This window comes from Plecotus auritus, assembly GCF_963455305.1.
Source record: "Plecotus auritus genome assembly, chromosome: 1".
Classification (NCBI taxonomy): Eukaryota; Metazoa; Chordata; class Mammalia; order Chiroptera; family Vespertilionidae; genus Plecotus; species Plecotus auritus.
In genome coordinates this window covers 27,500,781-27,644,959 of record NC_137770.1, presented here as the reverse complement: position 1 = coordinate 27,644,959, position 144,179 = coordinate 27,500,781, and the positions used below count along the sequence as shown (strand labels likewise).

General features: G+C 42.7%; 3 protein-coding genes across 6 annotated transcripts in view; 2 read left to right on the top strand and 1 right to left on the bottom strand.

The window, feature by feature from the left end:
• Positions 1-27,193: 27,193 nt before the first annotated feature.
• DCAF4 (DDB1 and CUL4 associated factor 4) lies at positions 27,194-52,978 on the top strand. 2 transcript variants are annotated; one of them, XM_080643792.1, is made up of 14 exons: positions 27,194-27,303; positions 33,844-33,940; positions 37,856-37,956; positions 38,374-38,531; positions 39,288-39,370; positions 40,618-40,720; positions 42,153-42,296; positions 43,174-43,223; positions 46,823-46,902; positions 48,548-48,643; positions 48,772-48,869; positions 49,952-50,125; positions 50,350-50,464; positions 51,940-52,978. In XM_080643792.1, the coding sequence occupies exons 2-14, from the start codon at positions 33,852-33,854 to the stop codon at positions 52,131-52,133; spliced, it is 1,485 nt and encodes a 494-aa protein (XP_080499918.1). In that variant the 5' UTR covers positions 27,194-27,303; positions 33,844-33,851; the 3' UTR covers positions 52,134-52,978. The 2 variants fall into 2 exon arrangements, with proteins under 2 accessions (XP_080499918.1, XP_080499917.1); XM_080643791.1 differs by having other exon boundaries at positions 48,545-48,643.
• A 4,846-nt stretch (positions 52,979-57,824) lies between these two features.
• Positions 57,825-107,937, bottom strand: ZFYVE1 (zinc finger FYVE-type containing 1). Of its 2 annotated transcripts, none has more exons than XM_080643772.1 (12): positions 107,704-107,931; positions 104,501-105,435; positions 86,032-86,536; positions 82,539-82,753; positions 67,918-68,024; positions 65,600-65,708; positions 64,969-65,066; positions 64,759-64,876; positions 62,490-62,660; positions 61,603-61,783; positions 61,006-61,119; positions 57,825-59,476 (listed from the first exon to the last, which is right to left on the bottom strand). In XM_080643772.1, exons 2-12 carry the CDS (start codon positions 105,011-105,013, stop codon positions 59,244-59,246), a joined length of 2,364 nt encoding a protein of 787 aa, XP_080499898.1. In that variant the 5' UTR covers positions 105,014-105,435; positions 107,704-107,931; the 3' UTR covers positions 57,825-59,243. The 2 variants fall into 2 exon arrangements, with proteins under 2 accessions (XP_080499898.1, XP_080499899.1); XM_080643773.1 differs by having other exon boundaries at positions 57,826-59,476; positions 107,822-107,937.
• Positions 107,938-120,155: 12,218 nt separating this feature from the next.
• The window catches only part of RBM25 (RNA binding motif protein 25), a 47,430-nt gene continuing 23,406 nt past the window's right edge, over positions 120,156-144,179 (top strand). Inside the window, exons 1-9 of one of the 2 annotated variants that reach the window (XM_080650279.1) lie at positions 120,222-120,433; positions 125,869-125,933; positions 126,840-126,956; positions 127,068-127,188; positions 130,256-130,305; positions 132,172-132,339; positions 138,066-138,123; positions 138,864-139,024; positions 143,498-143,683. In XM_080650279.1, the coding sequence (XP_080506405.1) occupies positions 126,915-126,956; positions 127,068-127,188; positions 130,256-130,305; positions 132,172-132,339; positions 138,066-138,123; positions 138,864-139,024; positions 143,498-143,683 (786 nt within the window). In that variant the 5' untranslated portion in view covers positions 120,222-120,433; positions 125,869-125,933; positions 126,840-126,914. Of the gene's footprint in view, positions 120,434-125,868; positions 125,934-126,839; positions 126,957-127,067; positions 127,189-130,255; positions 130,306-132,171; positions 132,340-138,065; positions 138,124-138,863; positions 139,025-143,497; positions 143,684-144,179 lie in introns of both variants that reach the window. The other variant, XM_080650280.1, reaches the window with a different exon arrangement.

Below are 144,179 nucleotides of genomic sequence, written 5' to 3'. Positions count from 1 at the left end.
CTCCCTCACCTATTGCTGGTGGGACTGTAAAATGGTTCAGCTGCTGTGGGAAAGAGTTTGGCAGTTCCACAAATGATTACACACAGGTTACCATGTGACCTAGCAAATCCACTCTTAGGCATATATCTAAGAGACGTGAAAACATATGCCCACACAGAAACATGTACATGAATGTTTATAGCAGCATTATTCATACAAGCCAAAAGGTTAAAACACTCAAATGTGCATCACATAGATGAATGGATAAATGAAAGGTGGTATATCCATACAATAGGATATTACTCAGCCATCCTATCCTATATAATAAAGAGGTAATATGCAAATTGACCCTCACGCCCTCTCACAAGATGGCTGCCCCCATGTGGTCAAAGATGGCCACCACAAGATGGCCGGCAGGAGAGGGCAGTTGTGGGCAACCAGGCCAGCAGGGGAGGGCAGTTGGGAGCCACCAGGCCTGCCAGGGATGAAGGGCAGTTGAGGGGGACCAGGCCAGCAGGGAGGGCCGTTGGGGGCGACCGACTGCCGGTTTAGGCCCAATCCCTAAACTGGCAGTCGAGCATCCCCTGAGGGGTCCCAGATTGGAGAGAGTGCAGGCTGGTCTGAGGGACACCTCTCCCCACACCCGCCCCAGTGCACAAATTTCATGCACCAGGCCTCTAGTAAAAAAATAATAAAGTACTGATACATGCCACACATGAATGGATCTTGAAAACATTATACCCAATGAAAGAAGTCAGTCACCAAAGACCACATGCTATATGATTCTATTTGGAGTAAAGTCCAGAGTAGGGGAATCCATACAAACAGAAAGGTTAGTGGTTACTTAGGACTGGAGGGGCAGGTATAGGGGAATAAATAGGAGGGTGATAGCTAAAGGATATGGGATTCTTCTAGAGGTGATGAGAATATTCTAAAATTGACTGTGGTGATGGTTGCACATGTCTGTGAATACACTAAAATCCATTCAGTCATACACTTAAATGGGTGGATTGTATGGTATGTGAATCATATCTCAATAAAACTTTTTTTTTAAAAATACTCATAATAAATGCCAGAAGCCCACTAATCCAAAAACTTCTATGGCCATTTTCTCCTTTAGAACTCCATTAGACATCTAGGAAATGTAGACTATTGGAGGGAATTCAATTTTCAACTTGGTGATTCTACATTCATGTTAGCTTCTTGCTTCAAACCAAGTAATCCAGAGAAAAATTCCTTACCCTGAGAAGCTTGAAATAATAAAACTTAACTCTGACCAAACAAATGAGCTCATTAACAGAGATTCTGAAGGCCTTTAGTGTTTCGAGGAAGTCTTTCAATAAAGTCAAAAATAAGTGTCTTAATCTTGCATATTAGCTACTCTGGGGTGGCATCTCATAAAACAAGGGCTGAACCAAGTACCTCTTCTACTTAATGACCAAAGCTACTCCTATGTCAAGTTTGGTTTTCTTTTTAATTCTGAGATATAATGGGGGTTGCAGGGAAGATTTCATCAGAATTGAGGTCCATTTTCATTTTTATAATGTCCTTAGCTAGCTATCATAAATTGTGAATCATGGTTAAACTTTCATAAGGTAAAACTAAGAACAATGACAAGGAATAATACAATAATACTAAAGAATCTGAAAGTCTCAGTTAAGGAGGGCAGTTCAGAAGAGAGCAAAATCAGAAAACCTTAGAAGTAAATCCTGGCTCATCTATTTATAAAGGTACACTACCTCCGGCAGGTGACTTAATCCTGAACCTCAGTTTATTCGTCTGTAAACTGGGGATACTGACAACCTCCTAAGGGTTGCAATGAGGAATACATGTGATAATGTGACGTAAACAGAAAAGCAGCTGATTCATAGTAAGCACTTGAGAAATACTTCCCCTGTCTCCTTAGATAGAGGATGAAAAATTGAATACTGGTTGGTGCTTAAGAGGTACAAAGAAGGCAAAGAACAGATGATAAGGAATGGCGAATAGTCTTGGGCCAAAATGGGAGGCCTTTCCTGTGTTCGAGGGAAAGGGGCATTAGACGAAACAGCAAAACAGGAGCCCAATTGGCTTGTTGATAAATGCTTTGAGTTTATAAAGCAGTCAGTCTTTTCAAAATCTCCTTTCGGGGCATCATGGAATTATATGTGGATATGTTGGATGACTATAGGATGCAATTAAATGTTATTTCCAGGATGCACAGTTACTAGCAAGTTGCTATTACTCACTGTTAACATGGATATTTCAAAAGCGTGGGTTTTAGGGGAGAAAGCCTTCATGGAAACCAACATTACTCCAGTCCATGCTAGAGTGTCTCCTCCTTTGGTACCTCACTAGGAGGAGGATGGAGGGGTGCAACTGCATTTTTACTGAAAAGAGTAAAACCAGTCTTGAAATAGTGCACGATGTCCAATTGCCCAAATCTGTTACTGGCAATTGAGCGCCCTCTAGTGTCAATTAGTGAGGAAAACATGCTTTCAAAGATGCAAAGTTGCCGGACTTTTGCAAGGTTCCAGTCCTGGAAGAAACTGCCCAACACAGCAATTTTTTCTGCTCAAAAACAGGAAAAAGTTGAAGAAGCACCAATATGATATAAATGAGTCCTTTTGTTATGAAGTTCTAGAACGTAATAGATATTCACAGGATGTACGTTGAATGAGTGAATAGCATTAGGTCCATGGCAAACAATCCTGAATTCATGCCGCATCAAGGCATTGACTTGTCATGAATATCACACCTGTCAAACCAATGAAGCAATAGAAAACTTGGTTGTTCAGACTTTAGGATACTTTCCAAATGATACAAGCGGTAAGAACCATGGCTGGGGTAATGTGGTCGAAATTAAAGAATACTCCTCTGGGTGAACCAAAATGTACATGTCACAAAAGCAAGTCATCTTTTCCTCTCTGAGCTTTGGCAAAATCCATCTGCAAAGCTGGAGGGAGTGGAGAACATGGCCTGCCTCTGAGAAAAGATTACCTACGATTCCACATACTGTTAAAGCAGTAAAACTTACTTGATTGATTTATCACCCACACTGACTCAGGTCACGGTGGGGGGCTAAGAGGGACGCCCATTTCCATAGTCAAAGCAGTTTGGGCATCAGATCTGTTATTCATTGAGAGGGGGAGAAAAAATTAACCTCACAGACCTACCTCAAATTGCTTGCCAGTCCAGTTTCTTTGGTTGCCAGAAACATATTCAGTGGATTCAACGATATATGGAGTAGGTATTCCTTGGCTATTCCAGTTTTGCCCAGAAGGACTGCAAGTCTTAAGAAGATTAAAAAAAAAAAAAATGCCAACCCCGGCATGCCACGATCCACTTTGATATGAGTGCCTGGATTGCTGGGACAGCCAGCAATGTGTTAGAACTTGCATTCTTCCTGCTTTGAGAACTTGGAGAGACACACCCTAGGCCACTTCAGTGTGAATGCATGACACACACCACACTACTTCCATGGCTTGTGAAATCTGCACCTTCTGATTTTTCCTGTGTCAATGCTATGTTGTATCTACAGCCTCTATGTATGTGCCCTGCATGGTCGGTTACCTGGAATCGAACATCCAGCAGAATGACCTGAGATGCCCCACTTTTTAGAAAACCCTCAAAGATCATACCGCCTCGTGGTTGATACTTCGGATGACTGTTTATTTGGCCTAGAAATGTACTGAGAAAGGAGTACAAATCTGCCCCCCAGACAAAGCTCTTTGGGAGAGGGTACCAAAACAGGAGCTCGCTCAACACTTCCAAAAGTCAGGCAGGACAGGAAGGTTAGCACTGGGAGGAAACATTCAGGCTACCAACCGGGGGCACCATTACCTGGTTTCTATATTAAGTAAGGACCACATGACATTGGAGAAGGGCAGAGTCCTCTCCAATTTGCTCTGCCCTCACACAATTGTCCTTCCACGCACCAGGGTGCTTTTAAAATCTGGGAGCCCTGCAGGGGGTTTCTTTTTCTGACTCACAGCTAAGGCAGAGGAATGAGGCCTTCTCTTCTCCTGCCTTCTTTTCAGGGCTCCTGACTTTCTAACACCCGGAGCGCTCTCCCAGTGTGTGGGTCAAAATAGCTTATCCAGAGCTCAAGGGAGAGTGAAGGAGGTACAGAGAGTTCGTGATGGCATTCGACGACTCTGTTCTCAAACAATCGAGGTCAGATAGGCGGTGGGACATTAAAACAGGATGAAGCAAAACCCCTTATATTCATCCTCATCACTGATGTTTTTACAGGTTCTTTTTTTAATTATTAGAAAAAGACATCCTTAACAAAAAAACACTAGATATTCTGTGTTTTCCTATCCCAAACAGAGAATCAGGAACTGATTTTTGTTGATAAACACAATTATTTAAAGAAAATCAAAAGTATTCTTAATAGCCTGTTAAGTCCCTACATGTCATTATGAAGTGACTATATGTAACCATTGATTTAATTTGCCATCAAATAGAATTTAGTGCCCTCAAGTTCACGGTGTTGGGTGAAGTATCATGAGCAAAGTAATTCAGACAATATCTCAGAATCCAACTACATCAATAGTTTATAGTAGAGGCCATTTCTCCCCCAAATAAGACAACTGAGCTTAACCAATGAAAAAAGATTAATAATAGAAACACTTACATAGTGCTTCCCCAAATCAGGCACCATTCTAGAGCACTTTATCCCTATTAGTCCATTTAAACCTCTCAACAACTCCTTAAGCACACTCTCAGGACCCTCCATTTACAGGCAGGAAAGATTTCCCTTCTTTCCTCAGTTTGTAAAAGGACAACTGAGTAAAAGCAAATCCCTTCTAACTGGTAGCCTCGACTTAAAACTAGATCAACAAGTTTCCCCATCTCTAAACCCCCATCCAAATAACTCTTCTCTCAAGTCCAAAACACAAGAATAAATTTCACTCTTCAATCTAACCTTTGCAAGGCTGGATTTGTAATCTCACATAATGCTATTTTTATTAGCTGTCTGAAAAGCAGCAAGGAAACCTCTCTTTCAAATAGACAAAACCTACACCTTCAAAGCAGCAGGCAACACTCAGCCAGTGCCCCCAACGGCTGGAGAGGTCTCCCTACCTTTAACATATAATAATACCTCTCTTTCCCTCGTCTCAAGGTTCTCCCATAAAGAAAAAATAAACGCCAAAATATCAAACTTCTACTAAAAGTTTTTAAAAGTTTGCAAAAAGCAGCAAATAATTCTGCTGACACAGTGAAACCATCAAAAGGATGTGCTGTAACAAATATATGTGTGGCTTTAAACATTTTCCCCACTGCCCCATAATTTGTGATGGAGGCAATACTTCAGAGCAAAAGACATTTGCTTTGTTCATTCTTTTCCATCCCTTTTTCAAGCAGAGTCCCCTCAAGCCCACTATAAATAAGAATGTGTGTGTTACTGAGTCATATTAGTACTTTGAGTTTGGGGCATATTTGTTTTTTGTTGTTATTTTATTATCGAGATGAAGATAACTTCTTCTTGTTCCTGGATATAAAAATAACACATGTCCATTATAAAGAATTGGAGCAATATATAAAGAAATAACCATGCAAATAAAAATCCCCTGAAATCTCACCATCCTAATCAGTAACACTGAGGGGAGCTTCCTTGCATGCATTTCTTTATTATTTTTTTATTAGTTTTTATTTTTAGAGAGGAAGGGAGAGAGAGAGAAAAACATCAATGTGAGAGTGAGACATCAATCGGCTGCCTCCTGCACACCCCCTACTGGGGATGGAGCCTACAACCCAGGCATGTGCCCTCACCGGGAATCCAACCAACAACCTTTCAGTGCACAGGACAATGCCCAACCAACTGAGCTACACAGGCCAGGGCCTGTACACACATATGTATGTGCTCACACATCTATGCACAGACACCAGACATTCATACAATTTTACATAAATGGGATTGTATCATACTTACTGTTTTTATAGTGGACAACTTTCCTCTACAATTAACAACCTAGGGTGTGTCCACATACACTTTCCTTCATTATCTCACACACACCCACACACACACACACACACACACACACACACACGAAGATTTTTTTAAAAAATAATAGAATCATATTAAGCTCATTTTGCATCTTGCTTTTCTCACCGGTAACTTATGGAAATCTCTCTCAGACATCTGGTAAGGCTATAACTCATCCCATTTAATGGCCATGTAATATTCTATGGGGTAATATATTTTAATTTTTCAGCCATTCCCTGATTAATGGCCATTCACCATGTTTCCAGTTCTTGGCAGCTACAAACAGTGCTGCAATAAACGTTCTTGCACACATGTCCGTACAAATCAGCATTTTCATTTTTATGGAATAGATTCCGAGGAGCAGGATTCTGGGGTGAAGTGGAATATGTATTTTTAATTTTAATAGATATTGCCAGATTGCCTTCCTAAAAGGCTGGAACGCTTTACAACGCCAATGTATGAGAGCACACATTCCCCCACATCCCTCCTGGCAACAGGTTTATAGCTCTTTTTAAGTTTTTGCCAGTTTAATGGATGTAAAGCAATCTTTCATAATTAATTTGCATTTCTCTGAGTCTGGACCATTGCATGCATTGTGCAGTTTATGCACAGTTTGATGGGGCTGAAATGTAGCCCACAAATGGCTTGCAAAACCTAGCATCCTCACTCTGTTCAGTACAGAGAAAAGGCCCCAACTTTTTCTAGTTCATGGGGAGGACTGCCAATGGCCTTGTCCTAACCAGCAAGAAATTTGAGCATCTTTTTATATGGCAGTCGGATATTTGGGCTTGTTCTTCTGTGAATTTTCTCTTCCTTGTTGCCTATTTTTCTATTGCATTATTATCTAGTATTTTTCTTGTCAATGTATAGGTGCTGAAATTTCTAAAATTTACTTTATAGAAATTAACTCTTTGACTGCAATCTATATTACAAGTACTATCTATCATTTGCCCATGAATTTTGTTTATGGTACCATTTATCATGTAATTTTAAAATGGTTTCTAGTCAAATATGTTTACCTTTTCTTTTATAATTTTTGGGTTTCCAGTCCTGATTAAAAAGATCTCCTTGATCCTTAGAAAATGCATGTAGCCTCCTAAATTATCTTGTAAAATATTTATTCTATTTTTTACATTTATCTTTTTTTCCATCTGGAATTTGTATGTATCAAGTAAGATAGGGATTCAAACTTACTTTCATCAGGCAGGGTAACTGGTTGAACCAAAGTCATTTAAAACATAGTTCATCCTTTTTTTTTTTTTTTTTTTTCTTTTCATAGTTCATCCTTTATCTACTGAATTCAAATGTTTCCTTTATTGCTCTGGCTGGGGTGGCTCAGTTGGTTGAACATTGTCCCATGCACTGAGAAGGTTGTTAGTTCAATTTCCGGTGATGTTTCTCTCTCTTCCTCCCCCTTCCTCTCTCTAAAATTAATAATAAAAACACATTTCTCTAAAAATTTTTAAAAGGGAAGGTAATTTTTAAACGCTTCTTTTATTATATATTAACCTCTCATGTATATTAATTTTGAATTCTCTGTTCGGCTCCACTGCTCTACCTAGTGATAGATACTAATAAGTTCCGATATCTGATTGTTTTTTTCCCATAGTATCTCAGTTATCTTTTGTGTAAGGTTTAAGATTATTTTATCTAATTGAAAAAAATCCTAGGGAGGTCAATGGGAAAAAAAAAAAAAAAAGGAGACATATGTACTACTATTTGTAATACTTCAAACAATTAAAAAATAATTTTTTCCTTAAAAAAATAAATAAAAATAAAAAAGATAACTCTAACACTAATAAAAAAAAGAAAAGAAAAGAAAAAAATCCTATGAGCACTCTAAGTGGAATTGCATGAAGTGTGTGTGTGTGTGTGTGTGTGTGTGTGTGTGTGTGTGTGTGTAGTGGAGAACTGACATTTTAAAATATTGTCTCCATATCCAAGAAGATGGTATGCCTTTGCATTTATTCAGATCTTCATTTGGGGTTTTATAATAATATTTTGTAGCTTTTTTTTACATAGGTCCTGTGTCTTGTTAGATTTATATCTAAGTATTTCATTATGTTTATTGCTATTATACAGTACTTTTTCCCATTTCCACATTTAATAGAGAAAATTTCTTGATCTTTACACATTTTAAAATCCATCTTCATTACCCAATTATCTTCTTAATTCTGGTACCTTTTTTAATTTAATAGAATCTCCCAGTTTTTCTAAGTATGTAATCATATCATTGGGGAAAAAGAATAGCTTTTCTCTTGTTTTCCACTTTGCCAGTCAAATTATAATGATGATTGTAATGGAAATTGGGTTTTTTTTATCTTTATTGTTGGAAATATTACATTATGTCCTCTTTTTTCTCCCATTGACCCTCCTAGCTGGTCCCCGCCCCATGCCCTATGCCTTCACAACCCTATTGTCTGTGTCTATGGGTTATGCATATATGTATGCAAATTCTTTGTTTGTTCACTTCCCACCCACCCACTTCTCTTTGGAGAAGTGTCTGTTTAGGTCCTTTGCCCATTTTTTAATTGGATTGTTTGTCTTCCTTTTGTTAAGTTGTATGAGTTCCTTATATATTTTGGATATTAACCCTTTATCGGATGTATCATTGCAAAATACATTCTCCCATATAGTGGGCTCCCTTTTCATTTTGTTGATGGTTTCTTTTGCTCTGTAGAAGCTTTTTGTTTTGATGTAGTCCCATTTATTTTCTCCTTAGTTTCCTTTGCCCTAGGAGATGTATCCATAAATATATTGCTATGAGAAATGTCTAAGATTTTGCTGCCTGTAGTTATAGTCTCCTCACAAGTACTCAATCACTGTACTTACTTTGTGGTACCTATCTCCTCTTTGGAACAATCCTATTTAAGCACAAAGGCCAGGGATTCCACTACCTAAAATAATGTGTTATATTGCCTTAATGAATATTTGAAAAAAAATGAATAAATGTATCTGCCAAGAATAATGTTGTTGTACCAAATTTAACGTAAAAATGCCTCCATAAATATCTTACACTAAACCAAGATATTACTATGTATTTTTGAGAAAGCTATCACTATTTGACTTAGTCCTACTAATGAGCATAAAGGTTAATTTTATGCTCAACATTATAAATTAATGTTGAGCCTTTTTGCTTTTCTTCCAGGAAAGCTTTTTGTCACAAAATCTGGAAATACAAAATGATATTATAGAATTGTTAAAAATAAAAAGTATTACATTTTGCCCAGCCCACGTGGCTCAGTGGTTGAGCACTGACTTATGAACCAGGAGGTCATGGTTTGATTCCCAGTCAGGGCACATGCCCAATGTGAGGTATGCAGGAGGCAGCCAATCAATGATTCTCTCTCATCATTGATGTTTCTATCTCTCTCTCCTTCTCCTTTCCTCTCTGAAACAAATAAAAATATTTTAAGGCATTACATTTTTATTTGTGATAGAGATAAAATTATGATGTCAGTGAAATAATGCATTATAAAATACACAAATAAGATAAAAGTTTATTACTGCATCCAGCTTCTTAAACAGGATATTATTTTTAATTTTCCTAGTTTCCCTGCCTATGGTTGGATGGTATATAGACTGTTATAATGGGAATAAAGAGAAGAAAATAATTAAGAACATTTTTCAAAATTTATGAATGATCTCTCTAAGATAGAAAATATCTTGCCACTGAAATAATATGGGTAGAAACTGGGCAATTTATTTCAATGACAAAACTTTAGGTATCTCTTATCTTGTCAAACAAAGGCCTCCTTAGCCAAGAAAGAATCTTTATGAAGCAAATAATGATTAGTAGGTGCAGGATTTGAATTTACAGATAAATTTGAGTGATGTCAGGAGATATCAAATCAACAAAAGTCTGTTTCTTGAATTTAGCAGCTGAAGTGAGGTCATCCAAACTTTCAATTCCAAGTCCACACATTGCAAGAATGTCTCTAGCAGCACCAGCAAAACGACGCCATTCAATAACCACGGATTCATATTATTTTAACAATTAAAATACTGTGTTGTCTAAAAGTATAGAAATTACCTTTTGCATTAACATAGCTTCAAAAACAAATTGAGATTCTTTTTAAAAAATTTTTTTGTTTTAAATGCAAAACCACCTATAAATCAACATATCTCAAATATAATCAAACTTTATGCAGTAAGGAAGGTGAATTAAATTTTATCACAGCTTCAATCATTAAGCTCAAACTGTTTTTATTTGTCAGGATGCAATCAGTTTCTATGTGGTTTCATAATAATACTTTCTATAACTTGACAAAGCTTAAGAAATAAGTTTAAGCCCTAACCGGTTTGGCTCAGTGGATAGAGCGTCGGCCTGCGGACTGAAGGGTCCCGGGTTCGATTCCGGTCAAGGGCATGTACCTGGGTTGCGGGCACATCCCCAGTGGGAGGTGTGCAGGAGGCAGCTGATCGATATCTCTCTCTCATCGATGTTTCTAGTTTTCTGTCCCTCTCTCTTCCTCTCTGTAAAAAATCAATAAAAATATATTTTTAAAAAAAAGAAATAAGTTTAAGATTAAGAGTATTCTAAGACTGATTAATTTTGTCCATCTAACCAGGTAATATTTAAAACATCCTGGATCCTTATTCCAGGCGTGCGGATCTGTAAGAAATCAGGGTATTTTAGTACCTTGAACTTTCAGTGGCATTTGGAATATCTCTCAGAAGGAAGTGGGGTGGTGACTTTTCTATTCCAAAGGCTTTCATGACGTCATATAAGACAAATCCTTCCGGCAACTGGCTTTCCAGCAGCTTCGCTCTGTTTTGTTAACACTGAGACTTTAGTCATTAAAGACTTCTCAATATTTATCAACCAAAAGTAAAAATAAATGTATTTCTTGATTGAAGTCATAGATATCTTTTTTTTCCCCAATTAATTATTCCCTCCTAACCCGTAGTAGTATAATACATGCCATTGACTTTGGACTTGACTATGTGGCTTTCTTGGGCCAATGGACTATTGAACAGATAGATGTATGCTATATTGGTGCAGAGCTTCAGATGTGATTGTGTAGTTTGGCTAGACCTTTTACACTCGAGTGCCTTCTGCCTTGAGAATGGCATGTCCCACATAGAGGTTGTTCCCTCAGCCTGGATCGCAGAATAAAAAGACACAGAAAGCAGCCCTAAAGTTCACCTAGCTTGGAGCACAGCTGCAATAGCGACAGCATGAACGTGAATGAGAAATACTTGTGTTGCAAGTCAAGGGGAGTCTGAGATTGTTTGCATGATAACCTAACTATAGCTGGCAAATACAATGTGCATACACAAGGGGATTTACTTTCTCATTATCTCTTTGTTATTGGTTTCTGACATAATTGCATTGTGGTCATAAAACACACATTCTATTATTTCAATCATTTAAAATGTATCAAGAATTGCTTTATAGTCCAGTATATATCCAGGTTTTATAAATATTACTTGGTCGTGTGTGTGTGTGTGTGTGTGTGTGTGTGTGTGCACGCATCATTCCTAGAAGTACTGTAATACCAGGTCGATGGGTGGAATGGACAGAGCAAGCTCCTATTCCATCTCCTAATTTCAAAAATCCATTTAATATATTGTCCTCAGATACAGGACATATCAGATATTAAACTGATAAGAACAGCTACTACACTTGATCTTAGCCACAAGGCCGAGAAGTGATAATATTACTTGGTTGAAAGAATATGCATTCTACAGTTATTGGAGTGTTGCATAAACCGATATGTCCATTAAATTAAGCTTGCTCATCGTGTTGTTCAAATCTTCAATGTGCTTCCTGATCTTTGTCTGCTTGTCCTGTCAATTACTGAGAGACATGTTAAAATAGCCCATTATTATGGATTTTTCAGTTTCTCATTGTGGTCCTATCAATTTTTGTTTTATATATTTTAAGCCATAATTATTAGATGCATTCAAAGGTAGATTTATCATCATACCCTGATGAATTGAACCTGTAATCAATATGAAGTGACTATTTTATTGCTAGTTATGCTTTTTACCTTAAAATCTGTGTTGTTTAATACTAGCACAGCCACACAACTGTCTTTTCTAGTTAACATGGTGTATTTTTACTTTCCCTTAACTCTCAAACGCTTTATATCCTTACGATTTAGATGTGTCTCTTGTAAATTGAAGGGTTTGTTTTGTTTTGTTTTCTATTCAGTCCGATACTCTTTGTCTTTTAACTGAAGCACTTAGTCTACATACAGTTCATATAAATTCTGATATATTCGGATTAAAATCTATTATATTATTATGTGCTTTCTTCTTGTTCCATATGTTTTATGTTCCCTTTTCTCACCTTTTTGACTTCTTTTGGATTGACTGAGCATTTTTTATTATTTTTTACACTTTTTGCAGTTATATATTCTTTTTCTTTTTTACTTTCAGTGTGTACATCAAAAATTACAATATGCATCCTTGGTTTATCTAAATCAAATATAATCAGTGTATCTACATATTTTTTAAAAAAATTTTTATAGACTTCAGAGAGGAAGGGAGAGATAGAAACATCAATGATGAAAGAGAATCATTGATCGGCTGCCTCCCGCACGCCCCCCATTGAGGACTGAGTCTGCAACCTTGGCATGTGCTCTTGAACGGAATCAAACCCGGAACCCTTCAGTCCGCAGGCTGACGCTTTATCTACGGAGCCAACCCGGCTAGGGCAGTTTATCTAATTTTTCTTAGAAAACTCAATAAATTTTATAACATTTAATTCCACATATCCTTCTCCCAACTTATGTTATTATTGACATGTATTTTATTTTAAATCTCTACAGTCAAGGTCTTCTAGATTACCCCTGTATTTACCCCTTTCTTTGTTCTTTATTCCTTCCTTTATTTCTAACCTTCCATCTGAGATCATTGTCATTCTACCTAGAAAAAAAAATAGTGCTTTAGAATTTCCTTTAGTTAATCTGCTGATAGTAACTCTCAGTTTTTGTTTGTCCAATATAATATTTTACTTTCATTTATTTGTCTAGATAATTTTATAACAGACATAATTTTAAGCATGAAGAAATTTGCAGGACTGGAACAAAGAACCTCTTGTTTTCTGAACCATTTGGAAATAAGTGGCCAACTTGATGCCCCATCATGCTTAAACATTTATGTATATATAACCCTAAGCAACCCGTTGACCGTTTGACCAGTCGCTATGACGCACACTGACCACCAGCATGCAGATGCTCAATGCAGGAGCTGCCCCCTAGTGGTTAATGCACTCCTACAGCAGAAGCGCTGCTCAGCCAACTGACGGGCGCCAGCACAGCTGCGGTGGCATGAGCCTTTCCCAACTCCATGGCAGTGGTACCAGTGGCCGTGACTGCAGGTGCAGCGGGGCCCGGATGAGCGGGAGCAGCACAGCGCCTGGTCAGGGCTCAGGTTCCTCCCTGGCTGCCTGCCTCTTGGCACACTACTACATCCCTCAGGGGATGTCGGACTGCTGGTTTCAGCCAGCGGGGATCGGGCCGAAACTGGCAGTCCGACATCCCCCAAGAGGTCCCGGATTATGAGAGGGCGCAGGCCAGGCTGAGGGACCCACTGGCCTCTAGTTTTAACATATTATTCTTACCAACAAGGATATTCTCCTACAGAATCCAATATAAGCATCAAAATCAGGAAGCTAATGTTATACATTATCACCATCTAATCTAAAGACCACTCAAGTTTTGCCTATTGTTTCAATAATATCCTCTGGAAAATTAGAAGATCCAATTTAAATGACATGTTGCATTAAATTGTCATGTCTCTTTAGTCTTCTTGGGTCTGGAATTGCTCCTCAGACTTCCCTGTCTTTCATTGTCATGTCTCTTTAGTCTTCTTGGGTCTGGAATTGCTCCTCAGACTTCCCTGTCTTTCATGACTGTGAAACTTTTGAAGATTACAGGACAGTTATTTTGTAGAATGTCCCTCAATACCGGTTTGTCTGATGTTCCTTGGGTTAGGTTCTGGTTATGTGTTTTTCACAGGGATACTACAAAAGTGATGCTGTGTTCTTCTCATTGTATCCTATCAGATGGTACCCAATCTAGATTTGTGTCATTATTGTTGATATTAACTTCGGTCACTTGATTAAGGTAATATCTGCAAGGTTGCTCCACTATCTATAATAATAAAAACGTAATATGCTAATTAGACCCGACATCCTTCCGGACATCCCTCCTTCTGGACAAAGCCACAGCGGGCAGGGGCCGAGGCAGAGGCAGCTGCCGCGGCAGTGGGGCCAAGACCCTTTCATGAATTTCATGCATCAGGCCTCTAGTATCATTAATAAGTATTTTTAGGAGATATTGAGAAATTATGTATATATCCTTACCTCATCAAACATTTGCCCTCTAGTTTCAGCATCCACTGATGTTTCTTTGCTGAATTATTACTATACCTGCTGCCAAATAGTGATGTTCCAACTCCACCATCCCTTTTCTATTTAATCACTGACATTCTACTGTAAGAAAAACTTGTTTCTCTCTTCATTTATTTATTCACTTAGTTATATCAGTATGTAATCAATGATTTCTACACCTTGATCTTGGATGTCCAGCCTCTAGAATTGTGTGACAATAAATTTCTGTTGTTTAAAGCTACCCAGTCTGGGGTTTGTTTATTTGTTTGTTTGTTTGTTTGTTTAATATATTTTATTATTTTTTTACAGAGAGGAAGGTAGAGGGATAGAGAGTTAGAAACACTGATGAGAGAGAAACATCGACCAGATGCCTCCTGCACACTCCCCACTGGGGATGTGCCCGCAACCAAGGTACATGCCCTTGACTGGAATCGAACTTGGGACCCTTCAGTCCACAGGCCGACGCTCTATCCACTGAGCCACACCGGTTAGGGCGCTACCCAGTCTGTTGTATTTTGTTACGGCAGCCCAAGCAAACAAATACCTGTCACCCTCCCACCTTCCTACCTCTGCCCCATTATATAACCAGTCTCCTATCAGTGCCCCTCACACACTCCCCAGCCCACCCTTCAGCTGAAGAGATATCCTCCTTACCCCACTCAGCTCCAATACCCCAGTGGGCTGACCCTGCTGCTACTAGCATCACTAGCATCCCTCCCCTGTGTATAAGCCCTCCTCACCATCCTACAGCTCTGACCCCCTATACTGAACCACTGCAGCTCCCACTGCCACTCTTCTCCTGTGCTGGTGGCCTCCTTACCCCATCAGATTCTGACACCGGATGCCAGGCCCCTAATACCCCCATTACATGGATGTCTACATCGCTCAGCCTTACCTAATGACTTTTGTGTGTGTGTGTGTGTGTGTCTAAATCTCACCTTCATTCCTACAGGGTATTTTTTTAATTATTAAATTTATTATTTGCTGTTGTTAATTCTCACCCAAATATATTTTTCCATTGATTTTTAGGGAGAGAGGGAAAGACAGAGAGAAACATCGATGTGAGAGAAACACATCAATTGGTTGCCTCCTGCACGAGCCCTGACCAGGGCCCCGATCGGGGAGGAGCTGCAACCAAGGTATGTGTCCTTGACCGGAATTGAACCCGGGACCCTTTGGTCCACAAGCTGACGCTCTATCTACTGAGCCAAACCGGCCAGGGCTCTTACAGGGTATTTTTTACCTTTTCTAGGCCAGCTTTCCCTTGGTAGCACAGGTGAGGCTGCAAGGATATGTCCAATTTATCACCTATACTAGTGGCCCGGTGCACAAAATTCGTGCATGGGTGGGTGTCCCTCAGCCCGGCCTCCACCCTCTCCAATCTGGGATCCCTCTAGCAATCTGGGATCGCTGGCTCCTAACCGCTCACCTGCCTGCCTGCCTGCCTGATTGCCCCTAACCACTATGTCTGCCAGCCTACTCGCTCCCAACTGCCCCCCCGCCAGCCTGCTTTCCCCCAACTGCTCCCCCTGCCAACCTAATCGCCCCCAACTGCCCTCCCCTGCCAGCCTAATAGCCCCTAACCGCCACTGCTTCAGCCCCGCCACCATGGCTTTGTCTGGAAGGATGTCAGGAAGATCTCTCGGAAGGTCTCCTGGTCTAATTATCATATTACCCTTTTATTCGTATAGATTGCCTAGACCTGAGTCAGCAGGATGGTCCTGCAGAAATCAACAAGTTCCCAAGCACACAGGCCTGGTTTTCATATTTACACACTAAAAAAACCTCTTCTCCTTCTGCTCCACCTAGGTTCCTGCCCCGTGCCTCACTCAGGCTGGTCTGACAGTCCTGGTTCCTTCCACTCTCATATTATTATTATCAGGGGACGTGGATGTTTCTTCCCTCTCATGCCCTGGTGATACCAATTGATGCCAAGAAGATCTGAATCTTTTTTCATTTTCCTTGAACTCTTTTCTTTCGTTTGTTGTTGTTGTTGTTGTAGTTATATCTACTCATTTGTTTTTTTTTTAATATATTTTTATTGATTTCAGAGAGGAAGGGAAAGGGAGAGAGAGATAGAAATATCAATGATGAGAGAGAACCATTGATCAGTTGTCTCCTGCAAGTCCCCAACAGGGGATCAAGCCCACAACTCAGGCATGTGCCATTGACCGGAATCAAACTCTGGACCCTTCAGTCCGCAGGCCGACATTCTATCCACTGAGCCAAACCAGCTAGGGCTCTACTCATTTCTAAAACATTGTTTGACTTTTTAGATTTTATTTATTTATTTTTTTATCCCCCCCCCCCGATTTTATTTTATTTTTTAAATATATTTTTATTGATTTCAGAGAGGAAGGGAGAGGGAGAGAGAGATAAAAACATCAATGATGAGAGAGAATCATTGATTGACTGCCTCCTGCACGCCCCCCACTGGGGACTGAGCCTGCAACCTGGGCATATGCCCTGACCGGGAATTGAACCGGTGACCTCTTGGTTCCTGGGTCGACGCTCAACCGCTGAGCTACACCCGGCTGGGCTAGATTTTATTTTACTGCCCATCAGATTGGGCACAAAGCTGCAGGGATTTGTGTTAAAGGAGAACAATCAGATGTGTAGAGGGGCAGAGGTCAGAGTTCACGTAGCTCTTAAGCGGCAGAGAGAAAATCACCTGGGTTCCTGACATGCGGTTCCTAACTCCAGTGCTGCCTCCTCCTGGATACCAGGACATATCCTAAATCCTCCCACTAAATTCTACTTTGGCTAGTGCTAGCCTGACTGGATTTCTACTACTTTGCACAAAGAGGTGTGACCAGAACATTCACCTGCCTGCAAATCTCAGTCCATCTATACAAAAACATCCTCATCTAAAATCAGTACCTACAGCCCTGGCTGGTTTGGCTCAGTGGATAGAGCGTCAGCCTGCGGACTGAAGGGTCCCGGGTTCGATTCTGGTCAAGGGCACATGCCCAGGTTTGTGAGCTCAATCCCCAGTGTGGGGCGTGCGGGAGGCAGCCGATCAGTAATTCTCTCTCATCATTGATGTTTCTATCTCTCTTTCCCCCTTCCTCTCTGAAATCAGTAAAAATCTATTTTAAGAAATAATAATAAAATAAAATCAGCCCCTACAAATGCTTCGTGATGGAGGGCCAACCTGCCTCAGCGCCGATTTCTGTAGCAATCTCGTGTTCCTGTAAGTTCCGTATTCTTTGCCATCCAACTGGCCGTGCACAATCAGTGTGTTTTGCAGAGGCTGGTTTAGTGGAGGGACCGATGATTTTGTCACAACATATCTTCTGTGCCTATTGCACTGCTATGGCTCCTGTTCATTCTGAAGATCCATCCAATGGCTCTGCCAACCCACAGCATCTACAATGCATAGTCACTGAGCACCAGTGTATAGGCTTCCACCAGAGTGCAATCTCTGACAAGCGAATCAACTTGGAGTTTGTTCCTTAACTGGGCATTGCTCAATGGATATCGCTTTAAAAAGTGTGCCTTCCATTGCACTACTATATTACCTTAACTTATTCAAAATTTCAGAAACCTGAAAAAACAACTTTTTTAAAAAAAGATATTTTATTGATTTTTTACAGAGAGGAAGGAAGAGGGATAGAGAGTTAGAAACATGGATGAGAGAGAAACATCGATCAGCTGCCTCTTGCACACCTCCTACTGGGGATGTGCCCGCAACCAAGTTACGTGCCCTTGACTGGAATCGAACCTGGGACCTTTCAGTCCGCAGGCTGACGTTCTATCCACTGAGCCAAACCGGTTTTGGCTGAAAAAACAACTTTAAATCATAGACCTCAAATCCTTTATCTCACTCACTTTTATTCCTCTTGGAATTTCTGTCCTCACTCCTAATGTCTAAGAATGATTGCTCTGGCTTCCCAACTGCATGAGCTGCTGAGGCCGGAAGCGCCCGCTGTGTTGTCTCTGCCTCTGACCCCTCCCCTGGCAATAGACAGAACTCTACCAGGGCTCGCCTAACGGCTCCGGCAGCAATGGGCAATGCTGCAGCTCATGGGGCTAGTGCAGGGGTGGGCAAACTTTTTGACTCGAGGGCCACAATGGGTTCTTAAACTGGACCGGAGGGCCAGAACAAAAACATGGATGGAGTGTTTGTGTGAACTAATATAAATTCAAAGTAAAGGAGCGGAGGGGAGAGCAAGAGAACCGGATAGAACAGCCAGATCCGGCCCGCGGGCCGTAGTTTGCCCAAGGCTGGGCTAGTGGGAGCAAATGTTTATCTGGTTCCAGAAAATGAGCCAACCCCACCATTAGACACTGTCCATAGAGGTTCGCTGAGAGGAAGCCATTTATAGAAATAAGCATGTTTTGCTGAACCCTCCACTGTAAGGTAAAGTGGTTATAGCTCTTATGGTAGAAATCCACCATGGCGGACACCCTTTTTTTAAAATAGGTTTTTATTGATTTTAGAGAGAGGAGGGGGAGAGAGCGGGAGAGAGAAACATCAATCAGCTGCCTCCTACACACTCCCCACTGGGAATTGGGCCTGAAACCCCGGCATGTTCCCTGACCATGACCAGGGATGGAACTGGAATCAAACCAGTGAACTCTCAGTGTAGGAGGTGACACCCAACCCACTGAGCATCACAGTCAAGGCCACTTGCCCTTTTTTGAAGAAGCTGCCTCTTAAGAGGAGATGTAGGAGGCCTCACCCATGCCTCAGAGTGGGAAGACAGATGTCTGGAAAACCTCCCCCTGAGACTCTTCTTTCCCTTCCCTGCTCTCTCAAGAGAGTCCAGCTGAATGGCTGAATTCTTGCTCTGTGGAAGAAGGCTATAATGCAATTTTGGGTTCAGTTGCACTGAGTTATCGAGCGCTCACAATGGGTCAGGCTCTGTACTTGCATTCAACCCTCACGTTGAGGTGGATACCCTTAGTATCCTCACTTTTGGGGGAAAATGAGGCTCAGAGAGGTCAAGTAATATTTCCAAGGTCCCACAGTTAAATCGTGAAGAAGCAGGAATTTGAACACAAGCCAACTGGGTCCATAGCACACTGTCTGAACCTCTAGGCTGTATGGTTAATAATAAAAAACATAATTTACAAACTGTCTTCTTTTCGAATACATCATCTCATTTATCCACAGTGTGATAGTGTTCTAATCTGGAAAGGTGAGGTTACAGTACCTCAAATTGCCTATTTCAATGCATAGCAGAGGACTAGGTAATCAACTTTGGGATAGGACGAGAAAGAAACTAATTTTGTGTGAGTGTGGAGCTTTTAGTGCCAATTCATCTGAGAGATGATGAGGGGAGATATTTCGAAACTGAAGAGCTCTCTTACATTAGCCTTCTTGGTTTATCTGATACTCTACTTGTGTGATTCCAGAAAACATAACAGAAAAGCTGAGTCCAGTACCTTATGTCCTCTCCTGGGGTCAGGAACAACATACCCATCAGATTTTAAAAAGCCTCCTCAGGCATATGCACACACAGTTTTCTTTTTTTTAAATATATTTTTATTGATTTCAGAGAGAGGAAGGGAGAAGGAGAGAGAGATAGAAACATCAATGATGAGAGAAAATCATTGGTCAGCTGCCCCCTGTACATCCCACAATGGGAATTGAACTACCGTGACCTTCTGGTTCATAGGTCGATGCTCAACCACTGAACCACGCTGGCCGGGCCACACGCAGGTTTCTTGATGAATTCAGTTCTGCTTCAAGTCTTACTGTAGTTTCCTAAGACTAAACTGAAGCTGAAATCTTCCCCAGTCCCTTTGTTTACCTAAAAATAAAAGGCCAAAGTGAGAGATAACAAGCATTTATTTAAGATCCGAAAGAATAGCTATTCAGAAGCCCTAATTCAGACAGCAACCCAAATAGTGTTCTAATTAGGGGTGAAGGCAAGGTGGTTTTATGAGAAAGAAAAGGGAAATAATTACATGAATAGAAGGAAGAAATTTCTATTGGTGTTATGTCATAGAAGGAATTTCTATAGGTGCAAATAAGCTGTTATTTGTTAGCTATACATGGTGGTGCTAATTCTAAAGAATGTCTTTAATTTTCAGTCCAGTAGTCAGAATGTCTGCTTTCCTGTTAGCTTTGCAAACAGTTGTTTGGCATATAATGCTGCTTTAGGCCCAGTCCAAAGGTTATTTTGCCCAGTTCAAGCACTCCAAAGGTTGGAGGAGTAACACCTACAAGACAGTTCCTCTGAGATGGCAACTCCAACTCCATTTTGAAGTGGCTCCATTTTTGGTGAGGGATTACGAATTTATTCGATCATCCGCACGCCGAGTAGCTGAGCCTGGATGGCTCCAGTATCCAATAACAGGAATCAGCGGCTTTTAAAGGACTTTATTTAGGCAGGTTTTTTCTGGGTGGAGACTTCTTTATGCATATCTGGAGGGGAGAGAATGGAATGTGGTCACAGCAAGTGAAATGTGGTCTCAGCAAAAGGAATGTCCATAGTGAAATGACTTGAAAAGCCAGTTCCTGGGGCAGAAGTATTGATTCAATTCTTTGATCAGACCTAACAATTTTATTTTTATTTCTTTATTCCCCCTTTCTCAGCATTAGAATGTGTGGACGAAAAGGGGCTACATGCTAGTCTGACTAGCTCAGGGAAAGCCTGCATGGCAGCCTTGCAAACTCGGAGACCTAAAGTAACCACAAAGGATGGTCTAAAATTAAAACTTTTTAACAAAAAGCAGTTTATGGTGGGTAGTCATGTCCTAGGCTGGCATCTTCCCTGACAAAGGTCAATCTTTACCCTAACAGCCTATCTATTGTCCTTTTGCATCTGATAAGATATCTTTGGAATGTCAAAGCAATCTTCCTTTTTCTAGAAGTACAGGCACCACTCAGCAGAGACCATAAGTCCCCTCATTGTTATTGAGTTAATTGTTGACTGTTAACTCTCCTGCACCCACAAAAGAAGTATATGTCCATCATTCTACTTTTTATCCAATCCCAGAGATTTCACCACTTTGCTTTCTCCTAATCTATCACCAGTGGATTTTATGTAACCCCCTTACATCTCCTCTTTTGATTGTAATGTATAGAATAAGGTGCAAAACTGCCATTCTCTGGAGCATTTTCTCAATCCATTGAGATTTTGCTTCTCAGAAATTGTCGACAGTTTGGCTCAAATAAACTCACAAAATTCTTCACAGGTGTGACTATATCTTACATTGCCAAATGTTAAGTTCCTTGAAAGCAAGGATTTTGTTTGCCCAAAACTATATCCCACGTGGAGTGTTGCAGCCCAAGTGGAATGAGGAAGGCATCCTCTTTGGTGGGGATGGAGAGTATGGCCAGCACAGGTTCTCAAAGCCCGCTGAGGTTAGGAGGACATCTGTATTGGGGAGGGGGTGATGGCAGTAAAGATATGTACGGCTATATCCAGAGACTTAGCCGTACATAAATTCAAGATAATGGGAATTTCACTGTTAGAGAAGGGAGATACAAATATGGAAAGGGAGTAACCTTTGTAAGAAACCTGCCTCTAATGAATCGTCATAGAAAAGAAACAGGATGTGGCCAGGCCATTACTGAATTTCCCCAGACCAAACAGGATTGGGGTGGCGGGGAGGGTATGAGCTGTACACATGGCTGATAGCACATGTCCTAGGAAGATTCCCTTAGACAAAGAGAGGTAGAGGCAACTAGAAAGGGCCCCAGCCCATTTTTTAAAATGACCTAATGGGAGACAGCAAGACCTAGGCAACCTGTTAGGAAATAGGTGACCAAATAGTCCTCAGACATTGAGGAACTGGAGGAGGGTCTCAATAAATAGGGTATGTTCCCTGCCCCACATGTGTTCCTGTGGGCACCCACTCTTGAGAGTGTTATTAAAAGTCTCATTTTTGCCATACTTCTGTTTCCTAGTCCGTCATTTCAAATTTGGACAGGTGAGTTATTTCTCACAACTTCAGTGAGCCCTGGGGTGATGGATTAGAATTGGAAGTACTGATGTGAACTCACGGTTTTTAAGATATTTAGATAGATAGAGAGATACAAGATAGATAGATAGATAGATAGATAGATAGATAGATAGATAGATAGAAAGATAAATAGATATTATGTTACAGAATTTACCAGGCCACTGAAAAATACACAGGAATACTTGGAGATATAGGAAAAACCCATTGATTTTCAGATGTTTCGCATGTACTAGTACAATGACTCAGGGGAGACTGTTTCTCTCCAAATCCTGAGCAAGCCAATATGGAGGAAGCTCTCCCTTTATACCCTTTGGTTTCTTTGTCCCCCAAATATGGATGGGACTTCTGGACCTTTCGCGGGCTTTGCAATAAGGCCCGTGTGTTGGGATGGGGGCCGTGAGACCACACCTTATAAAGGCCTGGCCTGGTGCCAGCACTGATAACCCCCTCCGGGGGTTGTGTATTGTTCATGGTTTATGGCCTCTGTAAAATGTGAGTATTTAGGTAAATCGGTCTTGCAAGACCAGATTATGGAAAAAGGGGCAGTGACTTAATTATAGGCTATCGAGAATGTATTTTAGGTTACTGGTACAGATTCAGATTGCTAGCCCCCCAAAAATGTCTTATTTTTCCCATCCAATAGATAGGTAGACAGATGTGCAAGTAAATATAGTAGTAAATGTGTGCATGTGTTTGTGTGCGTGTTGTCTATGTACTAGTAAATGTGTGTGTATTCCCAACTGTAACCACTGAGCGGGCCCTGGAACAGGGACACCCTAATAGAAATGAGTACACTTAGTACCCAGATCTCAGTTTCTAAGTACCAATCTCCACTAAATGGGACTAGGACTCCTTAGAAAATTGATTCATCCCTGGGACAGGGAAAGCACAAGATGCACCTGGAACATCTTTTCCCAGAAAGCAAGGAAATGATCAAAGAATGATGAGGACATGTCAAAAGAACCCAGAAGACCATTTGAAGAGGTTCCTACTAGCCAAACTGGGACTATTGGAACATCAAAATAAATAATAAGAATGGATTTAACCCACTGAATAACATAGGAAACCATGAGTCCATAAATAAGTAAATTAATTGAATGTTTAATAAAGAATACAATATTTATATAAACTCGCAAATACTAACCAAATTACAAAAAGAATAAGAGTAATATTAAACTATGGTTACATAAGAAGGAAGATATATGAAAGCTGCAGGGACTGTTGCAGAAGACCAAAGAAAAACCAAGCAACTCCTTTAGAGAAAAGGCGTTACACTGTTTAATACGCCATCAGACTCAGTGGAATAACTTCCCAAATCTGAGTAAAGTAACATGCAGGGGGTATTTGTCCCGCAAATATGGATTATGCTTCCGGTCCTTTTCACGGCTTTGCAAGAAGGCCCCCTGGTGTTGTGGTTCTCCAGGCCTTATCTCATGGTCCGGCCTGGCGCCAGCGTTAATAACCCCCCTCTGGGGCAGTGCACTGTTCACAGTTTTATGGCCTCTGTATTTAGATAACAAGTTCTGCAAGACCAGTTTCTGGGAAAGAAGCAATGACTTAATTATAGGTTATCAAGAATGTACACTGGGCTTGCTGGCACAGATCCAGATTGCTAGCCCCCCAAATATCAAGGTTACATTGGAATTAGCCCTTTTTAGCCTTCTCGGGACCTCTCTACTATTTTTGCAACTTCCATTGAGTTTATAATTATTTCAAAATTTTAAAAGATTTTTAATAATAATTTTAAAAGAGTAACTTTGCATTGGAGAAGCCTGGCCAACATCACACTAATCAAGAAGTCAAAGGTAGCTCTGGCCAGTGTAGCTCAGTTGGTTGGAGTGTCTTCCCATATATCCAAAGGTTGTGGTTCAATTCCTGGGTACATACCTAGGTTTTGGGTTCGATCCTGGTTGGGATGCGTACAGGAGGCAACTGATAGATGTTTCTCTCTCACACCAATGTTTCTCTCTCTTTCTTTCCCCTTCCTCTCTCTCTAAAAATCAATTTAAAAACACACATACAACCAATTCATATCCTCAGGATGAGGATAAAATATAAACATACCAAACTGCCTGAGTTTGAATCCTGGCTGTGCCACGCACCAGATGTGTGAATTAACTCTCCATGACTCAATTCATCAGTGAAGTGAAGATAATAATAGTACCTACCTCACAGGGTTGTTGTAATTAACAGAATGAATAAATGAAAAGCTTAAAAAATAAGTGGCACATGACAAGGACATATTGTTGCCCTAACCGGTTTGGCTCAGTGGAAAGAGGGTCGGCCTGAGGACTGAAGGGTCCCAGGTTCGATTCCAGTCAAGGGCATGTACCTTGGTTGCGGGCACATCCCCAGTAGGGGGCGTGCAGGAGGCAGCTGATTGATGTTTCTCTCTCATGGATTTTTTTTTTTTTTTTTGGAAAATATATTTTATTGATTTTTTACAGAAAGGAAGGGAGAGGGATAGAGAGTTAGAAACATCGATGAGAGAGAATCGAACCTGGGATCATTCAGTCCGCAGGCCGACGCTCTATCCACTGAGCCAAACCGGTCAGGGCTTTTTAATATATTTTTATTGATTTCAGGGAGAAAGGGAGAGGGAGAGAGAGATGGAAACATCAGTGATGAGAATCATTGACTGGCTGCCTCCTGCATGCCCCCTACTGGGGATAGAGCCCGGAACCCAGACATGTGCCCTTGACTGGAATCGAACCCGGGAACTTTCAGTCCACAGGCCGACGCTCTATCTACTGAGCCAAACCAGCTAGGGCTCTCATCGGTGTTTCTAACTCTCTATCCCTCTCCCTTCCTCTCTGTAAAAAAAATCAATAAAATATATTTTTCTTAAAAAAGTATTGTTGATTTTTTTTATGTAGTCAAATGTAATGTTGAGTCATTTTAGATGCCATTTCAAAGAAAAACTTTTCTTTGCCTTGGCTTCCAATTCCGGAAATGAAGTTTTTAAAAAAGAATCATTTTAAGTTTGGCTGATAATATGCACCATTCAGATACCAAGCCATCCTCATAAAAGAAGGCACTGATGTTTTACTGTCATCACATTTGCTCCTCACGATAACCTTATCATTACCCTCATTTCACCTCCCAGGAAACAGGTTCAGAGATGCCAAATTATTTGCCCAAGCCGTTTCCTTTGTGCATTGATTTGCAAATGTTATCTGATGCCTACCCCACTGTTCTTTCAATGGAGCCCACTAACTGGCTGTTTGCTATTCGCTCACTCAGCAAGCCCCCAGCCAACACCTTCTGACTTCCTCCAGTGACCCCCAGCTCTTCAGTTGAGAATCCAGTTTGACTCCTCCCACAGAGTTCAAGTTTGTGTCTCCCATCCCTTCCTTCCATCCCAGCCGCCATCACTCTGCTTCTACGCTGACTACCTTTCACAGGGACTGTTGCTGCAATAAGCTCCTAGCGAAAGTGCTAGCCCCCAACTCTCAACCCCTCAGAGGCTTCCTTTGCTTGCTCCTTTCCCTGTCTGAGTTGACCCAACCCACCTTGTTGGTTTTCCTTCCAAGTCTCCCCTCTCATCCAGCCAAAAGGAAGGCCTCACTATTCCTTGAGTCAGGTTATGTGTACAGCTTAAAATTTCTCCCTGTCTTCTCTTCCAGGACGCTCAAGCTTCATGAAGCTGTCCTTTATTCTGAAAATACTCGCTTCTCTCATTCCTCTTACCACCTCTCCCTGCTCCACACCGTACATTTATCTGTAAATTCTTTTTAAAAAAATACATTTTTATTGATTTCAGAGAGGAAAGGAGATAGAAACATCAACGATGGGAGAGAATCATTGATCGGCTGCCTCCTGCACGCCCCACACTGGGGATTGAGCCTATAACCGGGGTATGTGCCCTGACTGGGAATTGAACCATGACCTCCTGGTTCGTAGGTTCAACCACTGTGTCACTGGGCTGGGCTGCCTATAAATTCTTTGAGAGCGGAAATCCTACCTTCTTTGTTGTTGATTAAAATTATTTCACACACAGGTACAGTTGATAAATCCTACAACCTAAATTCCAATGGTTTCAACCACTCACAGGGGCCTGGGTTAACATGGAAGGCACATGGAACACCAGGCCCATTTGAGTCAAAAACCAACCCTGGCCTATTTGAACCCAGCTCTCTTCACAAAACTGTCATTTCTGGTCAAGTGCCCATCACAGGCTTCCATTTTCCTTTTAGAAGATCTGATGGCTGTCAGCAGATACCCGAAACAGGCACAGCACTGAGAATATGCTGAAAATATTGGTTGTGTGAACAAACTTTGTGCTGGAAAGAACATCAGAACTTCAGGTCAACTGCCTTGTTTCAACATAAGAAATCAAGGCACAGAAAGGGAAGAGACTCGCCCTCGGTCACACAGCACGTAGGAAACAGAACTAAACCTACAAGAGAGGCCTTCTGACTGCAGTTTGGGGCAATCTCCTCTGCACCTTGGAGCTACGCGGACCTCGGATTAGCAGCCTCAGCCTCCTGCTGTCACTGCTGAAGACAACACCACCTGTTCACCCGCTCCTTTTTCCCTCCCTCATCTCAGAGCCTCTTTCGCCCTTCCCATAACACAATCCTTCCTCCTCCCCAAGTCTCAGTTCTCTCCGAGAGGCAAGAGAACTTCCACAGGCTGGATCAATGGGCTGCTAACTAACCGAGAAGGTAGTCTGTGCTATCCACCCCTCTAGAGACGGCCGCCTGCAGCTTCTGGGTTTCGAGCGCAGCCTCCAGCCCCGCCCCTGCACCGCCCCCTTCTCCGCCCACTAGCGTCATGCCCCGCCCCCAAACGCGCCGGTCCCAAACACGCCTGCGGACACGCGGCCACTTCACCAGCCTTGGGCGGAGCCGAACCCCCAGTCCCCGCCCTCTCCGTAGGATCCACCCTATTGGCGTAGACAGTCAGAAGCCTTGTCCAATGATAAGGAAGGGGCGGCCGCCATGGCCCTATCCGCTGCTAAAGCACTAAAACGGACGCCACTAACTGGTGGACGCTGAATCTCGGTCTTTCCGGGTCCTTCCACGCCTCGCCACTGCTTCTGCCGAGCTTGGGCCCGAGGGCGAGCCGGAGAGCACCGTCTAATCGAGTAAGTCTAGTTTCTAATTGAGTAAGTCTTTGCCGGCTGCGGTGACCGTTGGTGTCGGGCCAGGGACTGCTGCTGCCCCCTGGACAGAGCTCGGGATGGGACAGGGGCGTGGGGGAAGGGGAGGGGAGGAGCCGAGCACGTGGGTCGCCGGCCTGACCGTGGCGTGGGTGGGAGCTGGGCGGGCGCGCACTGGTGTGCGGGGTTCTTGGACTGGAAGAGCCCGGTTTGTCCTGTCCGGTCGGTTCCGCAGCCGCAGACACGGTGGGGGTGGACTCCGAGTGTCGCTGCTCAGGGTCGGACCTGAAGGAGCGCTCTTCTAAACCCTGATGCCGAAGGTGCCACCCAATTCCTTCCAGTGCCCGGACTGCGAGCCCTTGGCGGCGTTTTCCCTGAAAGTTCAGGTTGTGGTTGGCCGTTTCCCACAGGTCAGTGTAACAGCTATGGCAGGCTGAGCGCTCACAGACCCCCAGTGCTAGGCACTGTGCACATGCTGGACCATCATGAAGTTTTCCGCTCACCGGACCTGTGAGGTGGTAGATAGTGCCTTTGTCAGACACAGTAAGAGGCCCATTGAGAATGTCACTTACCTAAGGTAACGCACGCCTTGGACAGGAAGCAGAGGAACTTGGACAAGGTGGGTCCTGGTGGGTCCACAGCCAGGGGGCAGAGCAGGGGTACCAGCATCAGTATGAGGCCAGGAGCAAACTCCTTGGAGACAGGGAGGAGGCTGAGCCCAGGCAAGGGCCCTCCCTGGGCAGCCACTGGAGGTGGGGCAGGGGGCTGCGCTTTGAGTCTGACTCTGTCCCTGCAGATGCTGGCTGAATGGAAGCAAAAGTAGTAAGTAGTGGAGCCCAGGGTTGAACCCACACTTTGGGGGTTACATACCGAGTGTGTTAGTGGGAAAGCCACCTTTTCCACGTCAGTACTTGCGTGTCCAGAAAGCCTTATGTCTCCCCACGTTACCTAAGAAACCATGATACCCCCTTCCCCTTGATGGGTGTGGAGACATTGTCTTGTAAATCAGACAGCAAGAAGGAAAGAAAACGTGGGTGACAACTTTCTCGAGAAAACAATGGAAATTCCAAAGCCCCAGACTCTCATTTTAAATAATGGTGAAAATTGTAGTTGGACGTCCTGTGGTCACCAGCCCAGGCGCCAGACCAGCAGGGCCACAATACTTAGCCCTCTAAGCCTGTTTCCTCATTTGTGGAGTTAAAAAAATACCCACCCAGGGTGGGGACAGCAAGTTCCTTGTAGAGGTCATTTTGTATTCTCCATAAACCAATGGCATCAGCATTTCCACATTACAGTCCAGTAGTCTCTATAATCTTAATTCTCCTGTTGTTGGATATTTAGGATATTTTTTTCCTCTGAAAGTGAATTTTTATTGGGACCCTTGCCAACATAGTTCCACAAAAATTTCATCCCCCTCCAAATCATTGTTTTTAAATGGTACCATTGTTTCATTTTATTTATTTATTTTTAAAATCTTTATTGTTGAAAATATTACATATGTCCCCCTTTCCCCCTCCATTGACCTCTCCTACCCCACCCCCGCCTCCACCGCCACCCCAAGCTTTCACCTCCCTATTGTCTGTGTCCATGGGTTATGCATATAGGCATAGAGTTCATTGGTTGATCCCACCCTCCCACCCCCGCTTTCCCTCTGAGGTTTGACAGTCTGTTCAATGCTTCTATGTCTCTCGGTCTGTTTTTTTTCATTAGTTTATGTTGTTCATTAAATTATTTAGGATGTTTCTTACTTTAAATATTATAGTACTGCTGTAGTAAATCTTCGTTTTTGAGATAGAATTTACTTTTTGAAAGTGTACAATTTGTAGTATATTCGAAAGATTGTGTGACCATCACGTGATATCTCTTATTCCAGAACATTTTCATCACCCTAAAAAGAAACCATATGACCCCAAGTGGGTCCCAGGTGCCTCGGAGCATTGTTGCTGGGCTCCAGCCCCCAGCCCTGTGCTAGGCAGGGTGTTGGGGCCCTGCTGCCTGGGCTGCCCCACCTGAAGGCTTAGGTGGAGCAAGCAGAGCCTCTGGCTCCCATTGAATTTCAGCCTTCGGAGAGTTCTGGACCTACCTCTCTGGGCTAGAGTGAGGGGACCAAGGTGTGCCTGAGGTGTGCAGCCAGGAAGGAGGCTGACTGCAACCTCTTGTGGCCTAGCACGGCCCCCACCTCACAAGCCTTAAGGTTCCTGGGTCTGGGATTTTTCAGGCAAGTCCGGAATGGTGTCTTGGGGCAAAGACACCATTTATCCAGAAACCTGTGAAATGCTCAAAACAAAACACTTTGGAATGCAGAGCCAAATCTTTGCCTCTCCTGTGCGGAACACTGCCAGGCTGCGAGACAAAGCCAATCTCTGGGTGAATGAGATCCATGAATAGGCCTCTAGAGAGACCCCAAATTTGAAGCAGCTCCTGAAAAACTGCTCAGGTCTTTTCTACAAGTTAAGTTTGAAACTTCAGGATTATCGAAAAGTGGAGGTTGAAAGACTTGCAGCCAAAAGAGTTGAACTTTTGAAAGCTCATTGGAACCATTGTAAAAATGACATGGGATGATCGCAAAGCAACATTAGCAGTAAGGAATGGAGAAGCTAAGCAGACTAGTCAGCAAACGGATGGACGTGTTTCATATTACAGAGAGCTACAGTGGATGCTACCCAAACAACTCTCATCTGGAGGAAACTATTAGTAGGTTTAAAAAGCAGATAAAGGATATAAAGAATATAGTTTCAGCCAAAGCCAGTTTGGCTCAGTGGATGGAGCGTCGGCCTGCGGACTGGGGGGTCCCGGGTTCGATTCTGGTCGGGGGCATGTGCCTTGGCTGCGGGCACATCCCCGGTGGGGGGTGTGCAGGAGGCAGCTGATCGATGTTTCTGGCTCTCTCCCTTCCTCTCTGTAAAATATCAATAAAATATTAAAAAATATATATATAGTTTCAGAATTTATCACTACTGAAATGCTTTTCATAGCAAAACTTTGGAGGTATACTCTGCTGTCTACCAAAATATACAAAAGATTGATGAGGAAGCAGATTTAGAGGTTTTTCAGAAGCTCTAGGTATCTGCCAGATTATCCATCTTATTTAGATATTGTAAGAGCAAATTCAAAGTTGCCTTTCCAGAGATTGTTGTAAGCTAAGAGTGTCTCTGGAGCAGGACAGGTGTCCACCTGTCAACTAAAAAAGGATCAACAAGCAGAAGATGAAGAGTTAGATGTTAAAGAAGAAGAAGAAATTAATTTCCCTAAGTACACTTCTTTTTTCCCTTTTCATCTTAAAATAACTCAGAATCCAGGATTACTATATTTAAAACTATACTGGCTTGCTATGTTAAGCCTCAAAATGAAATGGGACTGAAAATAGAGAAAATTAAAGGAAATTTATGCTGACTGAAAATTAAGGTTTTAAATATATTACACACCTAGGCATTTCAAACTCTTACCTGGTAATATGTGATCTTTTTGTATGAGCCCTTCACCCCCTTGGATTTCAAGGTACTTCATATTAATGCACTGTACCTGGCTGGGAGTGCTATTATAAGTAGTAAGTAGGCAACAAAATCTAAAAGATCTACCAATTCCACTTAGCTTCTTTTAGGTTGACTCCAGAAAAAGATCTCATCTAGTCATTCTGTTAAATGTAAATTCTATTTCATGAAACTTTAAGTAAAAAGACGTTTTCCATTTTTAAGCTTTTACTGAAACATAAAGTATCATCATTTGATCTGTTAATTTACAGTGTGGACCAAACAGAATAAAGGAAATATGATACCAATAGATCTGTGTTTTACAAATGCATGAAGCATAAATTGTAGTTTACTAGTAAATAAAAGTCACAATAACCTGATTATGGTTTTAAAACAAAACTGCTGTCATACTAAAGTATACAGTATATGGTGCTACAGCTTTTAAATATGTATTTTTAAATTAATTTCAGAGAGGAAGGGAGAGACAGATAGAAACATCAATGATGAGAGGGAATCATTGATCGGCTGCCTTCTGCACGCCCCCCCCCCCCCCCCACTGGGGATCGTGCCCACAACCCGGGCATGTGCCCTTCATTGGAATCAAACTGGGACCCCTCAGTCCGCAGGCCAAGGCTCCATCTACTGAGCCAAACCAGCCAGGGCAGTGCTACAGCTTTTGAAAAGCTAGTAATCTGGTGGAATCTAAGAAAGCATAAGTACACATAGACTATCATAAGTCATTTAAAATTCTATAAAAATTTTATCAAGCTACCACCTAGTTAATAAGGTATAACCTTTCCCTTAGTCTCTTATTCCTGGAAGTATAAAACAATTTAATCAGCACTTATCATCTCATTTGTGATAACTGGAAAGAACAATTCTTCATAACAGAAAAATGGACTTTCAAGAAGCTTTAAAAAAAAAAAAAAAAAGACCTATGTATCAATTAGTCTCCTTATTCTCTGCCTCCTCTCCCTCCACCCCAGCCCCTATAACATAGTGTGTGTGTGTGTGTGTGTGTGTGTGTGTGTGTGTGTGTGTGTGTCTGGATTTGCCTATTCTGGAGATTTCATATACGTTGTCGAATCATTCAATTTTATGTCTGACTTCTTTCACTTAGCATATATTTTCAGGGTTCATCCTTGTTGTGTCATGTACTTGGTTCTTTTTATGGCCAAATAACATTCTGTTGTATGGAGAGGCCACATTTTTATGCATTCATCAGCTGTTGGAAATATGGGCTATTGCCACTTTTAGGCAATTATGAATAATGTCACTATGAATGTTCCTCTCAAAATTTTTGTGTGGCCATGTGTTTTCATTTCTGCTGGGTTTTGCTGGCTGATATGGTAACTCTACATTGAACCTTTTGAGGAGCTGCAAAACTTTCTGAAGTGGTGGCAGTATTTTACATTCCCACTAGCAAATCAAGAAATTTGTTAATAGAATTTGTGAAATGTTTGGTTAAGTACCATACTCATTAAATTTCTCTTTCTCTCTTTGTATCAAAATAACCCCAACTCACAATCATAGGTTGACACGGAAGTGGTTGAGTAAATGCTGAATTCTGGAATGTAGGTCCAGACTTCTGGCGCTCTGTTTGATGCTAACAGGCACTCTCAACCCAAAAATAGAAGTTGGAGCCCAGGCCCACATGGCTCAGTGGTTGAGCGTTAACCTGTGAACCCGGAGGTCACGGTTTGATTCCCAGTCAGGGCATATGCCCAGGTTGCTGACTCGATCACCAGTAAGGGGTGGGCAAGAGGCAGCTGATCAGTGATTTTCTTTCATCATTGATGTTTCTATCTCTCCCTTCTCTGAAATCGATATATATATATATATATATATATATATATATATATATATATATATATATTTTAAGTATAAGTTGGGAAATGAAGACAAGTAGACTTCTATTCTTTCGTTACATTCAACCCATTTTTCCCCAATTTTGTTATGGCATTTGAATGTGTTTTTTAAATGTATTAGGTAAGATGTCATCAGTGTCTCCAGTGAGTGGAGAGAAAAAAATCCCCAGGTGTTGAGAAAGCCTGAAACTTAACAGCAATTGGTTCTTGGACCACAATTTAGTTTTTTTATAAAAATGAATGTGATTCCCATTGCAAAAACTTGTGATATTTTGATGATTAAGTGATAGATTCAGGTTATAAAAGATAAGATTTTTAAAAGCCACTTGAAATAATTATGGCAATATCAGTGTTACTAAGAAGTGCTTTCATCTCATTCCTTATTTAAAAAAAAAAAAAAAAAGTTTGTTCACATCCTTCCTTTCAACTGCTAGTGTACGCTCGAAGCTAAAACACTCTTTAGAAAGCATTCTGAGAAGTCATACACACTAGCCCCCGACTAATTATGTTCACAATTTTCCCTGCTCATCAATACTAAACTGTTCTCTGCAAACAGGATGTATATAGATTGAAGGAAAAAGTATGTGCTCTGGCATTATCTGGTAAGAAGAAGAAAGAAGCACAACTTAAGAGAGATCTCATGTCAGGCTCAAACTATTGTCTTAAAGTAATTGTGAGAGTCTGTCAACAACTCACACAGTGACCCAGGTATCAGAGGTTAGCAGCTTGTCAGGCCAGGTGTCAACTCTGAGGTAGAACTCAGCCAGAAAAGTGGCTTCAGACACATTGGATTTTATCGGTGTCTCCACATGGAGGGCAGCCTTTTACAGATGAGGCTTGGGATGGCGGCTTTGATGACAACCAGGTTGGGCTTGGTTGTAAGTATGAAGGAACTATCAAGAAGTGAACAAAGTGGGGCTAAGAGACCAACTGAAGGACTTGTATGCATGCATATAACATAACCAATGGACACAAGACACAGGGTGGGGAGGGTGGGGGTGGGGTGACGGCATGTGCCAGGGGGTAGGGGAGGCCAGGGGAAGGTCAATGGGGGAAAAGGGGAGACATATGTACTACTATTTGTAATACTTTAAACAATAAAATAAAAATTTAAAAAATTAAAAAAAAAGTGAACAGAAAAGTGCATGCACCCACGTTTGTATGTAATTTTCCTTTTTTTCTCACAGGAGCAGAAATGCATAAAAGCAGCTGGAAAAGTAGAAGACATGGAAGAAGGAGCCAGCGGCAGAACCCTAGACTCAGACAGCACAGACCTAACGAGAGGCAAGTGCTGTTCCCCAGTGCCATTCAGTATTGTCCAGCACCCACCCGTGCACGTGGGTCACTGGGCGTCTGGTCAAAATGCAGGGTCCGAGGTGGGGCCCAGTGAGAGTCTGCACTTCTAACAAGCTCCCAGGGGATGTTGCTGCTGCAGGCCAGCCTGCCACACTTTTGAGTAGTGAGGAGATATGGCCACTCTGCTTTGTTTTCAGAGTGACCATGACTTCTGGCCAGAGCATTAGCCATGAGCTTAGAGTAAACATTATCTGATACTACTGAAGGAGAGTTGCTTCTCCATTTTATAGACTCCCTCTCTCTTTTCCTGTCTTTTTTTTCCATCCAATGAAAATAGCATTCTGGGAATGTAATTAATTCCGTAAATCCTGAGAAAGAAGCTATATATACATATATATAAAATATAGTATTTAAAAACACAAAAAGGTATAAAGAATAGTACAATGAATGTGTACCTTCCACCCAGCTTAAAAACTAAAGCCTAGTGAATACTTAGTTGAAATCCCAATATAAACATTTTCCACTCTACTTACATATATATATATATATATATATTATTGATTTTTTACAGAGAAGAAGGGAGAGGGAGAGAGAGCTAGAAACATCGATGAGAGAGAAACATCAATCAGCTGCCTCCTGCACACCCCCTACTGGGGATGTGCCCGCAATCAAGGTACATGCCCCTGACTGGAATCGAACCCAGGACCCTTCAATCCACAGACTGACACTCTATCCACCGAGCCAAACCAGTTAGGGCTATTTTTTAAAAAATATATATTTTATTGATTTCAGAGAGGAAGGGAGAGGGAGACAGAGAGAGAAACATCAATGACGAGAGAGAATCATGGATGGGCTGGCTGCCTCCTGCATGCCCCACGCCAGGGATCAAGCCCGCAACCCGGGCATGGGCCCTGACCGGGAATCGAACCCTGACCTCCTGGTTCATAGGTCGATGCTCAAGCGCTGAGCCACGCCGGCCGGGCTCCACTCTACTTATTTTACTGCATGAAGGAAATACAAGCAATCTAGTCTCAGAACAAGATTCCCCATCACCTCATGGCGGCAGAAGAGGACACCTCTTCACAGTCAGGGTTGCTGGTGTGACTTCTGGCCATAAGAAGTCTGCACAGCCCCCACCTCACCAAGGGGACCTGTCTGCCAATTTTAAAACTTCCATACTCCAGACCTCCTTTCAAAATGGACAGATTTCTAGTTATAAGGTGTCAAAGGCCATGATGCTTCTTTAGACAAGCTTAAACTAAACAATAACAAAAAGCATCAAAATGTGGAATGGCCTGGCTGGTGTGACTCAGCAATTGAGCATCAGCCTAGGAACCAAGAGGTCACCTGATCAGGGCACATGCAGGAGGCAGCCAAATCGGTTATGTTTCTCTCTCATTGATGTTTCTATCTCCCTATCCCTCTCCCTTCTCTCTATAAAAAAATCATTAAAAACATATTTTTTAAAAATGTTGTGGAAGGAACAAGGTCTTTGGAATTAAGAAGTCTGAGTTTGACACACTGCTTTTTCCTTAATCACTCTGAGTTATTCTTGTACAATACTTCACTTGTGAAGCTCACAATAATGTATATAAGGCCCCTAACAGGCTGCCTGCCTCTGGGTAGGCCCTCCGTACAGGATGGGCCTCATTAGGTGCCGAATAAAATATTACTCTAAGCCAAAGTCCCAGACTTGACCAATATTGTAGCAAGATCAGGGCGGTGCCCAGTGTTTGTATGTTTTGAAAGGAGAACCATGGATACTTTGGGTGCCCAGGCCTTCCCACAAGAGCAGTGTGTAGTACAATGTGGTCTGGGCAAGAGTCTCAGCTCAGCTTTGGCAGAGTTGTGTGGAAGCCACCTTCTGGGCTCCATGTGGAAAGAATGGAGCAGCAGTCCTTGGACTAGAAACACAGACATTTGTCATGACACTTAATCCTTCTTTCCTCCTGCTGCTGATCACAGATGAGCTTCCTGATCACAGGAAGCTCTGGGCCATAAAAAGCGAGAATAAATTTTCCCTGAAACCATGCATTGTTAGTATTTATAGACAAAAGAGAAAATTCTTTCATTCCTTCCACCTAGTTTTGCAATTTGTGCTCCTTTTGGTGTGGGGGGGGAGAGAGGAAGTTCTTGATTTTAAAGAGGGTTTTATCAGGATTCTAAAATTAGGTCTTTTGCACTATCATTATATCCTTTAGCCTATAATTGCCATGGAAGCTGCTTGTAGCTTTGCAAAATGAGTGTTTAAACCATGGCTCTGTCTCAGTATTACTGAGCAAATCACCTCTGTGACCTGAACCCCAGTTTCTCCATCTATAAGGTTGGGTTGCCAAGTACAATTTAAACTCTATATTGCTGGATCCAGTAAAGAATGAAATTCACCTGGCCTTGTAACTGCTGTTGAGCTGACAAATGAGCCCAGCTGGTAGAATTCCTTTTTGTTGATTTGTTTGTTTGTTTGTTTGTTTAAAGTATTACATATGTCTCCTTTTTCCCTGATTGATCTCCCCTTCCCCCCACCACTCCTGCCCCCAGGACACGCCCCCACCGCCCCAGTGTCTGTATCCATTGGTTATGCTAATATGCATGCATACAAGTCCTTTGGTTGATCTCTTACCCCACCCCCACCCCCACCCTCCCACCCCCGCCCCCAACTTCCCCTGCCTTCTCTCTGAGGTTGGACCATCTGTTCAGTGTTTCTTTGTCTCTGGATCTATTTTTGTTCATCAGTTTATGTTGTTCATTATATCCCACATATGAGTGAGATCATGTGATATTTATCTTTCTCCAACTGGCTTATTTCGCTTAGCACAGTGGTCGGCAAACTCATTAGTCAACAGAGTGGCAAACCGTGGCTCACAAGCCGCATGTGCCTCACGAGCCGCAGTTTGCCGACCACTGGCTTAGCATAATGCTCTCCAGGACCATCCATGCTGTTGCAAATGGTAAAAGTTTCTTCTTTTTTATAGCAGCGTAGTATTCCATTGTGTAGATGTACCACAGATTTTTTTTAAAAAATATATTTTATTGCTTTTTTACAGAGAGGAAGGGAGAGGGATAGAGAGTTAGAAACATCGATGAGAGAGAAACATCGATCAGCTGCCTCCTGCACACCTCCCACTGGGGATGTGCCCGCAACCAAGGTACATGCCCTTGACCGGAATCGAACCCGGGACCCTTCAGTCCGCAGGCCGACGCTCTATCCACTGAGCCAAACAGGTTAGGGCAATGTACCACAGATTTTTAATCCACTCATCTGCTGATGGGCACTTAGGCTGTTTCCAAATCTTAGTTATTATAAATTGTGCTTCTGTGAACATAGGGATCATGGTAGAATTCTTATTGGCAAAGATTTTTGGTCTTCTTTTCTTTTTTTAAAAAAATATATTTTATTGATTTTTTTTACAGAGAGGAAGAGAGAGGGATAGAGAGTTAGAAACATGGATGAGAGAGAAACATCGATCAGCTGCCTCCTGCACACCTCCTACTGGGGATGTGCCCGCAACCAAGGTACATGCCCTTGACCGGAATCGAACCTGGGACCCCTCAGTCCGCAGGCCGACGCTCTATCCACTGAGCCAAACCGGTCAGGGCTCTGGTCTTCTTTTCATCTGGAAAATTCCAAAAGACCTCATGAAGTGCTCAAGTGAGGAGATGAGAAAAGGAATGACATGCATCCTCTTAAGGATGAGAGACAAAACCTTGCTCTAACTGGTGTATTTGCAGTAGGTAAACTACTTTTAAGGAAAAGCGGGGTTAATGCTTCCCAAGTAATGGAAGGTGAGAGGGTCATGGGTGAAGGCTGTGGCACTGCCTGAGCTACCCCTGCCAAGACCCCACAGTCAGAGAATGACTGGGTCTCCAGCCCTTCACTGCAAGTAACCATGATTGTGTCGACAGGTGTAACACAGGGGCACAGCAAAGCCCACAGGATTCTGACCATGGCGATGAGGAGGTCCCGTCGACCTCATCCAGCACAGCTGGGAGTTCTTCTGTGCCAGGTAAGGCAGTCTGCTGGATAAGACTCCTCTGGCCCTGCCCACAGGGAAAGATGAAACCTAGTCCTGACTGGTCAACTGGTTATGTCTGTTCGGGCCGCCCTTCCTCCTGTGTGTCTGCACTTGCACGTGGGTGAACTCCATGTGTGTCACCAGCTCATTCGGGCTGAGAGGAAATTCTGGGAGCAAATCGGAACGGTAAAGGGAGGAACTGGGTACACCAAGAACTGTGATCCTGAGGCAAACAGCGCCCTCAGCCCTGAACTGGGCCCAGGATGGTGACTGACAATGCTAGCCCACCTCCCGCCCCTTAGAAAAGATAGGCAGCTGTGTGTGGGGGGGGTGGACAGGCTCCGGGCTCCTTTCTAGATGGGTCCGTTCACAGTATTTTAAGTTGGATTTTATTTCTTTTGACTAAAGATCTACCAGGGTATTACTTTGACCCCGAAAAGAATCGGTACTTCCGCTTGCTTCCTGGACACAACAACTGCAACCCTCTCACGAAGGAGAGCATCCAGCAGAAGGAAATGGAGCACAAAAGGCTGCAGCTGCTAGAGGAAGAGGACAGGCAGACCAAGGTGGGCTCCACGCTCCGGGGGCCGCCTGTCCCCTGCACTCCTGCCAGCCTGCATCCACGGCTGAAGGCAGGTGCCCATTCAGCGTCCCTGCACACTCCGCTTAGTGCACTTTAGGGAGTGTGTTGTTGACTTTTCCCTGACAGGAACCTGACGAAGAGAAGAAGAACAAGCGAGCAATCTCCTCCCACTCCACTTTCCCAATTTGCAAAGTTTCATCAGTAATTCTAACATTTGTCCTTCCCTGGGGGAATCTTGAAAGGCAGCATGATACAGTTTCAGTAACTGTATATTTTGAATAGAAAACCAGGGTACATGGTTTGGATATGAGGGTTTCTTATATCCCTTCTGGGGATTAGATGCCAGGACATTTGGATGGTTATGGGGTAACAGAATGGAAAATCTGGGCCCCCCGGGTCATCATAGGTGGAATAGAAAGCATGATGCACACCTGAGTGTCCAGGGCCGTTCCTGCACTCACTAGCTTGGTGGCTTCTCCCCAAGTATAGCTTGACTGGGGGGCTTGGACAGAGGCACTGAGCAGACCTTCCAGTCACACAGTCTTGCTTGTGATATGCTTTTTCTCTTGCCATGATTGGAGACTAGCCAAGGAGACCATCGAATTTATAGCATATAATTTCTGCCAATTTAGTACCTGTTTCTTCATTGCATCTTATGGAACTAAAAATATTCTCTGTTATTGTATAACATAAAACTTCACTGAATCTATCTTTTTGTTGTTGTTGTTTTTTAATTTAGAAAATAACCAGGATGGGATTGAATGCCACTTCCTTGTTACAAAAAAGCAAGCTGGGTTTTCTCAATGCCACCAGTTATTGCCGGTAAGTCAGTGCCTCGTTATGTTTTCTTCACAAGTATTCTTTCTCTGTTTTTTATTTCCATGGTCCAGGAATCCAGTCAGGAGACCACATAGCTGCTCTGTGAGGAGCCTTCACAATTGAGGCGCTCTAGCTCACAGCCTGCCGTCTGCTGCTGAAACCAGCCCTGAGAGAATCACTCCTAGAGCATGGGGCAGGCTTCTGCAGGAGGCCAGAGAGAGGAGAGGGGACCTAGGCAGAGAAATTGGGCAGAAATTTCTCAGGATGTTTTCTCTGTTACTTAAAAATCGTGTTTAGTTTAGTAGTAGGTCTTTAAATATTTTTTTTTTAATATATTTTATTGATTTTTTACAGAGAGGAAGGAAGAGTGATAGATAGTCAGAAACATCGATGAGAGAGAAACATGGACCAGCTGCCTCCTGCACACCTCCCACTGGGGATGTGCCCGCAACCAAGTTACATGCCCTTGACCGGAATCGAACCTGGGACCTTTCAGTCCGCAGGCTGATGCTCTATCCACTGAGCCAAACCGGTTTTGGCGAGTTTAGTAGTAGGTCTTATAACTTCATTCCTGTGAGATTTCTGCTTCCTTTTCTCTTTACCTAATAAGTTACAAAAAATGGAACATTAAATAGATGTATGTGCACCATGAGTTTGGGTGGTTTATAGGGGACACAGCTCTCATATTGGAGCAAGGTCACCTTCCGTGGAGGCCAGCCATGCAGGAGGTATGAGGCAGGGCAGGTAGGAACACGCCTCTCCTTCATTTCCCTAAAAGAGATAAATATCTAGGTAAAAAGACCTGTTCTTCGCCCTAAAACATGATTTCTCCTTCATGGAGAGGTAGCATGACGTGGAGGGAAAGGGGGCAGTAAGATGGGCAGCCGCATGCCTGGGTTCTTCCCATTTGCTGGGTGTGTGCCCTTCGGCGTGTTTCATTTCTCAGGCACCATCTCTTGGTCTCAAGAGAAAGAGTTGTACCAGATGATCCAAAAACAGATTCCTCTAGTTCTAGCTTTCTTTGACCCTGTAAATGGGCTGCTCATTCCTTTGCTTTAGTTTTTCTAAGAGTTCTAAAATTGGGTTTATTTGGGATCTTGCTCATTTCCATTGCTGAGAAATAACAGGGAGAGGGCCAACAAGGTGAGGTGGTCTTCAGGGTGTGGGGCTGGGCAGAAGCTCTGAATCTTCCTCATGGGTGTCTAGGTGTGGTGCCCATGCCCTCCCTGCCCCTCTCTTTCCCCCTGCAGTTTAGCCCATGAGCTGCGAGTGAGCTGCATGCAGAGGAAGAAGGTTCAGATTCACAGCTCCGATCCCTCCGCTTTGGCAAGCGACCGATTTAACCTCATAATGGTGAGTGGGAGGGAGCCACATGTGGATGCCGGGGGTGTTGCTGCCATGCCCAACACTTTATGCCAGGGGTGAGCAAACTTTTTGACTCGAAGGCCACAATGGGTTCTTAAACTGGACCGGAGGGCCGGAACAAAAGCATGGATGGAGTGTTTGTGTGAACTAATATAAATTCAAAGTAAAGGAGCGGAGGGGAGAGCAAGAGAACCGGATAGAACAGCCGGATCTGGCCCGCGGGCTGTAGTTTGCCCACGGCTGCTTTATGCCCTAGCATTGGCTCCCATCACGCCTGGCTGTGTAAATGCCAGTTGCATAAAAGCATGTGTCCACTAGTTTTTATAGTTTTAACAGGCACCTACTGGCTACCCATTGGCAGGTGCCCAACTGGCAAGGAAGGCCATGGTGACCATTGTCACCCCTACTACAGCTCTGTCATTTGACATGAGCATCGGGGGCCCACCTCACATTGACTGAGAACCATCAGAAGGGTACACAGTGGTTCGGGAGCTTCTAATCTTACCTATACTGGGCAGGATTTGGTGGCCAACCCTAGCACTCCAGTGTCCTCAGTAGCAACAGCAAGTTACTCCCTTGCTTGCTGTTCTGACCTGAGTAGCAGGGGCCTGTAAGCCTGTGACCCTTGCCCTGCACACCCACTATCATCATGCCATTTACAAGGAGCAAAAATCTTCTCTTGATTAGACCCGGGCTGGAAGCCAGGGTCAACTACTTGAGTCCAGGGTCCAGGGAAATGTAGGCAGAGGATCCACTGCAAACAGAAGGAGCCAAACTGCTCAGGTAGACTGGGGATTCGAGGTCACAGTAGAGCATGGCCTGCCCAGCAAGCCCTGTCTTTCCTGGAGGCCGAGGGAAGACCCAGCAAAGTGAGAGGGACACACAAAACGAAGAGTCTCGCCCAGCCATTATGGCTCAGTGGTTGAATGTCTACCTATGAACCAGGAGGTCAAGGTTCGATTCCCCATCAGGGCACATGCCTGGGTTGCAGGCTCAATCCCCTGTAAGGGGCGTGCAGGAGGCAGCCAATCAATGACTCATCATTTATGTTTCTATCCCTCCCTCTCTGAAATCAATAAAAATACATATTTTTTTAAAAAGAGCCTCAGTCTGATGATCTGCTGATAGGACTAGGGGCTGAAGCTGCAGAATTGACCCTTGACATCTTGCCCCAGAGACCTTGATAGCAGAGCCCTTCCTCATAAGGGTGTCAGGGGCCAGGACTCATTCCCCCCGTATGTGTTTGGGGAGACATTTGACCTGAATACTTTCTTGCAGTGAGTTCCCCTCAGGTCATCTCTGCACTCCCTCATGGACAGGAGCTCTCACCTGGTGAATATGCAGAGACACGGGGGCTGTGAGAGATGGGCAGATGGTGTTAGGCCTGTGAAGTCACCTACAAGCCGCTTTCCCCTTCCAGGCGGATACCAACAGTGACCGGCTCTTCACAGTGAATGATGTCAAGGTTGGAGGCTCCAAGTATGGCATCATCAGCCTGCGTGGTCTGAAGACCCCCACACTCAGGGTGCATATGCACGAAAACCTCTACTTCACCAACCGGAAGGTACTCCGCCCTCCCCTTTAGCTTTGCAGCCCACTTGCCTTTTGGTCCAGGGGCACTGCAATGGTTAGCCGAATTCAGAGGAGAGGAGAGAACTTTGGGAAGAAGCCAGCGCTCTGTTACCTCATTTCCCCAAGGGAGAAATGGACTTGTAGATCCTGAGAACCCATGGAGGAAGAAAAGGGTCCCAGGAGTTTGTCTTGAAAGAGAAAATAATTTAGATGTGGAAAGACTTGAAGTGGTGCTTCTTTAGCTGGTTGTACGGACCTTCCCTTCAAAAGGATTGAGTTGGTTGGAAGGAACCCACATAAGGGACATAGTTCCTGGGAGGTGGGCTGTAGTAGCCTGGGTGGAGGGTCCTCCCAGAGTGTCAGGACGATGTGTGAGTCATTCAGCCAGTCTATGGCTAACACTGAGGTTTACATAAATGTGGAAAGCTTGATGTCTAAGGGGCAACCTTTAAACTGCAGTGGGGTGACAACTGCATCCGTAAGAAGCTGTGACTTTCTGTTCTTTGGGATATGAGCCACAAGATAGGAAAATGGTTTCTGGGTAAAGTGAGATACAGTACGCCTTCAGAGTTAGGTTTGTTTTCTGCCATTGAAAGAAGTCATCCCTGCCCTACAGGGTTTACCAGATGTCTCACTGTGAGGCCCCATGCTGATATTGGAAGACTAAGGCCTGGGGCTACCTCCTCTCTGTTCCTCTTTAAGGCTCTATGTGCTAGGACAGGAGCTTCCCTATTCTCAGAATTGTTGTTCCAGCCCCTTTTAAAGGGGAGATCTATCCCCACAAGTTACTCCACAAGAAAGAATCTGTTTCTCTCCATGAGGTGGTGGTCAGACCAATCTTTCCGTCTTGCTATGTGCTTCCTCACCAGGTGAACTCTGTGTGCTGGGCCTCGCTGAACCACTTGGATTCTCACATTCTGTATCCTTTGCCAGATGAAGATTTGGTGGGCAGGCCACGCCCTGATGTGGACAGGCATCTATGGGGTTTGTAAAGTGGTATCTTAGAAGTCAGAAGTCTGGACCATTCTGCACATACTTCACTCTTTCAGAAAGAGCAATGCACATGGTAGAAGACAAGGATTCCCATGATGCTCAGAGAAGTAGTTGAGGTCCTGGGGTGACTTTGAGGTCACTATGAAATTTAGCAGAGGAATAAAGCAGAAAGGAGCAGTAAAATCTTGGGAAGGAACCCCCAATCCTCCTGAAGCAGAGGTAGGAGCAAGAGCTGCAGTTGTTCCAAGGTGGGGTGGGCCTCCTGGGCGGGGGGAAGGGGGCTGAGGCAGGCATCAGAGAAAGGGGGCTCCTTTGGCATGGTGCATGGGCCTGTGGGCTCTGGACCTGGGGTCCTTGTGGAAATGGCCTTCTTTGGAGCACTCTTCATTCTAGTCTCTGCCTTCCCAGAGAGCCATCAGGGCTTCTTTGCTAGGAGCACAGTAGTGCAATGTCAGGGTAGCTGGGCCCTTCATCTGGGGCCCCCAGGATTTCTCGATGCATAGGACAATTGTCCGACATGTGATTCACAGAAGAATATTGTTTGACTCCAAGCCAAAGCCACATGTTAATGAGTCTTGTCTTAAATCATTTCCATAATAAAAATAAATGAGTTATTAAAAGGACGACCACACTGGTACCCAACACATACTTCATGAGTTGCCACGTGATTAACAGTTAACATCTGTGAATGCACTTAGCACAGTGCTTGGCACATGTGGGTCCTCAACAAATGATGGCTGAATTGGAACCTGTTTAAACCTGTGGGTTTCAGCCACAGTAACTAAGAGTGCATGTGTAAGGACTTTTTCCCCATATCCTTGCCCTCCACACTTACCACCTAAGGCCAGGGTCAGCAAACTGCGGCTCGCGAGCCACATGTGGCTCTTTGGCCCCTTGAGTGTGGCTCTTCCACAAATACCATGACCTGGGCGAGTCTATTTTGAAGAAGTGGCGTTAGAAAAAGTTTAAGTTTAAAAAATTTGGCTCTCAAAAGAAATTTCAATCGTTGTACTGTTGATATTTGGCTCTGTTGACTAATGAGTTTGCCGACCACTGACCTAAGGCAACATGACACGCACGCATCAGACAGACTGCCAAAAATGTTGCCTAATTGCTTTGCAAATATTTACATTTTTTGATGAGGTGTGTGTGTGTGTTCATTCTACCAACATCTACTGAGCATATACAATACCTGTGCGAAGTGCTGGAGATGGGCAGCTCCACAGGTGATCAGTCTGTGCAGTGATGTCTGTGTTGCAGCTGGGTGTAAGAGGGATGCAGGTAATGGGATGCGTGGAAAGGGGGTCCAGTGCTCCATCAGAAGAAAGAGTCAGGAGACCATGTACATGGGTATCCATGATGTCTCTGGCTAAGGAGGGCCTTGCAAGACTGAATCCTCAGGGATGTGGGATGCCCATGGAAGACTGTGATCATGGAGTCATTTCTTATACAGGCTGACGACGGTGATACCTCAGACAGAAGGCTGCTGCAATATTAAGCAGGCAGAGGAGAGGGTGTGAGTGATGAGCAGGAGTGGAGGAGAGGCACAAGTCTCGGAGACTTGGGATCCAGGCCAGGCAGTGTTGGTGTTTGGAAGAGTCCAAAGATGGAACTCCAAGAGTGATGGTGTGGAGACCAAGGAGTGTGTAGTTAGAAATTGTGCTGCATGACCACAGGGCAGGACTGGAGGGTGTTCATCAGATTCAGAAACTAGGGCTCATTGGAGACCTTGGGGAGAACATTTACTGGAAAGGTGTCATACCTGGATTTTAGTGAGTTGAAGAGTGAAAGAAAGGCAAGGAGTGGGGATAAATGTAGGTTCTGATTCAGAGAAATTAGGCTGTGAAGGGAAAGGGAGAGGAACCAAATCAGTCAGAAGACAGTACAATAGAAAAGTAGGCAATGAATATAAAGAGACAGTTCAAAAGGGAAACCCACACGACTAATCAGATGAATCAGTACACCCAGTTGTAGTTAGGGAAATGCGAATTTAAATAATGGGAAGGCATTTTTTACCCATTCAGATAAGCACAAATTTTCAAGGTCTTATAGTGCCAAGATTTGACAGATGTGAGAATGGGGAACATTGCTGGATAAGTGCATTGATATAACCACGCTGCAGGTCATGGCCTGTCAGTGGGATATGAAAGCAACTTGTGAGTAGCATTTTTTAAGTGAAACAGACTAGAAAATATGACAGTTTCATACTTAGTAAGGGCAAATCCTGTATAATAAAACCCTAATATGCAAATTGACCAAAAAGCGGAACGGCCAGTTGCTATGATGCACACTGACCACCAGGGGGAAGACACTTAATGCAAGAACTGCCCCCTGGTAGTCAGTGCGCTCCCACATGGGGAGCGCTGCTCAGCCAGAAGCCGGGCAAACAGCTGGCAAGCGCAGTCTGGGGCAGTGCTAAGGAGCAGTGAGCTGAGCGGTAAGAAGCAGGTGGTAAGGAGTGAGGAGTCCCGGACTGTGAGCAGGATGTCCAACTGCTGGCTTAGGCCCACTCCCAGGAGCAGGCCTAAGCCAGCAGTTGGACATCCCCCGAGGGCTCTGGGACTGCAAGAGGGTGCAGGCTGGCCTGAGGGGACACCCCCCCACCACCAGTGCACAAATTTCTTACACTGGGCCTCCAGTATTTTATAAAACTTTTGTTTCAAATATTTGTGTGTATATAGCATGTAGTACTGTAAAATTAAATTCTTACTCTGGGCTGAAACCGGTTTGGCTCAGTGGATAGAGCGTCGGCCTGCGGACTGAAGGGTCCCGGGTTCGATTCCGGTCAAGGGCATGTACCTTGGTTGCGGGCACATCCCCAGTGGGGGGTGTGCAGGAGGCAGCTGATGGATGTTTCTCTCTCATCGATGTTTCTGGCTCTCTGTCCCTCTCCCTTTCTCTCTGTGAAATATCAATAAAATATATTTAAAAAAAAAAAAAATTCTTACTCTGGGATTAAGAAACACTGCCTTGGAAAAGGCTCCCACACTTGGCCCTGGGAGACCGGAAGGCGCTCATTCCAGCAGCAAAGCAAAAAGAGAAACAATAACCTAAGTGCCCAGCAGAAGATGAATAAATCAATTGTGATGCATTTATACAGAGAATGGTGTAAATGAAGGAACTGAGGCTATAAACCTCAACAGTGATAAATCTAGAAGACAATGGAGATTGATCTGTGTGATACTGTTTACATATGTTTTTAAAACAGTGACAGTTCTTTCTATTGCTCATGGACAAATATGCTGTGGCAATGTAACATGGCCTAGAACGCAGACCAATTTTAGAACAATGATTCTTTCTGGGTGAGGGAAAAGGGAGAATTGAGCTAGGGAGGGGTCAAAGAGGGCTTTTAGCTGTGTCTGTGACATTTTTTCCTTTAAAAACATCTGAAACTAAATATGGAAAATGTAAATGTGTTAAATCTGGCTTTACGGGTGTTATTTTTGTAATTTTTTGAAGGGTACTAATGCTCATTCTCCTCCCAGAGGAGAGCTTGTACTTGACTGTCCTTAACAGAGTTTCCAGGCTGTGCCTCATGGGAATCGCAGAGACTCCGGGCTGTGCCACCCTGCTCCCAGCGTCACTGTTCGTCAATAGTCATCCAGGTACCGCCCCCCCACTCTTTTTAATCAGGGGGTGCTGTGACAGAGGTCTCTGTCCTTGCCTCCCAGAGGCTACAGCCAACAACACCAGAAGCTCCTTGGCGAAGAATTGGACAAGGAGCTGTGGGAACCACAGGCTGAGTGAACCTCTCAGAGCTCGCAGGATGGGGATAGCAAGCACCTGTGGGGAGCCCGTAAACCTGACCCCTCAGGATTCATACTGGAAACATGTGCATCTTTCTTTTTTAAAAATATTTTCAGTGAGAGGGAGAGAGAAACATCAGTGATGAGAACAATCATTGATTGGCTGCCTCCTGCATGTACCCTACTGGGGGTTGAGCCAGCAACCCAGGCAAGTGCCCTGACCAGGCATTGAACTGTACGTAGGACGATGCCCAACTGAGCCACACTGACCAGGGATGCATTGGCATCTTTACATATTTCCTTCTTTTGGGTCATTTCAGGAGCCAGAACAGTTAAAAGTATGTGTAATCAATGCAAGAAATCAAAACATTTATTTGAGCTCCTGGTACAGATCATTCACAAAGGTGTGACCCGCTGGTGTTATCAGGGATATTTACATTCTCTGGCTGAAGGCAGTTCAGAATTCTGGACTTCTTCCTGGCAGCATTCTGAAAATTAAGTTTCTAGTCTTTCAGAGAATTAGGATCAATTAGACAAGGGTCAGGCCTCTTAAGAGTACAGGCTTCAGGCAGACTAGCACGAATCCCAACTTGAACAGATTACTTAACCTCTGTAGAGTGAAGATGGTACCTATCCCATCAGGTTACATGGAGTGGTACATGAAGTCACATACACGTAGCCCAGTGCCTGGCATTTCGTTGAACAGCTAGTGTATGGAGCAGGTATTATCACCAATTTACAGATGAAGAAACGGGCCAAGAAAAGTTCAGAATTTGCCTTTAAAACTAATCTGTGGCCTGATCCGTGTGGGTCAGTGGTTGAGGATCACGGTTTGAATCCTGGCCGGGGCACATGCCCACCGGGTTATGGGACCAATCCCACAAAACCTCTTCCTGGGTTTTGTGGTAGCAGAAAAAGACACCCTGGTTCTCTGGGGTCCCTAGTTAAAAAGTGGCTATTCTGAGAATGAATATATAAATCTTTCCTGATGTCCAGTAGAAGTGTTAAAAAGATTAACAGCTTTCGAGGAGGCAATGTAGTGGGCTTCGATCTCAGATCACATTATTAGAAGTGCACTCTAAAGCAAAACATTTTTTAAATAAACTCTTTTATTGATAAAACATACATAAAGGGCACAAATCTTAAGTATACAGTTTAATGAGTTGTCACAAGGTTAAATATAGCCACCACCCAGGTTAAGAAACAGAATTTCCAGTACCCTTCCAATTACCACTTCCCTAAAGGGAACCACTATCCTGACTTCTAACACCACAGTTTTTTGTTGTTGTTTTTTTAAAATATATTTTTATTGATTTCAGAGGGGGAGAGAGAAACATCAATGATGAGAGAGAATCATTGCTCGGCTGCCTCCTGCATGCACCTGAGCAGCTGTTCCTGGAGGTTTCCCAAATCGGGTGGTTACTGGCATGGCAGTGTGAAGTGAAGGGGAGGTCTCTGTCCCTCAAGGGCAGCCATGCTGTACACTCCCTGCTTCTCTCAGCAGGAGACCGGCCTGGCATGCTCTGCAGTTTCCGGATCCCTGGGGCCTGGTCCTGTGCATGGTCCTCAAACATCCAGGCAAATAACTGCTTCAGCACAGGTGAGCCATACCTGCCACCTCAGGTTCCCAGAGTAAAGGATGTTTCAGACCTTAAATCCCCATATCCCGCAATCCCTGTCCCAGATTACAAGTGACACTTGTCTCCGCCTCATCTCTGTCTCTATCAGGCTTGTCTCGGTGGGTCCTGGTGACCAACGTGGTGACGGGACACCGGCTGTCATTTGGGACCAGCAGTGATGTCTTGGCCCAGCAGTTTGCTGTCATGGTTGGTGGGACTGGGAAGGGCCTAATACAGTTTCCCAAGAGTGGAAATGTTGCTGGATTGAAATTGGATTCCCATGTGACCGTCAGTCCTCATCCCCCCTTTACAGGGGAAAACGGCATCAGAAGGATTAAGGGTTTCTTAAATGTGTCTGCACTGAGTGAAAGTTGACTGATCTAGAAAGGCCTGGCTGAACTGGCTTTAAACAACTTCCTGTTTAAATGAACTGTTAGCAATTCTTAAGTAGCACTTGGATTAGCTAATAGGACAAGCAGTTTTTTTGTTTTTAATATGTTTTTATTGATTTTTTTTTTAAGAGAGGAATAGAGATGTAAACATTGATGTGAGAGAAACATCAATAGTCTGCCTCCTGCACGCCCTCTAATGGGGATTGAGTTTGCAACCCGGGCCTGTGCCCTGACTGGGAATCGAACTGGGAACCTCTTGGTTCATGGGTCGATACTCAACCACTTAGCCACACCAGCCTGGCAAGCAGTTTTTTTAGTGTATAAATTCCCAGTTCATAGCCCTTAATAGTTTCATACACAGCTTTCAAGTTATACATTTTATACATTTAAAAATAAAAATTCTAGTCTTACTGCATTTCAAAATCTTGTTCCACAGAAAATGCTGTCTCTCTTTAGAAATGTGGAGGAGGTAGTATGCCAATCTGCTTCCAGCAGTAAGCACAGAGTTCATTAATTCCGGTTTCTTCAGCCATCCTCCCTCTCTATTTAGGACCCCATGTCTTACCTGGACCTCTGATCTCTCCCACTCCATCCTCATCACCCCAGCTTCTCACATGATCTTGGTGGAAATAGGGCGCCATCACTTGGGCTTTAGAGTGAGGCCTAATGTGCCAGTGCAGCCAGTGGGGACGACCTTGGCGGGACACATGGGGCCCAGTTCTTCTCTGCTTCCATAAGGAACCCTCCCAACTCCACTGAGGCTCAAACTCTGACCAACCACACCCACACCTCTGATGCAAGAGAGCTGTGATAGGAGAGGGGACGGAAGGCTGTGTTCTGGAGGGCGCACCCCTCCCAGCCTTAGCGGGAGGTACCAAGCAGTCCCTCTTTCCACAGACTCCTTTGCTGTTTAATGGCTGTCGCTCTGGGGAGATCTTTGCCATTGATATTCGATGTCGAAATCAAGGCAATAACTGGAAGGCCATTAGCCTGTTCCACGACACATCGGTGACATCTGTGAAAATCCTCCAGGAAGAGCAGTGCCTGATGGCATCCGACATGGCTGGAAAGGTAGGGTAGACTGCAGGCAGGTGCTTTGCTAGAGCCCAGTCTGGTCTAGACAGACGTGAAACTGGCTCTGGTGCTTTTGATGGAGTCTAGGCCTCAGGATTTTGAGGCTTAGATTTTTCTAACGGGAAGAGGTATTTGGAGAGCACCTGCCCTCCCTCATTCCTGGGGTTCACCAGTGTACCTGCTAGACCCTCCTTAATGGCCCCTTGTGCTTCTTCCCTCAGATCAAGCTGTGGGACCTGAGGACCACTAAGTGTGTAAGGCAGTACGAAGGTCACGTGAACGAGTACGCCCTCCTGCCCCTGCACGTGCATGAAGAAGAAGGAATCCTGGTGGCCGGTACTTGGGGCAGGGGCGGTCCCATTCACCAAATTCTATCCTAGGCCCCCAGCATCTGAAGCAGCTGAGGGAGACATTACTCTAAAACAGAACAGAATATAGGGATTGTGGACTGTTGGGATTGGGGAGACTAGCTGGGACAGCCCTTTGTTCCCACATCAGTGGACAAACATCATTTCAGTAACAGGCAAGCTAGGTGCAGTAACACAGCAGTTTGGGAGACTTGGATGTAGGGTTTACATCTGTTCACCAGGTCAGCATTCAGTGACCTTATCCCATTATGCAACTTCCCATCGAAAAGCTTGGGCTCCCTGTTCTTTGAACTTGTGTTGGTTTCCAGAAGAGGATGCTGAAAAAAGAAATTAAGGTCATTGCAAAGAAACTGATGCCTGGTTCCTTTAACACCATCCCTTTGGATCCATGATCTGTAGAACAGGAAGCAGAGCTGTCTAGCCACTAAGCCCCATGGAAAGCAGTTACAAGATTATACTGTTTGTGGACAACAGAATATTCTGGTAGCTGGGAGTTCGGTGGTTTGACAAATGAAATAGTAGGCTCTTGACATTAAGGAATGTATTCTCAGTCTTAGATCCTCAAGTTTGCTACTATTCCTACAGAAAGTACTTTTCCCTGAAACCTTTTTGTGGCTAAGAAGCATCACTTTATTAGAACTTTCTTACTCTTCTTTACTACTGTCACCATCACCAGCAGTTAGCTTTCTTTTAAAGTCTATTTTCCATGGGTTTTCAGCTCAGAAGAGTTCAGTGTTCTGGATAATAGAGAAGAGAGACACCTTGTTGACAGGCAGATGTGGGTAGTGGGCCAATTGCAGTGATCAGTGAACTGCGCTACCTGAATCCACCCACAGTCGCAGGAGCAACTGGCTGGCTGTCCATCCCTCGGGTGTCTGCTCTCTTCCTCTGAAGCTCTCCAGTCTGTATACCTTGTGTCTGGACCACCGGAACCAATGGTGCTAGGTGTCACATTCCTCATCACTGAGCCCTGAAGACCATGTGGTCTCAAGAACTAAGCCGTTAAGCCAGAAAGAGCTCTGGGGAGAATGGCACCTAGTTTGTCCCCAGGTGTAATGAAGTCAGTAGCTCTTCCTGGCCACTGTTTTAGAAGTAGGGAATGGGTTGCATGTCATCAAGACCAGGTGGGCTGGGCTCCCTCTTGAACAGCCATTGACACCAAGAGAAGCACAGTGCCCACCCATTAGCCGGACACCCAGTGAGCCCTCCAGGGCGTCACACAGCCAGTCGGTGCAGCTTGTCACTTTGAATACATGCAACTAGTTAAGGTTCTAGAGCACCAGGGTGACCCATCACTTTGATTTTCAAAAACTACATATTATCGGTAGAAACATACTCCCTTTGAGGGTTTGTGTTCTGGCTCCCAGGGAGTCATGAGAAGCCACGTACACGCGTTTTCTGTACTCTCGCTAACGTGCCACGTGTCTGTCTCCCCTCTCCTAGTGGGCCAGGACTGCTACACGAGAATCTGGAGCCTACGTGATACCCACCTGCTCAGAACCATACCCTCCCCACATCCCACCTCCAGGACCAACATTCCCAGTGTGGCCTTCTCTTCTCGGCTTGGGGGCGTGCGGGGAGCACCGGGGCTGCTCATGGCCGTCCAGCAGGACCTTTACTACTTCCCTTACAGCTAATTCTGCAGAGAGCAGCCTGCAGGGATGTGGATTTGACTGAATGGAACAAGAGTAGCCATACCTCTGCCATAATTGCTGTTTCCAGTGAAGGCATTTTAAATGGATGCTCTGTGCACAGATCCCATCCATCCAGCTGCTGGGGACATGAAGGTGCTATGTTTTATGTGGAGACACTTTAGTAATGTTATGTCAGTTAAGTTGTGGGCTCAAGAGAGCTTGAAAGTCCTTTTTATAAAAGGTACCTATTTCCTTTTGTTGAATTCCTTAAAATAGTCCCTTCCCCCCTTTTATAAAACAAAAATTACTTTTTCTAAGGGCTGAAGATTAGCAATACCTAAATTAAAGCTGCTTTCACCAAAAGCCCTTTCAGGAAGCCTAATGAGACTGTTAGGGTAGTCAGTGCCTGGGTCCCAAGAAGACATATGCATCTGTACTTGAGAAAGCCAGCTGGAGAGAAGAGGAAGAGGAAAGTCCTTTTTCTCGAGTTTCTAGAGAAAGATTTAAGGCTGGAGTTTGGCCCTCTCACACCCAGTATCAGGAACAAGTGTTTGGGATTCTCCTTTTCTTAATCATTCACAGGCATTGGACAGAAAGATGGATCGTTTTAGATGCTAGAGGTTTTGAGCAGGCCTTCACATGCCTTTTGTTGAGGCATCCTACAAAATGTTAGACACAGCAGCTCCTGTTTCTATCATGGTGACTTGAATGTCAGATTCAAGGGCCCCATCTCAAAGAAAATAGGCTTTGACTTTTTTACAGTCTAAGAGAAGCAGTTTGTGAGATATTTATACCAAATGTTAAAGAGCATGTCTTTCTACCAAACAATAAACCAGAAAGAACCTTGGTATGGTGTGTTGATATTAATGATTTAGAAGATCATGATGCTTGGCTACTGTAGGAACAAACCAGCTGCACAAACATCTACTTAAATCCTGGGTGAGGAAAAAGGGGTAGAGATTGGGATCAGCCCTAATGGCTTTGCTGGGGAGCTTTCGTTTGCCCACAGATCCACCTGTGTGCCCTTTTCACCTGCTCTGTGTGTTCCCCAAGCTGACCTCTTGGCTCCCTAGCCACAGTGGGTTTAGCCAAAAAGACCTATCGGTAGGAAAGCAAAGGGCAGGAGAGAGAGATGGGATTGTTGTCCCTGGCTCCACTCCTGCTCAGCTGTGGCTGTGTACAGCTCTCTGGGTTCCAGGAACTTCCCTCCATTTGTCCCTTCAGACCTTCAGCTGGTAGTTGCACCTCACTGTTGCTAGCCCAGGATGCTTCACCAATTAAACTCTCTTCATTTACCCCTGTGAGTGTTACATCTGCTTCCTGCCAGAATTCAAATTAATATAACCTAGTGTACAGAGAACCAAATCAAAACAGATGAGAATGATTGGTCATCTGCTAAATGAGCTACATGTTATAATAGTTTTAGTGCCTCATATTTTATAAAGAACTTTACCATCTTACCTGATTTGATTCTAATAACCCATAAAAGGGTAGAACAGTATTAGTAATATAAAAATTACTAGTATCATTAATCTATAATAATAAAAGCATAATATGCTAATTAGATTGGACGTCCTTTCAGATGAAGCTGGGGCTGCAAGGGAAGCCCGGGTCCCGGGTGCCTACCAGTGGCTGGAGGGAAGCCTGGGTCCTGGGTGCCAGAGGGAAGCCGGTGCTGGCAGCTGGGGGAAGGAAGGCCTACTCTTGCACAAATTTCGTGCATCAGGCCTCTAGTCTATATATATAAAAGCCTAAGCGATCATTACGACCAGTCACTATGATGCACACTGACCACCAGGGGGCAGGCACTCAACACAGGAGCTGCCCCCTAGTGGTCAGTGCACTCCCACAGCCAACCTCACGCAGTCCCTCCCCCCGGCCAACCGGCCCCAATTGAGACTGGGTGAGATGGCTCTGACTGCCGGCCAGGCCAAGGAACCCCACCCGTTCACCAATTCGTGCACCAGGCCTCTAGTAGATACAGAGAAACCCACACACAGATGTTGAGTGACTTGCCTCAGATCACAGACCTTGTTAGTGGAGAGATGGGACTTGGAACTGGAAGACCTGAGATCATGTTCTCTCTTTTTCATGCTCCCCCCATCACTGACAATATCTGCCATTATAACTGGTGGTATGGAGAAATCAGGAAGTGACTCAGTGCAAGTATAAACACGGGATGCTAACATTTCATGATACTAAATCACCAGGTAAATGAAATTTTCTGGCACCAGTGGGTAAGAAGCTTGCTAATTCTGTGTTTAATCATTTAGATTTGTCCCTGTATCGGCAACCCTGGCATACTGGCCTGTACATGGGTCCCAAGAAATACCTATATGATTGAAGGGTCCAGGTGGCCACTTACTGCAGTCTCTTGGATTAACGCTGGTGGCATGTCCCTGCCCAAGAGCACAAACAAGCATAATAAATGCTGAGCCATGACCTTAACATCCACACATACACTTGTCCTCTCAAGATCTAGGTTACCACAAGACACAAGTTCATTCATTACAGGATCTGCAATTTGGAATCACTGGTTACTGCACGTCCACTGCAGAGCTTCCCACACTACCCATGGAGTTCTGTACTATGTCAGTGGAGCCCATGGTTGGCCACTCAGTTCAACTTTGCTCTCTCCCCAGACGGTGGAGACATTCTGACTACGCAAGAGAATACCAGGTGAATTTTGACAAGCGTGGCCCTATCACCGTATAACTTAATTTCTCTTATCAACATAGCCCAAGTTCTTGTTAAGTAAACACATTTGTTGAAGAACCATTTTAGATTTTCATTAGGTTTTATTTTTTAAAAGTGGGGAGCTTTCAAAACTTCTCATTTAAATTTAGCGATTTGTTCTTTTTTTTTTTTTAATATATTTTATTGATTTTTTACAGAGAGGAAGGAAGAGTGATAGTCAGAAACATCGATGAGAGAGAAACATCGATCAGCTGCCTCTTGCACACCTCCTACTGGGGATGTGCCCGCAACCAAGTTACATGCCCTTGACCGGAATCGAACCTGGGACCTTTCAGTCCGCAGGCTGACGCTCTATCCACTGAGCCAAACCGGTTTTGGCTAGCGATTTATTCTTGATCTCTAGTTAGCAGTCACTGCTCCTAACATTTAGTCTAGGTTGTATGAAAAGCAGTTATAAAACTTAGCTGAGAAGTTGATCGAGCATTTTGATCTGTTTGCTTATTAACACAGTATCCCAAAGATTAGTATGTTGCACAGTCTCGAAGCATTTTTCACTTGCACGTCAATTAGGGCATTTTGCCCTGTTCCCCAGGTAGAGAATGATCAGGCAGCGGTGGCAGCAGCCCTGAGCTATGCTCTTTGTCAAATGGCCTGGTGTTTGCTTGCTCGTAGCCTTCTAAAAAGAAATGAGAACAATGGCACATACTGTTCAAAAATGCCCACAGATAAGCACCTGCCTCACACACCATCTTGCTGGGTAGCCACTCTAAAATTCAGCTGGCCCCACAGGCTCTGGAGGGTACTCGGAATCAGTGTCCTGGGAAGCATCCTTTAAGACCAAGTTAGTCCTCCTTACCTGTCAGCCCTACATCTGTCCTGGTCTAAATCTTTCACATAACCATCTCCAAAAACAATTGCAGGCTAAACTCAGTTTCTTCTTCCATTTCCCCATTAGTTGATGTTGTAAAAAGCATCTAGGCCCACTCCTTTAAGTCTGCCTCTCCAGGCCTCCCACTGCCTGGCTAAGACTCCTCCCTTCAATGGCTTCCTGTACCTCAGAATAAAATGTGTTTTCTTTTGAGATCTGATCACATACGCCTCATCCTGTTGCCCCATCTCCACCTCCCACCTGGTGCTCTTAGGACACAAATGTTTCAAGTTCCTCCCTCACCTGCTCTCTGCTCAAACTATCCTCCATTCCTTTTCCTCTGAAAAGTCGAACTATTAAGCTTGACCAATGTGGCTCAGTGGTTAAGCGTTAACCTATGAACCAGGAGATCACGGTTTGATCTCGGTCAGGGCACATGCCCGGGTTGCAGGCTCAATCCCCTGGGGGGTTGGGGGGGCATGCAGGAGGCAACAGATCAATGATTCTCTCTAATCATTGATGTTTCTATCACCCTCTCCCTCTCTGAAATCCATAAAAATATAAAAGAAAAAAAAACAATGAATCCATAAATAAGTGGAACAACAAATGTCTCACATCCTCTCGCTCTAAAATCAATAAGATTTTTTAAAAAAACAACTTTATGCGGAGCATTATCTCAATCCGTTGAGTTCTGCTTCCCGGCAACTGTTGATAATGTGGCTCAAACTCACAAAAAATTCTAAAAAACAAACAACTTTATGTAGCACCTCCCTAAAAGGGAGGGTGGGGTGGGGAGGAACTAATCTGTGCTTATATGTTGGGATACGGGATACTCCTGGTGTGAGGAGGGACCAGGAGTTCCTGGGGTATAGTTATGTTGTTTCTTAATCCAGGTGCTGGCTGAATATACTAGTATGTTCAGTTTCAGAAAAATAATCAAGCTGAAATGTGTATGTACAATATAACTCAATGGGGGTTTTTAAGCCTTTGTTTTCATTCTGTATTTAGCTGGCTTTCACCTGATATTTAGTTGAGGCTAGGACTGCATATGTGGAGCAAGAAAAAAGAACCTTTTGTTACTTTGACACTGGGTTCCCTTCCTTTCCTCTGTTGGTCTGACTAGTGTTAAGGAAGGAAGTTCAGAATATTGTTTTGCGTCATTCCTGTGGCTAGGCAGACTCCCATGCTTAGGGGTGCCCCCACATGGCCATAGGACAAACAGCAGGGCTAACAGGGCCACACCTTATACATCTCTCTTCCCCCCAAACCCTCCCCACCCTGCCCCGCCTACCCAAGTAGAGAGAAAAAAACAAAAGGGACCCAGAGCAGGAATAAGAAAGACGAGGGAAAAGAAGATGGGGCAAAGAAGAAGGGAAGGGACAAAGACCAAAGTGTCAATAGCCACCAGAATGAAGCAACAGTGGGGGACAGACAGGAGTTGAACAGACAAGACAGGGCAGGGGAATGACAAAAATTTCCCCCAATGTTTCCATAGGTCACTAGTAACACTCGCCTCCTCTGTGAGGGCGGATTCCCCAGGGAATGTCAGCCCACAGCCACCAGAGTGAAACCCTCAGAACACAAGTTAAGCAGCTGCTACCACGGCACCACACAGCACCCACCACGCTGCCCTGCCTGGGACCAGGCCGGCATAGCTCAGCTGGTGCTCTGAGCTCCCCACCCCGCAACACCTGGTCTCACCTCCGTGGAAAGCTCTGCCGAACAGCCCAAGCACAAGAGAATAGCATGGTCAGTGAGCAGGCGTGGAGCCCTAGAAAGAGTTCCACTAGAAATTCCCGGACCATCAGTTTGAACACACTTAAAGGAATATCCACCAAGTTCCTGGTCCAAGTTAGCCAACTGGGCTGGGGCATGCTATCTATGCAAAGCTGGGGAAAACAGCCCACTGTCACGAGATTAAAACCCACATAATGGTTTTGTGCGTTTTGACTATGCTTTTTAAGTTCTTATTAGAGTAATAACCTGAGGCATTTACCAGTAAAATACGACCACCCTAGAAACACACCTCTCGCTTGGCTTCTGCTTGGAAAGCCACCAGCTACTTTCCTATCAGCTAGAAAGAGGGAGCCAGACTTACTGATGGCGTGAAAGGAAGGAGCCGCACAGTCCACGTTCAGCAGGAAGAGTCCTTTATAACAGCGAAGTTGATACACAGTACTAGAGTAGGGCCTGTCACGGCCACGGGAGCAAGGGAGCAGGTCTGCGGACCAACACGTTCCAGGGCTCACGTCACACTGATACACCAGAGTGACTGCCAAGTACCCCCTGAAGCTCCGCCCACCCACCAGTTCAGTCAAGAACTATGTCACTTTTTATATCTTCGTTTTTGGCCATTGAAGATAAAATCCACCATGATGACAGGATTCAGCACAACAGTCTTTCCAGTCATGCCAGAGATGGATGTCCCAGCTCTTAATGAGAAACAAAAGTTCGTTTGACTTCTCTTGCAAGGACCAGAGAGAATTTGTTTCTTCATGATCTGTTGAAATATTTATATATACTCAAAAAAAAAAACAAAAACAGAAAATAACTAACAGTCCATTCTGTGCTCTGTTTCCCTGGAAGATTGCTCATAATCACCCCTCCAATAGCTAGAGGGGTCATGTGTCTGGGAATAAAGAATTAAGACACTTCAAAATAAGCAATAAAAATCCTAGTGCAACACTCAGAAGCAGATGGTGGCTTGAGAAGGTTAGAGGGGGTGGGGAGTGGGTGCTCTATTTCGGAGCAGGGTATTATATGGCCTTTGGGAAGCCGAGTGGATGCACAGACAGAAGCAGCAACAAGCAGGAAACACTGTTGGGGAGACCCACTTCCTTCCAAGCTCTCCCCAGGTACGAGGATGTCACATCACCTGCACTCTGACTTCTCAGGGCTGAGGACCCTACCCCTCACCCTCCACCCACTCCGGTGACCCGCACGCTAAGCTGAGTGGTCTCTGAAACAGGCCCAGGGATGCAGCTCTGGAGGGCCCAGGTAGACAGATCCCTTCTGGGCTATTCCAAGCAAGCACCTGGGAAGCTCACTTCCCCAGGCAACCAAGAGGCATGAAGGGAAAAAGCAAGGGAAGGAGAGGCTTCGAAGGCTTGGGAAGGAGAAACGGTGGCCAGCAACACAGTGGCTTTGTACCTGGCTCGGTTTTATGGGAAGACCTGCTGCCACTGCCACCTTATCCCTGTGCTGGGGACAGACTGTATTCAGTCTGCAACCAGCAGCCTGGAGAGACTCCATATGCCTTTCGTATGTCTATACGGGGATATATTTATTATTTTTAACTGATATAAATGCAAGGCTTCTACAAGCTGCTCGGTCCTCTGCCCTGAGGGGTTTCTGCCTTCGGGCCTGCCGCCAGGCTCACCCCAGCTTGCCATCTGCCCTACCCCACACCGTGGGAAAGCGGCCCCAGGATGAGCAGAGAGGATACACACCACAACAGGTGACCAGGAGGAGGGCCTACCTCGATGAGATTTCTGTTTCTAACCCTGAGAACCTAAGGAATTGTGAAGGATGGGGAGAGGGAGCTAGGGTTAAAGGTCACCGGGCTTTTTATTGCAGTTAAAGCAGACTCGGACAGGATGGTCCCAGCCTCGAGATGGGACAGCCCGGCGGTCATGGGAGCACTCATCACAGAAGCCCTGGCCGCAGGCCCGGCAGTGGTGCTTGGAGAGCTTGATGCTGAACTCCTTCCGGCAGCTGTGGCAGTGCAGGATCTCGTGGTCGGGCACCCAGTACGCCGGCCGGGCCGCATCCTTTACCAGACCTGCGACAAGGAAGGAACCATGTTGGGCGGGACACGCGGAACCCAACACCCCCAGTCCCACAGTGCACGAAGGCGTCCTCAGACCCTCCAGGGGCTCCCAATGCAACGGCACACAGAATCACCTAGGGACCTTTTGAACAGGCAATGCCTGGTCTTCACCCATTCCACCCCGGCCACAATCCTCAGGGCTGGGGCCCAGGAACTGGAATGTGTGTATCAATAAGCTCTCCCGGTGTTCCTAAGGTGCAGCTGCATTAAGAACCACTGGAGCAACAACACGAAGTCGGAGTCAGGACATATCTTCATTCAAATGCCAGTTCCACTGAGCACCAGTTAATTAGCAGCTGCAAGATTACAAGAGGTTACTTCTCAGGGCCTTAGCTTCCTCGTCTTTAACAGCCCACCTTCAAGAGCTGTTATGGGGATTACAAGAAATAACATGTCTCACGCACGGGCCTGGGACCCGACAGCGAGTGAGCACTTGGTGAGCACCGTTGGCAGGCTCTGTGCGCCAAGGGCAGCCTGCCTCTCCCAGTTCCCGTGACAGCAGATGCAACCTGAACTTCAAGCCTGGGCAAATCCATCTATTCCTACACCTTGGAGCCAAAGCTTACCGTCTGCTCGTTCTGTGAGCCACGGTGATTACATCTGTTACAAGCAATTTTCATTATCACCCACCCAGGAGACCTTGGACTCTCCCCTACAAAGGGCTGCAGTACCCCAGCCCAGACAACCCTGCCTAAGCCCTCCACACACGGGTGGGTTTCCCTTCCTCTCCCTCTTCCCATCTTGGTTACAATGCCTGGTCTTCACCCCATTCCACCAGGCCAGAAGGGAAGAGCTATCTTAAATCCTAAATGAGTAATAGCTTGGCTGGTGTGGCAGATTGAACACAGCCACAAATTCTCTGACACTCGTGCCCCCTCCTTGAATCTAGGCAGGCTCTGTGCCTACAGAAGACTGTACAAGTTTCCAGGCCCAGGCCTTAAAAGAGACTGGCAGCTTCTACTTGTCTCTTGGAATATTAGCTCTTAGAGCCTGAGCCACCATGTACAGAAGTCCAACTACCAATGAAGAATCCACACGGAGCGGCCTGGAGACTTTATGGAGAGGGGGAGGGTCTACTTCCAGGCATCCTGCCCAGGCTCAGCACGTGAGTTAGGCTGGCTTGGACCCTCGAGACAGTCCAGCTGCCACACTGGAATACCAGGCAATGCCACTTGAAACAGAAGAATTACCCTTCCTGAGTTAAAGTTGTGAAACATGGTAAAATGGTGGTTGTTTGAAGCCTTTACATGGTCAGGTAGTTTGTTATGCAGCAATCAGTGGTTTAAGAGAATGGCCTCCGGATAGAAACACGAAACCACTGAGGTATTCCACAGAAGTAAGCAAATGTTCATCAATTTTCAGTCAACTTCCTGCTGCCCAACTCAACCTGGGTCTGCAAGCCTTTGACAAAATGACAGCCCAGGGCCCTCAAACCTTTCATCCCACACACACTACACCCAGAGCAGCGCTGCCAGGCCCACCTAGTGGTATGTCAATGGCTGTCACCACGGCTCCCAAAGTGTTCTGCACAGCCTCGCCCACCTTCCGAGCAATTAGTGTCCCGCCTTCGTCATCCGCCTGTGCCTCAGTGACATCTGTAGACAATGATAAAGGAAAAGCCATCAGCTCTTAGTCATTTCCCAAATGGAAAACTCAGAGGGCAATAGCAGAGCGCTTCTGGGTTCTTCTCCAGGTACCACTGTGCTGCCCTGAAACGACGCCCAGGGGCTGGGCTACCGGTCAGGTCAGCCCAGACCCTGAAACTGGTGGCATCTGTTAGTCCTTTACCTCAACCCTCTAGAGCTATCTTATAACCTTTCTTTAAAGTAAAGCAGAAAGCTTCCAGGAGCATGACCTAGAACCTTCTCCAAGGAGAAGACTCAGTCTAAGCCATGTCTGGTAAACACAGGATAGGATTAACAACTCCCACCACCACCCCAGCACTCAGACTGACCAAGACCAAGGGAGCAACTGCTGTCAGTAGATGCAGTGAGGAACAGGACAGGGCAGTTCCCAACACCCAATGCCAAGGAGAGAGGTCCTTCCCTCCACCCTGCAGCTCCCAGATCCCACATTACCTAACTGGACATTCCTGGCTTCATAGCAGTTGTCACACACCCGCACGGGCACAGGGCCCCAGCCCCGCTCGGGCACCGGCCGGGTCTTGGATGAGCAGCCATCACAGAAGCCCTCCCCACAGGCCCGGCAGTGATGCTTGGTGTCGTTCTCTTTAAAGGACGTAGCACACTTGCTGCAGCTCTGTTCCAAGCCCAGAACAGACAGAGGCAGGTGTCATTCATGTCTACTCAGCTGAGAAAGCTACCGATACCAGGGGGAGGGCCACAGGACCACCGTGAAACGGCAGGACCCCGCCAGTCCTAAGGGAGGGGCCCTAAAACCTCCAGCCACTGAAGCAGCTATGATGATCATTTTCTTCCAAGAAGTGCCTGGAAAGGTTCTCAAATCATGCGGCTGAGTCACAGGGTTCTCAGAAGGCTAATTTAGCCAGAAGAGAAATGAGACTATTTTTTTAACGGCCTCTGGGAAGCTGGTGAGGAGCGAGTTCCCTGTCAAGGATTTGGGCCACAGCTGGGTGCTCCTTTGCTGTGGGTGCTGTCAAGATTTATGGATCAAGCCGAGGATGACGCTAACAGATCTCTAACGGCTCCTGGCCTTCAGATTCTGTATCTATGATCTTAGGCATCTGATCAATAATGATTGGCCCTTGCAGGTAAGGAAACTAAAATCTACCACAAAGAAAACACTTGCAGAATAACATGAAGGGAAATCCATGGGCGAAGAGGACACTGCCTGCCTTAATGTATCCCCCTTTCCAATGCTCTGGGAGCTAACCTGACGGAGAGAAATTCCACGCCTCCCCCACAGAGCAAGCTTGGGACAGGGTGGAGCGACACAAGCAAAACGGGCCATGCCAGGGCTACAGGAGCAGCATGCCGCACCATACCAGGATCTGGGAGTTGGGCCTCCAGTAGGCTGGCGCTATCTGGTCTGTCAGCCAGGATGTTACAGCCTTGGTGGGCCCAAGGCTAAGCTCAGACACCGATTGGGCCATGAAGTTCATCCCGTCCAAGAGGCGCTGGGCAGCATTGTTGTTGTCCTTCAGAAATCCATCAGTCTGAAATGAAAATGCAGGCTCCCATCATGCTCTGAGGGAAGGGACTCAAAGGAAAAGGGCGAGGGTCCTGGGTGAGCTGCACACTCATCACCTCCAACTCAGAACCACAAACTCCCTGGCAGAGAAAAACGGGGACAGACCAGGAATCCTTCTGGCTTCTAGGCAATATCACACCAACCAGTCATGAGCGAATGATTCTCTTCAAGGCGACCGGAAGACGGTGCACAGCTGCTCAGTCAGGACTTAGTCTGCCCACAAACGAGGTATACACTCCAGGAAACGCTCACATAAAGACGACACCTCCCGCAGGAACCCCCATCCCAGGCTGGGTTAGGAGCCCTTCCTCTCAGTTCCTCTAGTATCTGTACATCTCCAGGAATTCTGTTTCCACATGTAAGAATAGTATCTGTTTATGCAGTTGACTGTAAACTCTCTGAGAACAATAACCTATCTTTTTCACTTTTGTATTTTTGTAAGTATCTAGTTCAATTCTGAGCACATGGTACTCAACAACGTATGCTGAGATAACGAATGGGTGAATGAATGAACAGAAGGAGAGGAGCCTATATTCCCTAATTCCAAGGACGGTGAGGAGCGCAGCCTAAAAGTACACCACAGTGTTACTGTTTTCTTGGACTATAAACGATCTTGCCATAGAGACGATAGCTTTTGCAAGAAATAACCAAGGCAGATCAAAAACAAAAGACAGTCATAAAACACCTTGTGAGAAAATTATACTAGTGTGAGGCCATATTAAATCCTTGGACCAGAATAGCCTCGACCATCATGTCAGGGGAGACTGGAAAGAAGAGGAACAAAATAGGAAATTGTCAATTATGTGGTACCTGAAGGATCCAGGTAAGCCCAAAGGTGGATCTGCAGGTAGGCCTCGGAGGCTAACCGGTGGCTTTAGAAATCACCCAATAAGGGGAACATCACCAAGTAAGTCTCTTCATAAAAACTGCTTATTTTTTCCCACGAGGGGAAAGGTTTTGTATGTATTGTGATTTATGAGTAATTCCAAGTATGAATTGTGGCTTAATGCAGAATCAAAGCAACATATCAATGCCTCATAAACAGATTTATTTTTCTAACATCTGGAATTCAAAAGTCAAATTAAAAACAGTGAGGGTCGCCTGGCCGGCATGGCTTGGTCCCCAGTGTGGGGCGTGCAGGAGGCAGCCGATCTATGGTTCTCTCTCATCATTGATGTTTCTCTCTCTCTCTCTCTACCTCTCCTTCCCTCTCTGAAATCAATGAAATGTATTTTTTAAATTAAATAAATAAATAAATAAATAAAGGTCTATAGTAATCCCATTTCTTAGAATATACGTCAAGGAAATTTCCAAAAAAAGAAATGGCTTTCTTACAGATGGTCACTATAGCATTTTCTTTGATGATTAAAAAAAAAAACAAAACTCATAAACAGCACGCATGAAACTTTAAAAAGGGAATGGCGAATCAAACTATAACACTAGACATAATGTCACACAGTGACTGCAATGAGAATCATGAAAAATGGAAGCAATGTGGAAATGGTATTGTGGTAAAAAAAAAAAAAAAGGCAGATAAATGGCATGTAAATTATATCTATATAAACATATGCATATGGAAAATGACTGAAGAAAATATGAAAAAATGACGTTTTGCCCATCCAGTGTGCCTCAGTGATTGAGTGTCGACCCATGCACCAAGAAGTTGCAGGTTCGATTCCTAGTCAGGCATATGCCTGGGTTGCGGACCCGATCCCCAGTAGGGGGTGTGCAGGAGGCAGCAGATCAATGATTCTCATAGCTGTTTCTCTCTCTCTCCCCCTAAAAATCAATAAATAAAAATGAAGTTTTATTTGCAAAGGCAGTATAACAATAGATCAATTTTCCATTTATTTTATTTCAAGTTGTGCTTCTAGTATGTATGCAAAAAGAAATGAAAATAATTAACGATCTAGAACAAGAAAAGCTCTTTAGATCATGCCTTCCTAAACCACCAAAATACTGAAAGTCATGGTTAACCTTATTTCTAAACAAGTTCCACTTTTCCACACACATGTATAACTGAACGATACAAGAGAAAGAATAATAAATAAAACTGCTCTTACTCCAGGCCACACATGCACAATCTCTGTCCGCACCACTGTATCCACAGGATCTTGGTTCCCAAACCAGTATTGCCGGCTACGATAGACCACGCCGCAGTTAGGACATTCGATCACATACCTACAAGGAATGCAAATAGATACTATTACCCTGCCAGGTTTCTGGGGAGACAAACACACCAGACAACCCTTAGCTATGTTGTTTAAACTCACCCAGACCAGGCATATTTTGCAAGACCCATCCAGGGGGAGTCGGTGGAAGCAGATGTCTTGGGCACTACGCTGACCTCCTTGCCTCTCTCATAGCAGGCCTGAAACATGGAGCACTCTGCCAGCTTCTTCTCTGGACACCGGTCCCCGTGGCCTCTTCACATCCCTGTCCAGCACCCACTCCCCACAAACCATACCGTCTGAGGGTCTACAGACCCCGAGTTTAGCACATCAGAAGGAAGTTCATTTCTCTAAAGAAGCCAGTGCCCTGAATGGTCATGAACTGAATGTATACCCACCCCAGGCCCCAAAACTAAGATGTAAATTATACACCCGTCAGACAGAAGAAATCAAAACTCGGTTCCTGAAGAGCAAGAAGAACAAATAGCCAGTGTATGTGACCCCTGCCTACAAGCTCAAGAGACTAAGGGGAAAATAAGCTTCAAAAAGTTCCATGAGGCCCCAGCAACAAACATGTGTGAGTTATTTTGGTTCGAGCTAGGGAGAAGTTCCAGAGAGATTCCATTAGAACATGAAATACTTGGGGATGCAGTAAAGCTGCCCCAAGCCAATCTTTCCAACAGGGGAGTGACCAGCAGCCAGCTGCTGGAGCAGGGAGAAGCTCGGGACTCACCTTGCAGGTATAAACTCGGTTGTCATACTGGTGGGAGTAGCTGCAGCGGCTCTTGGCTTCATGAGGTACTCCTTCTTTCCCATGATTCATGCTGTTCTTACATCCAGCCCTGAGTGAAGCCCAAAAGCTGACAATGAGGCGGCCAATGGAACTGATGCTATTTATGCAGAAGAATCTGACCCTGAGCCAGAGATGGGGCCCAAACCAGAGCTTGGTTATTAAATAGGCCCCGGATCCTGAGCACAGAGGACAGTTTGTCTCAGGACCCACATGCCTCCCTTATCCTTGCCATCAGCATCACTACAAAGGTAGAGCAATTAGTACCTTGTATGAGGAGAAAAAGCGAAATGAGGAAACTCTTCTTAGAAACATCACCTGGCCCCTCAGGAGGAATGGAGGCGCCAGAAGATACCACCTTGACATGAGATGGATCTGGAATGGCTCTCAGGAAATTAAAAAACCCTAACAGCATGAAATAAGTTTAACCAGGACAGGCTGCCAAGACGCCAAACAAAAACCATCCCCCAACATTTGGCAACGCACTAAGAGGAGGCTTAAGCCGGTCAAGAAAACCTTCCAAATGAACAGCGAGCCCGGCCACCCTGACAACACAGCATACAGGTCAGGACTTCAGAATGTCCCTACGGAGAAGCAAAGTCCTGGAAACCCTGGGGAAGCTCAGTTAGAATGGAAAAGCAACGATCCAGCGGAGCCTAGTCCCTTGTGCTGGGCTCACGGGCAAGCAAAAAGGAAGATAAATCACAATGGCAACAAACATCCCTCTGTCCAAGATAATCCTAGTTCTCCCTACCCCAGACCGTCTAATCCAACACCCAAATCCTTTTTACAAATTCAGAGCCAAGTGGTTCAGTGCCCAGCGGTGGCCTACTGGGTTCAATGCAAAAGGGCTATTATAACAAAAAAGGCTCAGAACAGAAAGGTCTCCTCCTGTAGATGGGCAAATGTGAGCAAGGACAATATAGTGGTGAAGGGGTAGAAAGGCGGGGAGTGAGTACACGACGTGAAGACTGCAATCTGACTGTGACACACTGCATTTAAATCCCCTGGGCTTCTTCAGTCAAGTCACCAAACTGTGATTTAACAGCTCAAGTCAATCCAGTGACCCCCAAAGTGTGGTCCCCAACCAACAACATCAGCATCACCTGAACACTTACCAGAAATGCAAGTTCTTAGGCCCTACATCAGACCTATTAAATCAAACTGTGGGGCCAAGACCCACCGATCTGTTTTAACATGTCCTTCCGGAGTTTTTGATGCATGCTCAGTTGAGAATCAATGCTCTGTCCCCTGTAACAAAGTGTGGTCCACAGACCAGCATCATAGGCATCACTAGGCGCTTGTTAGAAATGCAGATTTTCACCCAGAACTGCTGTCCACACTCTGCATTTTAACAAAATCACAAACTGGTATATATAGACTGATGTTTGAGAAGCACTGCTCTAATGCAATGTCCTCAACTCAGACTACACATTAGAAAAATCTCAGGAGCCTTTTAAATATTCCACTGCCTAGCCCTAACTGGTTTGGCTCAGTGGCTAGAGCGTCGGCCTGTGGACTGAAAGGTCCCAGATTCAATTCTGGTCAAGGGCATGTACCTTGGTTGTGGGCACATCCCCAGTAGGGGGTGTGCAGGAGGCAGCTGATCGATGTTTCTAACTCTCTATCCCTCTCCCTTCCTCTCTGTAAAAAAATCAATAAAATATATTTTTAAAAATAATAATAAATAAATAAATATTCCAGTGCCTACGCCCCAGCCCAGATCCATTAAGCCAGTCTCCTTGGAGGTGGGGCCCAGGCCTAGGTAATTCTGCAAGCTCCCTGGATAATTCTAATGTGCTCTAAGCATCTGCCCTCACAGTGAAAGGAATCAACTAGGATTGATACGGACTACAGTGCTGTGCACACACTGGGATCTCTATCAAATATTAGTTGAATAAATGGAATAACATGATTGAAAGCCCTGATAGGAGAAACATGGACAACGGGCAACCTAAAGTTTTCTATAGTAAAAACTGCCCAAACCAAAAGCCAGTCAATTTCACATCTAAACCAGGCTGAAATCTTCAGGAAATTCTTCATAACCATGTGTCCTGGAATCCCCTGCAACCTCCAGGTGTGGCCCCCGACCACCAGGAGCACCTGGGAACTTGGAAATCACCATCTCAGGCCCCACCCCATCCGTCAATCAGAATGTTTCATTTAACCAGACCCCAGGTGACTTGCATGCACACTGATGTCTGAGAAGCACCATTCTGAGTCTCTTTTCCCAAGATGGGGAGACAGCTGGCCTCACTTACCCGCAGCTGAGGCACAAGGAGGAGCAGGTGAAGTACTCATCTGGGAAAAAGGAGCTGTGCGCCATCTGGTCATCGGGGATCTCACCGCTGAAGCGGTCGCTCAGTGCCTAGCGAGGAGGGAAGGTGACATGAAGGCACAGCAGAGAGCCCTGTACTTTGACTCTTCCGAGACTTACTTGCCTTTCTAAGATTCCCTCCCTACCCCAAACCCCCGCCTCAGCTTATTTCTTACAGGCTCCACAGCAGGAAGAGGGAACTTACCTTCAACCGCCCAACTTGCCTAGAAAGAACCAGCCCGTTTCCCAAGAGGTCAGACGTGAACAAAGTTACTGTTCTCTACTAATTACCTTGGAGTTTTATAAACACCTCACACACTCAGTCTTTCATTCAGAACCTCCACAGATACTGACTAACGCCCACTTCGTCCTTGTGAAGCTGGGACCAAGAAATCAAGACTTGAGAAGGTGGCTCGCTCGTCTCTAAGTCAGAGACACAGCTGAGCAGTAAGCAAGAGTTTCGTGGGCTTTTATCCAGTTCTAACCACAGGCACGCACTTAGAGTTTACTAGGCCACCGAACTATCTCAATGCAGAAAAATACATCATCAGCCAAAAAAAACAAGAATTATTGTAGTGTTTGGCAGCCTTTTATCAATTACAGTAACCCAAAAGACAGCAAAGGGCCAAAAAAAAAAAAAAAAAAATGCCAAAAGGAAAGATAAGGTATTTGCAGAGGCAAACTGAAATTTTTATATTGAGAGGCGCTTCCATTTCTAATCCTGTTTTCAGGCATTACTTTATACTGAAAGTACTCTTCAAGCTGGTTTCCCCCCCCCCACTTCCAGGCCCTCAGTCAGACTCAGTGGAAAAAGTAATGTAAATTAAATAGAAATGGGCTTTCATTAAGTGCACACTGTTCCAAGCTTCCATCTTTCAGTCTCCCATTCTGAGGCAGACAATCATTATTCACGGGAAGAGAAGGAAAGTAGCCTAAACCAGGACAAGATGTTACTTCCTGTGGTAAAAGCCAAACGAAATTTTAAGATGAGATTTGGAAAAAGGGCAGATTAAGTTCTAAACTAAGGTTCTCAAGCTCTGAAAGCAATTTCGTTTCCTGAGAACTTATTTAAGTTCCTTTTCCTTCTTTCAATGAAGCCTTACCGCAATAAACTGCAAACTCAGGTGTTTACGAAGACCAATGATCCCAATGTTGAGTCAAGTCAGGTGTAAGACAAGAGTAGAGGCAGGAATGTGTCAAATTGAGGGGGCATGATTCACCTAAGGGCATTCAAATCAGCTTCTGCAAGGATAATGCCCGGCCCATACACCATCAACTGCCAGCAATGGCCAACCAAGTGGCAATCCTTGATCTAGACCCCTCCAAAAAGACCGACAAATAATAATACATGTAAATCCTGTTGCCTTGCGGGTAATTTTGTAAAGACTAACTTAGGGAAACACTAAGATTTTGAGAGAAAAGATAAAGAAATATACAAATGAATATTAATGAGAATAAATGAGAACCAAGGTAAGAATCACTCACTAGCCCAAACTGCCCTCCTCTCTCCTAATTCCTAATGTGATCCATCCTTTGGCGATTTTTAAAAATATATATTGTTTCACTGATTTCAGAGAGGAAGGGAGAGGGAGAGACAGAAACATCAATGATGAGACAGTGTACTGATCAGCCACCTCCCGCACACCCCCAACCGAGGATTGAGACCGCAACCCGGGCATATGCCCCTACCAGGAATCAAACCTTGAACTCCTGGTTCACAGGTCAACACCCAACCACCGAGCCACCCCGGCTGGTCCTTCAGGAATTTTTTTGGTCTCACCTTTTCCATGATACCTTCTCAACCACTTCAAACACACTACACTCTGCCTTCTCCGAAGGCCTTTGGTATTCAACAACTAAATCAGTATTGAGTAATTAGGCAATGATGCAAAGCTATGGGTCTGTTGTATTTCATCTCCTAGACCCGTGGTCAGCAAACTGCGGCTCGCGAGCCACTTGCGGCTCTTGGGCCCCTTGAGTGTGGCTCTTCCACAAAATACCACGGCCTGGGCAAGTCTATTTTGAAGAAGTGGCATTGGAAGAAGTTTAAGTTTAAAAAACTTGACTCTCAAAAGAAATTTCGATCATTGTACTGTTGATATTTGGCTCTGTTGACTAATGAGTTTGCTGACCACTGTCCTAGACTAGTTCATAAACATTGTAAAAGAAGTTTCCAACCTTTACATCCTCTAACTCCTAGCGAAGGTCCTAACCAAGAGGTTATGGTTTGATTCCTCTACTAGGACCTCGAGAATAAAGTGCCCAGCACCAACCCCCCATGCACACACCAACCTCTGTTCTCCCCTCCTTACCATGGCTCTGCCTCTGTGCCAGGCTTCATCCCAGGCCCACAGGCCCTCTCTAATTTTAGATTAACTGCTCTCTGATTGGCCAAATTACTGATAACCTTGTAGGCTGTATTTCTCACAGGTGTGTGCATGACCCTCTGAAGCTAGCTGGTGGGAAATGGAGTGTTATCTTCCTAATGCATCAATTTATAAAAAGATCTGGGGATGCCCTGACTGGTTTGGCTCAGTGGATAGAGCGTTGGCCTGGGGACTGAAGGGTCCTAAGTTCGATTCCAGTCAAGGGCATGTACCTTGGTTGCAGGCACATCCCAGTTAGGAGGTGTGCGGGGGGCAGCTGATCGATGTTTCTCTCCCATCGATGTTTCTGACTATCTCTCTCCCTCCCTCTCTGTAAAAAATCAATAAAATATTAAAAAAAAAAAAAAAAGATCTGGGGAGCAAGCTATTATTACATAAAAACCAAGCATGGACATAGTATGAAACTAAATGGAAAATTTGCAGAAATTAAACATGAGACACCCTCCCCGCAAGTCACTTCAGGATGCAGTGGCAGCTTTGCACTCTCTGTGCCTATTCCTTATCTATAAAATGGGGATGCTAGAAGGACCTTCCTCAATAAGGGTGTTCATGGGTTACTCTGAGAGAATCAAATGCAGTTACCCATGCAGAGCACTTGGCACAGACCGAAAGCTCAGAAAACATTAGGTGTGCCCAGCCAGTGTGGCTTGGTGATTGAGCCTCGTCGACCTATAAACCCAAGAGGTCATGGTTTGATGCCTGGTCAGGACACATGCCCGAGTTATGGGCTCGACCCCTAGTAGGGGGCATATGGGAGGCAGCCGATCAATGATTCTCTCTCATCATTGATATTTCTATCTCCCTCTCCCTTCCTCTCTAAAATCAATAAAAATATATTTTTAAAAAAGAAAACGTTAGGTGCCATTATTATCATTTTAATTCTTTTTTTATGCTGAGAATTTTATTTCCTTCCTTAGATACCCTCACTACCTCATCCAGGTAACGCAGGAGATATAAGAACCTCTCTCCATGATAGCTCATTAGTGCTCATGGCTGCTTGCATGTGTTGGTGAACACAGTTAAGTCCTCACTTAATGTCATCATAGGTTCTGTGACTTGAAGCGAAATGACATATCATGAAACCAATTTTTACCATAGGCTAAGTGATATAAACAAGAGTTAAGTTCCTACAGCATCTCAATGCTATCACAAAACATTTAACAAAATATTTGAGGAACTGCTGTATTTAGCTGCAAAAGCTGCTTATGTATCTAATGAGGTGGTAGAAAAAGTAAAACAAAAAGAGAGAGAAAGAAACCGAAGGAATGTAGAAGCTACTGAAGAGGTATAGGGGAAAACCAGAGGGAAGCATTATTAGCCCCTGAGGTTTTTTTCTTCTAAGTAGGTAACTAAAAGGATAACCTATGTACTAGTTTGCCTTAGGAAAAATAATATATTTAGCATGAGTTCAACAACTGGGTTGAATTCGGCGAGGGGGAAAGAGGGGGAAATGCCACACTCCCCAGTCAATATAAAACTGCAGCCCAGTAACAATGACAGCACATTGTTACTCAAGGTTCTTTCTGTTCTAAAACCCAAGTTGCCTGCTTCGCAACTCTGAAATTCCTTCAGAAAAATCGGGGCATGTCTACATATCTCAAAGTTTGGCACGAGACAATCTGCAGCCTGATTCCCATGGTACATATGCCCATAGAACCTCCATCACTGCCTGCCCTCAACAAATCAACTGTTAACTTAAGTTGGCCGAGGCAACAGTAACCTCTTATGACATCAGAAAGAGAACTCCTAGTCTAACCAGCCGCAGCACTTCATATGCTGGTCACCCATCCTCTGAAATGCTGGTACACACGAAAAGCATGTTACTTCCCTCACACGTCACTGAAATAATGAGTCAGACCTTGACAAGCTTCAGGAGGACTTAACATGAGTCAAGAGTATGGGAATATTCAGTAACTGCTTTTTAAAAATCTGATGTTAGTGTGTTTTGGATACAAGGGTAAGGAGAAGCTGTTCTCCTTCCTGATAGTTACTTTCCAGTAAAGATACTACCTAATCCATATACTTTGTCTTTCAAAAATTCCAAACCTCACATCATTCCAGGGATCTTGGGCTCTCCTCCTTCTGAGGTCCCAAAGCTGTGAGAGAAAGGCAAGGAAGGAACTCTCCTGAAAAAGCTTGGGAAAGCATTTGAGGTAAGTCTGGAAAAGGTTGCCTGGAGACCAGATGATCTTGAACTTTAGTTGTCCAGGCAACAGTTTGGCTCTTTCAACTGAACCTGAAAGGTCAGCCCCAGTCATCAAGGGCTGGCAGTGAATGTTCTGATTCAAAATGGACTCTTACGCAATCAATGATGCCACCCCCAATAGAATATAATAACTTTACAAATACTTAAATGCATCCTGATGTGATAAAGGTCAGAGTTTCTACATTTAGATATCGGAGGCTAAAAGAGGTATTAAATAAAACCTATACAAATTCAACTTTAAAATGATTCAATTATTAAGAACTGTAATACAGACAACATAGTTAATTCAATATTAAATTCCCTTATTCAAAAGGGATCTGAGCATCTCTTTCCTTTAAAAAGATTTACCGGCTTACTCAGGTATGCTCTGTTGGTAGGTATCTGGCCTGTTGCTACTATGGAACCTGCGGAAAGGAGTGAGTGCTAAGGAGGTGGGAAATAACCCAGCTGGAAAAGAGGCACTGGGCCTGGACCACACTGTGGCAGGAAGAGTGGTCAGGTCAGCAATCACTAAAACAGAAAGTGACTGTCTGTCTCTCTCCAAACTCTTCAATCTTCCTTATTAAACACATTCCCTTTCGATAATGACCATGAAAAGCAGCAACTGGGCTCCCTTTGGGTCCAACAGTGCTACATCAATCAGGCGGAACCTCATAACTAAGATGCAGCTAATAACTTTTTAGAAGTATACTAAGTGGCATTAAAAAGAATGATGTATTATATACTAATATAGAAAGATAACCACGATGCATAATTATGTGGGGAAAAAAACAAGTTCTGAAATAATATGAATGTATAATCCCATTTTTGAAGGAAGAAAAATGAGTAGGTGTCTGTGTGTGTGTGTCTGTACATACACTTACATAGAATTGAAAATTTCTAGAAGAATATACAAGAAACTACTTACAATGGTTATCTGCAGAATAAGAGATTATAGGGAAGGATAAAAGAATTTAACTTCTCTATGATCCCATTTATTTAGGGAGAAAAATATATTATCCTATCTAATAAAAGAGTAATATGCAAATTGACCATCACTCCAACACACAAGATGGCTGCCCCCATGTGGACACAAGATGGCCACCACAAGATGGCCAGCAGGGGAGGGCAGTTGGGAGGGACCAGGCCTGCAAGGGAGGGCAGTTGGGGGTGACCAGGCCGGCAGAGGAGGGAAGTTGGGGGCGACTGGACCTGCAGGGAAGGGCAGTTGGGGGGGGACCCAGGCCTGCAGGGGAGAGCAGTTGGGGGGGGACCAGGCCTGCAGGGGAGGGCAGTTAGGGGTGACCAGGCCTGCAGGGGAGAGCAGTTATGGGTAAACAGGCTGGCAGGGGAGCACTTAGGCATCAGGCTGGCAGGGGAGTGGTTAGGGGTGATCAGGCTGGCAGGCAGAAGCGGTTAGGGGCAATCAGGAAGGCAGGCAGGTGAGCATTTGGGAGCCAGCAGTCCTGGATTGTGAGAGGGCTGTCCGACTGCCCGTTTAGGCCTGATCCTGGTAGGATCGGGCCTAAACAGGCAGTCAGACATCCCTCGAGGGGTCCCAGATTGGAGAGGGTGCAGGCTGGGCTGAGGGACACACACCCCCGTGCACAAATTTCGTGCACCAGGCCTCTAGTATACATATACTTATGTATGCACATGTGTGTCACTGGAAATTTCTAGAAGCATATACAAGAAAATATTAACAATGGTTATCATACAGTGAAGGGGAGAGGAGAAAAAGGGACTCAATTCATACCATACACATTTCTGTATTATTTGAATTATTTTATCATGAACACACATTGCTTTTATAATTTAAAAAATTACTTTTTTCAATGAAAACAACCAAATACACAAATACAACTTATAGGAATGTCCTTTTTAGAGGCAACTAGCAATATGTATCAGGAACCTTAAAAGATGGCCTCATGCTCTGACCTTCCTAGAAGTGGAATAACTATTGAGAAGGAATAGAGCAGAGTTAAAAGCATAGACTTGGAGCCAGACTACCTGACTCAAATTCTTCTCCACCACTTTTACCAGATAAGTCATCTCAAGCTAATTAATTCACCTCTCTGTGCCTCCATTTCTTTCTTTTTTAATCCTCACCAAGGATATTTTTTTCCATTGATTTTTAGATAGAGTGAAAGGGAGGAGAGCCGAAACCGGTTTGGCTCAGTGGATGGAGCGTCGGCCTGCGGACTGAGGGGTCCCAGGTTCGATTCCGGTCAAGGGCATGTACCTTGGTTGCAGGCACATCCCCAGTAGGGGGTGTGCAGGAGGCGGCTGATCGATGTTTCTCTCTCATCGATGTTTCTAACTCTCTATCCCTCTCCCTTCCTCTCTGTAAAAAATCAATAAAATATATTTTAAAAAAAAAAGAAAGGGAGAAGGAGAGAGAGATAGAAACATCAATGATGAGAGAGACATCGACTGGTTGCCTACCACACGCTCCCAACGAGGGCCAGGAGCCTGCAACCCGGGCATGTCCCCTTGACTGGAATCGAACCCAGGACCCTTCAGTCCAAAGGCTGATACTCTATCCACTGAGCCAAAGCAATTAGGGCATGACCCAATTCTCTTTTTTATAAAATACCACAGTTTATCCATTTTTTGGACACTTAGTTTGCATTTTGTTGCTATTACAAAGAATTCTATTAACATCCTCATATAGGTCTCCTTGTGTTCCTGTGAAAGTTTCTTTAAGGCAAATTCCTAGAAATATCGCTAGAACATATATTATGCATATTTTACCTATACTAGATATTTATAAATTACTTTTCAAAGTAGTTCTAAGAATTTTAACTCAACTGGCAGTTTATAAGTTTACTGCTTCATATTGACATTTTATTGCCAGACGTTTCAGTGTTTGCCCTTGTATTATTGTGATTTTCATTTCCTTGATTACTAGAGCAGCATTCACCAACCTTTCAGATCTCACAGACCACCAGTGATCCACAGACCACCAGTTGGCAACCGCTGTACTAGAGAGTTGAAGTTTACTGGTGCATCACAGTTTTTATTGCCTGTTATTTATTTTGTCTCTCCATTTTCCTAAAAGGTTTATATTTTTTCCTAACAATATTCCTGTATATTTTATCTAAAACTTTAAAAATCATATAGAAAAATAATCATATAAATCTATCCCTAGCCTTCTCAAAGTGTTTACTCAGTGAGTTAGGGAGGAACTAGACAAGGTAAAGAATGCCAGGGACAGAGAAACCAAGATGGCGGCATAGGTAAGCACCTAAACTGCTGCCTCGCACAACTATTTCAAAACTACAACTAAAAGACAGAACGGACACCATCCAGAACCACAGGAAAGCTGGCTGAGTGAAAATTCTACAACTAGAAGGAAAGAGAAAGCTCACAGAGAATTGGAGGTATGGCAAAGGGTCTTTGTGCGCGCAGAGGGAAGGGCGGCTGAGAGCCTGGCTGACTTTCTCTGGCGGAGGGGGAAGGAAGCCCCTGACTGCACTGAACCCCAGTTCTGACTGCACTGAACCCCAGTCCCGGGCGAAACCCCGTGGACCCAGGCTCATACAGGGGGAAGTCTGGACTGTCAGAGAGAAAGGCACCCAGAGACTCGGAGACCCAGGGGAGACCCGGGGGAGCCCCGGCAGGCAGGGTTCCGGAGGCGCGCGCGCCAGTGCGCACAAAGGCTGCGGAGGTTGCCACAGGCTTTCCCTAGCAGAAGGGAGTCCGAAGCTCCTGACTGCACTGAACCCCAATTCTGACTGCACTGAACCCCAGTTCCAGGCGAGCCCCTGGGGACCCACGTTCTTACGGGGGGGAATCTGGACTCTCGGGCAGAGACTTGGGAGCCAGGGAAGGGAGAAGTCTGCAGGCCCACACGCACGCAAGGGCAAGGCTGACTGGAAGCCAAGACTGCTCTGCCCTGAGACTCCACCCCATCCAAGCTGAGCACAGAGGCTATTGCAATTTGGCAAGTCTAATCCTATAAGGCTGTCTCCAACACCGAACTTCTCCCAGCGTAGACAAAGCTGATCCTTACAGCCAACTGGCCTGGAGGTCAATTCCTCCCAGTGATACCAACAACAATCAAGACTTAACTACAAAAATGCCGAAACCGGTTTGGCTCAGTGGATAGAGCGTCGGCCTGCGGACTGAAAGGTCCCGGGTTTGATTCCGGTCAAGGGCATGTACCTTGGTTGCGGGCACATCCCCAGTGGGAGGTGTGCAGGAGGCAGCTAATTGATGTTTCTCTCTCATCGATGTTTCTAGCTCTCTATCCCTCTCCCTTCCTCTCTGTGAAATATCAATAAAATATATTAAAAAAAAAAAAAAGACTTAACTACAACAAGACTGTACACACAGTCCACAAAGGGGTGCACCAAGAGTGTCCACCTCAGGTTAACTGGGGAGGCCGACCCACTGGGCCATATAGGAAACCTAGCACACAAATTTACCCTACCAACTCAGGGAAGCAGTGAAAATGCGGCGTCAAAGAAACAAATCACAAACGAAAGAAATGGAGGAAAACCAACGACTGGATATAGAATTCAAAACCACGGTTATAAGGCTTTTCAAGAATATCCTAGAAAAGGCCGATGAATATAATGAGACCCTCGAAGATATGAAAAAGGACCAACTAGAAATTAAACATACACTGACTGAAATAAAAAATATTATACAGAGACCCAACAACAGACTAAAGGAACACAAGAATCAAGTCAAAGAATTGAAATACAAAGAAGCAAAAAACACTCAATCGAAAAAGCAAAAAGAAAAAAAATCCAAAAAGTTGAAGATAGTGTAAGAAGACTCTGGGACAACTTCAAGCATACCAACATCAGAATTATGGGGGTGCCAGAAGAAGAGAGAGAGCAAGATACTGAAAACCTATTGGAAGAAATAATGACAGAAAACTTCCCCCACCTGGTGAAAGAAATAGACTTACAAGTCCAGGAAGCGCACAGAACCCCAAACAAAAGGAATCCAAAGAGGACCACACCAAGACACATCATCATTAAAATGCCAAGAGCAAAAGACAAAGAAAGAATCTTGAAAGCAGCAAGAGAAAAACAATTAGTTACCTACAAGGGAGCACCCATATGACTGTCAGCTGATTTCTCAACAGAAACTATGCAGGCCAGACGGGAGTGGCAAGAAATTTTCAAAGTGATGAATAGCAAGAACCTACAACCAAGATTACTCTACCCAGCAAAGCTATCATTCAGAATTGAAGGGCAGATAAAGAGCTTCACAGATAAGAAAAAGCTAAAGGAGTTCATCACCACCAAACCAGTATTATATGAAATGCTGAAAGGTATTCTTAAAGAAGAGGAAGAAGAAAAAAGTAAAGATAAAAATTATGAACAACAAATACATATCTATCAACAAGTGAACCTAAAAATCAAGTGAATTAAAAACCTGAGGAACAGAATAATCTGGTGAATATAATAGAATCAGGGGCATAGAAAGGGAGTGGACTGATAATTCTCAGGGGGAAAGGGGTATGGGGGTGTTCAGGAAGAGACTGGACAAAAATCATACACCCATGGATGAGGACAGTGGGGGGGAGGTAAGGGCAGAAGGTGGGGTGGGAACCGGGTGGAGGGGAGCTATGGGGGGAAAAAGGAAAAACAATTGTAATAATCTGAATAAAGATTTATTTAAAAAAAAAAAAAAAAGCCGAAACCGGTTTGGCTCAGTGGATAGAGCGTCGGCCTGCGGACTGAAAGGTCCCGGGTTCGATTCCGGTCAAGGGCATGTACCTTGGTTGCGGGCACATCCTCAGTGGGAGGTGTGCAGGAGGCAGCTGATCGATGTTTCTCTCTCATCGATGTTTCTAGCTCTCTATCCCTCTCCCTTCCTCTCTGTAAAATATCAATAAAATATATTAAAAAAAAAAAAAGAATGCCAGGGAGAGAGAAGGAAAAAAATGAAACAGGAAGACAGACAAGTTATTTTGGCAATGATAATTTATCTGTTTATGCCAGTGATTTTCAACCTTTTTTATCTCATGGCACATATAAACTAATTACTAAAATTCTGCAGCACACCAAAGAATATATTATATTTTCTGCCAATCTGACAAAAAAAATGGTATAATTTTGATTCATTTACACCAGATGGCTATTGCTGTGTTGGCTGTTGTCATATTTTACAATTGATGTCAGAGAGGAAGGGAGAGAGAAACATCAATGATGAGAGAGAATCATTGATTGGCTGCCTCCTACACTTGCCTTAACAGAGATTAAGCCCACAACCTGACCAGGATTTGAACTGTGACCTCCTGGTTCATAGGTCAACGCTCAATCACTGAGCCACACCAGCTGGACGTCATTTGTTTTATTTGACAATCTAAGAGAAAAGAGGTCAGTGCCCTTGACTAAATAGTTAGATATTGCATGTTTTACAAATTCTTGCAGCACACTGGTTTAAAATCACTGGTTTATGCCCATCCTCACTCTTTTGTTCCAAAAAGGACTCAAGGCTACTTGTAAAAATAAATACAATATAAAACAAAATAAAAAATAAGTGGAGAAGAACAGACAGCAATTATATTATACACTGCTATGAACTATGAAGGCTTCAGTTAAAATGTATTTTAAAAGCAATAAAACCGATAACTTCTAATATAAAGTGGATTAAAACAAAACAACCAAAAAACAAAACAAAACATTTTTTTCAAAGATCTGAGTAAATTGCAAGAACCCTACAATTGGCCCTGGCCAGGTAGGTCAGTTGGTTGGAGCATCATCCTGATACACCAAGTTTTCAGGTTCAATCACATACAAAAATCAGGACCCATACAAATCAGGACACATACAGAAATCAACCAATAAATGCATAAATAAGTGGAACAATAAATTGGTTTCTCTCTTTCTTCCTCTCTAAAATAAATAAATAAATAAATTTTTAAAGAATCCTACAATTTCCTGGGAAGAGCTCAAAACATATTCTTAAACAAAAAATGCCTTGTCATGGACAAGAGCAGTGGGTCCCACGTCTCAGTACAGCACAGCCCCTACCTCAGAGAACAGAAAACGCAGGGTAGGGTCCAGGTGAAACTCAGGTGAGGACACCACTATCAAAAATCATCAGGACTCAGCTGACGAGGCTCATTTTAATCTCAGAAAGCTTTGAGATTCATATCACCTCCTAAGGATACAGTGTAACTATTTTTCTTAAAGTGCCCAACAAATGGCCTGGAGTAGGCCACCCAAGACTCTTAAGGGTGAAATCACTAATTACTGCTTAAGCACTCGGTGTCCCTGATGGTTTTATTTAAACATTAACCCAGCTATTGGCCTTGCAGTCAAAAATCCTATCGATCAGATTTACAGCCCTTTGCATAATAAAGTATGGATTCAGCCTCTTTGGAGAATGTTTGCAATACTTGGGTGTGTTCTTCCACTTTGACTACCTTTGTGCCCTTACATGGCCACTAGCCTGTACATCTAAGTACACTTTAATCTCAAATTCTAATTAGAAGTATGTATATCACGAATTATTCAAACATAATCATTTTTCAGTTTCTTTCTTAATATTATTCACAACAGTTAATACTTATTGAACATTTACCATATACCAAGTATGTTGGTTCTTAATGCATGTCGTTCTCATTTAATCCCCACCTCAATTTAATTAGGAACATTCTATTATTACCCCAATTGTTCTGATGAGGAAAAATGTTTAAAGAAGTGCTACAAGGGCAAAGACTGTTGTCTATCTTGGGCTCCACTCTATTTCCAGCACCTCAGATGCTACCTGGCACAGAATACACTCATTTATTTGTTCAATGAATTAATGAACAAACAACTTAATTCATTTCCCAAGACCAAGCAGCTGGTAAGTAGCAGAACTGGGATTCTGACACAAGTCTGATTCCAGAGCCCAAGCTTTTAACCACTGTTAGTCCATTTGGGCTGCTATACAAAACTAGAGGCCCGATGCACGAAATTCATGCAAGAGTAGGCCTGCCTTCCCCCGGCTGCCGGCACCAGCTTTTCCTCTGGCACCCGGGACCTGGGCTTCCCTCACAGCCCCCCAGCTTTTGTCCGGAAGGTCGTCCGGAAGGACGTCCGATCTAATTAGCATATTATGCTTTTATTATTATAGATACCACAGACTTAACAGAAATTTATTTCTAACAGTTCTAGAAGCTGGAAGTCCAAGGTCTGGGCACCAGTATAGTCAGGTTCTGCTGAGAACCTGCTTTCTGGTTCATCAATGGTATCTTCTCACCGTATCCTCTCTTGCGGGGAGGGGTCAGGGAGCTCTCTGGGGCTTCTTTTATAAGGGCATTACCCTCATTCATGAGGGCTCCATCCTCATGGCCCAAACACCTCCCAAAGTCCCCTAACATTAACACACTGGGCATTAAGGATTTCAACATAGGAATTTTGGGAGGACACGAACATCCAGCCTGTAGAAAACTCTGCTAAAACCACAAACCTTTTTTGGAGGGTAACTTTTCATTTTGACATACAATTTCAAGCTTGTAGAAAAGTTGCAAGAATAATACAAGAAACTCCTATACACAGTTCACCCAGCTTCACTAATTGTTAACATTGTGCCCTACACTGCAGACCTTTTAAACTCAATGGATTAAGCAATATCAGCCTAGGCCCAGAGTTGTTCCCTGTGTAAACCAGGGCCTGCCTAGTTTTGCGCCAAACTCACTTGTACCCCTCCTTCCTTTTCCTCCCAGTCCCAGTCTCTGTCCCCTGACCCTCAGGGCATCCTCATATCCCAGCTCCAATCTTCTTGTTAACATTTCCCTGTTCTCTCTCCAGGCCCTGCAGCCCAGCACTGCCCCAAAGGCCCTGCTCCTTCCCAGCACTTCTGTCCCAAGCCTGAAGCCATAGTAACACAAAGGTGTGCACAAAACAAACCATAAAAATAAGCAGTTTTTCACCCAGATGGATTTCATGAATTCATTATAAAGAATGGTAAAATAAAGAAGCACATACTGAAGATAAAATACTGTTTTGAAATAAAATCCTTAAAATACTAAAAATAAGATAGAAAAGACACCAAATAAGCAAAAATACTTAAAATTAGATTCTACATGCAACTATATGAGATGACAGAAAAATGATAGATGTTCACTGTTTATATATACCAGGGTAGGCAAAAGTAGGTTTACAGTTGTTGGTACAGAAAAACACATGTAAGTTATGATTATAGTAATACAAGATTAAACTTATATAGTATGCGGGCCAGATGTTCCCCACCCCTGAATTAAATGAACAAATCCTCTGAACTTTGGTACCTCATAAACAGCTATTATTGTTATCCATATATGTTTTTGGTTTTTTCTTGGCCAAATTTCTACCTGTGATACTAGTTTTCCATTTACAGTGATTACAAAATGTTGCCTACTTTCATAAATTAATTTAGGTTAAAAACAAAAACAGGTGAGTCTATATAAAAAAAAACTAAAGGGCTGTCCACATAACTGAGCCTCAACATGAGTCGGCTCTCCAGAGTTGGGCCACACCATCCATTCATTAATGCTTTTTCCTATTCCCTAAAAGCCTAGTTTCCACCTGATATAAGGACCTATCATTTTTTTAAAACATATTTTTATTGATTTCAGAGAGGAAGGGAGAGAGAGAGTTAGAAACATCAATGATGAGAGAGAATCATTGATTGGCTGCCTCCTGCATGCCCCTTACTGGGGAATCGAGCCCGCAACCTGGGCACGTGCCCTTGACCAGAATCGAACCTGGGACTCTTCAGTCCGCAGGCCAACGCTCTATCCACTGAGCCAAACCAGCTAGGGCAGGACCTATCACTTTTTAACTATCACCTAAGATTCCTCTGCACTCGAGCTCCTCCTAGCAAGATGAGGTCATTTGAGAGATGTAAACTCCACTCATGCACTTCCTTTTCCTATGCACTCTCTTTCAGCCCAGGTTTCCAATCACCGGTACCAACAAAAGCTGGAGAACTGAGTGTTCTCACCACCCACTGGCACTCCAGTGAGAAGCACTCGAGGCGAGGCGGGAGCCAACTGACCTTCAGGGCTTTGAAGATGACTCCTGGGTGTCGGGGAGAACGGGTGGTGTTGTTCTCTAGTTGCTGCTCCAAAGCTCTCCGAAGCCCAGAGAAGTCCGTGGGAGGGTTGTAAGTCCTGGTTCCCTTGTAGTGAATGGAACTGAAGGCTTCAGGGAAGCGGCCCAGCTTCCGGAAACGGTCCTGGATGAGCTTCTCCGGCACCTCTGACGGGTGATCTGGACAAGCAAAAATAGGTACATGAAAAGTGACCTTTCGATTATTTGTTTGTTTACACTCCTCACCCAATGATATGTTTTTATTAATTTTATTTTTATACATTTATTTTTTTTATTGATTTCAGAGAGGAAGGGAGAGGGAGAGAGATGGAAGCATCAATGAGAGAATCATTAATCGGCTGCCTCCTCATTGGGGACCAAGCCTACAACCTGGGCATGTGCCCTGACTGGGAATCAAATGTGATCTCTTGGTTCATAGGCTCAACCACTGAGCTACACCATCTTAGCTGTTTTTATTGATTTTAGAGAAAGAGGAAGGGGGAGAGAGAGTGAGAAACATTGGTCAATTGCCTTCCATACGCCCCAATCTGGGATCGAACCCAAAACCTTTTAGTATGGGATAGTGCTCTAACCAACTGAGCCACCCAGCCAGGGCAACAGTGACCTTTCTTTAAGAAAAAATAAAAAGCCACCCCTCTTTCATTACGAAAGTCTGACTCCATATATATATATAAAATACTTAAGCAGGCAGAACTTGAGCAGGCAAGGGTTACCCTGTTAGAATTCAGGTTACCCTATCTAGCAGGACTAAGCAGGACATCTATGAAGAGGGTGGTGGTGTGTCAAGATATCGAACCGATTTCACGGGTATGTTCAGGTAGTGAAAACTCATCAAGTTATACACTTCGGATATGATGTACACTTTTCTCTCTGTACATTATTCTTCAAGAAACTTTTTTTTTAAATCTACTCATTATGCCCTGGCCAGTGTGGCTCAGTTGGTTAGAGCATTGTCCTGGGCCGTAAAGATCCAAAGTAGCACAAAAATGCTGATTCCAGGAGGCATTCGAAGTTTAGCATTTCCAACCTCCTCTCCTTACAATCAATTGCTATGAATTACTTCTTCCATTCTGGAACAATTAGATTTCTTGTCTTCCCACTAAACCAAAGTCCTCCATATTCTAACTCCTTAATATGGCCCAGTCTGTCCACTTCCCTCCTACTGCCACTGCCCTGGCTCACCCCGCATCACTTCTCACCTAGAACTGTGAAAACCTCCTGGCTGGTCTCCCTGACTCTTCCAGGCATGCCTCTCCAGTTCATCCTACAACAGGATCTTTTGAAAACACAGGATTGACCATATAACTCCCTGCTTAAAATCCTGTCATACTTAAGAACTGAGTCACAGCCATCCATGATCTAATTCCCAAGAATATCTCCACCATTCCTTCTCATACAATCTATGCTTCAGACACACTGAGCCTCTTCATTTATCCACTGAGCGAACATCAGAGGAGAGCCTACTGTGAATCAAGCACTAGGCCAGTTTGGATATGCAGTAAGACAGACAAGGTTCCTGCCTTTGTGGAGTTTCCATTCGAATGGAAAAGATCAAAAACAAGTAAGCAAATATACAGCATGATTTCAGATAGCGAAAGGTACCCTGATGTAAATGAACAGGGTGATGCAATCAGACTACAACCACCAGGATGCAGGATCAACTTTACAGGACAGTCAGGAAAGGCTCCGAGGTGATGAGAGTTGACTCTGAAAAACCTATGACTAGCTGGGGGAAGAGCAGCGTATGCAAAGGTGTCAAGAGAGAAAAGGATAGGACTAGTGGAGGGAGTATACATATATGTCATGTGTGTGCACATACACAAACACGTGAAAAGAGGAGGGCATTTAGTGGGTGAGGGTAGGGAATGAAGGAGGATAACTAGAGAAGATCAGAGACGCAACTAGGAGAGTGAGGACACCATAATTAGGAGTTTGGATTTTATTTTGATGTAGTACAAAGCTGCTGACAGGCTGTAAGCAGGAGTATGACATGATCTAATTTATAAACTAAGCTTTTAAAAAGATCACTCTGGATGCTGTGTGGAGGATGCACTGAAGGGAGCTACAATGGAAGTCAGGAAACTGTAGAAGAACTACCACAGTTCCCTGGACCCAACTTACTCCTTCAACCTACTAGGGATTTGCCCTTCCTAGAGCATCCCTCTTCCCCTCTGCTACCTAGCCACGTCTCTAGAGTTCAAATGTCACCTCCTCTTTCCTAGATCCCATTAGAAGGTAGAGTGTCGTTCTTCCACACTCCCACAGCTCCAGTACCTACATCTACCACGGAACAAAACACCCGTGGTTCCTCCAACTAGACTGTGATTTATTTGAGGGTGGGAATTGTGTTCCTTTTCAGCTTGGTGCCCCAGTGCTCAGCACATTGTGCACTTAGTAAACTTTGTTAAGTGAATGAACAGGCAAATGGTGTGACTGCTTTCAGGGACAATACTAATCACCTGCATCCAATTACTGTTGTTGCACCTGCTCCCTCAACCTCCTTCTCAGGTCATGATCTTGCTTCCTATTTATCTAAGAAAACAGAAACACACACACACACACCTCTTACTTGCAATTGTGTCCATATACTCTATCTTCTCTCCCATTGTTATAGATGAACTGTCCATGCTCCTAAGGCCAACTCTTCCACTGTGCATTAGTCCAATGTCCCTGCTGTCTCTTACATCTACTTTCCAGTGAATTACTCTTGTCAGTACACAAATATCTGCAATACCTTTCATCTTAAATTTTAAAAAGGGAAAATTCCTTGAATTCCCACATTAGCCTGCAGCTATCATTTATTTGTCTGCTAGCCTTTATAGAACTCTTTGAAAGAGTTGAATATACTCACTGCCTTTCATTCTTCTCCTCCTATTCACTCTCAATCCCACTCTGACTAGGCTTTCCTACCCACCATCCCTGGGAAACAAGTCTTATACAGACCACCAAGGACCTCTATGTTGCCAAAGCCATTCAACAATTCTTGATCCTCATCTTGACCATAAGCAGATTTTGCGTTTGCGTGTGTGTGTGTGTGTGTGTGTGTGTGTGTGTGTGTGTGTTTATTGATTTCAGAGAGAAAGGGAGAGGGAGAGATAGAAACATCAATGATGAGAGAAAATCACTGATCGGCTGCCTCCCGCAAACCCCCTACTGGGGATCGAGCCCACAACCCAGGCATGTGCCCTTGGCCGGAATCGAACCTGGGACCCTTCAGTCCACAGGCCTACGCTCTATTCACTGAACCAAACAGCTAGGGCCATAAGCAGATTTCGACATGGTTGATTCATTCCGTTCTTCTGGAAACACTTCCTTATGTCTTGCCCAGGCAGAAATTTTTCTAGGCTATGGCCACCATCAAGTTGCTTTTACAGCCCAATGGCTGCCTCCTTGTACCAAGAAAGGTATATTTGTGACACAGTACCGCATCTACTCACCAGAGCCCAGTAGTTGAGTGTGCACAGTCTCATGGAAAATGATAACAGCAGGGCCCAGGGTGGACAAGGGCACATCCAGGCCACAGCGGGCAGTAGTAGCCTTGAGCTCCTTGGTGAAGTGCTTCAGATAAGCTTCTGAGGCGTCCCCAAGGAACTTGAAGAGGTCATTATGCAGCCGGTCTGCATGAGTTCGATAGATGACGAGGTCTGAGATGGCCAGGACCTTAAGCAGCAGCCGTGTTCTCTGGCTTATATTCACCGTAGCCCCCAGGAGCCCTTCCGTGTCTATCACTGCTACTTTGTGGACTGGGTCATATGCTGCCCACACTCCCACGGTGCAGGACTCCTGGGCAGGGGAGGTTTTGAAGACTTCACGGCCATAAAAGAAAGTGTGATTGAGGGTATGAGACTTCCCATCACCAGTATTTCCAAAAATGGAAACAACCTTCAGATGCTGATCAGGTTTGCAGTCCAATTTCCTAATAAAGTCCTCTTCATTAGACACCTTAAAAAATAAAAGACAATGAAATCAAGAAATGGCAAAATAGCTAGAAACATGTGCAAGAAGAACAAATGCTTCCCAGAGTCAAGGTCCTTGACTAACTTGTTAAAATGGCAAGGAAAAGAAGCCCCAGTATAACAGCCTCCACCCAGCCCTTACCTTAGCAAAGAGCTAACAGGAACTTTTAAAGCCTTAGTCAGTATCAGAACTTAGTAGTCATAAAGAACTAAAAGTATAAAATTCTCAGAAGACGACATAGGAACAAATTTTTATGACCTTGGATTAGGCCATGGTTTCTTAGTTAATACAGCAAAAGCTATACAACAAAAGAAAAGATAGATAAAATGGACTATCACAAATGAAAATTATCATTCTGCAAAGGATATCACCAACACAGTGAAAAGACATCCAAAGAATGGGAGAAAATATTTGTAAATCATATATTTGATAAGGATCTAGTGTTTAGGGTATGTAAAGCATTCAACACGAGCCTGACCAGTGTGGCTCAGTGGTGGAGCATCAACCTATGAAACAGGAGGTCACAGTCAGATTTCCGGTCAGGGTACATGCCCGGTTTGCAGGCTCAATCCCCTGGGGAGCTGGGGCGCGGGGGGGGGGCATGCAGGAGGCAGCAGATCAATGATTCTCTCTAATCATTGATGTTTCTATCACCTCTCCCTCTCCCTTTCTCTCTGAAATCAATAAAAACTTTTTTTTTTTAAGTAATGCCAGGGCCTACCCAGTGTGACTCAGTTGGACGGTCGTCTCGTGTACCGGAAGGTTGCCAGTTATATTCCCAGTCAGGGAACATGCCCTGGGTTGAGGGTTCCATCCCCAGTGGGGGCGTGTACAGGAGTCAACCAATCGATGTTTCTCTCATACCTCGATGTTTCTCTCTCTCTCTCTCTCTCTCTCTCTCCCTATCCCTCTCTCTAAAGTAATAATAATTCTATTTATACATATATATGTATTATATATATATATATTTTCTTACCTAATAATAGACAAGCATGTAAACTGACCGTACATCCGCTACACCCACAGCCAATCAGAGTGAGTATGCAAATTAGAAAGCCAAAGATGGCGGCCGCACAGCTGCTCCAGCTGCAGAGTGGCCAGGCAGGGCAGGATGCCTGCTATGAGAGGGAGGGCAGGGGACGAAGGGATCTACAGGAGCTCAGTGCCGTAGTGAAGACAAGACGAAGACGGCAGACTCCAACCGGAGTCTGCAGCAAAGACAAAGACGGCAGACTCTGGCCGGGGTCTGCAGCGAAGCAGCAAAGAGGAACCAGCCAGAGTCTGCAGTGAAGACGAAGATGGCAGACTCTGGCCGGAGGGAAGGCCTGGGTCCTGGGTGCCAGAGGAAAATCGGTGCCGGAAGCCAAGGGAAGGAAGCCCTATTGCACGAATCTCTTCGTGCAATGGGCCTCTATTGTGTGTGTGTGTGTGTGTATATATATATACATATATATATATACACACACACACACACAACTATTTTAAAAAGGCCAGGAAGGAAGAGACCTGGTGCCAATGAAATATCAAGAGCTCCAAAAAGATTCTCAGGGCCACTACTCTCAGAACACAAGAGTCCCAAGAACAAAATTCCTAATCCAAACAAGTAATGTTTTACTCCAGCTAAAAGAGTGATGAACCTTTACAGCAAGTATCCTCCAGCCATAAGAGAAAAAACACCTTCCTGATACTCAAAGAGTATACTGGTTTGAAAAAGAGCAACTAGAGAAACGTAAATAGACCACTGGATGTGATCATATCAGCCCTCATTTCCCCCATAACCTCAAGATGGTAAACCACTCATCACTATTAATAACATCACTATTGTTACATAGTTAGGAGCCTTAATGTTAATGATCAGACTAATAATTTTCTAAATGCTCACTATATCCATGAGGGCAGGACCCTGTCTACTTTCTCTTTACATCTTTAGCATTTGGAACACCACATGACACAGAGGAGTTCAATGTCCAGCTATTGAATAAATGAATGCCAGACACCCTGTTTGCCATTTTAATCACTTTTCTCCACCCTGTATCTTCCTTAGGGCTTACCACACAGCCTCATTCAATCAACCTGGTAATGGGCTCATGATTTACCAGACAACTGAGAGGAACAAGAAGTTACATGGAATAGCTCATTTATTTATTTTAAATCTTTATTGTTGAAAGTATTATATATATCCCCCCCCCCAGTAACTCCCTCCAGCCCACCCCCACTCCCCGCCCCAGGCTTTCACCACCTAATTGTCCGTGTCCATGGGTTATGCATATATACATACATGGTCCTCCGTTAATTACCTCCCACCCGCCCGCCTTCCCTCTGAGATTTTGCACTCAGAACAGCCCATTTTACACTGGTGTCACTCAGCCAGCCTGGTTCCAAGCTGCTAAGTTGGCCAGCAGGAGAAACAAAACAAAAGCTCCATAAAGGCCAGCTGGTGTGGCTCCGAGGCTGAGCATTGACCTATGAACCAGAAGGTCACGGTTCAATTCCCGGTCAGGGCACATGCTCAGGTTGCAGCTCAATCCCCAGTGGGGGGTGTGCAGGAGGCAGCCGATCAATGATTCTCTCTCATCATTAATGTTTCTATCTCTCTCTCTCTCCCGTCCTCTCTGAAATCAACAAAATAATTTATTTTTTTTAAAAGCTCCATAAACCTCTACTAGCAAGGATCCACCACAAGAGCCATTCACCTTCTCAAACAGTCCCCTCAGTATCCATAAGGGTTGAAGAGTACATCTAAGGATTTTCTCCCCTAGAAATCTACTCTGTTATGAATCTGTTAGCCCACAATTGTTACCCATATATGTAATAGGAGGCACCTATAAAAGGACACATGGGAGCCTTCAGGTACAGAATTACATGTCTCATTACCCATATTGATTAAGTGCTGACTAAATGATGTACATAACATATATAAATTCATTTGGGATGAAAATAAAACACTCCCTATAAGCATCTGGGATATTGTTTGGGCACTTGGTATCCTGGGGTATTAAACACATCTGTTCATGTGTTGGGCATATACAACTGAGTCTAGAGCAAAGAATTCTGGGAGAAGCTCAAAGCTCTAGGCTGGGTTTTGTTTTGTTGTGTTTTTTTTCCTATTAATTGATTTGAAGGAGGGACAAACATTAATATAAGACACATGGACTGTTTGCCTCCCGTACACGCACCCCGACCGGGGATCGAATCTGCAACCTGGGTATGTGCCCTGAGTGGGAATCGAACTCGAGACCTTCTAGTACACAGGGACAATGCTTCAACCAACTGAGCCACACCGGCCAGGGTCATAGGCTGACAGCCCTGGCTAATCATTTAACATGCACTGACTGCATTTTTTTTTCATGTGTAAAATGGGGATATAACCACTTTTGCCTCCCTTGACAGGGTAGTGGTTGCTAATCAAATAAATAGATAAATGAGAATGTGCCTTGCAAACAGAAAACATGGTTCATTTTTCCTTCCTGTATCTTTCACATAATTTTGGTCCCAGTTTTACTACTCAATTTATCTTTAAATGAGCCAGGAGAGAACACCAGGGGTGGGCAAACTTTTTGACTCGAGGGCCACAATGGGTTCTTAAACTGGACCAGAGGGCCAGAACAAAAGTATGGATGGAGTGTTTGTGTGAACTAATATAAATTCAAAGTAAAGGAGCGGAGGGGAGAGCAAGAGAACCGGATAGAACAGCCGGATCTGGCCCGCGGGCCGTAGTTTGCCCAAGGCTGGCCTAGGCCTAGGTGGCAGCAAGACTGGTTTTCAGTAAGGGGAGGAAAAAGTAAAAATAAGAAGACTCCCTTTGATGAGGGAAGGAAAGGGCCAGAAGGGAACAAGGCTCCTGCTCCACTGGTTCTTCCTGTTTGTAATCAATGATCCCACTTTGCATAGCACAACGCCTGGCACAAAGTAAGCACTCAATAAATATTAGCCGTTAATATTTAAAGACCAGCAGTGGGAAAACATCCAGGTGCACTGCAGCAGCAGCTGGGCTGGGACCTGCTTGGTGCTCAGAAGTTGCTCATTCAGGTACTCAATCAGCAATGGTGAGGTCTATACTGATTCTACCTAAAAAATGCTTGCTGCTTGCTTCTGATAACTTCTTTCCTCTCCCTCAAAGCAAAACAACACATTATCATTCATACTGGCTTTACGACTCTTAGTAAAGTTGGCATCTAACTGCATAAACATCTTCAAGAAACTAAACAGTATACCTCTGCATCTCACTCACAAAGCTTTTCACTTTGTGTAGAGTTTGAAGTTGAGTTTCTAAAATGAAAAATAACAGTACTCAGTGAACTTCATTGTTCCAAGTTAGAATTCAGGGCAGTTTATGGTAGTGAAAAGTATCCAGCAGTCAACCTCTGACCCAAGGATGCAACAGAATGATGACAATCTCCCTTAAGAAATTCCTTCTTAGCCCTCCCAGAATCATCCAGGAAGAATGACCAACCACATGGGCTCTGTTGTGAGGAGGCCTGGGAAGGGAAAAGCAAGAGATGGGGAAAGAGCCTTGGAAAGTAAAGTTCAACAGAACACAGTCAGACTCCTGAAAGTAAACACCAAAGACAACAGAAAACAATCCCAAGGCAAGTAGCTCAGCATTGAGGTTCTTTCAGTTTTGGCCTCTCTGGATGAAGAGGATCTAATTGGTACCAACTACAATCACACAGTCCTTCAAATCTTTATAAAGGTGTTTCCTGTGGCCAAGGGCAAAAATCAGCTCCTAACCCAAAGCAATAGAAAGAGCTAAGGGACACTTGCTTGCTTTCAATAACAAACTAATGCTTATCATAAATTCCACCCCTGAACCAAAAAGATTATTTTTTTAAAATATGTTTTTATTTGTTTTAGAGAGAGGGGAAGGGAGAGGGGGAGAGAGAGAAAAACATCAATGTGAGAGAGAAACATCAATTGGCTGCCTCCCACATGCACCCTATCCAGAGATCAAGCTGCAACCTGGGCATGTGCCCGGACCAGGAATGGAACTAGCGACCTTTCAGTGCACAGGATGATGCTCAACCAACTGAGCCACACCGCTAAGACCCAACAGATTATTTTATACCTCTCCATTGAGATTCTAAAACTAGTCTAGGCCGAAACCGGTTTGGCTCAGTGGATAGAGCGTCGGCCTGCGGACTGAAGGGTCCCGGGTTCGATTCCGGTCAAGGGCACGTACCTTGGTTGCGGGCACATCCCCAGTGGGAGGTGTGCAGGAGGCAGCTGGTCGATGTTTCTCTCTCATCGATGTTTCTAGCTCTCTATCCCTCTCCCTTCCTCTCTGTAAAATATCAATAAAATATATTTTTAAAAAAATAAAAATAAAAAAAATAAAACTAGTCTAAGTTGCTTATCCAGTTTGGCTCAGTAGCTAGAACACTGGCCTGCAGACTGGAGGGTCCTGGGTCTGATTCCCGTCAAGGGCACATACCTCAGTTGCAGGCTCGATCCCTGGCCCTGGCTGGGGTGCATGTGAGAGGCAACCAATCAATGTGTCTCTCTCACATCAATGTTTCTCTCTTTCTGTCTCTCCTCCCTTCTCACTCTCTCTAAAAAACAATGAAAAATATCCAAAGTGAGGATTAATAAAAAATAAATAAATAAAACCCAGTCTAAGTCGATACTTATTCCCAAAGTTAAGTTCCTCTTCATTACTTTTCTGTGTTGCCCTTCAGTTTACTTTGCTTTCATTCCATTTTTGGCTGAGTTCAGTGAAAGATACTGAACCCACTGAAACCAACCAGATTCTCGCTCTTATCAGAACTGGGACCACTCTCCTAAAAGGAAACTATAACTTAATATTTCATTTAATTAAGAGAGCAGCACAGGTATAGAACTTGGGTTACAGTTTCCTTATTCCAGGGAAGGGAAAGGGGAAGTGGAAGGTGAGGGAACTCTTCCTTGAAAAATCCAGACCGACTTTCATCATGTTGAAAAATGCTCCAGCCCTAACCGGTTTGGCTTAGTGGATAGAGCTTCGGTCGCGGACTGAAGAAGGGTTCCGGCTTTGATTCCAGTCAAGGGCATGTACCTTGGTTGTGGGCTCGATCCTCAATAGGGGGCATGTAGGAGGCAGCTGATCGATGTTTCTCTCTCATAGATGTTTCTAACTCTCTATCCCTCTCTCTTCCTCTCTGTAAAAATCAATAAAATATATTTTTAAAAAGAAAGAAAAGAAAAAATGCTCCAGGCAATGATTTAAACCCATGGCCTAATTTTAAACAGGATTTTACTTAAACAATGTCAACCAGTCAGTGGCCACTCTAATTTTAAAGCCCAAATGATAAGGAGGCCCCATTCCAATAGCAAACCCCTACTGCCAGAAAGTTCTAGTAAACCTGTTTCTCTAACCCAGAGAGTTCAGAAAAAGGCCTCTCTTTCTATCCTAAAAGAAGTGTATATCTTTGTGTTCATCCATGTATGTATCAATAGCATAACATGAAAAGTACTGTTTCTCAATCAAATGTTTTCTTAAGACCACTGAAGGCATGAGATTGGCTTCACAAATATACTGAACACATTTGGTAAGGGCAAAGATCACTTTCTTCCATTCCAGTCCCCAAAGCGTTCCATTACTTGAGAGGTCAGGAATTCTCCCATGTCTTAGAACTACCCGTGGTTCTTCTAACACATGGCCTCAAAGACACTGTCTGCCGCTCTCCTTTTACTCTAGAGCAGGAGAGAGATTGTTTCTATGTAGAGATGATCCACACAATGAATTCTTTAAAAATAGTCATTTTTAGCTTCATGATCAGTCTCTTTGACCTCAATCAATTCAGCTCTCCATTTATGTCTGAACTAGTGGCCCGGTGCACAAATTCGTGCACATTGAAAGGAAATTAATTACAAGAAATACTTTAATATCACTATTCACCCTTTCTCTATAATAGAAGTGTCAACCAAATTCACGATTGACAATGACAGATCAAAACACAGGTGCGGCCAAAACCGGTTTGGCTCAGTGGATAGAGCATCGGCCTGCAGACTGAAGGGTCCCGGGTTCGATTCCGGTCAAGGGCATGTAACTTGGTTGCGGGCACATCCCCAGTGGGAGGTGTGCGGGAGGCAGCTAATCGATGTTTCTCTCTCATCGATGTTTCTGACTATCTATCACTCTTCCTTCCTCTCTGTAAAAAATCAATAAAATATATTTAAAAAAAAAAAAAAAAAAAAAACACAGGTGCGATTGGCGCCAGCGAGAGCTTTATATGTCTTGCGCATGGGCGAGTCAACTTAGCCTTTTATATATAGAGAATAAACTTGCTTAATTAGACCTGCTTTCTGATTTAGCTAAACTTTTTCCAGCCCAGTGAAGCACCCCAACTTCTCTTTCAGGTAACTGTCAGCAACGCAGTAGTAAATATCAACCTGAAGCAGGTTATTATTGTAGATCACGCAGGGAGAACAAAGGGTAAAATATTTAACTGCAGCAGTGTTTGACTATATTCTGTGCTGTAAGAAAACCTGAAGTCATTTTCAAGGTCCACCATTTCTTATTTCTTTTCAGTCGGGTCAAATTTCTGAGCTTTCTAAATCTTTGTTTTCTGGCTAATGAAAAGAAAATAGGATTCCACCCAGTCTCCTATCTACCTACTCCAGAACTTCTGTGAGGATCAAATGAGATGAGGCACAAGAAAATGCTTCACAGACATTTGATTAAAGTGTAAAATGTTTCCACCTGGCTATAAAGCAAGTTGTGTTCCTGGGCTGAAGAAATTGCAAAGAGGCTAGTCACTAGGGAGAGGAAGCTGGGCATTGCTACATGACATCATTACCGGCGCCCACAGCCACCGTTTCCGGGCTGGGCTGGGCTGGACTGGGCTGTGGGCCGCATTTTGCACCATGGGGTCTCGGCAGCATTGGCTGCAATTTGGTGGGCTGTTGCTCCAGGATGGTGGCAGGGCCTGTGTCCCACTTGGGGGAAGCCAAGTGTTGATTTGTGGATGCCAGGTCTGCGGTACTGTTTCTCTGTAAATGGTCAGTGCGCGTCATGGCAGCTCCTGCGTTGAGCATCTGCCTCCTGGTGGTCAGTGTGCATCATAGCTACTGGTCAGATGGACACTTAGCATATTAGTCTTTTATATAATATAGATAGATAGAAAGCTTTCCAAAGCAAAGCTGAATTCTGAGGACAGACTGGAAATACTGAGGCATCCTCAAGAGCCACATCATCCTCAAAGGACTTTTCCAAGGAACTTACAGATGGGAGATGCAGCTCCCCTTTTAAGTGGCCAGCTACAAAAACAAGCACAGCCCAGCTGGTGTAGCTCAGTGGCTAAGTGTCAACCTATGAACCAGGAGGTCCCGGTTTGATTCCCAGTCAGGGCACATGCCTGGGTTGCGGGCTTGATCCCCAGTAGGGAGCATGCAGGAGGCAGCCGATCAGTAATTCTCTCTCATCACTGATGTTTACCCCCTCTCTTCCCCTCTCCCTTCTTCTCTGAAATCAATAAAAATATTTGCCAAAAAAAACAATAACAATGGGCATAAGGTCCAGTAAAAAGGCTCTGAGACTTAGCAGTGAAAACATGAGGCTAGCTAGACAGAAGACAAGAGAGCTAGATTCAAGTCCACCTCTACCTGAATTACACCAGGGATAATTTACTCAACCCTTCTCTTTCTCAAAGTCTTCATTCTCAACCCATCATCTCTGTTAACATCATCCTGGTTCTGAGATTCCCAAATAGAATGTACTCCATGCTAGCAAGGGGTCTGTATTGTTCACCACTGCAGCCCAGCACAGGGCCTGACACATAATAGGAAATCAACACATACTTGTTAAGACAAATTAATAAACTCAGCACAAAATGCAGATGCTACAGTCTCTTTAGAACGAAACAGTCCATATTACCATTAAGTGTTCACCCAACTAGTCTCCACCACTCACTGACTTTAGAATAACCTTAAAGAAGTTATTTTATTTATCTGAACCTCAGCTTGCTGTGAGGATTAAGGGACACGATGTACATCAAGCACTTTGCACAGTGGAGGCATGGAGCAAATGCTAGAGAAGTGTTGACTGACATTATTGCTGTAGCTGTCTGGTTTACCTCCAGGCCAGTTATTGCAGCCACTACAGAATTTTCATTCCATTATCGCAATTAAAAACCCTCCTGAGGGAAGTTTTCCAATAAATGCCTCCTTATAGAATTAGGGATAATGGGACAAGGAAGATACTCAGTATTTACCACTCCCACCCTCAAAAGGATGTATCTTCAATTTAACGGGGAAAAAAGCTGTTATAAGGTTGCATAATACATATATTATGCATAAGAAAGCATTCAGTCTTCAAAAGAATGATTCCAAGAATTATCACTACACCAGAGACTCACTAAAGTGCTCTTCTCACAGTTTATGCCGAAGATCTTAGTAGATGACACAGCTTTATAAGGAGATCTTTGGTGTCTGAGTCCGAAACTGAGAGGGGTCTGGTTTCTATTCAATATGGAGTGAGATAGTAGAGCTGTGGTTAAGTAAGAATATAGCATATAACTATTTTAAAGTCAATTAACAATAGTAACTCCTCCAGCAATAACACCCTCCTCTGAATGGCCATATTTTCTCTATAACGCTCTGACATTATCCACCTTGTTCTATGTATTTGTCTTCTACTACCACTAGACTGTCCTCTCACCAAGGGCAAATTCAGTGTCTTACTGCCACTTTGTATCTCCCTCAGTTGTCAGCACATAGTAGGCACTCATTAAATATTTGTTGAATTAAATGTTACATTTATTTACTCTCATTAGCACATTTCATTCATTCAACAAATATTTGAGTACATACTATGTGCCAAACACTGTCTAGATGCTGACGAACAGAAGAGGTAAAAATCACTGCCCAGCTCAGCCAGTGTGGCTCAGTGGTTGTGCATCGACCTTTGAACTAGGAAATCACTGTTTGATTCCAGTCAGGGCACATGCCCAGTTGCTGGCTCGAGGGCATGCAGGAAGCAGCTGATTGATGTTTCTCTCTCACATCGATGTTTCTCTCTTTCTCTCCTTCTCCCTTCCTCTTTCTCTAAAAATCAATTAGAAATCTTTAAAAATAATTAATTTTAATTAATTAATTAAATGGCACAAGGGAACCTTCTGGGGGAATAGAAATGTTCTCTACCTTGACCTTTGTGTAAATTATACCACAAAAGAGTTTATTTTTAAAAGTTTTGTTATGTCATGTACTTTTTTTTTATGTCATGTCAAATGGTGATAAGTGGTATGAAAAAAAAATCGGGCCCTAACCGGTTTGGCTCAGTGGATAGAGCGTCGGCCTGCAGACTCAAGGGTCCCAGGTTCAATTCCGGTCAAGGGCATGTACCTTGGTTGTGGGCACATCCCCAGTGGGTTGTGTGCAGGAGGCAGCTGATTGATGTTTCTCTCTCATTGATGTTTCTAACTCTCTATCCCTCTCCCTTCCTCTCTGTAAAAAAATCAATAAAATATATTAAAAGAAAAATAAAATTTTAAAAAGAATCAGGATATAAGACTAGGACTACAAGGTGGGGATAAGGATTGCTCTTATAAATATGATGGTCAGGGGAGGCTGCACTTTAATGCCAAAATCTAGGTCAATCCTTAAAAAAAAAAAAAGTAGCAAACTCAATTTTCTGTGGTAATGAAAGGAAAATGAATGTCACGAACAATGAAAAACAGAACATAAACGTGAAATCATTTGTTTAGTTCTAGACAGAAACTTCCCCCTCCCCCGAAAGTGACAGATTTTTCAGAGATTATTCAAACTAATAAGGCACATAATTGACACTCAATAAATGTTTATGACTGTTGTTAAATGACACATGTAAACTGAATTGAGCTCTTGGAAAAAGGTTATGAGAGATTATGGAAAACACATTAGTCATAAGGATGACATATTCACTAGGCAGAAGCAATTGGGCTGGAAAGCAGAGGAATTTCTAAAATACTCTAGGACTGCTGAATTGCTCTCTTCACCTGAAGCTGGGGTGTCTGTGCCTACATGTCAGAATTAAGCTCTGTCAGTTCTGTTCAAGCATTCCACCATCTAGACTCAAATTCCCTGGGAAAGACAGCAATAATTCAGTCACAAGTAGAAGGAAATCAGAAGAGGAGGAAATTTTCCAGAGCTGCTAGGAAGTGGAATCATCCTCCAGTGAAGTCAAGACAGAGGTCAAGTGCTTACATATGGCTGGTATACACACTCTTCTGCCCAAGAACGCCAGCCACTACCAAGACAACCACACAAACAGTTTAAATAGAGCCTCTTAATTTCTGGCCAAAAGTCATTGGAAAGAGAGGCAAAATGAACAAAACATCCTCCAAGGAAGCATCCACCCTTTCCTGCCTCCAAAAATCCTCCTATGTCCTGCCCATAGGTCTTTCCAATTCCTCTTGCCTAGAACCTTCTACAATCCCTTCTTCAGGGTCTCATCCATTAGCTTTCCTCTGATTTCCCACCACCAATCAAATGTGCTCAATTCGTTTAGCAGGTCTAAGCCCCGAGAGAAAGGATCTCATGGGAGCTCCTCCCAAGGCAAGCAAGACTCCCCAGGAAACTGTAGCCTGCCTTCCATCTCCAGTATAAACTCGAAGGTGGTACGACCAGGAGATGCATCCGCAGGGAAAATATATAAGGTCAACAGAATAAGAAATCTGCCTCTTATACTACCCCTGACTCAAAAAGCCAGATGTTTGCCCAATTCCAGAAAAACATCAATCACTTTAAGGAAGTGACAGACCAGAAAAAAATAGAACTGCACAAACTGGAGGTAACTTGAAATAGTTAAAAATAAGTTCCCTGAAAAGCTGACTCACAGTGATTTTTGATGGCTTATATGGGTCAAATTTTAAACAGCCCTGCACTAAACAAAATAACCTCCCAGGTTAAACGCCAGGAGCCTGTTACAACAGCGCAAGGCTGAGAAAGCTCAGAAGATGCAGAGCAGAAACTGAAGGCACACAATAGGGGCTCTTTCATTTTTTTGCCTGTCTGAGTCACCCTCAACCCTGCATTTCCCAGTAATCCCATACAATGCCTCCCCCTCCACCATGATTACTAAACAAAAGGGGCTTTTAGTGGAGGGAGCCTCTGCTACTTCTCCAATTATTGCTTATTATTTCGACACACAGCTCCTGAACAGACCTATGGCTTTGTGTTACTTTTTAAAATAGAGCACCTAAGAACCAAAAGTAAATATATATTCATGTTCTGACCAGAACTTACCAAAAGGCTAACAGCCACAGCACCAAAATTGGTCCTTACAAGAACTCGGCCATTGGGAGAGAAAAACGGGGAAGTCCCACAATTTAGAAGATTATGACCCCTCTGGCTCATGACCTATTGACCAGAATTAAGTTAAGGGGTTTCTGCCAGCCTGTCTGAAACCAAGGGCCTGGAAAGAGCAAGCCCCACCCAGCCAGGTACCCTAGACCCGGAAGCAGAGAAAGGGCCAAGGAGTCACCAGCAGATGAGGCTAGCACAGCCAGCTTGTGGTTCAGGATTCCCATGCAGTCTGAAAACATCCTCCGCTATTTTCCATTCCTGGATCCCATTAAAATAATGTCTCTTTTAGCCAACTTAAAAAAAAAAAAAAAAGCCCAGTCCCAGTATTTTGAGCCACACTATTCTGGGACTGTAAACAAGTGACGCAGCCAAGTACCATGATGGGTCTTCTTAAAGGGACGGTCTCAGTGAGATGAGGTCCACCACGGACTTCGCTGAGGGAAGGACAAAGACTCCCTTGGTCTCCCGTTTCCTGGAGGGCCCAAGGCTGTCAATTTCTGAGTCAAGGAGGGCCTGCCCAGTGGGTATTTTCTTAGCTTCTCATTGACCACCCCAGCTCACTGGCTTCCTTAGCACCCTGCATGCTGGGGCATGAGGAGTCTTTTGGCATGAAAAACTCCCTGGTTCTCCTAATGTCCCAGTCAGGAGTCAGTCAGCATAAAGAGGAAACAGGGAACATTTCCTGTCAGGCTGCTGCTCTATTCTCTTGGAAAGAGGACAGTTATAGGAAGTTTGTAGAAAAGAGACAAAGAGGAAAATGGGGTGATTATGAAAAAAAAAAACAAAAAAAACTTGTATGGGGTTTAAATGTATGTGTACATAAGAATGAAGAGAAAATTTTGAATCTTTTTTCCCATTTACGAATAAACATTCTGGTAAGATATCTGAATTCCTACTATCCTCTTCCTTCCCTTTAAGAACCCTAATTAGAACTATTTTTCTAACCTTTGAGTTATTTGCTAAGGTTGTTGTCTCTAACTTCAAGAGATTATGGGCTGTAAATAATGGATCCTTAAATCCTTTGGTTTTCCTAGCACAATTCTACTTGGCCTAGAAAAATCAAGGAACACAACCCAGAAAGTCTAACTCTTTCATATGCCAAAAGAAAATACTGATTTCACCTAGATTACTTCTGAGTGAACAGAACCAAAAGAGGGAGAGAAAAAAAATTAGTGTACCGATTAAATATTTTGTTCCTGATATATTTTCCACTTCACTAGAATCCAGGTCTCCTATTCAACCAAACCTTCATCTGTTAGATCAGGTTCCCAATCTCAGCACTACTGACATTTTGTACCAGATAATTATTATTTTTGTTAATCCTCACCCAAGGATATTTTTTCCCCTTTGATTTTTAGAGAGAGTGGAAGGGAGAAGGAGAGACAGAGAGAGAGAAACATCGATGTGAGAGACATCGATTGGTTGCCTCCCACACACACCCCAACTGGGGATGGGGATCAAGCTTGCAACTGAGGTATGTGCCCTGGACCAGAATCGAACCCAAGACTCTTCAGTCCATGAGCCGATGCTCTAACGACTGACCTAAACCAGCTAGAGCCAGATAATTCTTTTTGTGGGGGGCTGCCATAATGAGGCAAAATCACTCCTGGTTGAGAATTACTGTGTTAGTTTAATACCAAATGAGGCTAATTTAGCTCTTTATTGTATAAATTTTGTTCTTAAAGACCTTTAGTTTTATAGATTCAATAAAAGTTGGGGTATTAAGCAGGTGCTATTTGCACAAACCAAATGCCCAGGAGTCACCACTAAGTTCTCTCATTCCCTCACTCCTCCACCCAATATATCAGCATTCATTTTACATCCAAACTTTGTCCCTCATTCATTAATATTTTTCCATCTCATCATGTCAATGATAACACCAAATCTAAGCCACCTCTCACCTCACCTTCTGCCATAGCCTCCTAAGTGGTTTCACCGCTTTCACTCGTGTCCCCCTACAATCACGACAATCTAGTCTTCACACTCTAGTAAAGAGACATCTCTTAAAAAGTTCTATCAGAAGCAGATAGGTGCTTCTCATTACTCTCATAATCCAGTTATTTCTAGGGTCTACAAGGCCCCATGTGATGTGGCACCTGCTTGTTTCTGCACCCGTTTCCTTAACACACTCTACAACTCACTCCAGCCACACTGGCATACTCAAACATGCTGCATGTCCCACCTTCTTTTTGTTCCCATTTCCCTCTGGAGGTCTATTTGCCCAGGTAGTATCAATCATCAGGTCTTTGCTTGTAAGTCACCTCTACAATAAAACCTTCCCTGACTATCCTGCAAGAGTGGATTCCAAATCATCTTCCAGGCCCTGGCGGGGTAGCTCAGTTAGTTAGATCATCGTTCCGAAACACCAAGGTTGTAGGTTCGATCCCTGTTCAGGGCACATACAAGAATCAACCAATGTATGTATAACTAAGTGGAACAACAAATTGATGTTGCTCTCTCCCCCTCTTCCTCTCTCTCGCTAAAATCCATCAATAAAAATAATAATACTACAACTAAACCATCTGTTTATGTGTTTTACATATGTGAACTGTGCTTTCCCCACTTAAATGGTAAGTTCTAGGATGACTGGACCAAGTTTTTTAACCATGTATCCCTGGAACCTAGAAAGTGCCTGGCACATAACATACGGTCAATAACTGTGATGAATTATTGAGTGGCTTTGGCTAGCAGGCCACAAATGAGTTTCTACTTCTGAGACCAAAAGTTAGTCTCTCATCAAATTTATAATTCTAGTACCCAGTCAAATGACAACAACGGAATGATAAAAACTTTTCACCTCTAAAAGGTAACTTTTTGTCCTTTAAGTTTTCCAAAAGAAACTGAATAATTGAATCACAAGCAACAAACCTTAGGAGACTCTAGGCCATAGAATTTGAGGAAACCACACATAACATTAACAGCCTATAAGTTGCTAAAACATTCCTTATGTACACAGATGCCTAGAAACAAGAAAATAAAAACAAAGTTGGGTCCTAACTCACAGAATTTTTTTTTTTTGTCTTTTCTCTTTCTTTTTTATTCCCCTTTTTTTTTTTTTCCTTATATGGAACGCTTCACGAATTTGCGTGTCATCCTTGCGCAGGGGCCATGCTAATCTTCTCTGTAGCGTTCCAATTTTAGTATATGTGCTGCCGAAGCGAGCACTCTATTCCCCTTTTCTTTCTTTTTTTACTTTTTTTCTTTCATAGAGTATTTATTGCTATGAAGAAGGAGTTCCTCAATGACAAGTCTTACATTAATATAGAGCTCTTTCATTTTATTCTTACAGCAGCCATGAGGAACTGGTGATCTGATGCTTTTGACCATATGAAGCTTAATTAGAAAGTTTAAATGATTTGGTCAAAGATAGCGGAAGTGTCACAAAGCAAGGATCTTAGAGCCAGATACCTGTGTTCAAATCCTCTGCCACTTACTGTAACTTGATCTTGGCAAGTTAGTTCACCTCTCTATGCTTCGGTGTCCTCATCTATAAAATACAATGCTGTAGATGGAATGTTTGTATCCCCTCTAAAATTCACATGTTGAAATCTAACCCCCAATATGATGGTATTAGGAGATGGGGCCTTTGGAGGTGACTAGATCATTAGAATAATGCCCTCATGAATGGAATTACATGGTCCTTTATGAAAGAAACCCAAGAGCCCTAGCCAATTTGGTTTCAGTGGATAAGAGGGGTCCTTATCAAGGACACATACCTTGGTTGCAGGCTTGATCCCAGCCCTGGTTAGGGCAGAGCGGGAGGCAGCCAATCTATGATTCTCTCTCATCATTGATGTTTCTATCTCTCTATCCCTCTCCCTTCCTCTCTGAAATCAATAAAAATATATATTTTTAAAAAAAGAGGGGGATGAGAGGAGAACGAGAGCAAGCTGGAAGAGGTTAATTGGGGGAAAAAGAGAGCCTATGAAATATTTTCAACAATGAAGATTAAAAAAAAAAAACTACTGCAACAGACTGGTAGTGGACACTATGTGCCAGGCCTTAAGATAAATCCTTCCCATTCCTAATATCTTTGAATCCTCTCAACTACTACTACGGAGTAGAAGGCACAGAGCTTATAACTTAACATGGTTATATAGCCAATAAGTGTTATAGCCAGGATATGAATCAAGCAGTCTTCACTCGAAAGCATAGACCTTACACTACCTTCTCTGGAAAGTATAAACATTATACCACCCCTTCCCCAATCTCCCTTAGTGGTCATACACTACCCTCTCCCCACCTCAGAATCAAATCAAATGTTCTTCAGTCCTTCTGTAATCCCAGGTGTCTCACTGGCTTTTACTAATCAGAAGCCTATACATGAAAATAAGAAGAGCCCATCTGGAGAGAATACTATCCTTATCAAATGCCACTTAAAAAAAAATTTTAATGGAATCCAGAGAGGAAGGAAGGGAGGGAGAGCGAGGGTAGAGAGAAAGATAAAGAGAGAGAGAGAGAGAGAGGATAGAGAGAAATATCACAGACACACATGGATGGGTTGCCTCCCATACTCTGAACCACAACCTAGGTATATGCCCTGACCAGGAATTGAACCCGCAACCTTCAGTGCACAGACAACACTCCAACTGAGCCACACCAACCAGGGCTCAAATGCCATATATACATATATATATATATATATATATATACACACACACACACACACACACACACATATATATATATACATACATACATATATATACACACACACACACATATATTGTTATTGATTTCAGAAAGGGAGGGAGAGGGAGAGAGGGAGAAACATCAATGATGAGAGAGAATCATTGATCCGCTGCCTCCTGCACGCCCCCCACTGGGGATCAAGCCCAAAACCTGGGCATGTGCCCTTGCCTGGAATCAAACCCGGAACCCTTCAGTCTGCAGGCAGACGCTCTATTCACTGAGCCAAACCAGCTAGGGCGCAAATGCCACTTTTTAAAGACCGGCTGGTGTGGCTCAGTGGTTGAACATCGACCCATGAATCAGGAAATCATGGTTTGATTCCCAGTCAGGGCACATGCCAGGGTTTCAGACTCAATCCCCAGTACAAGGTATGCAGGAGGCAACCAATCATTGATTCTCTCTTATCAGTGGTGTTTCTATGCCTCTCCCCATCTCCCTTCCTCTCTCTGAAATCAATACAGACATACTAAAAAAAAAAAGACCTGCCTCTCTAAAGGGAGTGAGCAGGCTTATGACTTATTGCCTAATACTCCCTTGGTACTCACTATCAGGGTTTCTTTCCCTGCACAGGTAGAATCCCTCATCATTCACATTTATTCACAACTTGCCAAAGTGTTCTCGTTCAGAAAACGGTTCTAAATCAGTTCTTCCTAATAATAACAACAGCTATCATATACTGAGCACTTATTATGCAATAAGCTAAACAAAACTGCCATTTCATCCTCGCAACAACCAATGAAGTCTCAACGTTCCCAATTTATAGATGAAAAAAACTGAGGCTCAGAGAAGAAATTCAGTCGAAAAGAAAAAAAGAGAGAAATTCAGCCCAAAGTCACACAACTTGGTAAGAAACTAAACCTGACTCCTTGCAATTTAAGCTTTCAGGGGTCTTGCCTTTTAATGATTAAAATGGGAGCTCCTCCAAGACTCCCCGTTTGAGAGCTACCTTCCAACAACAGATCTGCCCCACTACCACCACATGAATCCCCAAGGGCTTACCTGAATTTCTTCATTTTCATCTACGAGGAGGAAACTCACAACCTTCTCAGTCATCTTCTTCCTCTTGGTCTCCTCATCCATCTCTTCTTCCTCCAGTAACTCCTGGGCCTTAGTGACATGGTAGACAGTAACGGGGTGTCTCCTTTTGTTACCCCCAGAATGAGTCCTCTTCTGGCACTCCAGGCACAAGTTGATTTTACAGGTCTGGCACCTCACAGCTGCCCTTTGCCTAACACCTGGTGAATGCCCATTGGGGCCCTTGCAGGGGTCACAGTAAGGGATGTGGCCAGGTTTGAGTCTTATCCGCTCATGGTTTCTCAGGCGCTCCTGCCGATGGAGCTCCTCCTCGCAGCGGAGACACTGCAGACTGCAGCACTCATCACACTCAAAGACAGCTTCATCAGTCCCGCTGCAGGCGTAACTTTCCTGGCACATAAGCCCTGGATTCAGGCCCTTCTGTGCTGGGGAAGTCTGAGCACTCATACTCAGGTTGGTAAGGAAATCAACCACCATAAAACAGCCACTGGGCTTTCCCCAGCAGTGAAAACAAAGGCTTTGAGTACGAAGACCACACAGAAATACCACAGGGTTCTGAACACCTTACACTTACACTTACACACACACACACATTCAGTGTCCCATTAGAATTCTTCACACACTCACAAATGTTCAAGTTTTTAATTTTCTGCCACCAAGGCTTCTGTATCAGCAGCAATGTTCATTTGGTTTGATGGTTTTATCCTCCATAAAGTGCAGACAAATATGTGGTCCAAATTAACTTGGAAGGGTCTTTTATGGCTATCAGAGAGAGAGCTGACGGGTTCACTGAGGTGGACTCATTAGTTGGGCCTCAAGCACAAGGTTTTGGTAATGAAAGAGAGTGGTCAGAAGCTCTTTAATGTAATCCAACCTCAAGTCAATACTTCGGGGGTAACCTAAAAAAAAGGAAGGAAAAGGATTTCACTCATCTAAAAACAGAAGTACACCTTAAAAAAAAAAAAAAAAAAAGCCCTGGCCAGTTTACTCAGTGATTAGAGCATCAGCCACTGGACCCAAGGGCTCAAGTTCAATTCCCAGTCAAGGGCATGTACCTCGGCTGCAGGCTCGATCCCCAGCCCCATTGGGGCAAGTGCGGGAGGCAACCAATCGATGTGTCTCTCTCACATCAATGTTTCTCTCTTTCTCTCTCTCCCCCCCTCCTCCATCCTCTCCACTCTCTCTAAAAAAAAAAAAAATCCCTGGGGTCCGAGGGGGTCAATAGGGAAAAAAAGGGGACATATGTAATAATTTCAACAATAAACAATTATTTTAAAAAATCAGTGGAGTGCTGGCTTCAGCAGCACATATACTAAAATTGGAACAATACAGAGAAGATTAGCATGGCCCCTGTGCATGGATGACACGAAAATTTGTGAAGAGTTCCAACTTAAAAAAAAAAAAAAAATCACTGGAAAAAATAAATAAAAATGCCCTCAGGTGAGGATTAAAAAAAAATACAACACCAAAACTCCTGTAAGAAATTTCACTCTTGCTTGTAAAATTTACACTGGTTCAGCCTTGCCAGCATAGCTCACTGGTTGAGCATCAACCCATGAACCAAGAGATCACTGAATAGATTCTGGGTCAGGACACATGTACCGGTTGCAGGCACCATCACCAGTAGGAGGCGTGCAGGAGGCAGCCGATAAGAGGTTTCTCTCTCATCGGATGTTTCTATTTCTCTATTCCTCTTCCTTCCTCTCTCTAAAATCAGTAAAAATCTTTTTATTTTATTTTTATTTACACTGGTTCATTCTGACCTAGCAATTTCTTCTCAAAATTATGGTCAAGTTGTCCTTTGAAAATAACCACTACCTCTAGGCCCAAGGCTTCTAAGAGACTTTGCTACTTTATTTCCCATAAATTTTCTGTTCACTCAGTTATAAATTCAGAATAAAAATCACTGGCCTGGCTGGCGTGGCTCAGTGGTTGAGCACTGACCTGTGAACCAGGAGGTCACAGTTCGATTCCTGGTCAGGGCACATGCCCAGGTTGAGGGCTAGATTCCCAGTGTGGGGCATGCAGGAGGCAGCCGATCAAGCCTCAAGCCGATGGATGGTTCTCTCTGATCATTGATGTTTCCATCTCTCTCTCCCTCTCCCTTCCTCTCTGAAATAAATAAAAATATGTATTTTTTAAATCCCTAAGCAAAAAATCCTTGGAGGGACAACCTTCTGCACCCCCACATGCACTCCACAATTGGGAAAGATGGAGAAAGAAGCCTGTAAAAAGCTAAAGAAATGATAATAGTAATAAACTTTAGCTCCATCAAAGTACTAGAGTTGTTGCAAGTCTAGACAGATGCCTATTAAGAACTCTAAACCTGGAAACAAGAATCACCATTTCATGCTTGAAAACAATATAAAACAATTACTGTACTTCCTTTTGTTCCTTCTCTAACTGAAAAAAAAAAAAAGAGCAACAGGAGACAGAATTCCTCCACTATGGCCCACCGCAAAGCCAGACCTGCAGTGAGTTAAAACCATTTTTCTCTTTGTTACTCAAAAACTTAAAAATATATATGTAACTGGGGCAGGAAAGGGGCTTTTGTGACTTCTACAATTATATTCCTAACTCCCCTCAGCCTTGACACCCATTCTAAATCCCAACGAAATGCAAAGCCCTCTTTTCAGATATTTCCTACTCCTCCTCCACAGAAATCAACCGATCAATCTTATTTTCAGATAAACAAGGAAGGCGAAGGGAGTGACTAGGAGACCTTATTTACACTCTAACCTCAGACGAGCCCAACTAGCTCCCACACGGAAACAAAAATTTGTCGCAACTGAGAAAAATATAAAATCAGCCTTCAAAAGAACACCTCACCGCCCGCCAGGCAAAGCAAACAATCTGCCCACTCTGCCCCCTACCTCGGTATCTCTCTCCAGCCAGGGGATTCCTCACCCTTCCTTCCTCCCAGGCAACACCACCACAACCCGAGGGTAGGAGCACAGTCTACGAACAAAGAAGGGCTCCCCAAACCCCCCACAAACACGGGCAGAGGCCAGAGCCGAATCTATTGTTTATGCCACCCCACCCCCACAACAGCCGCACCCGCCACCCCCCCCCCCCCTTGGGGGCAGCCTGAGCTCCAGGACTACGGTTCGTCCCCTAGGCAGGGCCGTGCCCTTCCCTCCCAACCCGCGACGGCCAGGGGACCCCACCATGGAGCAGCTCGGCTGCGGCCAGGCGGCGTCGGGGGACCACGGGGCGCCGGTGGGGGCGGGGGCTGTTTCTCAGGACACCGGAGGATCCATCCTCATTTCCATCTCCGCCCCCCACCTCCTTCGCAGCCTCCCGGGCTTCCTCCTCTCCTGTTGTCAGTTGTGATCAGCTGATCGGAGTGAACTTCTACCAGCTCCGACTAACAGGAAGGCGTGAGCTGTGTGTGCAGCCCTGGGAGGGAGGAGGGGGCGGGGGTGGAGTCTGACGCTCCAAACGCGGAGAATGGTACGCACAGCTTCCGGGGAAATGTAGTTTCCTGGAGAGGCATCCTCCCCTACACGACGGAAGTGGGGGCCCTGAATGACTACAACTCCCAGTACTGAAGAGCTTGCTCGTGCCAGGAAGCGGTGGAAACAAGCCATGAAGCATTTCGGGAGTTGGAGTTTTTGCATTGACTGTGGTTTCTGCTGTTTTCAGAGCGTTGTTTTGGGCACTGGCCCCAGAAAGGATGGCGTTAAGTTAGAGAATTGATGTAATGTGTAGTATACGCAAGGTAATTTCATCGCAAATAACCCTTATTTCCCACCATTCCTTCAGAAATGTGTAAAAACAGCCTCCACTTCCTCAATTTCACCATGTACAAAGTAGGGGGAAAAAATAATGGATAAAAGAATAAAAATACTCCTGTGAGTTTTGTTTTCCATTTACCAGTATTCGCCAAGCCAACCATTAATTTCCACCTCTCCTACCTTTTATTTTTTCTGACCTTTCCTTACATAGTTTCTGAATTTTAAGTCATCCTTAAGTTAAACAGGGTATATTTTCAGATAAGCTTGCAGGCTTCAGTGCAGGGTAATAGTTAATATTGTTACCTGGCTTTATGTGAAAGGCCATATATTTGTTTAGTGTTTTCACTTTTGGGGTGTTTTTTTTTTTTTTTGGTTGTTTGTTTTGTTTTGTTTTTTGTCTGTTTGAATCTTGGAACAACACTGAAAGAAAGCGTGATGTAGTCATCTAAGATGCCAAGACTGAAAGTTTGTTCTAGAAAGCTCATGGGTAAGTCACTCAATCACCCCATGAAATGAAGAAATTGTACTGTATAAACTCTGAAGTCTCTGCCAATTCTAACGTTCTATCATTCTTTTTTTTTTAAAATGTCTTTATTGATTTCAGAGAGGAAGGGAGAAGGAGAGAGAAATAGAAACATCAATGATGAGAGAGAATCATTGATTAGTTGCCTCCTGCACGCCCTCTACTGGGGACCGAGCCTGCAACCCAGGCATGTGCCCTTGGCCAAAATCGAACCTGGGACCCTTCAGTCCGCAGGCCGATGCTCTATCCACTGAGCCAAGCCGGCTAGGGCCGTTCTATCATTCTATCTTGATAATTGTTAACCCAGAAGAGAATACTAAGGTTGAGTTACTTGACAGGTCACACAGCAAATTATTGACAAAGCTGGGACAAGAATCCATCTCCTCATCCGGCAGCCTGGGAAGAGAGGCCCTGGCCAGCAGCTGGAAGGAAGGCCCTGGCAAGCAGCCAGAAGGCCCCAGTCAGTCCTGATTGCTGGCTAGGCCTAAAGACCCTACCCATGCACGATTTTCGTGCATCAGGCCTCTAGTAATCAATAATATTCTAACAACTATGTATCGTGTCCCAGGTTGCAGGCTCGATCCCCAGTGGGAGGTGTGCAGGAGGCAGCTGATCAATGATTCTCATCATTGATGTTTCTCTCTCTCTCTCTTCCTTCCTCTCTGAATCAATAATATATATATATTAAAAATATATATAAAATAAATAAATAAATCTAAGACTTTACTGAAAAAAAATAAAACATAAGTGAGATCATTAAAAAAAAGATAGGCCGAAACCGGTTTGGCTCAGTGGATAGAGCGTCAGCCTGCGGACTGAGGGGTCCTGGGTTCGATTCCGGTCAAGGGCATGTACCTTGGTTGCGGGCGCATCCCCAGTGGGGGGTGTGCAGGAGGCGGCTGATCGATGTTCCTCTCTCATAGATGTTTCTGGCTCTCTATCCCTTTCCCTTCCTCTCTGTGAAATATCAATAAAATATATTTTTTTAAAAAAAGATAGAAAAGTCTATGTTAGTATTTGCCCTACTAGAATTATTTTACAGCTACGTGACTAAATGTGCTGATTTGAAAAATAATGAATAGTTATAAAAATTCCATAATTGGCCCTGGCTGGTTTGGCTCAGTGGATAGAGCGTCAGCCTGCGCACTGAAGGGTCCCAGGTTCCATTCTGGTTGGGAACATATGCCTAGGTTGCGGGCTCGATCCGCCCAGTAGGGGGCGTGCAGGAGGCAGCCAATCGGGGATTCTCTCTCATCATTGATGTTTCTATCTCCCTCTTCCTCTCTGAAATCAATAAAAACATATTTTTTTAAAATTCCATAATTTCACATAAATTAGCCCCAAAGCATAAAAAAAAGAACCCATCTCCTGATTTAGTCACAAACTCTGATTTATTTATTTATTTATTATTATTTTAGCGTTCCTAATCGTTTTTTTCATATATTTTTATTGATTCCAGAGAGGAAGGGAGAGGGAGAGAGGAAATAGAAACATCAATGATGAGAGAGAATCATTGATCTGCCTCCTGCACACCCCCTACTGGGGATCCAGCCTGCAACCCGGGCATGTGCCCTTGACCAGAATTGAACCAGGACCTTTCAGTTCGCAGGCCGAAGCTCTATCCACTGAGCCAGACCAATTAGGGCAAAAGAAGAAATGTTAGAAAGCAAGGTTAAGAAAGCAAGTCTTGAGCTAGGTTCTTGAGACTGGCGTAGCCTGCCGTAAAATTTCCCTAGAGGGTTTTGTTCCTAAGACCGCACCACTATAACTTTTGTAGCCCTAATAATTTGCTTAGTAATTATAAAATAAGTATATTAACATGTCCTGGGAACAAAATGGTATATAATCCTTTTAAAGCCCAAACTACCCATTTGAAATTATATTTTCTAAAGTTATAAGAACCCCTTAAACAGTGGGAAATGGTTGCCTCCAAGGAGTATACTAGGTGAGGAAGAAGACTTTCTTTGAATACGTTTATACTCTTGAAACATTTTTACTATGTAAGTGCAATGTGTCAATAATAATGAAAAAAACTTTTCTTAATTTATTGATTTTAGAGAGGGAGAGGGTGGAGTGAGAGAAACATCATTTTGTTGTTCCACTTATTTATGCATTCATTGGTTAATTCTTTTTTTAATGTATTTATTTTTTATTGATTTCAGATTTCAGAGAGAGGGAAAGAGGAGAGGGAAGCATCAATGATGAGAGAAAAGTTTGGCCAGCATGGCTCAGTGGTTGAACATCAGTTGAACATCAACCTACGAACCAGGAGGCCAAGGTTTGATTCTGGTCGAGGGCACATGCCCGGGTTTTGGGCACAATCCCCAGTGTGGGGCGTGCAGGAGGCAGTAATCAATGATTCTCTCTTTATCGATGTTTTCTCTCTCTTATTCCTCCTCCCTTCTTCTCTGAAATCAATAAAATTATGTTTTAAAATAATAATGATGAATAAATGTTTTGAATAATGTAAAAAAAATTAATAATGATGAGAATCATTGATTGGCTACCTCCTGCAGCCCCACACTGGGGATCGAGCCCACGAACCTGGGCACATGCCCTGACCTGGAATAGAACCGACGACCTCTTGGTTCCTAGATCAACGCTCAACTACTGAGCCACACTCCGGCTGGCGCTAACAGATGGTTGGACATGATCAGATCTGTTTCTGTTAGTTGTTTTTACTCATTCTCATTTTTTGTGTGCTTATTTTTTACTCTGAGCTAGATTTTCCTTGGAAAATTATTTCTGGGAAGTTTTTGAGGCCTAGGATACAGGTTAATTCCAACCAGAGAGGATTTGCTGTCAATTCTGCCAGGAGAGACCACTATAAACTATATTCATTGTTTGGGATTTTTGTTTTTAACGATTGAGATGTATATTTGGGTTACATATCCCTAAGAGGGCAGTCTGATGGTCCTGTGACCCCTCTACAGCTCCCTGAAATCTCCCCCTTCCAAGAGGACTTTCTTTCCAGTCTGTTGGGTGACAGTGTGCTTACTAGCAGTTCTTCACCCTTACACTGAAACGGTAGCACTTTGAAGCACCCATCTGTCCCACTTGCCCCACAAGGCCTAGAAAAATCAAGCTTAAATTGCCAAGAAAGGTAAATGCCCCAGGGCAAAAGTGACATCACTGCTCTACTTACTCTTTGGATCCTGCCTTCACCTAGATTTTGGTCTGATAATTCCTTATCTTCTTGTTGACTCTTCAATATTTTACCAACATGTTTCGTTATTTTCAATAGGATGACCTATTTGCCATATTATGTGCCATATTACAAAAAAAGGAAGAGTCAAAAGTATTGTAGCCCTGACCGGTTTAGCTCAGTGGATAGAGTGTCGGCCTGCGGACTGAAGGGTCCCAGGTTCAGTTCCGGTCAAGGGCATGTACCTTGGTTGCAGGCACATCCCCAGTATGGGGTGTGCAGGAGGCAGCTGATCGATGTTTCTAACTCTCCATCCCTCTCCCTTCCTCTCTGTAAAAAATCAATAAAATATATTTAAAAAAATATATATTGTAAACATTTTCTATGGTGACATATGGTTACTAGACTTATCATGGTGATCACATTGTAAGATATGTAAGGGTAGAATCACTATATTGTACACCTCAAACTAATATTGTGTATCAACTACACTTTAATATTTTTAAAAACATTATTGAACAAAATTAAAGAAGAAATAAATAGAAAGACATCCTGTGTTTTGAGATTGAAAGACTATTGTTATGATTGTAATACTCTTCAAATTAACCTACAGATTTATTGAATTTTCTAGAAAAATTTCAACTTTTTTTTTTTATTTTATTGATTTTTTACAGAGAAGAAGGGTGAGGGATAGAGAGTTAGAAACATCGATGAGAGAGAAACATCGATCAGCCGCCTCCTGCACACCTCCCACTGGGGATGTGACCACAACCAAGGTACATGCCCTTGACTGGAATCGAACCCGGGACCCTTCAGTCCGCAGGCTGACGCTCTATCCACTGAGCCAAACCAGTTCCGGCTCAACTTTTTTTAAAATATATTTTTTATTGATTTCAGAGAGGAAGGAAGAGGGAGAAAGAGATCTACTGCCTCCTGTACTCCCCCTACTGCAGACCAGGCCTGCAACCGGGCATGTGCCCTTGACCGGAATCGAACCCAGGACCCTTCAGTCTACAGGCTCATGCTCTATCCACTGAGTCAAATTGGCCAGGGCTCAACTTTTTTTTTTTTTAAATATATTTTGATTGATTTCAGAGAGGAAGGGAGAGGGAGAGAGATAGAAACATCAATGATGAGAGAGAATCATTGATCAGCTGCCTTCTGCATGCCCCCTACTGGGGATCAAGCCCACAACCTAGGGCGCATTGCCTTTGACCAGAATGGAACCTGGGACCCTTTAGTCTGCAGGTGGATGGTCTATCCACTGAGCCAAACCAGCTAGGGCATTTTTAAAATTTTTTTATTATAAATGGACAGTTGATCTTAAAATTCAGGTGGAATTGCTAGGAACCCTGAATAACAATGTTGAAACAATCTTGTAAACAACAAAGTTGGAAGACTCATACTTCCTGATTTCAAAATTTATTACAAAGCTATAGTGATCAAAAACAGTATTGTGCTAGCCTGACTGGTTTGCTAAGTGGTTAGTGTCAGCCCTTGAACTAAAGGGTCTTCAGTTCAATTCCAGTCAAGGGCACTTTGCAGGTTCAATTCCTGTCCAAGTAGAGGGCATGTTCAGGAGGCAACCAATCAATGCGTCTCTCTCACATGACTTTTTAAAACATGTTTTTATTTATTTTATTTTTTTACTTTTTTGTTAAGCCTCACCTGAGAATATTTTTCCATTTATTTTTAGAAAGAGTGGAAGCGAGAGAGAGAGACAGAGAAGCATTGATATGAGCGAGACACATCGATTGGTTGCTTTTGCACATCCCCCAACCAGGGCCAGGGATCAAAGCTGCAACCAAGGTATGTGCCCTTGACCCTTTCCGCTGAGCCAAACTGGGGCTATTTTTATTTTATTTTATTTTATTAATATATTTTATTGATATTTTACAGAGAGGAAGGGAGAGGGATAGAGAGCCAGAAACATCGATGAGAGAGAAACATCGATCGGCTGCCTCCTGCACACCACCCACTGGGGATGTGCCCGCAACCAAGGTACATGCCCTTGACCGGAATCGAACCCGGGACCCTTCAGTCCGCAGGCCAACGCTCTATCCACTGAGCCAAACCGGTTTCGGCTGGGGCTATTTTTATTGATTTTTAGAGAGATAGGAAGAGGGAGAGAGAGAGAGAGAGAGAGAGAGAGAGAGAGAGAGAGAGAGAAAGAGAGAGAGAGAGAGAGAAACTTCAAAGGGCTGCCTCCCGCCTGGCCCTCACCAGGAATTGAGTCTGAAACACAGGCCTATGCCCTGACTGGGAATGCAATTGGCGACCTCTGGTGCATGGGTCAATGTTCAACCACTGAGCCACACTGGCTGGGCTCCCATGATGTTTCCCTCTCTCTCCCCACCTTTTCTCCTTCCCTTCCACTATCTCTAAAAAAAAAAAAATCAAGGGAAAAAATAAACTCGGGTGAGGTTTAGCAAAAAACAATAACAAAACAGTGTTATACTGTAAGGACTGACATAAAGATCAATCAAATACAAGTGAGAGTTCATAATTAAACCCCTCCATTTATGGTGAATTGATTTTTTTTTTTTAAATCCTCACCCGAGGATATTTTTTCATTGATTTTTAGAGAGAGTGGAAGGGAGGGGGAGAAACAGAAAGAGAGAGAAATAGATGTGAGTGAAACACATAGATTGGTTGCCTCTCACAAGTGCCCTGACGGGAATCACACCCAAGACCCTTCAGTCCTCGGTGCCCTACTCTATCCACGGAGCAAGACTGGCTAGGGCTATGGTCAACTGATTTTTTTTTTTTTTTGTCAACTGATTTTTGATAAGAGTTTCAATATTATGGGGAAAAGAATAGTATTTTCCACAACTGGTGCTGGGATAACTGGATTATTCATATGCAAAGTAGTGAATTTATACACCAATCACAACATATACAAAAATTAATTCAAATGAATCCAAGACCTAGATGTAAGAGTCAAAACTATAAAATTATTAGAAAAAATATAGGTATAAATCCTAATGACCAGCCCTGGCCAGTGTGGCTCAGTTGGTTGAGTATTGTCCCTTGCACCAAAAGGTCGCTGGTTTGATTCCGAGTCAGGGCACATACCCAGGTTTTGGGTTAGGTCCCTGGTTTGGGCGAGTTTGGGAGGCAACCGATAGATGTTACTCTATTTCACATTGATCTCTCTCTCAAATCAATAACAAGGTATTTAAAAAAATAGCAACCAATTGATGTGTCTCTCTCACATCAATGTTTCTCTCTCTCCCCTGCCCCCTTCCTCCTCTCTCTCAAAATCAATGGAAAAATATCCATGGGTGAGGATTAATAAAAATAAATAAATTCTAAATCCTAAAGGTGTACTGGTTAATATGCGGATTTTTTTTTCAATAGATGGAGTTACACATATATTTATATATATGCGATTTGATATGCATGCTATTTTGTTGTATTGACAACAAGCTTCAAAACTTCCTATGTCAAATTTGCTGAAGGTGTTAACATCATAGATATCTTTACACTTAAAAATGTCGAATTTTGTGCCAAACAAAGCATTTACAGGAAGTTTTAATTCATTACTTTATTTTGAAGAAAAGTGCTGCTGAATACTTGGGGAAGCTTATGGTGAACATGCTCCATCTCAAGATACTTGTGAATGCAGGTTTAAACGCTTTAAAAGTGATGATTTCGATGTGAAAGACAAAGACATCCAGGTCAACCAAACACGTTTGAAGACCAACAATTACAAGCATTATTGGATGAAGATGTGTGTCAAACTCAAAAACAACTTGCAGAAAGATTAAATGTTGCTCAGCAAACAATTTCCGATAGTTTACAAGTAATGGGAAAGATTTTAAAGGAAGGAAAATGGGTGCCACATCAACTGAACGAAAGACAAATGGAAAACCAAAAAGTCATCAGTAAAATGTTGTTTCAACGGCACGAAAGAAAGTCTTTTTTGCATTGAATTGTGACTGGCGATGAAAAGTGGATTTATTTTGAGAATCCCAAATGCACAAAATCATGGGTTGATCCAGGTCAACCATCAACATCGACTGCAAGGCCAAATCGCTTCGGAAAGAAGACAATGCTCTGCGTTTGATGGGATCAGGAAGGTGTGGTGTATTATGAGCTTCTGAAACCAGGTAAAACCGTTAATACTTATCACTACCGACAACAAATAATCAAATTGAACCTCGCTTTGATCGTAAAATGACCAGAATGGGCCAGAAGACATGTCAAAGTAATTTTGCTTCATGATGATGCACCATCACACACTTCAAAACCAGTTAAAGACACATTGGAAGTATTAACCCACCCGCTGTATTCACCAGACTTTGCTCCTTCAGATTACCACTTGTTCTGATCGATGGCACCCGCACTTTCTGAGCAGCACTTCAAAACATAGGAAGAAGTGGAAAACTGGATCTCTGAATGGTTTGCTTCAAAACAAGAAAAGTTCTATTGGGACGGTATCCACAAATTACCTGAATGATGGGGAAATGTGTAGCTAGTAATGGACATTACTTTGAATAAAGCACTTTTAAAAATATATATATATATATATTATTGATTTTTTTACAGAGAGGAAGGGAGAGGGATAGAGACTTAGAAACATCGATCAGCTGCCTCCTGCATACTCCCTACTGGGTATGTGCCCGCAACCAAGGTACACGCCCCTGACCGGAACCGAACCCAGGACCCGTGAGTCCGCAGGCCGATGCTCTATCCACCGAGCCAAACCGGTCAAGGCTGAGTAAAGCACTTTTGATGTTTCTCTTGAAATTACCGTGTTTTCTTTGATTACAAAATCCGATATTATTAACTGGTACACCTAGTAGTAGGTGGGGCCCTTGAGAGGTAATTGGGTCCTGCGGGTGGAACCCTCATGAATGAGATCCCACAGAACTCCTTAGCCCAGTGGCCGGCAAACTCATTAGTCCACAGAGCCAAATATCAACAGTATAGCCAAATTTTTTAGACTTAAACTTCTTCTAACGCCACTTCTTCAAAATAGACTCGCCCAGGCCGTGGTATTTTGTGGAAGAGCCACACTCAAGGGGCCAAAGAGACGCATGTGGCTCGAGAGCCGCAGTTTGCCGACCACAGCACTAGCCCCTTAACACCATATGCAGATACAGTAAGTTGGAGACCTGGGAGAGGGTCCTCACCTGACCATTCTGGCACCCTGATCTTGGATCTAGCCTCCAAAACTATGAGCAATGGATTTCTGCTATTTACTAGTATAAGCTACTCAATCTATGGTATTTTATAGCAGCTGAAACAGAGTAAGACACCTTAGATTAGGTTAAAAGGTCCTTAAATATGACACCAAAAGCACAAGTAAAGAAAAAGTAGGTAAACTAGACATCATCAAAAATAAAATTTTTTCTTTTAAAAAAATGTTTGTATTGACTTTTTTTTTTTTTAAGAGAGAGGAAGGGAGGGGGAGAGAAACATCAATGATGGGAAAGAATCATTGATTAGCTGCTTCCTGCATGCCCCAAACTGGGGATTGAGCCCAAAACCCGGGCATGTGCCCTGACCAGAAATTGAATTGTGACCTCGTGGTTCACAAGTCCATGCTCAACCATTGAGGCATACCAGCTGGGTTTGTTCATCCTCACCTGAGGGCATTTTTTCCAGCAAATTTTTTTTTTTTTTTTTTTAGAGAGAGTGGAAGAGGTGGGATGGAAAAAGAGAGAGAGTGTGTGTGTGTGTGTGTGAGAAAGAGAGACATCAACGTGAGAGAGACACATTGATTGGTTGCCTCCCGAAAGTGCCCAGACTGGGGCTGAGGATTGAACCTGCAATCCAAGTATGTGCCCTTGACCGGAATGGAACCCTTCACCCTTCTGCACACAGGCCAATACTCTAACCACTGGATAACACAGGCCAGGGCTAAGTTTCTTTATCTGTTTAACAATAGTTTCTACTTCGGGTGGGTTACTGTGAGAATTAAAGTTGCTGATGTTTGCAGGATGCTTAAAGTAGTGCTTTGGGCCCTAACCAGTTTGGCTCAGTGGATAGATCCTTGGCCCATGGACTGAAGGGTCCTGGGTTTGATTCTGGACGAGGGCATGTACCTTGGTTGCAGGCTCTATCCCCAGTAGGGCTTGTGCAGGAGGCAACTCATCGATGTTTGTCATCGATGTTTCTAACTATCTCTCTCCCTTCCTCTCTGTAAAAAATCAATAAAATATATAAAATAAAATAATAGAAAATAAAATAGTGCTTGGTACAATGTAAGGGCTTTAACTGGGTTGAAAAGTCTCTCCCTGTGTCCTAAGGGGCCTGGCTAGGGTTTGGGACTTCCTATTCAAACTACAAATATCTGGAGTAGTGAAAGGATGATTTTAGAAATTTGGAGTGCAGTTAAGGAAGATGGCAATGGATCTTAGGTCAACATAAACAACAAATGTTTACTACAGGAAAGTTAGCAAACTTCAGACAACTTCTCTCTCCTTTTTATGCTTTTGGTAGTAAAAAAAAAGGCACAAATAGTTCTTGGTTTGCAAAAGTTATTAGCATTTGTCTAGCACTTGACTGAACAAAGTACTTTCACATACATTAGTTAATTTAGTTCTTGCAATACGTGTTATTAGCACTCCTCAATGTTAAGGAAACTTAGCAAGCAGAAATATAGATACATATAAATTTTTTAAAAATATATATTTTATTGATTTTTTTTTTTTACAGAGAGGAAGGGAGAGGGACAGAGAGTTAGAAACATCCATGAGAGAGAAACATCGATCAGCTGCCTCCTGCACACTCCTTACCGGGTATGTGCCCACAACCAAGGTACATGCCCATGACTGGAATCGAACCTGGGACCCTTGAGTCCGCAGGCCGACGCTCTATCCACTGAGCCACACCAGTCAGGGCTACATATAAATGTTATAGATGGTAAATGATATATCCTTTCCCATTAGTCTCCCAGTACATTTTATTTTCTGTTGGTACTCATCATGTATAATTTTAAAAAATACGTTTTTGTTACTGATTTTAGAGAGACAGAAGGGAAAGGGAGAGAGAAACATCGATGTGAGAGGGTAACATTGACCGGCTGCCTCCTGCCCTCCTACTGGGGATTAAGCCTGAAACCTGGGCTTGTGCCTGGACCTGGAATTGAACCCGGGACCTCTGGGTGCATGAGATGACTCTCAATCAACTGAGCCACACTGGCCAGGGCTGTAATAATTTCTTTTATTCAACAATTATTTATTGAGCACCTGCTGCATACAGGCATTGTTCTAGGCCCTGAGAATAGAGCAATGAACAAAATTTCTGCACCCTTAATTTTACATTTTAGTGGGATAGGGCAGACAGACCATAAAATAAGAAAGAATACATAGCACAGTAGACGGTGATTCATTCTATAAAGTAAAATTAAGTAGGAAACAACGAAAGTAGGAACTGTTTAGATATGTTTCAATTTTATATACAGTGATCAAAATTTGTCATCTGTTCCGCGTTGTTTGCAGGTCCTCCAGGACAGTAATAAAATCTCACTCCCGTTTACCAAACGCCTAGCACTTAGCCCAGCACCAGTCCTTTATGGAGACAATAACTTCATATTGAATAAATTATAAGCCTGAAAAGTAAGCAGTTGGGAAACAAAGACCTGTCAATAGCTATTGACCGTTAAGCCCATAAATGGAATAATCTAATCATGCGTGATCCGCTTATTCTCATTAATCTAATTAGCTGAGTTCTTTTTTACATTGGAGAATGGAAGCCATGGGAAATGTTGTTACAGGTCGGTTTAGGTATTTCAAACATCTAGTTACCTCATTGGCCCTACCAGCGAGCATAAGCATTTATGTGATGTGTGCACTTAAAAAAAACAAACAAAAGAACCCCACCAGGGCCAGTTCTCCCGGTATCGAGTCTTCGAGTTCGGCAGGGTGGGGGTGGGGAAGGGTGGAGGTGGAAGAGGGCATAGAGGGGAGAAACGGTGTTGGAAAAAATAAAAAGCCATCATTTTCTAGGGGAAGATCAGCCGTTGTGGTTTAAGGTGCTGTGTGGTCAGTCCATCGAACTTCAAACAAGGACCTAATCCTCAAAACAAACTATAAAAAGTAAGAAATCCTCTAACGTCGCTCGCGCAGTGTCCAGCGGGAACCTTGACCTCAAGATGGCGTCCCCCAGTCACAAGATTCAATCAGCTCCAATCAAAAATGGCAGGGTGGGTCGTAATTCACAGTTCGAGCCTTTCTAGGCGTTCCTTCTCTATGGTTAATCGCTGGGGCGTGGTGACTGAGGGCCCATAGTGAAGGCTCTCTATACGCGTTCTTCTCTATGGTGCTTCTTTCCACGGTTTCGGCCGCAGTGCACGCCGGGCAAAAGGAAGACCTCCAGAAGCTCCCCGCGCAGCGCGGCAGTGTTTGCGCTGCGGCCTTGGCGAGTGGTCGCCTCAGAACCAGTCTCCCGGTGAGCGGCGCGCAGAAACCTCGAACCGGTGGTGTCTCCCGTAACCTGGAGCCCAGAGGGCCACGGAGACAGTACCCTTGTCTCGGCGGCGGGTGAGTTCACGCGCGCCTCTGAACGCGTGTGGAAACCGGGTACCTCGGCTGGGGGAGGAAGGAAAGCCGGGAGGCTCCGAAAGGGCCCGGGGTGGGACGAGGGTAAAAAGGGGGGCCGGGTGGGGGAGGGGAGGGGAGGGGCACGAGGCCTGGGTTTCCTCCCTTCTCTAAGGCCTCGAAAACCACTGGGCCGAGCAGGAGCCCGTGGAGGCCGGACCTACTTACTTTACTGCCAGAGCGTTTCTCCTTGCATTGTCGCCCACTTTTCCTTTTCATTTCACCGATGGCCACAGGGAATCCCGTCAGCACCTTCTGGGATCCACGTTTGCCACAAAACGATTGGTCCGCCCCTTGGGAGCCCTTCACTGAGGCCCCCTTCGGAGCCTTACGGTACAATTTCCGGGCCTACGACTCACTTGGCCTAGGCTCTGCCGAGAAGCCAGCCAGCATCCACCCTTTTTAGAGAGGTGCTGGCTACCAACGGATTTCTTTCCCTTCCTCTTCGATCACCTAGAGCCCGCCCCTGTGTGAACTGCCCACCTACCTCTATACCCACGAATTTAGTGAATGCCCACTTTTTATTTTTTTAAGCACCCTCTTAGTTTGCTTGTCTTAAGATTGTGGTGAGTGTTGTGGTCCTGCCCCCTTCCTCCAATGGAGGTTGCAGTAAACTGTACCTCCATTCATTCTAGGCGATGACCAAGCTTGCACATTAAAATGTGTTACTTCTTTCTCACCCTTCTTTGGTCTTCAATATTACTTTTTAAATACGTTTTTCGAAATAGATCTAGGAGTATGAAGATTATTTTGAAGTTATGTAATATGGATTTATATTGCCATGGAAAAGCCATTTTGATACTGGGCAGAGTGGAGCGGACCAAAAGGAGGGAAGAGATTGGACTTCTCTCGCACCGGACTGCTGTAGTGTGAAGTACTGTGCCTTAGGTAGTTGACAGTAGTGTATAAACAACTTTTATATTGTCTTGGATACTTTAATTTTTAAGATTGTTTCCAAAAACATTCAGAAGCCTAGAAAGGCATTCAGTTGGTTATCAGTTGCTCGTGATTTTGAGTAGATACTACACTATTACAGTTTTAACTTTTCTTAAAGCCGTTGTTGTCGTCTGTAAAATAAGGATTATAATAGTATTCACCTCATAGATTATTGAGGTTGGAAATTAATTGAATGTATGTAAAATCCTTAGTGCAATACCCAAATAACGTAGTGTTTAGTCCATTTTAACCGGTATTGTTACTTAAGAATTTTCAGTGAAGTACAAGAGCCTAACCCTGATTCTAACATTTCTTCCCACGTACTGTGAATAGACTATTTTTCTGTTAATAGACTTATAAAGTAAAAGTTAATCCTTAATACAAAGTTTCTCATTGGTATATTACTAGAAAGAGTAAGCATTATGACACAGTGAAAACAGCCCTTGGATTGGTAATTTCAGGATATTAGGGATCTTGAGGGGGTCCCCACCACTCACTGTGTTCCTTTGGACAAGTTAGCTTCTTCATCTGTAAAAGGATACTATATCTACACCAGGTAATTTGGGAAATTAAGTGAGATAATGTATGTTGAAGGTTTTTGTAAATTAAATAAAAACGTGAGTTCTTTTTATTAAATAATTCATCATCTTGGAGTTACTAAATTTCCATTTTTGGTCCCCAGAGTGTAATTAAAAAAAATTTTTTTTTGGTAGAGAATTAATGCATAGTTAGGAAGAAAATTATTGTCCCACTGTTGCATATAGGCGCCATATACTAATTATAGTTTGAGTACCTTTATTTTGTGTTTGCTATATTTTTATTCCGCTGTGTTAAGGCTCTTAATATATTTTAAAAATAAGTCCATTTTAACATTGGGTAACTACTTCAGACTTAAAAGTTAACATTTTGTCCACCGATTTATACTTAATTATACATAATTTAAGGGAAACTTACATTAAGTAGTTTAAAACATTGGAAGAAAAGTAATCTTTGAATCTTTTAAGGCCTTACAAAAACATTCTGTTTAATTTCTTGATAGTCTTGACACTGCTGCTACCATTCATAATAATTTTGATTCCTCATAAAGTTTTTGAATAGCTTTTACCTAGCTTTTTTTTGAAATTTGAAAATAAAAAAATATGATATTCCCACTAACCAGAATTAGTGATAATGTTTTTATAAACTTTATTTTGACATAATTTCAAACTAATTCTCAAATACCTTTCACCCATATTACCCAAATCACCTGACCAATTTGCTTTATCCTTTCCCCTTTTTCTCCATAGTTTTCTTCTGAAATGTTTACTTGTAAGTTGCATGTGTGGTGTTCCTTAACCCCAAAATGTGTATTTCCTAAAAACAAGGACATTCTCTTATTTAACAACAGTACAGTGATCAAAATCAGGAAATGAATATTGCTACAGTATTATCTAATTGGCAGGTCTTAATTGGATTTTCCTTGTAATTGTCCTGAATTGGTATTGCTTTTTTTAAAGCAGCTTTATTAAAGTGTAATTGCATAAAATTCAGTCATTGTAAATTTACAATTCAGTGCTTTTTAGTAAATATACTGAGTTGTGCAACCATTACCCCAAAGGATTCCTCTTTCCTGTTTACAAGTCACTTCCTGTTCCCACTCCAACTCGAGACTATCACTACCTTTATCATTGAAAATGGTAAAACAGCAAAGTGGAAATCTCAGAAAATTATCAGCCCCTTGCCCTGGCCGATTTGGCTCACTGGATAGAGCGACAGCCTGTGGACTCAGGGGTCCCAGGTTCGATTCCTGTCAGGGGCATGTACCTTTGTTGCGGGCACATCCCCAGTGGGGAGTGTGCAGGAGGCAGCTGGTTGATGTTTATCTCTCATCGATGTTTCTAACTCTCTCTTCCTCTCCCTTCCTCTCTGTAAAAAAGTCAATAAAATATATTAAAAATAAAATAAAATTATCAGCCCCTTTTGGGAGACTCAAAACACTTCGATAACATGAAAAGCTTTCTTATAAAAGAAACTTTTGGTTAAGCATTTCCCATTCTTTTTTGGACATGGAACACCTTTTTCCTAGAAGTAGTTTCTGTGAAGACTCCAGCAGTCTGTGGAAATTCAATTTGAGAAGTGATGTTTTGAGGGGCTTGCTTTGCTTAGGCTGGGGAGGTTATGTCAGTCCATTGTATCTTGGCCAGGTTATAAGCAGAGCAGGAAACAGTGCATGCTACACTAATCTTTTATAGTCAATGTAGAACCACTACTTGGTGTATAACTATATAACTTAAAATTTGCTCTTTCAGAACTAACAAAAATAATACTTAGAAAAGAACTGGGCACATATATGTTTATTGAGTGAGTGAAGTTGTATAGGAATGTTAGCTGAGGAAAGTTTATTGGTTCATTTGCCTTTTACGATTTCAGAAATTTGGCAGTGTCCTGATGGGGTCCTGTAAGTCTATCCCTGGTAAAATCTTTTGTTTCTATCAGGATAAATCTTCAATGGAGGAATGTGTATAAGCAGTAATGGTATTTTCAGGAGTGCAGGGAAAAGAGTGGTTTGAAAGAGTAAAGTGGAAAAGAAAAGCAGAGTGCATGCATGTGTTGAGTGTAGAGATAAATCTTAGATGTTTGGTTTTTTTTTTGGGGGGGGGGTATACCAAATTTATTGAGATAAAATTCACATGTAATAAAATGCACCCATTTTAATTTCAGTGAATTTTGACAAGTGCATAACGCTGTATGTTTTTGTTAATTTTTTTACTTACCAGGTTAAAATGCTTTGACTTCTAAAAGTGAAGCACTACTGTTCAAATATTTTTAAAATGCTATTTAAATTTTTTCAATGCTAATAAAAATAACCTCTCCATCTCTTCTTTTCTTAAATCCCACACACATTCCCTTAGCAGTTGGCTACCTTCATAGTATATCCAGAATCTAGCAGCTTGTTACCACTTTCACTACACCACCTATTCCAGGCCCCCCTGTCTTCTCTGGATTATTGCAGTCGTGTTTTGCTTCGATCCTTGTTCTGCAGTCTTAACATAGTGACCAGGAATACTGTTAAAATCTAAGGCAAATAAAACCTTTAAATTTAAAGGTTTTTCTTCTTATTTAGAGGAAAAACCAAATTCTTCACAGTGGCCTACAAAGCCCTATACTCTCTGAAGTTCCTCCCCCAGTAATATTTTACATTTATCTGACTGTCCTCGCATACTGTCTTCAGCTGTTGGCCTTGCTATTCCTCCTGCAAGTACTCCATGCCCACCTCTGGCTTTTTGTATTTTCTTTGTTTGGAAGATTATTGCCTCAGCTAAAAAAAAAATTTTTTTTTTTAAATCCTTACCTGAGAATACGTTTATTGACTTTAGAGAGTAACATCAATTGGTTGCCTCCTGTATGTACCCTGACCACTGGGAATCAAACTGAAACCTTTTTGGTGTTCGGGGTGATGCTCCAAACAACTGAGCCCCCATAACTGGGGCTATTGTCCCTAGATATTAAATAGGGCTTCCTACCTCAGCCCTATTCAAGTCTTTGTCCAGATGTCATCTTGGAGAGGCCTGACCACTCACTGTATTTAAAATAAAGCACGCCCAGGATGTAGCTCAGCGGTTGAGTGTTAACCCAGGAACTTAGAGGTCACCTGTTCGATCCCCAGTCAGGGCATATGCCCTGGTTGCAGGCTTGATCCCCAATGTGGGGCATGCAGGAGGCAGCTGATCAGTGATTCTCATCGATGTTTCTATCTCTCTCCCTCTCCCTCTCCCTTCCTGTTTGAAATCAGTAAAAATATATTAAAATAAAGCACTCCCTAGCTCTCTTCCCAACCTCATTCTTTCTACAAAGTAACTATCAACTTTGAATATCTGTATAATTTATTATAAGAGTATTGCAATTGATCAATTATAGATAAAATCTGATTAGCTTTGCTTATGGTTATAAAAGTTTATTCTCAATCATTTTCACATGTCAAAATATATAAAAATTTATGTTGAAATAAGTGGTTGAGGCTCCCATTTTAGGATGTTTGAAAGTGAATAATATTTTTCTAGAGGTCACTAGAAATGTTTGTGTTATGAATGTCATGGAAGGGCCATTATCTTATTAAGATTGCCTCTACCTTTGAAGTTCAACCGATGAATAAGCAAGTTTTGAACAGTTTGAAGTAAAAGGGAAATATTTCATAGAAAAATTAGAAGTGCATGGAATGGATATATTGGCATATACTAAGATTAAACATAGTCTGATGAAATATTTTTTAATTCTTTTTTTTTTTGTGATTGTTAATCCTCACCTGAGGATATTTTTCCCATTTATAATTACTATAAGGCTAGACACTTGGGTCATTGCTAGCATATGGGAGCTAACTTCACCTGGCACATGGGAGCTTCTTAATAGATTTGTTTAATGAAATCCTCAGAGTTAATTTGTTTACTCATTCATTTATTCAACAGGTATTAATACCAACTGCCCTCCTAAGAAAAGTGCTGAGATAGACTATTATAATACAAGAGCTTCTGTAAGTAGGACAGTAGCTGTCTCTGTTTTAAAAGGAGATACACTCTTTCTTATAGAGTATTTGTTTTTATTTTTGAGCAAAAGTATTACAAATGGATTATTTAAAAATATAAGACATTTATAGTAAAATTAGTTGGCATTTTCCCTTTTTAATTTATATTGATATCTACTTACTATTTATTTAATTTAAATATATTTTTATTGATTTCAGAGTAAGGAAGGAGAGAGAAATATCAGTGATGAGAGAGAATCATTGATTGGCTGCCTCCTGCACACCCCCTACTGGGGATTGAGCCCACAACCCAGGCATGTGCCCTTGACTGGAATCGAACCCGGGACCCTTCAGTTCGTAGGCCGACGTTCTATCCACTGAGCCAAACTGGATAGGGCTTTTTTTTTTTAAGTTGATTCTTAGAGAGAGGAATGAGGGGTGGGGGAAGAGAAACATTAATTTGTTGTTGACTTATTGATGCATTCATTGGTTGCTTCTTGTATGTGCCCTGACTGGGGATTGAACCCACAACCTTGGCATATTGGGACAATGCTTTAACCAACTGAGCCACACAGACCAGGGCTGTTCTCTGTATTTGAATGATTACTATGTGACCTGATGTTAAGATGTCCCCTACCCCCAGGTTTGTAGTTCAGTGAGACATTTTTGTACTCGAGGAACTGGCCAACACTGAATCAATAAATACTGTGTAACTTTGTAAATTAGTTTTCGGAAAGGTGCTGATATGTATTAAAAAGTGAATGTATCAGAACACTTTTTAAAAATAAGTTAGAAACCTTCCTGGATTCTGAGTTTGGTTTAAAAAGATTCATTGATATTTCGTATTTAATTTTGGATATTAACTGAACCTCAAAATTTTTTTCTTCCTTTATATGTATTCCCATATGATTGTAGGAGTCTATCCTGAACTTAGATCGTGTACATTTTGGGAACTTATTTTAGAAAAGATCTAAATTTTAAAAATTCTCAATGGACAGACAGAGAAAAGAGGGTCTTTGCCAACTCCTTTGGGTAAGAAAACTTTAGAATTTTGCAGATACTCTAAAAATGAAGGCCAACAAACCAGGCATATTGAATTGTAAAGTTTTCAAATAAAATGATTTCTCATGATTTCTTTTTTAGACATCTGCAGTAAGAATGTCTTTCCCCCCTCATTTGAATCGCCCTCCCATGGGAATCCCAGCACTCCCACCAGGGATTCCACCACCACAGTTTCCTGGTTTTCCTCCACCTGTACCTCCAGGTAATTTTGTGAGTACTGTAGTTGTTTTAGCTTATACTTTTGTCTTCGCAGTATTTACTTTTAGGAAGATATGTGTGTGACTGTTAATAGTAAAGATGTCTGTTAACATCATTTTGGAAATGTGATGTCTCATTTTCCTATGGCAGAAGTTTTCATATCTGAGTATAAACTCATTTGCGATGTTTTTAAAAAAAGTTACTTAAAAAGATAGTGGATTCGTGAGGTTCAAAAATGAAAAAATATACAGTGAAAAAAATTCATTATATTCCCACAGAATTATTTTTACCAGCCCCTTATGAAAAGGGGGAAACAAAGCAGGGTTATAAGTTTTTTCTTTGTCCTTCCAGATATTTTCTAATGCATATTGTAAGCCACGTAAGTATATATTATTTTATTCACCAGTAGTTTTTTTTTTTAAAAAATATATTTTATTGATTTTTTTTACAGAGAGGAAGGGAGAGGAATAGAGAGTTAGAAACATTGATGAGAGAGAAACATCGATCAGCTGCCTTGCACACCCCCTACTGGGGATGTACCCACAACCAAGGTACATGCCCTTGACCAGAATCAAACCTGGGACCCTTAAGTCTGCAGGCCGACGCTCTATCCATTGAGCCAAACCGATCAGGGCTTTAATTGATTTTTTTATAGAGAGAGGGAGAGAGAAATATTGATTTGTTGTTCCACTTATTTATGCATTCATTGGTTGATTCATGTATGTGCCCTACTCAGAAATGGAACATGCAACCTTGGCGTTTAGGATGATGCTCTAACCAACCAAGGGAGATACCTGGCCACAGGGCTCCGTTAGTACTTTTTCTTTTAACACAGATACAGAGTATTATTCTATATACTAGAGGCCCGGTGCACGAAATTCATGCACGGGTAGGATCCCTAGGCCTGGCCAGCGATCAGGGCTGATCAGGTTCCTCACCTCCCTGCATCCCTCCTCCTTCCCTTGCTCCCTCAGTGCTCCGCGGCCACCGCTAGTTGCCCACCACGTTCTGCACCGCCCCCGGTGGTCAGCGCACGTCATAGCAAGCAGTGGAACTCCTGGTCTCTCGGTCGAACTCCTAAGGGGACACTTTGCATATTAGCCTTTTATATATACGAGAGGCCTGGTGCACGAATTTGTGCACCAGTGGGGTCTCTTGGCCTGGCCTGCAGGATCGGGCCAAAATCGTCTCTCCAACATCCCGAGGGGTCCCAGATTGTTAAAGGGTGCAGGCCAGGCCGAGGGTCCCCACTGGTGCGTGATGGGCGCCAGAGAGGGACACGGTAGGTTGCCCAGCCAGAGAGGGACCGTGGGAGGGCTCCAGGGTGTGTCTGGCCGTCTCACTCAGTCCTGATCGGCCAGACCCCAGCAGTAAGCTAACCTACCGGTTGGAGTGTCTGCCCCCTGGTGGTCAGTGCACATAGCAAGTGGTTGAGCGGCCTTAGCATATCATTAGGAAATTATGCTTTGATTGGTTGAATAGACAACTGGCCACTTAGCATATTAGGCTTTTATTATATAGGATAGGATAGATGCTATTTTGCGCCCCCTTCCTTTTAATTGATTTTTAGAGAGAATGGAAGAGAGAAACACCAATTGGTTGCTTCCCCTATGTATCTGCCCTGGCTGGGAATGGTGTAAAGGACAACGCTTCAACCAACTGAGCCACCCAGCCAGGGCCAATTGATTTCAGACAAGAAGGCAGAGGGAGAGAAGTAGAAACAACAGTGATGAGAGAGACTCATTGATTGGCTGCCTCATGCACGCCCCACACTGGGGATCAAGCCTGCAACCTGGGCATGCGTCCTGACCGAGAATCAAACTGTGACCTCCTAGTTCATAGGTCAATGCTTAAGCATGGTGCCATGCCAGCCAGGCCAATTTTTGTTTTTATTAAAGAACCAGGAATAACAAGATTCTTCCTAGATTTTCAAATTAATTTATCATTTGATACTTAAAGAAAAAATTTGAAAGGATTTGTTTTTTTACTTTTTTTTAATCCTCCCCTGAGGATATTTTTCCCATTGATTTTTTTAGAGAAAGTGGGAGGGAGGTGGAGAGACAGAAACATCAATGTGAAAAAGACACATCAATTGGTTGCCTCCCACACCCGCCCCAAACCAGGCAAGGCATGGAGCCTGAAACCAAGGTATTTACCCTTGACTGGAATGGAACCCGTGACCCTTCAGTCCCAGGGGTGCTGATGCTCTAACCACTGAGAAAACTGGCTAGAGCTGTTTTTTACTTTTAAAAGATTCATTAATATTGTTAATCCATAAGTGAATCTGTATTTGTGATAGTGCTGGTTTTGAGGGTGTACTGAATAAGATGAACATGAATCAATAACTATCCAGAATTTTATACTCCTTAAGTCAAAAGCATGTTGTGGTAGCCTTCTTACTTTAAGAGTAGTTTTTTGTTGTAGGTAAACTTATATAGATTGACCTGATACCACATTGCTTTTGAAAATAAGGTGTTCATCAGTATCTCATTAGTTCTCCATTTCTACTCAAATTAACTGTGAGTGAACATCTATAATAACAAAAGCATAATATGCTAATTGGACTGGACAGCCGAACGACCTTCCGGACATCATTCTGGGTGTCCTTCTGGACGAAGCTGTCGCGGTGGGGGCCACAGCAAAGGCCATTAGGGGCGACCAGGCAGGCAGGCAGGCAAGTGGTTAGAGGCGACCAGGCAGGCAGGCAGAGTGGTTAGGGGCAATCAGGCAGGCACGCACGCAGAGGCGGTTAGGGGCAATCGTGCAGGCAGGTGAGTGGTTAGGGGCAATGAGTAAGGCAGAGGGGTTAGGGGCAATTAGGCAGGCAGGCGAGCAGTTAGGACCCAGCGGTCCTGGATTGCAACAGGGATGTCTGACTGCTGGTTTAGGCCCGATCCCGTCCCCGAGGTGGGGTCCCAGATTGCGAGAGGGTACAGCCCGGGCAGAGGGGACCCCCCCGTGCATGAATTTTGTGCACCGGGACTCTAGTACTTGTATATATGGCATGTAGTTGATATAGAATACAGTCATATATAATTGTGTGCTTACAACTGGCTATGCTTTTTCCTTAGGAACCCCAATGATTCCTGTACCAATGAGCATTATGGCTCCTGCTCCAACTGTAAGTATAATTTTTAAGTAAGTAAATTTTTTACTTATTGATGATTTGAGAAAGAGAGCGAGCGAGCGACATTGATTTGTTTTTCACTTATTTATGCATTCATTGGTTGATTTTTCTGTGCGCCCTGACTGGGTATCAAACCCTGCAACCTTAGTGCATTGGGACAGTGCTCTAACCAGCTGAGTTACCCATCCAGGGCTGAAAGTATAATTAATTTTAAGGAGGAAATTAGGAGATATGTTAGTGCTTTTAAAACTAAAAAGCTTGATAAACTTAGATAAATTATTTTAAGCATTTAAAAGAATAGTAGGAAGGATGTGGGCATTCATTTCTATCACACTACTTAAATAACATTTTCACTCAGCTGTGCATATATGCAGTTGTTCCTAAAATTGCTCCCCAGATATCTCATTCTCTAGACTCATTTGCATATTAGTTCAGATTTAGGACATTGGCTTTTTCATTATTCCTTATGTCTTGGTTTCCAGAGATAGGAGAATGATATGATATGTATGATCTCTTAAAAGAGTGTAAGAATTATTCTAGCAGAAATGTAAGTTTTGAAATGAAATTTGTGTTGAATATAGTTGTATTCTTTTCCTCCTATCTACCTAATATTTAGCCTTTTCCGAGCTATTTTTTTTCTGTGTCTTCTAGTATGATCCCTTCAAGCTTTGTAGTTTTAATGAAGCCTTTCCTTTGGGGAAGTGTTTCATTATTCAGTCTTAGGTTTGAACCTTAATTCTCCACATTCATCAAAGCTTCTGTACACTCTTAAGCATCTTAATTAAGAATGTTAATATATTATAACAAATGAATAAATAATAACCCTCTTAACTATTATTTAACCAGGTATTTCTCTGAGTTCATTGGTAGAATATCAGGCTTCATTTGGAATTCTACTATGAGAGAGGCTTGATATTACTTTAAACTGATTTTCTATTTGTGGTTTTGAAAAGGGAGGGGAGTGGTGTTATTCATGTTAAAAGGGAGATGTGAAGTAGGTGGACAAATAGGAATCTGCTGTGAGGCAGACCACTAAGAAGATAGGGTTCTGCATACTAAGGGGGAGTCCAGCTTTTCTTGCATTAGACACTAATGTTTGGTCATTTTGGAAAGCTTCCACATGATAGGTACTCTTACTTTCTTACATTTCAGTCTAGGAAAAGATAGCATTTGGATTTTGGGGCAGCTCCCCCAGTTCACCAGTATTTATTCAGTGCTTATTGTGGGTGTTTTGCTAAATTCACTTCAAGATAAAATGATGAGTAAGACTATTTCTTCCTTTGGGAAGTTTAAAGTTAAAGAGACAATAAGCTAGAAATTCAAGTAAGTGATAAAGGGTACATTCTAAGTGTGGAGGAGTGCTATGGGAGCATTTGAATATTTTATAAGGATTAGCAGGGATAATTGAAACTTTTATACTAGTACGGAGTACAGTTGTGAAGAAACTTGTGGATGTAGTAGATAATTTTAAAAGATTTATGATGTCTTAAACATAAAGTTTCTACCCAAGTTATTTTTGCTTTTCCAAGTTTTTAAAGAAAGGTAATCTAAGAGTGGGACTTTTCTTGTCATGAATGTTTATATTAATGAAAAATGCTGTGAGCTTTAGATTAAGTATGTAGACCTTAGAATGTGCTACATGGAGGATGGTGCAAAAGTAGGTTTACAGTTGTAAGTGCATGAAACAGCTTATTCTGATATTATTTATTAATAGTATTTTTCATACAAACTACTGTAAACCTACTTTTGCCCCACCCTGTATTTACTAATTTAACATCGGTGGTTTTAGCCTAATGTTACATTAAACATAATAGGAAGTTTAATTGCCAGATCAAATTTTATTGCCTTTCTTAATTCTAGGTCTTAGTACCCACTGTGTCCATGGTTGGAAAGCATTTGGGAGCAAGAAAGGATCATCCAGGCTTAAAGGCAAAGGAAAATGATGAAAATTGTGGTCCTACTACTACTGTTTTTGTTGGCAACATTTCTGAGAAAGCCTCAGACATGCTCATAAGACAGCTCCTTGCTGTAAGTTAAACTGTTTATTTTTCATTTAAAAGGTTTATATTTGTTACAAATTTTAAACAAAAAGCAGAAAGAGGACTCTGAATTTGTCTTCATTTTATTTTGAAAATTTTTAATCCAGCAGTAAAGTTGAACAAACAGTACAGTGATTACCCTGTACAATAATACCAGAATAAGCTGTTTCATGCACTTACAACTGTAAACCTACTTTTGCACCATATTGCCACATTTACTCTTTATATACACACTCGCTACATACTTTTTTTGAGTAATTTGAAAGTTGTGATAAGACGTTTCACCTCTGAACACTTCTTGTGTTTCCTAAGACCAAAGACATTCTCCTATATGGTCACAAAATTATTATTGCATTTAAGAAATTTAAGGACGACACAGTATTGTTAACTAATATACCTGGATCTTTTTTTTTTTTAAATATATTTTATTGATTTCAGAGATGAAGGGAGAGGGAAAGAGAGATAGAAACATCAATGATGAGAGAGAATCATCGATTGGCTGCCTCCTGCATGCCCCCACTGGGGATCAAGCCACAACCTGGTCATGTGCTCTTGACTGGAATCGAACCTGGGACCCTTAAGTCCGCAGGCCATGCTCAATCCAATGAGCCAAGCCAGCTAGGGCTCTTTTTTCTTTTTTTAATAAGTTTTATTTTTATTTGTTAATCCTCACCTGAGGATATTTTTCAGTTGATTTTTAGGGAGAGTAAGGGAGGGAAAAAGAGAGAATCATCTATGTGGGAGAAACACATTGAACGATTGGTTGCCTCCTGCAACCAAGGTATGTGCCCTTAACTGTAATCAAACCCGGGACCCTAGCCAAACTGGCCAGGGCTAGATCTTTTTCTATTTTTAAAATTTAATTTCTTTTATAATTTCCAAAGTAGCATGTTTAAGTAGCATGTTTTTGTTTTTGACCTATGATCCAGTCAAGGATTGTACATCACATTTAATTGTCACACCTTGTTAGACAGCTTCTTTAATAAAGAATAGTTCCCTTCTCCCCACCTTTTTTTTTTTTTTTTTTTTTTAGTTTGCTTATTTTTTGTTTTTATGACATTGACGTGTGTGTGTGTGTGTGTGTGTGTGTGTATTATTGATTTCAGAAAGGAAGGGAGAGGGAGAGATAGAAACATCAATGACGAGAGAGAATCATTGATTGGCTGCCTCCTGCAGGTCCCCTGCTGGGGATCGAGCCCACAACCCGGGCACGTGCCCTTGACTGGAATCAAACCTGGGACCCTTCAGTCTGCAGGCTGACACGATCCACTGACCCAAACCAGCTAGGGCTCATTGATGTTTTTGAAGTTTGTTGTTTGTTGTTGTTTTTTTTAAGAATACCTACCAATTTGAATTTTAGTGATTGTTTGCTCACGGTTATATATGTATATATACACACACATATATATTTTAATTTATTGATTTTAGAGAACGAAACATCGATTTGTTGTTTTACTTATTTATGCATTCATTGGTTGATTCTTGTATGTGCCCTGAGCAGGGATTGAACTTGAAACCTTGGCATCTTGGGACGACACACTAACCAGGGGTCCTCAAACGTTTTAAACAGGGGGCCAGTTCACTGTCCCTCAGACTGTTGGAGGGCTGGACTATAGTTTAAAAAAAAAACTATGAACAAATTCCTATGTGCACTGTGGGCCTGGGATGAGTCGGCTGCTAAGCAGGACAGGCAGCGGCACCCTGCGGGCCGGATAAATGTCCTCGGCGGGCCGTAGTTTGAGGACCCCTGCAACCAATCAAGCTACCCAGCCAGGGCACTAGTTTTACTTCTGTATTCCTTCACAATTTGCTTTTTGCACTTAACGTGTAGCTCTATTTACTTTCCACTTCTATATGTTATTGCATTGTAGAAATGTACCGTAAATTGTCAATTTTCTACTGATGGTCATATGGATTGGTCCCGTTTTTTGTGTTTCGTGATATAATTAATAATATCATGTCTTCAGAGGTGAAACCTCAATAAATTTATATCATGTTTTCTTTTAGAAGTGGAATTTCTGTCGTAGAGCATGCTTATCTTCGGTTTAATAAGATGATGCCAATTTTTCCAAAAGTGGAACATTCCACAGGCATTTTTAAAAACATCTTCATTGTGATGTATTTTATGTACCATAATTCAGTAGTTTTAGTATGTTCAGAAAGTGGCACAAACACAACTACTAATTCTAGAGCATTTTCATCACCCTAAGTAGAAAACCCTGTAACCATTAACAGTCACTTCCCACTCTTTTTCTCTTTGCAGTCCTTGGCTTTATGTCTCTGGATTTGCCTATTCTGGGCATTTTATATAACATAATCATAAACATGTGACTTTTAAAAAATATATATATTGATATTTTACAGAGAGGAAGGGAGAGGAGAGCTAGAAACATCGATGAGAGAGAAACATTGATCAGCTGCCTCCACACCCCCCACCGGGGATGTGCTGGCAACCAAGGTACATGCCCTTGACTGGAATTGAACCCGGGACCCTTCAGTCCGCAGGCCGATGCTCTATCCACTGAGCCAAACCGGTTTCGGCTGTGACCTTTTTTGTTAACTTCAGTAAGCATAATGTTTTCAAGGTACATAAATATTATAGTGTGTACTAGTGGCCTGGTGCACGAATTTGTGCACATTGAAAGGAAATTAATTAGAAGAAATATTTTAATATCAATATTCACCCTTTCTCTATAATAGAAGTGTCAACCAAATTCATGATTGACAATAACAGATTGAAACACAAGGTGTGATTGGCGCCAGCAAGAGCTTTATATGCATTGCTCATGGGCGAGTCAACTTAGCTTTTTATATATAGAGAATAAACTTACTTAATTAGACCTGCTTTCTGATTAAGCTAAACTTTTTCCAGCCCAGTGAAGCACCCCAACTTCTCTTTCAGGTAATTGTCAGGAACACAGCAGTAAACATCAACATGAAGCAGATTATTATTGTAGATCACGCAGGGAGAACAAAGAGTAAAATATTTAACTGCAGCAGTGTTTGATTGACTATATTCTGCGCAGTGGGAAAACCTGAAGTCATTTTCAAGGCCCACCATTTCTTCTTTTCAGTCGGGTCAAGTTTCTGAGCTTTCTAAGTCTCAGTTTTCTGGCTAATGAAAAGAAAATAGGATTCCACCCAGTCTCCTATCTACCTACTCTAGGTCTTCTGTGAGGATCAAATGAGATGAGGCACGGGAAAACACTTCACAGACCTTTGGTTAAAATGTAAAATGTTTCCACCTGGCTATAAAGCAAGTCATGTTCCTGGGCTGAAGAAACTGCAAGGAGGCTAGTTGCTAGGTAGAGGAAGCCAGGCATTGCTAAGTGACGTTATTACCTTGCACCCACAGCAACTGTTTCTGGGCTGGGCTGGGCTGTGGGCTGCATTTTGGGCCATGGTGTCTTGGAAGTGTTGGCTACGATTTGGTGGGCTGTTGCTCCAGGATGGTGGCAGGGCCTGTGTCCCACTTGGGGGAAGCCAAGTGTTGCTTTATGGGTGCCAGGTCTGCAGTGCCATTTCTCTGTACACATCATGGCAGCTCCTGCATGGAGCTTCTGCCCACTGGTGGTCAGTGTGCATCATAGCGACCTGTCAGAAGGTGGGAAGGATACTTAGCGTATTAGCCTTTTATATGTATAGATAGATTGGTATTTCAGTCCCTTTTATGGCCTGATAGTGTTTCATTTAGTGGCTCTACCATATTTTGTTTACTCTTTCGTCAGTTGATTTACCATTAGGTTGTTTCCACTTTTTGGTTACTATGAATAATGGTACTAAGAATATTTGTGTACAGATTTTTGTATGGGGTTGTGTATATTTTTTCAGTTGGAAATGCCTTTTAAAAAACCTGTTCTTGATTTATATGTGCAACAGAGTGCTTTGTTTTTAAGCTTTCTTTGGATTCCTAAATTTATCTCTTTTCTGCCTTTTATTTCTTTTCCACTTTTAAGTGTTCCCTTAAACGTCTGGTGATCCTAGATTGTCATGTTTAAGAGTTAGGGATTAAAAGTCTTTATACTGGGTTTGTAAAATGTTAGTCATTATTGTAAAGCAATCTAACCAACAGCCAGCTGTATTAAATATTAATATGTGGAGGTTTCTTCTTTGAGGCTGGTTGGTTTCTCTAGAAAACTTGGTTTCATGCCTCATTAATGTATGATTGGCTTACCTGTATGGGTTGGGGTTGAAGGACTAAGTTCAAGCATTCCTTTTTTTAATATATTTTTATTGATTTCAGAGAGGAAGGGAGAGAGAGATAGAAACATCGATGATGAGAGAAAAATCATTGATCAGCTGCTTCCTGTACATCCACCACTAGGGATCCAGCCCATAACCCAGGCATGAGCCCTGACCAGGAATCAAACTGTGACCTCCTCTTTCATAGGTTGATGCCCAACCACTGAGTCACACAGGCCAGGCTCAAGCATTTCTTATAGTTTTACCTTTTTTCCTTGTACCCACTCAATATCTTATCCAGATTTTCTTTCATATCTGGTGCTTCATATCACAAGCTCGTGTGTTCACCTTCGTCAGACTAAACTCTTCATGTTCTCTGGGGGGTGGGGATTAAGGTAGTTATTTGAGAAGAGCTCTGACTTTAATTATGCTATATTTGTATTGTTAGGCAAGCACCTGTTTTTGTTCAGCTTCATGCTTCAACCCCATTCTCCACTCTACCTTATTTTTTTTATTGAGAGAGACAGAAACATCGATTTTTTTGTTCTACTTATTATGCATTCATTAGTGGTTTCTTGTATGTGCCCTGGCTGGAGTTGGAACCTGCAACCTTAGTATATTTGGATGGCGCTCTACCCAACTGAGCTACACGGCCAGGCCACCCTTCCCCCCTTTTTGTTGACCTGTAGATCTACTTGGCTTTATAGAATCACTTTAGCCTTTCTTTTTCACCAGTATCTGCCTCTGTAGACACTTGGAATTACCATCCATCCATTTTGTTCAAAATTTTGTTGAATTTTGCTGCTGTTTCTCATGCAGTGTTAGACCTCAAGTGTTTTTACCTTTTATATTATTTGATTTTAAAAACAGTAAAGAGAAAGAAATACTATTTGATTATCATTTTAGTGGTTTCTCTGAAGGGAGATTTGAAACATTTATTCACATTCAGCTTTGACAGATATTTTCTACAAATAATTTTTTTAAACCTTCTTGTTTTTTAATAATTATAAATAATGTTTTAAAATTAAAAGGAAAAGAGTTGTAACGAAGTCCCACCCTTCACACAACCTGCCCCTTAGAATTTTGGAATATTTCTGATCGTTTTATGAAAATTCACTTTTTTCATAATTAAAATCTTACTATATATGTGCAATTTCATGTCCCATGTTTTGCATCCTATATCAAGCCCTTTCGCATGTTACTAAAACTTTTTAATATATACATGTATTTTAAAACAAAATCTTTATGGATTTAATTGAATTTACTATAGTTTTTAACTATTATAACTTGGGCGTTGATAATATATATTTGTAGGATAAATAATGCTGTAAAATTTCTAATTTATTAAAACAATTTTTTGCAAATAAGAATCAGTAAGAATTTGTATTTTTCTTAGAAATAATTTGTTATATATTACTTTCATATAATAGATTTGTAGGAACAGAGTTTTAAGAAACTTAGTTGCTAATAAGATCTTTTTCTTTTTTGCTTCTATTTTTTTCTTAGTGGTAACCTTTTTTTTTCCTTTTTAAGAAATGTGGCTTGGTTTTAAGCTGGAAGAGAGTACAAGGTGCATCTGGAAAACTACAAGGTAGGTACTTTTTTCTTATTGAGATCATTAAGTAATTACTGGCTTGTTTCACCTCACTTTTCACATACAGTAATTTCAGACGTTCTTAGGATATGTGACACTAAAAATGTATGGTCAAATTTAGTGTTTTAAGTTCTCAGAATAGTTTCTGTATGATTATGTCATTAACTATATAAATATTTGGATTTATTTGTTTAATTTTACTTCCAATTTTTAGGTTACTCTTTAAGTTTAATTTTGTTTTAATATCTCTGATATAAAGGCATGGTATTAATAGTAAGACTAGTTATTAAAATGAAAGATACAGAAAAAATTAGATGAATAATCAGCATAAGAGATTGTTACTTTCATAGTTTAACTTCTCAGGAAAATGTTGTATTTATGTTGAAGCAGCCTGTTCTCATTTATAGGTGTTAGGAAGTCTGGATGGAATGAGTTCATGACATAATTAACAATCATGAAATGTGCTGATTTTGTTAACTATTTTATCAGCACTTCTAATAAGTAGTAATTTGCCTGATTAGAATTTTTCTTTAACCCTGTTTTTGTCTTTGTTCTTTTGGTTAAGGGGGCAAAAGTGAAACCATTTTCAAAGGAAATTGAAGGAAAGGGCAGAGTGACAACATGAATAATCTTTGTATTACAACATTTGGTCTCTTAACGATTTTAACTTTCCATAAATACTCTTTATCTTTCATTATTGTAGTGATATTTTACTAATTCTTTACATCTATTGGTAGCCTTTGGATTCTGTGAGTATAAGGAGCCTGAATCTACCCTCCGTGCACTCAGGTTATTGCATGACCTGCAGATTGGAGAGAAGAAACTACTTGTTAAAGTTGACGCAAAGACAAAGGCACAACTGGATGAATGGAAAGCAAAGAAGAAAGCTTCTAATGGGGTGTGTTTTCCATAGTGTTATCTTCTCTAGGCCAAATGTACTCTTTCAGTGTAAATACTCATTACAAGTGAATCTAATATGGGGCTTTACAATCCCATCGTGCCTGCGACTACTAACATGCAGGAGGGTATTTTATAGTTTGTAGTTATTTTAAGTCTTTTATCTACCCATTGTGGGTGGATGACTGTTGGTTTGCTTGTTCCAGGTTGGGATGAAGGTAGTAAGGGAGGCTGGACAAGGTTAACTTGCCAGAGAAAACATTGGTACAGACTATTCCAAACAGAGCTAATTCATTAAGGCAGCTTTGTAAGTAAGTACAAAATATATTTCAACCTACACAACTTTTATTAGTTGCCCTCTCTTTTAGAAGTACACAGGTTCTAAAATACTGAAAATAAGTCATATTATTTTCCTCAGGTGGGTGGCTATATAAAGCATAAAGCTAACCTAAAGAAAAGGAATTTTTATATATTGTAATGTATGCATTACTATCTCAACAAAGCAAAAAATAGCTAAAATCTGAGTGTTTATTATTCCTTCCTACTTCCTTTTGCACCTCAAGCAGAGCAGATCGAATATAGATTTATTATTATCTTTCTGTCTCTACAAAAACAAAACAGCCTTTTGCTCTCTTCAAACTTTTATTATCATTTAAAATAGAAATAGCTTTCTTGTATATTCTTTGTAAAAAAAAGATTCAATTAAAGCAAACTATAAAGAAATTATCACCCATATAATCCCATCACCTTTGGTAACCACTGTAGACATTTTGTTTTTTTGGGTTTTTTTAAAATATATTTTTATTGATTTCAGAGAAGGAGGGAAGGGGAGAGATAGAAACATCAATTGGGTGCCTCCTGCACGCCCCCTACCTGGAGATCAAGTTCGCAACCCAGGCATGTGCCTTGATGGGGAATCAAACCGTGACCTCCTGGTTCATAGGTCGACACTCAACCACTGAGCCATACCGTCTGGGCCACTGTAGACATTTTGGTTCCATGTTTTTCCAGATAGTTTTTGTGTGTATGAATATAATTTTGATTGGAATATGTGTATTTTTCCTTCATAAATACAGGATTGAATTTTAAAGTATTGTTTTATAATTAGCTTTTTTCCCCATCTTTCCTTGGACTTCTAATAATATTTTAACTTATTTCTCTGCATTTAGTTTCCTTTCATCTGACTGTTTACAGTACTGGTTATATTTCTAAAACATAATTATAATTATGCCTACTCCCTGCTCATCCATCCTTAATGGTTTTGAATTTCTTACTGTTTGCTGCAGTTTACCTTTCTAGTGTTCCCCATTCATCCCCTTTCATTCAGTCATGTATCCATACAAACTTATTTGTGCTTTGCTGACATCTCAAGTCCTTGTTGCCCATTCACATAGTGTAATTAAAATGTTACTTGCTTCAGCCCTAACTGGTTTGGCTCAGAGGGTAGAGCGTCGGCCTGTGGACTCAAGGGTCCTAGGTTCGATCCCGGTCAAGGGCATGTACCTTGGTTGCGGGCACATACCCAGTAGGGAGTGTGCAGGAGGCAGCTGATCGATGTTTCTCTCTCATCGATGTTTCTAACTCTATCCTTCTCTCTTCCTCTCTGTAAAAAATAAATAAAATGTATATTTTTTAAAAAAATAAAATAAAATGTTACTTGCTTCATCATATCTAACCCTGGATTCCTCTCAGAATTAAATTCTCTCTATATCAAGCAGGTTTGTACTGCTGTTAAAATAAGTCTGCTTTGTAGTATATATTGTTTGTAATTCTCCGTCTCTCACTGCCTCTTATACCCAGTTTCATTCTCCTGTCCTCCATTCTCTGATTACAAGATAGAAAGGGCAGTAAGTTCACAGAGTGTGTCCCTTTATCTTGTACCTCCCCAGAATCTAGTACTGTATAATGTCTTGCCCATAGCAAAAACGGAATAAGCATTTATTGAATAAGGAAATGCACGATTTTTGTGTGACTCATTTAATTTGTAAATCACCATTAGCCAGAGCAAACACAATTTTAATTTGTGTATGTCTTTCTTCAAGAATGGAAATAAAGCCACCTCCAATAAAAATAATTTTTTCAGATAAGTTGAAATTTTAAAAAATTAATAGGCATGACTCCTATGTACATTTGGAATGGTGCCCAGGTATTTAAAGTCATAAGACAAAGTACATTATTTTTCTGAAATGTCAATTTTCCTCAATAATGCAGATTTTAAAAGCGTCAAGCAGTTGTTAGAAAAAAAATTTAAGTAACTTAGGCAAGTATAACTATACTGTGGAGTAGATGGCAGATTTGTCATGATTTTCCCAGATAAAATATGAGAGGTTACTTGTTTTTACTCCTTTATTGATTTGTTGGAGAAATTTAGAAAATAGTGGCTTAAGGTGGATGATAGGAGAATAAGACTTTGAGATACTGGTATGTTACTTTATTCAGGCATTTTTATGACTCCCAGGCAGAAAGGAAAAAACACAGTTGGGTAGTTCTCTTTGACTAAAACAAAACAAAACAAACACACAAAACCCACAAAACACCATAAGCTTGTCTAGAAAGAGATTTTTCTGACCCAGAATTTTAACAGGAATTATGTGTCTTAGTCTAATGGCTTGATTGAAAGTTTTCATTTAGATTTTTCAGAATTTGTACAAGTAATTCTTTCACTTTTAGTAAAAATAGTTCATTTTGCTGATCTATTTCATGTTCTGTTGCTTTTTGGCTATTCAGCAATAGAGGTAGAACTATCTGCTTGAATGTCACAGTTAGTGGTTGTTAACTTATTTCTCTGCATTTTGACAAGTGTTGAAATACAGATATCTCTGGGAGGAGACACTTATATAGATGCTATAGGTAGGAACATCTTCACATATTTGCCTGTTAATTAGTCTGGCTAAATCTACATTTCCTCAAAAGAAAGAGCTCTGCATTTGCTTAAGTCCCCAAAGAAGTTCTTGTTTTGGATTCTAGAAGTCAGTGCCAAAGAAGCCTAAAAGAGCTGTTTTCCAACTTTATAACCAGTAGCTTTACTATTGAAGTTCTTAAATTTTTCTGAAAAGTGCTTATTTTGTTGCTTTTTTCCACACTTCTCCACCATTTTAAGTTTTAAGAAGAGAGGAATTGAGAGTAACGGGAAATTACCCAATGTTTTGAGGCAGTTTCTAAATTTTGTGGTTTGAACTGGATTAATTCCTTAACTGGGAGATTTGAAATAAAACCTAGAAACAATAATAATAGTACCACAATAGAAGCCAATAATTTTTTCACATCAACACAAGTAACAATCTAGACTTCTTTAAAAAATAATGAAGTTTTACAAATAGTTGCTTATTTTTGAGAAGGATTACAACATGAGTTTTGTGTTTTTATAATGTTACGTGTGCAAGTCATGGGAATAAAGACTTGTGCAATATTTAGAGTTGATATTTTTCTTAGTATGTATATGATTTTTTCTTAAAAATATTTTTAAAATTGATTTTTAGAGAGGAAGTGGGGAAGGATAGACAGATAAAAACATTGATGCTACAAGAACATCATCAATCGGCTACCTCCTGCTCACCCCACACTGGGGATCGATCCTGCAACCCGAGCATGTGCCCTGGCCGGGAATTGACCTCTTGGTGCCTGGGTTGATGCTTTACTCCTGAGCCACACCAACTGGGCAGTATATGATTTTTATAAGTGGTATTCCCACTTTATAGACATTTTAGAGAGCAGGGGTGGGGGAAAATAAACCATTGTTTCACTTCTGACCTATCTGATGCTTGCGTTTAATTGTATAAAACAAGCACGTTTGTTCCTTAACGTGCTTGTTTATTTTAAATAGTGGCTAGCATAGTGTACATAAAACTATATTTTGCTTTTTTTCACATAATTAAATTTTCAACTGTTGAGTTAGGAAATATTCTTAGTTTGTGTAAGTATTGAGCAAGACATTCTGAAAAATTGGGAAAACTTGGCACATGTTTTGTGCAGTATGTTAGTCCTATGATTTAATCTTCCTATAGCTGGGTAGGGGTTAAAATATTAACTACCCAGGGTAGAAAGGGAAAGAAATGTTGAAAGTTTATTTTATAAAGCTAAGAGCAAAATCAAGTCTGCATTTAATAGAACCTCAGATTTTTTTTTTTTTAAATTAAAAAGTATTTGTATTGATTTCAGAGAGGGAGAGGGGGAGAGGGAAACATCAGTAATGACAGATAATTATCCATCGGCTGCCTCCTGCATGCCCTCTACTGGGGATCGAGCCTACAACCTGGGTATGTGCCCTGACCAGGAATCATACTGGTAGCATCCTGGTGTATGGGTCAATGTTCAACCATTGAGCCACACCGCCCAGGCAAACTACATAGATTTTTTTGAAGAAAACATGTTTGTTTTGTATACTAACTCTTAGAATGTTTTTCATTTTTCTTGGTTGATTCTTCCCACCCCACCCCCCCTCCTGACTTTGCCTTGTTTTCTGTTTTGTTTTAAGACTGCCAGGCCAGAAACTGTCACTAATGATGACGAAGAAGCCTTAGATGAAGAAACTAAGAGAAGAGATCAGATGATCAAAGGGGCCATTGAAATTTTAATACGTGAATACTCCAGTGAGCTCAATGCCCCTTCACAAGAATCTGACTCTCACCCCAGGAAGAAGAAGAAGGAAAAGAAGGAGGACGTATGTGTTACTAAATTCTGACAACAAGTCATTTCTACAATTTACTTTTTATGGTGCCACTCTTGTGCTTTCAGTACATTTCAACTTTTGAGGGGAAAATAGAAGAATGACTAGCATTTACAATAATTGTACTGTTGAGCCTAATTTGACATGTTCTACTAATTAACTCCTCATAATTTTGCCAAAACATTTCTGTTTTCTGTGTTTAAAATGCACTGGCATTGAAGCTTGTGCTTAGCTGTGGATTCAAATTCAGTAAGGAAAAAAGACCTTTAGTGATGAAATGTAGGCACTGATGTTAAGGGGTAAAGTAAAATGTTTTTGTTTGGCTATGAAGGACTGGCCTCGTTTTACCTAATTATCGTTCAGTCTCTGCTCCAAGCAAGATGCCGGTCTCCTTCACTGAAGAGTTTTACCCATTCTTTAATTTTTAGCTGTGTCTCCTTGTAACCACGTCTCATTCCCCTCCATGGACAGTAATGCTGTTCAGATTCTA

Bases quoted from the DNA above. Each gene is read 5' to 3' on its own strand.
- DCAF4 (XM_080643791.1), top strand. From the start codon at position 33,852: ATGCATAAAAGCAGCTGGAAAAGTAGAAGACATGGAAGAAGGAGCCAG. The intron at 39,371-40,617 runs GTAAGTCAGTGC...TTCCCCCTGCAG, and splicing joins AATGCCACCAGTTATTGCCG to TTTAGCCCATGAGCTGCGAG. The intron at 48,644-48,771 runs GTGAGCCATACC...TGTCTCTATCAG, and splicing joins AAATAACTGCTTCAGCACAG to GCTTGTCTCGGTGGGTCCTG.
- ZFYVE1 (XM_080643773.1), bottom strand. From the start codon at position 105,013: ATGGTGGTTGATTTCCTTACCAACCTGAGTATGAGTGCTCAGACTTCC. The intron at 61,120-61,602 runs GTAATGTGGGAT...CATTGTCTACAG, and splicing joins AGCCAGGAATGTCCAGTTAG to ATGTCACTGAGGCACAGGCG. The intron at 59,477-61,005 runs GTGGGCCTGGCA...TCCTTGTCGCAG, and splicing joins AGCCATTGACATACCACTAG to GTCTGGTAAAGGATGCGGCC.